Source organism: Melanostigma gelatinosum (genome assembly GCF_949748355.1).
Source record: "Melanostigma gelatinosum genome assembly, chromosome: 15".
In the NCBI taxonomy this organism is placed as follows: domain Eukaryota; kingdom Metazoa; phylum Chordata; class Actinopteri; order Perciformes; family Zoarcidae; genus Melanostigma; species Melanostigma gelatinosum.
This window is the reverse complement of record NC_136648.1, coordinates 3,735,032-3,879,210: the sequence shown is the minus strand read 5'-3', so window position 1 is coordinate 3,879,210 and position 144,179 is coordinate 3,735,032. Positions and strand designations below refer to the sequence as shown.

The window sequence follows — 144,179 nt, the reverse complement described above, 5'->3', positions numbered from 1 at the left end:
GAACCAGGATAACTGTATTCCGTATTTCTGCTAAGCTAAGTTCTTCGGCCGATGGCTGCGTAGCTTCATATTTAGTGTGCAGACAGATGATTACGAAAAAGTATTTCGTAAAACAAATATTTAATATTTAAGTGATGGCGTAAGTATCACATTTGAGACTGAAACTGACGCAAATATTTTAAAAGTTACCATATTTATTTAAATAGTTCCGGTGTATAACCACCTGGTGGCGCTGATTCTCCTGTTTGCGTCCCGTAACACTAAAGAGTACAAATTAAACAGAAGTTCTCACTCTGCATATATTCTCAATCCGAATATGGAGACGATTTTGATGAATTAATGAAAATGCGAATATTTGTATCGATAGTGTACAAACGGAGAAACGGTCATTTTGATTCATTTGTTTCTTAAAATATTGGGAGAGAGAGAAATATAGAGAGGGAGAGAACGAGAGAGACCGAAAGAGAGGGAGAGAGAAAGAGAGGGAGAGAGAAAGATAGAGAGAGAGACAGAGAGGGAGAGAGAAAGCGAGAGAGACAGTAAGAGGGAGAGAGAGAGGGAGAGAGAAACAGAGATAGAGGGATAGAGAGAGGGAGAGATAAAAAGAGAGGGATAGAGAGCGAGATACCTCTCATCTGGGATTGTGTCGTGAGTATATGTGAATCAGATTGTCTTCTGGAAAACATATCAGAGTGATACGTCGTTTCTAAATAAACGATCTTTACTTAAAGGCAGTTGCCAAAGTTGTTGAGTCCACGGGAGCGAGCACCGCTGTGGATTACACTGGGAAGAGACAGGAGACACGGGAGCGAGCACTATCTGACCAACCTGACAAGTCGTGTTCACACGGTGGTCGGTCCACCGGAGAAGTTTACGGGATTCTAACCCTCAACTCGGGATCTTTTGGAGTGTGTTTGTTTGTGTCCCGCGCCAGTAGAGGAGGTACGTTAAGGTGCGGACGTTGTGTTTGGGACACCGAGGAATGTTTTAGCAGGAAAGATAATTAGCTAGCTAACGTTAGCGTCCAGATTAGCGCCTGTAAATCAAGTTAAGACTACGGAACGTGAGTATAACTAACTGCTAAGACTTTTAAATGAGGACTGAGAGTGAACAGTACAGTAGTGAGAGTACTTCTATCACGATTAAAGTTTACAGGAATGCTGTACAATTACCAGGAACTGTAAAAGTGAAGTAATCCCTGTAGGAATACTACCAAATACACCCACTAACGGTGCGTTTATATCCTCTCGGGAGTTTGTGTAGTACCATAAAGTTACCCTCATGCAGCTAGATAGCATACATGCTACTGTATGTTTGGTTGTTCAGTATCGTCACACCTGTCTATGTGTGCAGCACTGGTCATTTCACCTTCTTTTGAAATGTGTTCAATAACAACACGTGCGTGGGAAATATCTTAATATCGGAGATTCAATTTTAAAATAAAATTAATCTTGTGTTTTTTTTAATTAAAGTGTAAATCACAGTGGAGCTGGTTGGTATTAATATCAGTCGCATATCAGGACATTTGATTGGGTAATTTGAGGATTTTTCTGCTTTTTGTTATTGTGAATTAAATAAATGAAGCAACAGGAAGATGACACCACGTGCTTTGGAAAACTGTGATGGGCAAAATCAAAATATTGTCATTTGCATCTCTAAATGTATCTAGATTATCAAAATCACAATGAATACGTTCTCTATGAAATAGTCTGTGATGCAACCTGTTTGTTCACAGGGAGGTGATGTCATGTTCAGTAAGATCTGTGACTACCTGGTCAGGTGACCTACCTGGCTCTAAACACATCCATTGCCTCTGTTCACGACGCCCACACTCAGTGAGCTGCAGCTGTGGTTTGTTGAAGTGTGACAGATTGTGCTCGCTGACCTCGGGAGAGTCGTCTCTAACTGGGACAGCCTGTGCCGGATCCGGGCTTATTTTGGGTGAACGTGGAGTGGACCTATATTTGGTTTAGACTTGGTGTGAAGGTCACTGTGCACTTCTTCACGGTCGCTGCTAGTTACAAACTGTGACTCCAGATGACGCAGAATCACAGGAAACACTTTCTCTCTCTTAAACTGATAGGTTGTGTTTGACGTCTGTCTCTAAAACGTGTGCGATAAACAGGCTTTTGCTGCTTAAAGCATTAAAAAAATGACTTTCTATCGTAAAGGCAGCATGTCTTTACATCAACAAGTCTTTAACGGATTAGTTGATGTTATTGAATCCTAGCTTTGTTTCTGAACCGTTGACCTTTTTGGTTGTTCTGTATTCGACACCGTGTGAACGTTTAACACGAGCTGACTGAGCCTGACTGCACTCATCTGTAAATAACTCCCTGATGTGAGAGGAACCTGCTCTCTGATGAGACTGCCTCCCTCAGAGTAACCACTGAAGTCTCTGACTCAAGTCACACAGCAGTGACTCCGCTGCCTCGCTGTTTTCGGTGGAAACATTCCATGCGTTTTACGTTGGAAAAACTCTTTCCAAGGTACCGCTTTCTGTTCTGCTGAGGCGGGACAAAAGAAACGGGAGGGTACGTTTCCTACATGTGCTGACAACGGCAGATTTTTACACCTCCATGACAGTTGAAATGGTCCCACACACACACATTTCTTCGTCTACCTTCCCGACTCTTCATCCTTGTCGCTCTGGATGATTTAATCCTGCTGTAAAGCTCATTACCATCACATCGAATTAAGGTGCTTCCTCTGAATTTCTGCTGATTGGACTCTAAAGAAGATTTGTGCTTTTCACGCTGATGCTGGAGCTTAATCTCGATAGACCTCCAGGCACTGATCCTTCTAAATACCTTTCAATATGAGGAAGAGGAGCCACCACTAAGTCTTCATCACTATGTGTGTGGTACGGGTGCATTGCTGTTTACATATGATATGAGCTGTAATATCATGGAAAAATGCTGTAACAATTTCTGAAATCTTCAATTTAATTATTGTTTTTTAGATATTATACGTTGCGAGATATGAGTTAGACTTTTTGAATCATCAGCTGGCAGACTGGTTTGTGATTTCCCTAAAAGCGCTGGCAGGATATTGACGAGGAGTAAACAACCAGAGGAAATGTGGCACGAAGAAGACCGGGAATGAACTTTGATCTCATCTGCTGCAGAGACTTAAAGTTGCCATTCTCTTGAGTGACGAGCAGTACTTCTAGAAGAGAGCCTCTGAAGGTCTTTGCTGTTGAGTAGGTGGAGATTTGCTCTTAGTTATTACTCCCACAATGTGTCAGGATTGACCAAAGTGACTCTGAGGAAAACCACAGACTTCTTATATGAAGCGTGACAGATTGTGTAACGGAGCATTCAGCACAGATAACGTCTCATACCTCTATTATTAGTTATTATTTTGAAAATAAACCTCAACCTCTGAGCACATGTCTTCAACACAAGGATGCGATTCCTCCAGCCAGCTGAACGATCACATCACAGGTCAATGATGAAGCTGCCGGTTGTCATGATATGCAGACATCCCCCCCCGTCTGATGCGTCACTGGTCCTTCTCTGTGTGTTGATACCGTGAGCTGTGAATTGGCGTCGGTGTTCATTTGGCTAATGGACGTTGTGTACGGCCAATAGATTTGTGCCGGTAATCCGTGATGCTGTTATCCCTGCGGTGACAGTATTCCAGGCGCTGTGATCAGTCGCACCTAATCACAGAGCTTTATGACGCTACAGCTGGTAACAATGTGCTCGTTAATCACTGCTGCAAGAGAGTGATGAGTGTAGCTTCTAGTAAGGCCATACAAGTGAGTATCACTGTTCCACAATGTTTAACCATGACTAGATGCTTCAGTTATTTCTGCTATCGTCCAAAACCTGAATTAGTTATCGTGGCAGAGGTACACTCAACAGAGAAACACAGACGAGATACAAATCTTTGAACTCTGAAGCGTGTTAGAGCGTAGAATGTTTGTGGAATATCTCTTTCTATGAAAATAGCCCACGCATAGAGGTGTCGCCTGAGGCAGTACATGCCCCCCCCCCCGAGGGGCATTTATTATTAAACTCAGGTTTGCCCCTGAAGTTCACCACCGATGAGACTTTATCTTTAATGTTTGGCTCCATTACGTTCTCCTTGTCACCGTCGGTTGAGTTATGAGCATTTTTAATAACTTTTAGAGATATAAACACTTCAAAGCTCAGCTTGCCCAAGGTGTGCTGGAGCCCCACCTCATGTTGTAAGAGTGTGTGTGTGTGTACAGGAAACTGTGTGTGATTTGACTAGTCTGTCCGCTCAGAAGCCCTCAGTGGCTGCTGGACTCTGTCATGATCAGAGTTGGACAGAATAACGGATCCTTTGAGTGGTGGAAGAGCATGTGAGTCACATTACTGTCTCTGCTCCTCATGTCTGACTCCAAGAGGATTAAAGCTCCTCACTTTGTATTTTAATCATTCGCTCTGATACGTTCATTCGACTTTAAGAGGCTTTAAGTCATCTTTCTCTGATTTATGAATACATTACCTCTGGGTGATAAACCTTAAAGATTATTATTTCACTTTTTTGTACCATTCTTACTTTGTTAAATTCTTTCTGTGAGGTTTCTTCACAACTTGAACACATTTTCACTTTGTATCTTTGTCTTTAAGTTTGAGTTTCCTTCAGGTGACACTGCTCTCCTCGACTGTAGATGATCACTAATACTGCTGATGTTTGCTTCCTCGTTACTGATTACAAACTAACTGCTGCTGTCGGTGCTAGAGATTCATTTAGAAGTAAAGCAAGTTTAATGAATGGCAATTAGACTTAATGTCCAGCCTGTCAACATCGATGTACAATAAACTTTCATTCCTCTCAGCATTCAGACATACTTGCTCTGTCTCTGAAGTACCTTCCAGGATATATACTGGATGTTTCAGGTACCAAATATTCAAGGAATGGAGTCAATAATATGCCAATTTTACCTCTAGATCAGTTTTTAAGATATCCAACGAGTTAAAGGTCTTAACATATGCCAATGTAGGACTGTTGGTGGCTTATTTCAGATCTGTTTTAGCAGAGCATTTTTTATCTCTCAAGGGAAGAAATGTATGTAGCATATAATTGGGGAAATGTGGGAGAGAAGGAGGTTAATGACGCGTAAGAAACGGCCTTTAAGGATTTTGTGGGATATGGTAACCCTCTGTTACACCCAAGAAACACTTTTAAGGCCCCGAGTATTGATTAAGTCATGACTGGGACATAAAATGTCAAATCTAAATGTGTTGGATACTTACTTTGGTTCTCTGTTTTCCCTCCAGCTCTGCTCACCATGCTAATAATCTTCCTCTTGCGGTGAGCTGCCTGGTGGACAGTCGGAGGCATCATGGCGGAGCTGCCTATCGCCCCGGGCGAGGTCTACATCGAGGTGGAGTACGACTACGAATACAAGGCCAAGGACCGCAACATCACCATCCTCCAGGGGGAGTGCTACATGCTGGTCAAGAAGACCAACGAGGACTGGTGGCAGGTGAGGAAGGAGGAAGGGACTAAAGCCTTCTACTTACCTGCTCAGTACGTCCGCGAAGTGCGCAAAGCCCTCATGCCGCCTCCGAAACCTCTCCAGCATCCTCCCGCTGCCACTGGCAGCTCGCCTCCTCACATTGGGGGTGGTGCACTCTGGGTAAAGCCCACCAGCCTGGATCTGGGACTCCACGGCCCGTCCACGGAGAACCTCCACAGACACGAGTCCAGCTATCGGCGCTCACCCTCCGCACAAACCGCCTCCTCGGGCCATTTCAGTCTGCCCAGTCAGCGCCGGGACAGCAGCCACCAGAACCCCCCCAGCAGTCCCACCGACCACGACCGAGCTCTGGCGGACGTCGTCTTCCACGCCGGAGCCCTCCAACCCCCTCAGAGTGGAAGGGCCGGCACTCTCCCCCACACCCGAGCTCGATCCCCAGACCCGGAGCGAGCCCCGCTGGACGTGGACAACGCCCACCACAGTGACTCTGCAGGGGAAGACAGACGCACCAACGACTCTGAGTCGGGAGACGAGCTGAGCAGCAGCTCCACTGAACATCCACAGGTAAGAACACAGTTAAAGAAGTCTTTGTGCAAGAACTGGGCCATAATATCAAATATCACAATATCCATATTGTTGGCACCATTGGCACGCTCACAAGATATTAACGCAATATTTCTGACAGATAATCATCAGTAATGGGGATACAGCTAGTAACAGTCTGGTATGTTCAGGAAATATCATCCTGTTGAATGATTAAATACATGTGAAGCTCTGCATTCATTTTGGATCCAGGATGTCTGCTGGTTCAGCTTTAACACAACAAACATGAGAGGAAGTCGTCTATCAATGCTTACGTCAGACCATTGTTAATAATTGTAAACCGCTGTTTTATGATTGTACTGTACTTTAAATATACAAACAATGCTTTTAAAATGACGTCCCCTTTCACTCTGTGGTGTTTATTCCCAGTTTACCAGATGAGGTGTAATGAAGCTGTACTAACGGTGGTCCTTACCTTCAGCCTGTTCCTATTAGAGCTGCTACAGATGTCTGTACGAGCGTTTGCCTCAGTTGTGTTGGTTTAAGACGCTGAACGTGGTTTTGTGCAGTGTGTGTTTGACGTGTTTAGCTGATCTGACCTCTTGACCTCTTGACTCGTCAGTCCAGGCCTAAAGCTACTGAGGTTCAGACGCATGCAGCCTCAGTGAGACGAGGCAGCTGATTGGTTGTGAGCCCGGTCAGTCGGTGGTGTTTGTTCCTGAAATCGTTCGCTCAGTCTGCTGCTGAACAAAAGGCAGAGAGAGAAAATAGAAACTGGGTCTGTGTGGTGCTGCCACTGGGTGTAGACCTCCTCTTCCTGTGTGTAGAGAGGAGTGGATTGCACATGAATATAATAGTGCTTTTTGCACAAGTTTTTACTCCTTTCCTTGTTAGGCAGCCTGAACCCTGCTTGCTGTCGTCCACGATGAAAGAGGCAGTGTGCAGCTCATTCTTATCCATTATCCTTTTATTAAAGTGCTGTGACTGCAGTTTAACAATAATACATGCGATTAGGCAAAGTCGCACCTTTCTCTAGCACCATTAATACAATTTACGAAACATTCTCGCGCTGTTTTAGTATAAAATACACTATTAGACCCACAAATTCTTGTGTGACCCCGTAAATGGACTTCTGGTCAAAGTATTAAGTAATAAACATATTGCATTGAGTCTTCCACAGTGCTGTCAAACAGAAAATGTAGGTTCACTTGTCATTGACTGAAGATATTTACCTTAACTTCCAGTAAATTACTCTTGACTCTCTCCTGTATGTTGGTTAATTTGTCGCAGTTTTGTTCCCACCAACACTCTCTGAAGGACTGATTTCAGAGCGATACGTCACACAATGACGTAAACCGCTGAAGTGTTGTTAAAGGTTACCAAAATAAGTGAGCGTATACAAGTTCAAAGTGTGTATGTGAAAGCAGATCAAGTTCACAATGGAGCTCCTTCCTTCCCTCGGCCGCTGGGTGCCATTTAAATGGCAGGAGAAGAAGGTCAACGTAGTCCAGCTTGTTTTGGTAATCTAAAAACAACCCAGCTTTGTCCCAAAGTAAACACTTTGTCTTTTATTTATTTTCTCATTCTGTGAGTCATTTCATCGGCAAGTGCAAATACGACAACAAATACAAACATCTCTCCCTTTGGACACAAGACTTTTCTGTTTTTTCATCTTTCTCCGTCAGACACTTTTATGTCATGGAAACAGAAAGTATTTATTTTTGATTGGTTGTTAACATTTTGGATACTGTTCTCTATCAATGTCATGGCAGTCGCATCAGTGCTAATGTCTTATGCTGTGTTGATTTACAGATAGATTGCGGGTCTGTTATGTATAAATGAACGTCTGTTGCCACCAGGGAAAGCTCTTTGCGTATCTCAGTGTACCAGAGTCGTAGTGTCTGTGGAAACATTCCCGCGCCGAGAACACCAGCAGAATGATGATTATTCTCAGAATGAAAGGTTTATTAACCCCACAACAACGTTGTTACATGAGCAGTACAGGAAGTGCTGTCAACCAACCTGTGATAGCTGCTTATTCAAGCTTTCTGATTGGCTACATGGTGATTGAAGGATGTTTGATCAGGTGTCCACATTGACCTGAAAAGCTCACGTGAGTCAGGAGTGGTGATGTGACAGTGGGTTGCTTGTTTGTTTTTCCTCCGTCCTGGCAGCATGCTGCTGGTGACAACAGCTCAGTGAGTCACTTCCTAAAATATGCCAAACCCCACCCCTGTCCTCTCTGCTCCTGTCTCTCCTTCACTGCAACGTGATATCTTCAAGGGAATAGGAAGTAAGAGGGATTTAATAAGCAAGAGAGAGATGACATTAAGGATGGGTATCGTTTATCGACACGAGTACTCTTATCGATGCTCTTATGGGTTCTTTATCGATGCTCTTATGGGTTCTTGTTGATTAGAGATATATACTGATCTCTCTCTCTCTCCCTCTCCCTCTCCAACTCCAACTCGTCTTGTGAGTAGGCCGTCAGGAAGACACGTGGATGAACTTAAGGCTTCTTTTTACTTTACTTAATTTGATGCGACAGCAACCTTTTCAGGAGAGATGATTGAAAGTTTTATTGCAAAGTGGCTTCAGGAAGTGTCGAGTTGGGGTCTTTATTGGATGCTAGAAGTTGGTTTCAATTTGCATTTAGGCATTTCTAGCAGATCAGTATTCAAGGGCATTTCATTCCTTTTTTGGGGGGGGGTGCCACTCCTTGCAGCCAAAGCAGAGGGCTACATCTCGTCTTGAAGCCGCCGGCCGCGACGGATTCGACGTCGCATCCGGCGAAGCAGACTCTTCCCTCCAGCCGATGAATATAAAGGCTGTCAAGGTCTCAGTGTGTTTTAATTTGCCGCTTCACTGCACCGCCTCATCCGCGCTGCTTTTTTCACCTCTCCTCTTCCTCCAGGATCAAAGCAATCCAACAGCACAACCTGAACATGCTAAATACACTGTGCTCTGTATGTAGGAAGCTCACATCTTTAGTTTTGGACTTTCTTTTCCTCCTGTCGCGTGATAACGTGTCTTCATGTTCAGTGTTCAGGAGACATTTCAGATATCTGGAGCAATTAAATAATGACAGCTGGAGTAATTAACTCTGTCAGTGGGTAATAATGACAAGCCTCATATTCTGTGTTGTGTTACAGACTTAATTGCCTTCATGAAACATGTTATGATTCCTTATTTGTCATGAACGCCCACTTGACTGACTTTAACAGCAGTCGGTTATTGTTAAATGTTCATGCATGAACAAAACTTGACAATATAAGTTTGGCTTTCCAAGATTAAATGACAAAACCGGTGATACACCAGAATACATTTATCTTTTCAGGATCAACAAAACAGTTGAGCTTTTGATACCTTGACTGTCCATATCAGTGTCCTAGATGAGCCCTAGTTTACCCACAACTCCCTTCATTATTAACCTGAGACTGTAACGTTGCAGCCTCTGCAAGTTAACTTGAACCTCTGCCTGTCGGGTTAAAGTCTTTCATTTAGAAACCTCGTGTTAAAGCCCTCAAAAAGTCTGTCATCCAAAAATGGGGATCATTTGGCGTCACTGTTTTTTGTGAGGAAGCGCTTCCTAATTTCTTTGATCACCTGGTGTTTGGCAGGAAGTTCAGGTTGGCAAGTTTTTACGCTGTCACACCTTTTGTGTGCGTTAGTGTACGTCCATAGCACATACAATAAGTCATCTATTAGTTTGGTCAATCATTACACACACACACACACGCACACACACACACACACACACACACACACACACACAGCTTCAGGTGGGCGGGCAGCTCCTTTGCAGTGTGTTTGGTGCTTGTGTAACAGAACAGTGATGAGGCCAGGTTTAAACCTGACTGTGTATCTCTCTCTGTGTGTCTCTCTCTCTTTCTCACTCTCTTTATTTTCTTGAAATTCAGTTGAGAAACCATTGATGGATCAAATTAAAGGGTGTTTATTGGACTGCTTTTGACGAATCCAGTGAGATGAAACGCCTGCATAACTACAGTGATACCTCATCACGCTGTAAATCTGATGTTACCTTTAAGCCATTCTGTTGTGTGAGAGTTTGCTATAAATGATGTCGTAAGATCTCTTAACGACGACATTTCTGTCTCCTGGCAGCCCTTGTACATGATGTATTGTAACATACAAACAACATAAAAGATGTATACCATCTCGGATCAACGGATACAACACTGATTGTGATACAGAGAACCAATCCAACATCAGTGCTTTTTTTTTTTACAAAATCTAAACTCTGCAGACCTCATTATGTGGAAGTAATGTCATTTTTATGAATGATATCACGCTGTCAGATTGTCACAAAATGACAGCTGTTTGATATACATGAAGAACCCAGAAGTTTGACATATGAACAGGATTGTGGGCGTTTCATCCTTCACAGCAGGAAGACAGACTTTTTTATCAGATTAAGGAGATCCAGAACTGAAGGCTCTGCTTGTAGATATTGATTTGTGCCACATTATAACAGATCAATACCTTCCAGAGGTTCAAGACTGATGATGAACCACAACTGTCAGAAGTATAATACATATCCTGCGTAGTGATGATGGAGGATCATCCAGTGTAGAGCGTGAGTCTGTCATGTATGTCTGTCTAGGGTCCCATTGTGTTTTTTATGCTTTTAACTTTCTGCTCTGTTTAGCACTTTGTGATGTTATGTCTGTGAAAAGCGCTCTACAAATAAATTTCATTCATTCGTGTGTGTGGTGTTCCTCACTTTACAGAGCTTTTCTTAATCCCTTTGGGAGCTTCAATTGGATATCTGTGTGTGATTTCAGCTGGGGCAGTGTGTGTGGTGGCATTATGGTGGAGCAGATCACTCTCTCTCTCTCTGTTTATGTAAGAACCTGTGAGTGAATAAGAGTCTGTGTGTGTGTCGGACCTCAGAGTGGCATTATCTGGCTTGCCACAGTGACATGTCGGGGAGTTTGCGAGTAGTCGGAGGCTGCTGTGTTTTGTCTGCGTCGTCCGTGTCCTCGTCTGCACCGCTGCAGAGGCGACTCAGCCACAGGACAGGACAGTATGTACCCAGATGAGAATGAGACGGTAAGACGCCTTCTCTATCCCTGCATGTGTACTGCTCAAGAATACTGAAGCGGTCAACTTCAGACGCCTACATCTCCATATGCTGCGTGCACATTTTTTTGCCAAGTCAGCACATCCCTCTGAATATTGAATTCTATCAGAGTGACGCGCTGCACAGTGACTAACGCTCATCATAGAGCTTTCAGGGTTTGTCGGATTCACACGAGCTGGCATTTTTCAGCATTTACTGTGTTGGCATGATGACATGCAACAGGACAGCTAAGAGGATGCTAAGCACTTGCCATGTTTCATTACATAAGCGCCAGCTACGTAACATTTGTTTGGACAGCTGGCTGCTGAGACGAGCTCGGTGCAGCGGTGGTGGTGATGATGATGGGTGAGAGGAAGAGGAGGAGGCAGACGGGACAGAATATTCTGTGGTATTTATTAGGATATTGTGGTATGGGTTAGAAAGACTGATATTTGACATATCGAGTGCACTGAATAGAATATATTTCACAGAACAGTGCTTTGTCTTTTCAGAATCATTATTAACTGAATATAAACTTTACTCTGTAGTGTCTTAACGTATGAATTTGCTTGAGGCATGGAACCATAAAGTGCTAAATTTAAAGGTAACTGTCCTTATTTTTAAACACCTTTTGTAGGTTTTGTTTGTAATCTTGCATGAAGTTGTATTCAAACGGACATAAACAGGAAAAAGCGGCAACCGTTCCTTTTATTTTCTTCCTTTTATCTTTTGATACAAACCAGAAGAAAATAGCAATTTAAAATTGTCATTAATCGGAAAATTTGCATCGTTCAAAACCGTTTTTCTAAAACAAGAAAAGCATATATTGCCTCTTATAAGATTGTTTTTCTGTAAACATGACCCAGTTTTTAATATGTGAAGATGAAGATATAGCTTGTGTCTTCCTCTGTGTTATGAGATCAATCTTCTCCAAAACGCCGTGTGCATCTGAGCAGCCTCTAAATGACAGAGGGCAGTTTGCAGCGTATAATCTCTCGGTCCAATACAAATAAAGCTTTGCTCGTGTGTACTCTGCTCACGTCTCAGATTGTATTCTGGGAAAGTCCAGGAAATTGTTGTCTTCCCTTCCAAATTGTAAGAAGTGTGCAAACATGCACTTCAAAGTTTCAAAACACATATGAAACTGGCCCATTGCTGGTTCAGACTGTGCCAGAGCTTCAGGTCCTCAAAGAAAGGACTCTCAGCCGTTTCAATGCTAAAGCTGAAACTAAAGGTTCTCGTGCGTTCGCTGTTGTTGCTACAAGATTTATCAAATTCCCTCTGGAAATGAACAATATTCAGTTTAGATTTGATTAGAGTAGTCTGTAAGTGTATAGTTAATTATTGTCATTTTTAAAGCCAAAATACCAGAACTGTTGTGGTTCCATCTTTTCTCTGTTTTATTTTTGTAAAGCGCCACTTGTTGACATATTGTAGGCTGATGATTAGGATGGAGATAAATGTCAGTTGCGGACCAAACACAGTTCACACCTGTTTGTTTGTTATTGGAGGAAAATAAATGGCGTCTGTTGTTTTGCCATGGTAAAATAGAAATGTAATCTTCACAGACACAATACATTTACATGCATTGTAGTGTCTGTACGGCTTCGTGCTGCCTCAAAGGAACTTCTGCTGTTATTTATTTTCGATGTACCTCCACGACCTACAGGAAGTTATCAGAGTAAAGATGATTTCCAGGGCGTGTCATGTACCCGCAGATACATGACACGCCCGCAGATAGACCTCGGCAGCACCCAGCTAAACACAACTAAACAAAAACAGTGTATCGCAAAACAGTGTATCGTTTCTACAAGCACATGATTCTCCATGTCAACAAAAACAAAGCGGATTGTCTATCGATGTTGTCAATCGACAATGTTCCTTTTGAGGTTCTCAAGAAGATCCGTTTGTCGCTGAGTCGCCGTCAATCACGTCCACGTGGAATAAAAGCTCAGCCGGGAACGAGAAAGTGCCGCGTTCTAACGTCTTTGTGTGCAGATAATTACTACCCAGCAGCAGCAAAGAAGGTACACACGTGCTTCTTGATGATAGACAGCTGACACATTCAAACCAGGACGTGGTCCTCTAAATCTACAGTTTCACACTAAATGTTAGTTCTTCCAGCTTCGTTAATTGACAGAGAGAATAAGGGAACTGTGAGGAATGAGCTGCAGACATGTCTAAGCATTCGATGACGAGTTCAGGCTGTCGGGGACCGTTCGGATAACGGTTCCCACTAAACTAGAGGTTCTCCTTCTTGGATGTGGGAACCGGGTTGCCGGTAAAAGATCCTCACAACACATGTACAGTGATCTGCTTCACTGTAGATAGCGTTCCTATGTAGATGTCTCAATACTAAACCTAAATGAAACAAGTTCATCATAAACTCACTCTACTGGTTGAAACAAACTGCTCTCGTCTGATCTTTTTCTCTGTTTCTTCATACCTCACCGCCTCCTTATTTGGAGTTGAATCATAAATTATCTCCGACATGTTTAGGCCGGTAATGGAAGCTTTTGCTGAAGTCTTCGCTCCTCGCCGTAGCTTCCAGTGTGGCGTAGTAGCTGATTGGTTGAACCTTTTGACTGCGAGTTCAAACCGAGCTCTGCAGTTTTTGTGTTTTATTTGTGTTGTTGTCGTGAAACAGCTGTGCAGCCACGAAGGTCTGCCTCTGTGTCTGAAACGCTGCGATTTTGAATTGTTCTGATTCAACAAAGAACAAAGATTACAGCGTCAGTCGACGGACCTGCAGAGTCATGCTGGGAAATTCGCTGCACCCTGTCAGCTCTGCTTGGCCTCCTGCATGATAAAAGCTCCTTGACTTCCTGTTTGGACTGTTCCCCTGGGATAATTCCATTTCACAATAGATTAGTAGATTATTCTAGGAGCCTGCTGGTTCCTCTTCTTTCCTCCTCCTGCCTCATTTCAAACACCTCATGTTAACATTCCACATTACGTGTGTGATGTTGTGCTTGGTTGTCTGAAAGCGATCCCCCTTTGTCTGGTGGAACTGGTTTGACTTGAGCAGGTTTTTGTACCTCGGTCAGGTTTTCTGTCTGAGAAGCCAGAGACACGATGCTCACTTTTGTTCATCAGCATTCAAGACCAGAAGTACAGGTTCAGCTCCAGTGACTGGCTGATATCCTGAATTTCTTTTCCTCACATGACAGTTGGATTTGAGTCCACCTGTCTGCCTTCTGTTTGTGGTTCATCCTGACTCGGAGCATGTTCCTTCTTATATTTGTGCTACACAGTAAAGAAGGAAAAACTCCCAAAACCAACTTTTAAATACAAAAACTGACATCAAGAGACTATCATCATACAGTTTGAGTCTGTAGTTTTGGCCAACATATACCTGGCTGTATTAAAGTAAATTTGCTGAAATCCTGCTGTTAGACGTCGCTTTGTTGTTCCCCTTCAGCCTTGTTCTTCTTCTTCACTTATCTGATTGTTTTTGCTATTTGTCTCACTGGACGCTTGTTGTGGAGAACACTGGATCTCTGTCACAGTTCAACCTCAGCGAGTGTCACCAAATATTAACATCTGTGGTTCCAGAGATGAATGAACCTCTGCCGGAGCTGCATCACTCACATCTGGATTGATTCACAGACTTTGCTAGTTCTGAGTCTCCTTCTCTAATGCCATATTTGTTACTGCTCCATCACTTACACCTGAGAGCTCCCGAGGGCTTCGTGGGCAGATTCTCCCTGTTTGTGGTTCAGGTTGGAACATGTCCGTCTGGTGCAGTGTTTCCTCGGAGCTCCCTGTTGGATTGTTGTCACTGCTGCATCATTTCCCTGATATGTGTCTGCTTCCCTGCGTGCTTATCACAGCGACCTTGCATGTGGAGTGAAAAGCCCGTTGATGGAAAACTGCCAGCAGTCATTTTGAAGACGAGCAGCTGACGACTCATGAATTCTCCCGCTTTTTGTACCTCGTCGTCCCTGTGCTCCTCAGATTTGTGCTTTCTTTTAGTGTTGGTCACAATAGCTGCTCAGAACTACCTCCTACAGCTGGGACGAGGTTTGACGGGCTTCTTGTTCTCATGCCAACCTCCTTGTATCCTGCAAATGATCTTAATGTCTGAACATGAACGATTGAGAAAGGTTTACGGACTCTCTGCAGAGTTTTTAGATATCTACCCCATCGAGACAAGATTTAGAAAACCATGCATGCTGCATAAAGTTGCATTTGGAATATGTCGTATAGCTTTTTGATAACAAACAAACATAAAGAAATGTTATGTTTATATTAAGTATTACTCACCCAAAGACCTTGAGTTTAACGAGCATGTTGAATGCTTTTCCTTCCCCATGAAACATTTTTTAAGTATTTTAAATCCAGCTTTGTTTAAATCATGTTTTTTGCTGAGGCATTGCTCAGGTATTTGGCACCTTGCAGCAGCATTTACATCATTGCTGTTCTATGCGTTACGGACTGAGACATTACCTCATCACCACATGATGAATATATATAAGGTGGTTATAGTGGGACATGAGGTAGCTGATGGTTTACCAGTGTTTTAGGGTGGATGATCCCCTTAAATATCAAACTTTAGAGCTGGTTAAATAGTACTTAAATCCTCATCTGATGTGATAAAACTGAGTCTTGTAGCAGGACTTTGCGTGTCAGTTTTGCACACTAGCTTCTCAACCTGAGCTCATGAAGTGTTTCTAAAAGGAGGAGTCGTGACATGCTACAGGCAGGATGAAGGATCATCCTTAGCCTCATACCTGCCCTCTTTACTCTCCTCCTCCTCCTCCATAAAGAGGTGTGCTGTCGAGGCATGTGGACACGTGGCCTCCTCTCTGGAGCTGGAGGAGGTGAAGAAGTCTCTCTCGCTCTCTCTCTCTCTCTCTTCACCACATTCTTCAAGGTGTGCAGAGACGAGTCGATACTTGATTCCCAGGTGAACAAAAAGAGCTGTGAAAGATTTTGAGGAAAAGATGCACAAAAAAAAAGGAAGAAGGTGAACGATGGGGGGAATAAAAAGGCACAAAAGTATCTGCCTGCTGTGGTTCCTCCAGCTCTCTGGTTACATACAGGGACTGAAAGAGATGCAGATTTTCTCCACATTAAAACAACAATGTCACTCAATAGTTTTCATTATGTCTAGTGTTCCTCAGTTTGGGGGTTCTTCTGTATCTTTGCACTGATTGTCTCTCGTCGTATGTTATTTCCTCCTCATTACTCACCGACAATTACTGTGCACCGTTGTTGACATTGTGTTAAGACTGGTGGGAATATTTGGGCACATTGTCTAGCTTAATTACACTCCCAGCCTTTTCTAATTGCTCTGTCATTTTGTCGTTTGCATGCTGCTGCTCACCTTCCCCGCGTCGCAATTATAGTCCTCTTCACTCGCTGTTTAACTGGCGGGCTGAAACTGAAAACGGCTTGTCGTCTTCTCCTGCTGTGCGTTTATAAATCTGTTGAACAGGAGAAAGATCACTGTGACCTCACAAAACACCAAGAATTCATCTGCTATTTTAGACCATTTCACACGAATGTCCAACAGGATAACATGATGAAGTGATGGTATTTCGGACAGACGTGGTGCTGAACTGCTACTTGACGGGCTGGTGGAGGCAAACAACTGTGAATCTAGTTTTAATCATGTTCTAATGGATTCAAACCAAGTCTGTGAGTGAGAAACAAGAAGCGCCATCAGCGTTGGTGCTATTGCACCACGGTTCTCTTTCTTCAGACACATAGTCATCTCGCAGTGGTCCCTTGATTTTCTGTGTTTGGTGCTGTCAGTAAAAAGGCCTCTTGTGTCTTTTCTCAGGCGTGACTCACTGTTTTCCAGCACCCACTCATGTACGACGTCCACTGCTACGTCTACGCATGCCGTTATCGTTCCATTATTGGTACCACCATATAAAGCTTGTGTCGGTCACATTCTGTGTCATGGTGTCGGGGCTTTGACTGTCTATCACACTTCTATTCACAGAATAATAGAAGAAAAAGTAAAAGGCTGAAGGTATGAAGAGCTCAGGTGAGACTGTGGAAGATTGCTGCTGCTTCACTTAGCAGAATGGATGTTGTTTGTAGAGTTTTGATTGGATGTTTGTCACTATTTTGTATGTCGAGCCCCTTTCTACAGTGTACATTATTACATAGTAGCTCAGCATTTAAAGAACCTTTTATAACCCATAGTATGTGTGAATAATGGGGGAGTGAGGTCCCGATACTATTTGAAGAAGACCAGTCCAGAAACAGTGTTGGTACTTTTGGGTTTAAACACTTACCTCCTGTTATCGTGGTCGGTTTCACTGATCTGAGCTCAGTGTACTGGATGTGTTGAGTCACTGTCTGCTGGGTTCATGAGCATATAGCCCCATTCAATGTCCATGAATGGACACCCGGCACAGTCGACCCGACGGCCTTTAAAGGACCCGCGTCTGTGTTTGAAGGAATAATACTCAGTTCTGTTCTTAACCCATTCAGTGTCGTCCAGCTGCTCCACACTGAAGCTGTGTGTGTGGTAGTGACATCTGACGGGATGAGGAGGGTTCAGCTCAATACTCGGTACACTGTTCGGTGGTTTGTCACAGTCAGTGGTGAGTTGTTTCCTGTTGAATGGAAGGATTGCTCTCAGTACATTTGATTATTTTTGTTCTGGACATTAATCTGATTGATTCATTTCAGTGTGCAGTTTGATGAACTCAGCAAGGATGCCATTGACATACATTGGTGTTTATAGACGAAACAGTTTTGATATCTGTGTGTGCGTGTGTGCGTGTGCGTGTGTGTGTGTGTGTGTGTGTGTGTGTGTGTATACACAGGGTAGGAAATTCACATATTTTTTTGGGGGCAATTTTTGCTCCCACTGACTGAAATCCAGGGGCATTTTCAAAGAATTGGGGGCATTTTTTAAAACTTGTGAAATAACATTTAACCTTTGTTCAAAATAATACATATACTTATATGGACTTACAATATATGAGCAATTGTCATCAAATGGCAATAATAAGACTATTAGGCAGTAGCCTACAGATTCAAAGTGTTTTCTTAGATTTATTTAACAAAAAACAAACAAATCTCACAATCACATTCAATTTTATTATTATTTCTTTGTAGTTATTTATTGTTATTGTTAAATGTTTTAAACAACTATTAACAATTATTAAGTCAACAATGCCTTGATTACATGTATATCAGTCATTGTATGGAATTATTGAGAAAAAATATTTTTGTAGCACCTCAAATATTGTGATATTACCCATTTCTGTGCTGAACTTATGCATTAGTCATTGTGTAGAATTTTTGAGAAAAACATTTTTATAGCACCTTAAAATTTAAAAAATGTGCCATTTGAAGGTACAAATTCAGTTCAGAGTTTTTACTGAGTAAAATATCTTAATTGACTGTCAGTCAGGTATTATTCATTTCCTGCAACCCTCAAATCATAGAATAAAGACACTTTACGCACAATTTAGGTGTATTTTCCCTTTAACTCACAAGATGCAGGTAGCATGTTTTATACTTAATGTGAATATAATTCATTTAATATAATTTACATTCTGCAATATTTATACTTTGTTGGCATCTTATTCTGAAAACCGGATGTTTGTCTTAAGAAACCGGATGTTGTCTCGCATTAATCATTCCGTTAACTTTCAAAGTCCTTCGCTCGCTCCCGATCTGTGCCGTTTAAATGCGTTTACCGTGAATTTCAGGATATAGGTGCACTAACATGTAAGTGGCTGCTGAGTTGACCGCAGTCACAGGTCTGATTAAGAAGCGCTCCATTTTTTTCCTAGTGATATCAGGGGCAAAATTATATTTCTTAGGGGCAGTTTTGCCCTTTGCCGTTGTGTATTTCCGACGCTGTGTGTATATATAGACACACTCTACCAGTCCGTCACTCTCCACTGATCAAAGCTAAGGACTCAGTCGAGTTTCCGTCCAAATTTAGGTCAGAATTTAACCCCAAAAAAGCCTGTAAAAGTAAATGAATGTTGAAGAGTTGGTGCATGGAGGTAAAACGTTGCGCTGTCTGTCGGGTGCCTTCAAACCACTGCAGAAGAAGACTCAATGAGATTAAGTAATCAAAAGACCTCAAGCGATGGAAAACGTGATGGAAATATTTTATTTATGTTTTTTTCTTGTATCAGTTTGAGGAAGGTTCTCCTCTTCGCTGCACACAGATCTGATGTTTTCAGGTCGTTATCTCTTCGAGTGATAACTCATTAACATGACATACATACTTTGTAACACATAGATTGCACCAATGTCACCAGAATTAAGATGTTTGAATCACAAATGAATTGAAGTGTAATCAAAGCCAACAGTAGCTTTAGAACTGAAATTAACTTTCCAACAATGCCCGTATGAAATCAGCTGAATATTATCGGAGTGTTACTTGAGATAAACAGTGTGCTGTATGGCAGAGAAATGCTACGGTTCTAGTTTTAACAATATAAATCAGGCTGTTGTCAGTAGACTCCAGGCTGTTTGTTCCAGCTCGTGTTCCCTAATGTGGCGCTGGATGGGAAGTGGACTACATGTGTGTGTGCCCTGTCTGCCACAGAGGGATTACAACACACACACACACACACACATTCAGCCATCTGCCTCACCACTTTCAAATCAAGTCAGAGGTTTGGTTCATCAAATTAGGCCCACACGGGTTCAACGATGTCTGACAGGAAGTGAATGCTTTCTGCTTGAAGCTCAGATGTGAGCTTCAGACTGCAGAGCTTCATAGTTCAGTGGGTGATGTACTGAGATCCAGAGAAGATCTCTCCCTCCTTCCCTCCCTCCCTCACCGTCTCCTCTGCCCTTTAACCCACATTTTTCCATCTCCTCTTCCTTGGGAAATGTTTGGCATGATGTGTTGTTCGGATGCCATTCCCTGCTGCTGACGATGAGGAGTCTTCAGGAGGATGTTGCTACTGATTCAAGGCATTAACGGAGTCGCAGGAGTTCACATCTTCATGCTCCTCAGCTCAGGAGCTGGATTGAGATACGAGGCGTCAGGATGTGAACCTCCATCAGCAGTGATTCAGATACCGTCTGAAACCTTACCTTACTAATTTAGATTATTCTGTTTTCACTTGCACAGAAGGACTTTGATCTCTCATGTTAGGCTTTTTCTTTCATCGATTTCATTTTTGAAGATGCACTTTCTACCTAGCAACAGAGTTCAATGTCAGATTGAAACATTGAATCCTCCACTGAGCTCAGATTGGAGCGTAAAAGCTACACACAGCACGCCTCTTTTCTAAGTCACATCCATCTCATTGCATTATGTGTCCTGAGGAGTGATCACACCTGTCCCCCTGCTACCCTCTTATATAATCTCTCTCTCTCACACACACACACACACGCCGGCTGTCCTCAGTGGACCCCCCACACTAGAGTTAGCGTCATTAGCTGCGACCAGTCAGGTAGATGGAGTTGGAGGATTAATCATTGGGTGGAGGCTGTCAGCTGCTCTGTTTCCCTCGAGCTGGTTCTGCTGTGTGGCCTCGGGCAGAAACCCCACACATTGCTGATCGTAAAGTCAACTCTGAGACTGTGGCACGGCCATTTTTTTTTAGACAATTTAAAAAATAAAAAAAAAGTGTATCATGATGGAAAAAGCTTCAAGCCTCGGGGGAATATGTCAGCGAGCAACACTGAACCCCTTCCCACTCACTTGTTTTAACTCTCTGGTTTAAAAATGTCAGCGAGGCGTCTTTCTGTAACATGTGATTCTCTGTTTTTAAACAAACGGTGATTGTGACTTCAAGCGCCGTGTCTCAGCCTTCAGGGAAAACCCAGAGTCCCCTGTGGAGAGAGCAGAGCAGCGTCAGACAGCTGGGTCTCCACACACACACACACACACACACACACACACACACACACTTTATTCAATCAGCAACACATCTGGAAACGTTCCTCTCCTCCTACACTTGGGCAGTGCCAACACTATTCACCAATGTGTCACTTTTACTCGTGCACTTTTGTACATTTAGTCATGCAATCCAGTCGACTGTATCCAGTGACGCCGTATACACCTCTGGTAGCCCCGCCCTAAAGCATCCCCTGCTTTATGGTCTGTGTGACTCTAAATGGACCATAATGTACTAAATGAACATCATGCTGTATTGAAGAAGACTTGAAACTAGAGATTGAGACATAAACTCATGTTTACAATGTTTACTGAGGGAATAAATCAAGAGAGAAGTGGAGTCATTTTCTCATAGACTTCTATACAACCAGAGGAGTCGCCCCCTGGTGGACACTAGAGAGAATGCATGTTTTAGGACACTTCCCATAACCGGAGGCTCTGGTTCGCCTGGTTCCGAAGCAGAGGTCTCTGACTAAAAACTCTTGTCAAGTGCCAATGCAACATCATCTGGCAACGTGCTACGTTGGCCAACGCCCATAGATTAGAGTACTTTGTAACATGAACGCCACATTCTTCAACCTCTCTTTGCAATGAAAGATGAATTAATTGTGTGTGCACGATGACAAACCCTCCGCACACGCCTAAAACACACAGCTCAGTGGATTCATGAGGCAATGTGGGTTGGTCGGTTAATTGGCTGCATCACAAAGATCTCAATGTTTGACAATAAGTTTCAATGACCCATCAGCAAATCTTTAATATATAGTACTTACATAATGAACTCTATTCATATACTACACTAAACCCACGGCCCAAACTTTTGCACTTCACTGTGTTGAATTCAGAGGTGTTGTGATAACCACGCGTGGTGTAGCATAGCTGGTCTTTCTCTTTAGGAACGTCTTCGTGCAGCGCTCTTCCTTCCTGCATCACTTTCTGAGTTCCTTCCTCGCCCTCCTGCTGTCTCTTACATTTGACCCATTTGCAAAGCGTGTAGAGACACGAGTGGATCAGAGATAGACTCGGAACAAGACCAGCATTCCTCTGTGGACCCTCGTCTCTGACAGACTGCACTCAGGCGGGATTATGTAAAAGAGGGCACCGTACAGCCCTCCTCTCTGCCCTGTTACTGTGTAAACCCTCAAAGAACAACTAAACTGTAATATACTACAAATAGATACAAGTTATCTACGCGGTGGCGATGTTTATCGGATGTAGGTCGCTCTTAACAAAATAGAATTGAAACTTATGGAGACTTTCCTGAATCAGAATTGAATCGAATGTGGAGATCAGCACCAGTAACAGACACATGGGAGTGTGACACATGTTGGTCCTTTTTATTTTCTTTTTTTTAGCCCTAAATATGGCCGTGGCTACCGGCCAAGTGTCCCGTGGTCACTGCTTCCTGCCTCTGAGCTCTAACTCACCTCAGGAGATTCACCGTCTCCTCTCTTTGCTCCCGTTGAATGTAATTGCTCTGGAGTGGTATAATTGCCTTTGGGTGGTGCCGGCGTCTTGAGGCCTTCTTGTGTTGACTTGCCGTGTGTTTGTCTGCAGTGTGCAGACCGCCCTATTCTGCCCTATTATTATTTATTGTGAGGTTACCTCAGACCAGACTGGACGAGACACCGGGGTCTCTTGAGGATGGCATGTTTGAACTGTTTGTGCTCCCGATTAATTGTTTGTACGCTCTCCTCCTCTTTCTTACATCAGTGCTTCCTACACCATGGATATGAATAAGACTTACTGACCTGATGTTAAAGTACATGTCGAGAGACTTCACAAATGGCATTCAATCTGCTTTTTGAATTATATCTGTGATGCAATTTTACCCGGATAGACAGCCTGGCCATTTTCCTGCTCTCTCATGAAACTCTTTCTTCCTGTTTCTCTCTCCTGACTGGTTTCACTGGTTGTTTGTCCCACATTAAATCATTTAAATCTAGCACCCAGCGCTATTATACCAGGAACTACTTCCTCCCAAACGGATATCTGATGTGGGAATGAAATTACACTGATTTACACAAAGAAATGAGCTTTAATCAGCTCAGATAGAAGGAACTCTTCATCAAATTCATTCATCATGACTTTGAATGCATGTTTGTTGTAGCATGAGTCTCGTATTGACTCATGCGTCTGTGGTAAATATTGGTGTTTCTTCTTTTGTCCACCATGCTAAAAGTAGCTCTGCAAAGCTGCCAGAATTAGGAACTCTTTCCTTGGCAGATTTGTATCTTATGGGAATGTGGTCCAGATCCTAAATGAATTAAGGAAAAACTCCGCTATAGTGGGGGAAATATTAAGATGTTATGTTTCCTGCATGTTTTCTGCAGATGTTATGGGAATATATGCCAAATATGTTAATCACTTTGCAGCTGTGAAACGTGAACCTGAATGGAGGAAGTAGACGCGAGGTAGGCGTTCTCTTTGTGTGTTCTTGTGGAAACGTGTGTACATGTGTGGACTTGCACATTTTTAGTACATCAGTCGCACAAGGTTGGCATCAAAGTGTGTGTTTGCGTGGCTCAGCTCCCTGCAGGTATGCAGCAGAGCCGGTTCCTCTGTGTCAAACAGTAAAGGGGAGGAGAGAGGAGGTGAACATGAGGAGCTCCTCCTCCTCCGTCACTGGCCAATCCCTTTTTAAGATTTCACAAACTTAGTGTTCAGCCTGCCACCTAAAGGACACTGATGCCTACACTGCTGGTGATCTGGTCTCTCTGATGTTTCTAGAACACAGAGAAGCTTTTTAAAGATCTCTATTTTTTTGGATTCTGAGTGATTCATTGGTTTGGTATCAGCTGAAGACGTCTGTACACCTTAAACAACGTTGCCTTTGTTATTTAGAAGTGATGATGTTCCCCATTGTACATCCAACTCATCAGCCTTTAGTGGTGAACATGATAAAACTAAAATATGTATTCACTCTTCCCAGGGTTAATATAAACTATGACACATAGCTGCTCCAGATAAAGAGCTTTGCTGCTTTAATCATTGCAATTTTGAGTATCTTTTTTTGTTTTAAAGCTGGGCAAGGAAGCTTCTTAACATTTGAGCATATTCTAATTCAATGGTCTGAGAGAGAACTCGACTGAGCTGTTTTCAGACTTGTTGCCCGTGACGGGAGACTCTGGCCGATCACAAGTCATTTCAGAGAGGGGGCGCTATTCGAGCCTATGCAGATGCATGTGCATGTCCCTTTTTATAGATGATGAAATCCTGCTTCAACGGCGGGAAATCCTGCAGAAAAAGTTGCGAATTCAGCATTGGCAATAACTGCCGACATTGCAAAGTAACCAAAAAATGGAAGACGGGCTTATCAAAAACACAGTTTCGTCTGTAGTTTCAGTCACAACAGAAAGCAACCAAGCAGTTCTACTTTGTGAATCAGGACAACAGCGGTGCATTCAAATGAGTGTTCAGAATCTCACACCAGACTCGTCTAAATATAAACTATGTGACGCTAAAGCATCTGCAGCCATTTGCATCTGATATCAGCTGTGATGCAGTCGGTGCCCGACGCTGCAGTCTCCTCTCTCTGGCTGCGTCTCTGACGTGGTTTTTTATCTCCGGCTGGAGGAACACTGGACCAGTTGGTTGTTGTTCTGCTGCAGAGCTGCAGGCGGCACAGATAAGACTCTGCAGGTCCATCTATCTGGAGCCGGCAGCTTCACTCTCCGCTCATTAACTGCTGCTCCGGCTTCAGACGGGACATTAGCAGCGCGCTGATCACAAATGTTGATTTGCTGCTGCAGTTCAGACCCGCTGCTCCTCATTGCTGACTGCTGTAGGTGTTGTGGTTGAGATTGACTGGTCAGTACTGTAATCAAATCAATTCTAGTTTTTCCACAAGTTAATCAAATTGTCGACTCCGCACAATGTCAGAAAACCGTGAGAGATGCGTCTGACAATTCCCCAAAGAGATTTATTTTAAATGAGTTGTTCAGCTCGTAATAGTGGAACCAGAGAATGTTTGACCTCTTTGCTTGATAAATGACGTATAAAATGTACCCATACTATAGGTTTACGTGCCAGCCATCAGTTTTAATCATTTGAACAGTCTGGTGAATGAAGCAATCCAGCAAATTCAAAATGCTTTGTCGGCAAAAAGCCTCACCGTGGTTGTTTAGTTTGTTTAACTTTGAGCAGTGAACATATTTAAAATGCTGACTGTGTCGATGAAGAGTAATCTAAAGCTTTCTCTCAACGCTAACAGCCCACGCGGCATCATTTTAAGCTCGGTGACGTGTCTCTTTACATTTTATTACCTCGTATTTTCTAATGGCGTTGCTCGTCTTTGACAATGCTGCTTACGTCTGTTCATCGGACCAACGTAACCCACACAGAGAGAGGCTTTTCCTTCTGAAAGCCCAGATGATGCTCCGCTCCAGAGTACACGACACCACTTGCACACCTCGAGTACTCCAAAAGAGAGCAGCTCCGCCTCGCCGTCAGAGGTCAACCTCTTGATGTCTGCGGTTCAGTGGTCGTAGAGCTCAGTGTTGATCAGCTAGTCGACCCGTTAACTGCAGATGTCCAGCACCAGCTGCTCAGCAACACACCGCCGCTGTAGTGGAGTCAAGGAGACACCTGGTGCGTTTTTAATGAGCCGACGTGGCGGTGCAGCCTCCGGTTACATAATGAGTGCTGTTGGTTGACGATTGCTGCTGCCACTGGAAGACCGAGCTGCAGTTTTAGTGGTTGTGCTCGGGCTCTACATGGCCTCCAGACTGAGGTTTTCACAACCGTCTGGCCTGTAAAACCCGTTCAAAACCAATTATATCAACATGTCCCGAGTCTGACATTACGGCTCTGTCTTGATATTGCTGTTAAGTTGCCATTTGAGGATGTAAGACGTTTGTTCGACTGCAGAAAGAACATAACATTCTCCGTATATTGAGTTGCACCCAGCTGTATCTCTACTTTAAATCGCTCTTAAACCTGGCACTTATTCCATCAGGTGCTTTATAATCTGGAACATATATATAATAATATATAATATATTCCTCCGCAGCTCTCCACTACACAGCTGAAGGGGGGGGGGGGGCTCATCTTAAACATCATTGAGTAAAGTTTATTGAGCTTCCGAACCACTTGAGTGAAGTTTAATTCCAGAAGAGCTTTGGGAGGAGAATGTGGTTTTGTGGGATGCTACATAACTGCTGGCTCTTGGTTTTTAACGGTCCATTGGCCACCAGGACTTCCCCTTCGACTGATCCACGCACTTAATCACATGTTGGCTCAGGATTACACAGGAAGACCACAGAGCAGTGTCACCAGTGAACGCTGCACAGCAGTCAGGATCTGAAGCCGGGACGATGGCAGCGATCCGGTTCCGGAGAAGCTTTTGTCGAGCATTCTCGATACATGAAGAGGACGATGTGTTTACTAGTTGTTCACCGCCAGAGGTAGTATCTTATATATTTTCATCTATTGAGCACAACTTAACATATGATACAGGGGTTTTGATTCAATGTATTGTGATTTTTTTTAATTGTGTTTTTTTAAGTTTTACGAAATCCGTCATAGTATAAACACTCTGCTGTATGCATGAAATCTGAATGCAACCAGAACAGTGGGATCTTCATTTGCATTTATCACGGTCCCCGTATCATCCATCCATGACCAGCAGGGGGCGACTCCTCTGGTTGAAGTCTGTGAGAAAATGACTCTACTTCTCTCTTGATGTATTACCTCAGTAAACATTGTACACATGAGTTTATGGTCTCAATCATAGTTTCAAGTCTTCTTCAACACAGCATGATGTTCATTTGGTACATTATGGTCCATTTAGAGTCAAACAGACTATAAAGCAGGGGATGATTTAGGGCGGGGCTTACTGTGATTGACAGGTCGTTGCTGCTAGCAGTCCAAATCTGGTAACTTCCGTTCATTGTTTGCGAAAAAGACTTGGCGACGGCCTTAATCCAAAATGGCAATGGCGAAATTGTCGAACGCGAGGCTTCATAACGGCAATCCCCAAACCAATGGGCGACGTCACGATGACTACGTCCACTTTCTTATACAGTCTATGATCTTTGCATGTAAACTATGAATTAAAAATCTTTAATTTAATGTTTTTGAGAATCGACACAGTATCATAAAACGTATCGCGATACTGAAGTGTATCAATATTTTCTTACAGCCTTAAGAGCAGTCTTTTATTCTGAAAGTCTAGTGCTTTGCTTAATGGCTCAACAGCTTCCTAAGTCTTTTCAGGTCGAAGAAACTGAGCCTGATTATGTATGAAGTGTATAATATAAGCACTCGCCACCTTTAGTTTGTCGTGCTGCGTTACTGTTGTGAACAGCACGCGTCTTCGTCGTCATCAAGTCCATTGAACAGTCGATTCTCTCGGGTTCCTCCAGCTGTTTGCTGGGCTCCTGAATATTTCATCCCTATTGATCCGTGTGCAATAAACACATCACGGGGCCGGTGTTAGGAGGCCTCGGGGCACCGCCATTAATCTCTCTCTCTGCCCCGCTGCTCTGCAGTAATGCCGGCATGAAAGAATCATGACAAGGAGCCCGTTGACTGGATCAGTCTGGCGTCGGAAGCTCTGTGATCAGCAGCACGCTGGCTGCACGACAGCGGCGGAAATGTTGGAGTTCAACTCGATGCGGGAGCTCACTTTTAAATCCGTGCTGTTGTAATTCAAACCATCGTCCACCATCTCTCTTTGTTTTACGGCGAAAAAGCAATTTGAAGACATCCGGAAATGTGTGATCAGCTCTTGTGATTCATTTAATAAATGATCAATTCTTCAGCAAATAATGTATCAATGAAAATAATCATTTCTTACAGACCTTCCTGCGGTTAGTGTCCAGAGAGATGTGTGGATTGTTTTCTCTATTCATGTATGAACTCTGTTTTGAGTTCATGATGACCAGCAGGTGTCGCTACCATTTCAATACCACAGAATACTGATAATACAGCCAGGCCTTTTCCAAATCAACACACACATTACATATACAGATTCAACCACATAATCACATACTTGTACTAAAAAACAGCTCATTGTTCGTAGCTGGACAGAAAGCACCACCAATGTGTCGTGATAGTCGGTTTCACTTCCTTATTTCTACCTGAATCTGGTCACTGCCACTGTCAGTTATACAACAACACTTCCTCCTCCTCCTCCTCCTCCTCCTCCTCCTCCTCCTCCTCCTCCTCCTCCTCCTCCTCCTCCTCCTCCTCCTCCTCCTCCTCCTCCTCCCCCCCCCCCCCCCCCCCCTTCATTCAAAGCTCTGCTCCTCTGCGGTCAACACTGGCTATGTCAGCTTTAACTACAGATTGTCTTTTTTTTACATTTCAGTCACTTCCTCTCGGCTCCGATGCCACTCAGGAAACAATGTAGGCCGAAAGATGAAGTGATTGACTTCTTGCGGAGCTCAGTAGGAACCCGGCATTAACCGTGCGGGGGTGAGGTGATTGATGTGCGCTCAGGCTCTGTTTTTAAAGTGTTTCTGGATGAAACGGTTCGCCAGCTTGCCCGTGCAGCTGTTGATTTGCACTCTGAAAGCTGTGAATTTCTCTGTCGAGGAACTTTTCCCTGATTATGTAACCGACTTAAATGCACTCGCAGATGACTCACACCTCTCTGTGTTTCTTCTCTCCCCATCAGACGGTATCTTCGTCGGGCCACGGCCGCTCCGAGTCGCCCGTCTACACCAACCTCCAGGAGCTGAAGATCACCCAGACCAACCGGCCCCCTTCCCCCTCCGGCTCCTGCCTCCACGTGATGGGCGAGTGGGAGACCTACAAGGACCAGAACGGCCGGCACTTCTACTACAACCGGTCCACCCAGGAGAGGACCTGGAAGCCGCCGCGAGCCAAGGACTCCAGCACCGGCAGCTCCAGAGGAGAAAGCGTAGGAGAGAGCTCCGAGGTACGGATCGAGTACAGAGGGTTTCATGAAACGCACGCACACATGCACGCAGGCACGCACGCACACACACACACACACGTGGGCTTTACACATTACTCTTATCTGTCTGTATGAGGAACTTCAAGAGTCAGTCTACACTGGTAACTGAGTAAACTTACAATCAAAGCAAGACAACGGCTCTCTAGTAACACGTGGCTGTCTGGATTGTCGGCAAGCTTCTCATTAGTGAAATCTGACTTTACATGTGGCGACACATGTAAAGTCGTGCGGGGGGGGGGGGGGGTTCTCCATGTTTGCGTGAGTACAAACACAGATGCAAGCCGTGCAGCTCAGAAGTGGAGGTAGTAGGACGTGGGAATTTGAGAAATGTGGAGATGAGTTTGTGAATCTCTTGGGTTCCTTCACACGTGAACACCCGGTGAATCACCACAGGAAGCAGGTGTGACTCAAACGTAAACAACGGCTCTGAACAGCTTCTCTGACAAAGTATTAACTTCATTCATTAAACCTCGACTCTCGAGTCAAACTTAATTCTTAAATTTAGTTGATGCAGAATCATAATTTCCACCGTAAAGTATTAAACTAAACCAGTGACAGAAGGACGGACAAAATGAGCTGACTTTGCAGCGATGTTGTCGCTCTAAACTGCTAATCTGCTTCTCACAAGCGTAGAATTACAGTAACTTGCTGATATACACTCAGAATATTAAATATGAAATGGATAACAAATACAGCGTGTCAGTACTTGTGATTAACGACGCTGTACATGCAGTCAGGGGGAGGCATCTAAACTTATTCTGACAAAAGATCAAACATCTCAGAGAAAAGGAAAGTTCTCTCTTTCTTTGAGAAATAAAACACATGCAGCTTTTTTTTGCGTGGTGGAAATGAAGACATTTGAGGAACAGGGAATACTGTGTTTTGTGATCAACGAGTCACTTGGGAGCCGTCTCTGAACATGAAATGTCTGTACCACACTGCCCCCTACAGGAGACAGGCAGTCACTGTTACTTAATCATTCTGTGTCAGGCTGCAGCAGCCAGCTCCAGACTTTCTCCCAAATCAAGCATGGACATGAGTGGTTTCTGTTGGGTCTCCTGGTTCTCTGTTGAAGATGGTGGTTTGGTGTTTCTCCTCTGTGACTCTGTGGTGAAAGATATCCCTCTCCCTCTCTCTTTCTCTCCTCTCTCACCGACGGTAGACCACTCCCCTCTCGCCGTCTTTCTTTCCCTTCCTCTCGCTCTCCATCGGCCGCCTCCAGCCTCTGTCGTCGGAGGACACCTGCTTCAGTACCTACTCTAGCCAGTCAGACAGTCAGTATGGGTCGCCGCCGCGCGGCTGGTCGGAGGAGATGGACCAGCACGGCCACACGCTGTACGTCAGCGACCATACCAACGAGAAGGTACCGGCTGACCTGCTGTCTCTCCTCTGTGGTGCTTTCTGGGAATGCATGTGGGAGCGGCTTCTTGGGTTGATTTCACGGTTAAATTCCTCCGAAAGGGCACAACTCAAATGTTTCCTCCACGCAGATGAAGCACGAGAATGCATACAACTACTAGAGGAAGGATGGAAATACTCTTTTCTGCTATTTCCCTCATCGCACACCAATTCCTCATTATCATGAAAGACTTTTAATCACTCATGCAGATAAGAAAACATTTGATTTATTGTACAGATTTAAAGAGAAGTGAGGACTTACGGTACAGGACTTAAACTCACCACAGCATTGTGATCCATTTGCAACATTTAAACGTTAAAGTCTGTCTGTTGGTCAGTAGTTGCGATGTTCTTGCTCATATATTTGCGTGCTGCGAGGACTCGCACTAACGCGTGTTGTCCGTGTGTTCGCCTCCAGTGGTTAAAACACGTGGATGAGCAGGGCAGGCCGTATTACTACAGCGCTGATGGTTCCAGGTCAGAATGGGAGCTGCCGAAGGTAAGACTCCGCAGCAGATGGGCCTTCAGTAAAACTGAATGTTACATGCTCAGTTTTACAAGAGAGCAAATCCCCAATGATTGTTTGCGTTATGGAGTCATTTTTGAGGATAAACAATTTGAAGATTCGGGTCCACTACAAGTTACTTTCTCTGTCCAACAATCAGTCCAAAACCAAAAAGAGACGACTGAGAATTTTGAACAAGGGATGCTGTGAATCTGTATTGCAGCTCCACTTTGTGACTTCCAACATCATGGTGGCTTTCTGCAGAATCAGGCACACGCATTCCATTAGGAGGACTTGTTATTGTAGTTACAAAAGCCCTCTGTTTACATTCGTAGGAGGTAGAATTAAAAGTGCATCTATGCAGAATGACTCCCTGTCTCCTCCCATCCAGTACAACCACTCCCCCCCCCAGCCGTCTGGAAACGCTCTGAAGAGCTACAGTCTGGACAGGAAACACGTCGATCCCATCGTCCTCACCAAGTGGAGACACAGCGCCTTCATCCAAGACGCCAACGACAAGGTCTGACGCACTGCAAACACACTTTTTGCCGAAAAGTTATTTGCATGACCCGTTTCTTTAACACCTGCCAGTGGCGTTATGTGTATGGCCTGTACAGAACGAGTGTGTTCCAGATGGAGCTGGTGTGAGATGCGTTCACTGTTTATCACACGAGTCCACAGTTTCAGTTGTAGACTGGTTTTGCTTCGCAGCGGCTGTCAAAAACCAGGCGTTTCCGCGCAAGCTCGGCTCGCCGACACCCGTACAAACACCAAGTCAGTGGCCCGTCGGACCGACCAATCGGCGGCTTGTCCCTTAATCCGCGCAGACAAATCAACTCGCATGATAACAATCACGCAGCCGGAGAGATAATCACATCCCCGTCTTCATGATTACCTCAGTCTGTTCATTTCAATCATTCAATCGCAAACCCGATGAGGCTTTTAACCACAATGATACACAAATGAAGTAGTTTGTAGCAGCAGCATGAGCACTGTGATAAATACCTGCCTCCACATCTCATTAATAATCCATCTGCACCTCCCGGACATCACGCAGGTACTCGACACACTTCTTCCAGTTGTAATCTCACTGCTAATTGCCATCGCACTCCTTGAACTGTCTGTGTGCTCTTAACCTCTCATCATCTTCTCATTAACCTTCTGCTGTTAGTGACTGTGTGTGTGTGTGTGTGTGTGTGTGTGTGTGTGTGTGTGTGTGTGTGTGTGTGTGTGTGTGTGTGTGTGTGTGTGTGTGTGTGTGTGTGTGTGTGTGTGTGTGTGTGTGTGTGTGTGTGTGTGTGTGTGTGTTTTCCTCCATCCCTGTCTCCTCACTAGGACGCTCCTCTGGGCCCCAAGCCCTCCTCCCCCGACTCCGACTCCTGCCCTTCGTCTCCCAAGCCCCCCGACTCTGTTAGTACTCACCCCTTCGCCTCCCCCACCCCCCTCCCCCCCCCACCACCCCCTCCCCCACCAGGCTCCGTCCTGCAGGGGGGGGTTAACTTGGGCCCTGGTTGTCGGCAGCTCATTGCAGGGTTTCTACACAGGCACAGAAGATGTGGAAATCAATAGAGAAGAGGATTGTGTCCCAGTTTACGATGGCCTTTGTCGTCTCACATCACACAGAGATCACAGTTCCAGTCGGAGAACACATTTTAGCTTGAGCCTGTGTAGAATCCATGTTAAAAAGCAGAACTGAACTTGGACAAATTGTTCCTGGGTGCGTTGATCGTCTGCGTTTCCCCAAAGATCGACCTGTGTGTTTATAATCTGAAACAGAAGATCTGCTCAAGGCTTATCTTTTTCTAATTTGATTTAATCTGATGTCTCTGTGCACTTTCCAGAGTTTCGTCGCTTGTCTTTCTTCAGTGGAAATAATGGTTTTCCTTCCAGCTGAAGGCTGCGATTGTTCTGGTGGAGGGGTGGTGTTGTTGTGGTGGTGTTTTTTTACGACGGAGTGACACTCTTATTGTTTACCGATCCTTTTCTCTCCCGTCATCCTGCTGTGGTTCTGTATCAGTGATGGATGTGTACGTCACCCTTTCTTCAGTGTGTTCTTCTGTTTCTCTCCAGCCATCTGAAAAGTGCGGCGTTCTGAACGTGACAAAGATCACCGAGCACGGCAAGAAAGTACGGTGAGTGGCACGGACTCGGAATCGACCCACGTTGACATTATTCTGACGTCTGCAGTGTTACTTTTAAAGGTTTCCTGCGAAGATTTGATGACCTTTAGCAACGCTACAGCGCCAATTTATGATTGGATTCTTGTTTTGTCACATTCTCAAAGTTGCCTTCAGTATTTTTACAGTGTTCGTGAACCATCTGTTGCAGGAAGAACTGGACGTCTTCCTGGACCGTGCTGCAAGGGTCCACGCTGCTATTCGCCAAAGGCCAAGGAGGCGGGACCAGCTGGGTGAGTGACAGGAAGCTTGTACTGATCTTTCACTAGTTCACTCTTCATTCACATGACGAGATGTACAGTTGTGCCTTTTTCCAGATGCAGGGTTCACTTCCGATGCCCCCTTTTCATTTGACAGTAAAAGTTTATTTCGAGGTTTGTCGGGTCACCAGATGGGCGTTGGGGTTGAATTAAATCTCCGAGATGTTTCCTTTTCCTTCTCTCTCCATACCTCCACACCCCATCCTCCCGTCCATGCAGCCATACTACCTCAGTGAGTCCTTCCCTGCGTTTCTGCTCTCACTGTTGAGTAACTGGAGGCCGTCCGCTAAGAAACGCCCGGCCGTCGCCTCTGGCTGCTCCGGGCCCGACAGAGCCTCCTCTGTATGTGCTTCCTCCTTCCTCTCGTGTGCTCCTGTCTCCTCTTCCTCTGCATGCCACCTCCCTCCTGTCCGTCATGACCCCCGACCCCTTCTGTGTGTTACGAGTCACCGGCATCGGGGAAAAGATTAGCGACGATAATACTGCGTCAGTAATTGTTCTACTCTGACTTAAAGTGGACGTATTTATTTTAGACTCTTAGACGAGATGAAGTTCATGGATCACTAGATTTAATCAGAGAGTTGTTTTCTTTGAAACGTAGAAGTTAAAGAGTTCATGGAGGTTTTTGTTGGTGCGTCGTGCTTTCTGATGACTTCAGTGTGTAGGTTGATGGCCCAAAACTCGACGGACTCCTTTGCCTTTGAAACTAAAGTTCCTGCAAAGTTTTCTCTGCAGTTAGTTCGCTCTCTAGATAAAGACATGCTTATCAATCAATGTAAACGCGTCAAATGACTCAACAAGTCTTCTAGTACGTTATGGAAAGTCATGAAAGTAACTGTCATGTATCATATAACTATCACATCACACTAACGGAGCTACAGAGCTCTCCTGGAAGGTGTAGCTCCAGTTGAAGGTGAATCCAAACTTTGAATCTTAATCTCTCCACGTTCCTCATCATCAAAGCGGCGCATCTTCTCTCCTCTAAACCATCTGCTGGTTTGGTTGAACAGCCGAGGCTGATCCGTCTCCTCTCTCTGTCCAGTTCGGAGGCGTTCAGTCCAAACCAGAGTTCACTGTGGACCTGAGGGGCGGCTCGGTGGAATGGGCTTCCAAGGACAAATCCAGCAAGAAGCACGTTATGGAGGTGAGCAGATCTCCTCCAGATCGTTCTCGTTTTTAATCTGCGTTTGTATAATGAAAGAAATGTCTGAAATACAAACGAAAGATCCTTCAGGTGTATTTTACATCACCCCTTGTTGCACGAGTGAACTCCTTTCCAAGGTGTTATCACTGAAACACGAAATATGAAAGATGCTTCTTCTAAAAATGACTCCAACCGTTAAGATATTCATGAAACATTTGTTTTACACGATGAACTAACAGATCTACAGAGAACACCGGAGAAAAGAAACAATAAATCAGGGCATAGCTGATGATCGGAATCAATAATTGATCATCTCTCCGGGTTGCAGGTGAAGACTCGTCGGGGCACGGAGCTGCTGATCCAGTCGGATAACGACGCCTTGGTCAACGACTGGTACCGGACGCTGCAGGACACCATCAGCACCCATGTGAGGACCAGATGGGACGTGCAGTATACAGACTGCATATTATCTGTCATTAGTTATTACACCATAACTATTGTGATTAAAAACAGGGGAGATTGTGCCCGCTTGTTCAGAGGAGAAACAGAGTGGACTTTGTCACAGCTGGCATAACGTCCGCATGTTTACTTTGTAATGAAAATACATTGTATATTCGGTTGTTATTAAAACACGAGTAAAAAAAAAAGCCACTTAACTAACTACGGGACAGAAATATAATTTGAACAACTGAATAAAACTTGAGAATAGTTTGAAAGTGAGTCATTTGTTTTCAGGTCAACTCGCCTGTCAACAGATCAGGTGTAGTTTTACGGTCCTGAGAGTCTAAAGGTGCAGCAGGTAGAGGTTTACTACCTGTATCTGCTCTCTGTGTGTGTCTTAGGCCTGAGAGTCTAAAGGTGCAGCAGGTAGAGGTTTACTACCTGTATCTGCTCTCTGTGTGTGTCTTAGGCCTGAGAGTCTAAAGGTGCAGCAGGTAGAGGTTTACTACCTGTATCTGCTCTCTGTGTGTGTCTTAGGCCTGAGAGTCTAAAGGTGCAGCAGGTAGAGGTTTACTACCTGTATCTGCTCTCTGTGTGTGTCTTAGGCCTGGGAGTCTGACGAGGCCATTGAAGAGGACATGCCGGAGTCGCCCGGTGCGGAGAAAAACGAGAAGGAGAAAGACCAGAGAGACTCGAAGAAAGGCCGAGGTCTGTGAGCCGTTTCATGGTGTTGAGCAGATGTTTGAACACGTGCCACGTTTGCTGTATTTAAACTGATAATACATCATCAAAAGTCAAAGATTGCCAAGTATGATGGCAGAGTCAATGAACAGGGTGCACACTTAATCACACAAGAGTGAAAATGAAAGCGTAGCGTGTCCCTCGTGCCCGATAAAAGCACCGCGTATCAGTTTCATTCCCTCAAAACACAGAGCGGCCGTCATGGCGATCCGCGTGTTGAGACGAGTGGTGGACAACACTGTGCTGTCCCATCTGTCCTCTGCAGCCATGAAGACCTCCACCAGCATGGACGGCACCGACAACAAGAAGACCAGACACAAGCTGAAGAAGTTCCTGACCCGCCGCCCCACCCTGCAGGCCGTCAGGGACAAGGGATACATCAAAGGTACGGAGAAGCGCAAACTTGTGACGAGACTCATTGTTCACTATAACAGGCAGCAAAAAGTTCGATTTATCCGTTGAGGAAATCAATAAACGTCAAGTTGATTTTACCAGGAAATAGAAAGCAGTATTTTAGGTCCGTACGTTTGTGGTTTAAGCTGCTGGCGTTCTCTGCTGTAGCAGAAACAAACTGCACATTTTCTGTCATCTGTGGTTTGTACATATCAACAGTGTCTTGACATTTATCGTGCACGAAACATACCAAAGAGTACGAGCCGTGTGTTCTAACCTTAATTATGTCCTATTGTGATTTAATTCATACTCCAACGAGCCAGTTTGCCCACAGCAGGAAGAAGAAGTGAATGTTTTATAGTTCTATAATAATTAACCAGACATGTCGTAATGTCGATGTTCCGTGACGTGTCTTGGCCTTAAAGAGCCCACAGAAGGAAAACCGTCCTTTGTTTTACATCTAATAGAAAGTACCGCGTCTCAGGGAGGGTCAACAACACACGGACAGTATTGCAACAAAGCAACGAGCGTCATTGGACTGTGTGTTTACGACGGCGCTTCTGTCTCTCCGTGTCTTCAGACCAGGTGTTCGGCTGCAGTCTGTCCAGCTTGTGTCACAGGGAGAGCGACACGGTGCCGATCTTTGTGAAGATGTGCATCGACCACGTGGAGAGCAGCGGTGGGTTCAGTAGTGCGGCACCGCGTGTCGCGGTAGAAGGAAGTGATTCTGTGGTCGTTGGAATGTAACCTGCAGTAAAAGAAGGGTGGGGTTTACTGCTGCTCATGAGAACACAGGCATAGAATGTGGACCGTGACGAAGGTTTTCCTCCCATGATCCCTTGCAGGTCTGTGTATAGACGGGCTGTACAGAGTTAGTGGGAACCTGGCCGTCATACAGAAACTACGCTTTGTTGTCAACCACGGTAAGTTGCTGCTCTCTGGAACAACACATTAAAGGTTTGTTCTATCGCTCTTTTAACCTCCTCCAAACAAAGGTTTACCTTTACTGCACTGCATAACACAAAGTAGTGTCCCCTTTACCTGGGATATTGCCATTATATCTGTGTGTGTGTGTGTGTGTGTCCAGATGAGACGGTGAACCTGACTGATGAGAAATGGGAGGACATCCATGTGACCACGGGAGCTTTAAAGATGTACTTCAGAGAGCTGCCGGAGCCTCTCTTCACCTACGCTCTCTTCCATGACTTTGTCAGCGCCATCAGTACGAGTTGCACACAGCTGCACCGCGCTCTGCCACACGTTAACTCTCACTCTGGAGTTACTGCATGAGTCATGTTGTCAGCCTCTTTAATTTACTGCTGAAAAACCCTGACACCATCATTTTAACAACATTCTTCTCAGCTCAATAAGCATTGTTTTTCCTTTTGGAGACTTTTTTTCATATTGCAGGTTTACTCGTAGAATGTTAAACTGAATGCATGGAGACGTTCAATAGTGGAACGTTGGATTTGAGCTTTTACACTGTTTTATTATCCAAAGAATTTAAAATACTGTGCTTGACCTCATTAGACCCTCTTAGAAAACCACGAACTGAGTGATGTAGTAAGTTAGCCATAGACCACTAGCATCACAGACACTTCATCCAACATCGCGTCAGTGAAACAACAGAAGCAACTGTTTGATGAATGCAGGTTGTTCCGTCACGCTTTGATAAATGTTTCCTGTTCTGCAGAGATTTCAGACTACAGGCAGCGAGTTCAGTCCATCAAGGATCTGGTCCGACAGCTGCCCAAACCCAACCACGACACCATGCAGGCTCTCTTCAAACACCTCCGGAAGTAAGAAACGCTCTTCATCCATTCATCTTTCCCCTCAGGACGCAACGCTTTAACGCAGGAATAACAACAAACAGGCACCAGTCTCACAAGCAACACGAACGCGGTGTTCATCACACGGACACCAGATTATTCTAATCGTTCATTAATCTGTGTTTACATTCAACACATGAATGGAGAAAAGCAACAAATGATCAAATCTAAAGCAGAAACAAAAGAACGTTTGGTACTTTTACTGAAAATCAATCATCCCAATGGTTCATTTCTGATCATTTGACACCGACAGAGATTCAAATGCAGTTTATTTAGAGAAGCAGACGTCGTGTAAATGATCACTTTACACATTTTAGTGATGATTAACCAGGGAACAAAATGACAGCCTGTCAGGGGCCAAACACTGATTATTATTATTATTATTATTGTTATTAACTTCAGCACATGAATTTAAGGGGCATCAACCAGACCAGCAAGCAGTGATGGGAAGTAACCGAGTACATTTACTCAAGTACTCTACTTTGGTACTTTACTTGAGTACTTCTAGTTCCATTTTCTGTTACTTTTACTCGACTACAAGTCAGAGAGAATCCTTTAGTTCCTTTGAATATTCTGATTATTAACACAAAATATAAAACAAATAAAACACAAGATAAAACAAGACAAAGACTGTATTGATCCTTTCAAATTAGCTCCAACATGAAAACATTCATGCATCAATTATTCAAATCCAATAATATGAAATTCTGCATGATTAGTACTTTGTAAATATTGGCCGCTGTGTCTGAACTGTCCGTCGCTCCTCCAGGGTGATCGAACACGGCGATGAAAACCGCATGAACACCCAGAGCGTGGCCATCGTGTTCGGCCCCACGCTGCTGCGGCCCGAAACGGAGACCTGGAACATCGCGGTCCACATGGTCTACCAGAACCAGATAGTGGAGCTAATACTGCTGGAGTACGAGAACTTTTTCGGCAGGTAGAAAGAGACGCCGGGGGGGATGAGCCTCTTGCTTTTTTTCTCTCTCTCCCAACGCAGAGCCTGGATCGGCTCGGCTCGGTCCAGCTTCTCTTCATCTCAAACCGACCTGCGACCACTGACTCCTCCAATCGTACAACCTCCGGACCAAAGCCACGCCAATACGTCACCAAAACCAAACCATAGCTGTAACTAACTAGCGACCAAAAAGGTTTCGGCTCTTTGCACTTTCCAGTGTCTCATTTTCTGTCCTGCAGCTACATTTGTGCCACTTTACTGCAAAAGGGTGACGTCCTCCTGTCGCGACACTGGATTCCTAAAAGTAGTGAACAGGCCTCTACTACTGCTGCACAGACGGACTGAGACCGAAGCAGAAGGATGGAGGAGCCTCTTCTTACAGAGGAGGCCTCACTAGTGGAGGGTGGAGAATGTACTGTACTGTATTACCTGATCCATGTATCATCACTCTTGTATGAACCACACTGGGGAACCAAAAGAGGAAACTAAACTGCTGTGCTTGGCTTTAGACGTTTAGACACTAAGAGAAGAAACAGGAAGAAGGGATGATATGGAGGTCCTTTTTTATTTTTAGGATTAATATGAACATTTGCTGCCATTGCCGGACTGCTCTTCCTTTCACAATGTCTTCATTTCAAAGTATTTTCTTTCCTTCTGCCTCTTTCCATCGCTCTGGATTTTCCTCTCCTTCCTTCTCTTCCTGTAATCCTGAACACACTGGACCGGGGTCCTCTGAACACATAAGAGGTTATCACTCTGTAATATATCTGCAGGCCACCTGCTCCATTTAGCTTTAAGAACAAATCTTCTTCAAGCAGTCAGAAGTTAAATAATATAAATAAAACAAAGGTACTCTGCGGTGTCTTTCCTGGACTCTTGGATATTGAACGTGAAGGCGTACGGCCTTTTGAACACGACTCCGTTGATAAATGTGTACAGTGTTTTATGTGTGCATGAGGGTGGGGCGGACGGATGAATGGAAATCAATGACAGTATATTGTACAAATAGTAAATGTATGCCTGGAATGTTGAAAAGATGACACGAGGGAGAAATCACTATTTTGTGATCATTGTGTGACCAACAGATGTGAGGGATGAAGTGATGAACTGGGGATGTGGAGGTTTACCTGCGCGTCGCGTAAACGCAAGTTGTTGAATGTAAATCTTGAGAGTAACTGTTGGCTTTAACGAACTGGAATAAAGAGCTCTAATAAGAGGTATTTCCAAAGGAGATATTCTTCGTTTTTTTTTACATTTGTTCATACATTTAGACTTGTGCTACAGTAAGTAGTTATTTCAGTGTGAAGTTCAAGGAGGGGACGCTGCCGGAATTTGAGGTTTGATCATCTGATTTACATTAAAGCAAATAAAAAAGGTTCAAGTCAAAACATACAAATTAAATCAAACATTTGAGGCAATAAGCTAAGATTTTATGTCAATATTGGTCAGAACTTTGTGTCTAACGTAAATCTTTATTTTTCCATCGCCATTGATATAGGAAGTTAAAATGTAATGTATTTTTTTTAGTACCTCAAAACTGACTTACTCGATTATAATCTTCACTTGTAAATCAAAGTCTTTACATCTGACATTTAACTATTTTGGTATATCATACCTAACACGTTAGGTCCGGGCGGGGGGCACAAGTGTGAAGTAACATGTAGAGATCAGACGGATGCATGCGGCTCAGATGCTGCTGATGCTGCTGATGTGCCGGCTCCTACAGACGTCAAGTTCAAAAACCCCAGAAAGCTTTTCATGTCGGGAACCCTGCTTCACACAACATTTTATCAGACGCTTTCCCTCAGAAAAGAAAAAGACGTTTCTTGTTGGATGCAACTTCATAGGCAGCAGGACGCATCATCAAGCTGCTCTTTTGTTGCAGTCTCTCAGCATGCTATCCACTCGGGGTATAAAAACAAGTCGTTCTAATGATCACAGTGATTGTTGTTGGCACCCCCCTCTGATCTCGGTTACATATTCGTCGTTTGTTCACACTGAACGCCTAATCAGTGAGAAAACCGACAAAGAAACAGGCACAGAGTTTGAAATTAGGGATCAGACAAAACTCCCAATACAAAATAACAAAGCAGGCAATACAAGGAGAGTTATGAACGATCTTTCTTGTGTAAAAGTGACCACATTTACAAAGCTTTGAATTGGAGTCCAACTATGGCCAAATTCCATCATGTGTGGAGTCTCTATGAATACAATTGCAAATCAGGTCACAGTTTATGATTTACTTATATGTCTAGTGGTATCCAGTCATTCCGTCATCGTTTTGGTCTAATTTGTTCACATTTTGGGAACAATGCTGTTGTCGTTAATGGGTTTCGTGTTTGGACTGAGATCTGTGGGTAATCTTGAGCTCAGTGGATCAGCCTGCAGTCTGCAGCTTCTTCTTGTTGTGGATCTTTTATAAAACGTTGTGCACAAAGTGTTGTCGCTGTCCAAGGTGCTGATCCTGGAACCCCCGATTGTCCAGAGACACTGGCCATCAGCATGCGTTATAAAGAGGTGAATTATTTAAACTTTTTTTGCTCGTCTAAAACCTGCTAGAAAAACATGACGCACCATTGTGCCATGAACGATGACTTTGCAGGCAGCTCGTTTCCTGCGACGGTTCAGACTTCAGGCACCGATAAGGGAACTTGATGCAGCCGGTCTTGACCTTGCAGCCCCCCTATGAATTATAATTCACTTAAATTTGAAAGTTAATATCGATGCTCTGTGAACTCAGACGCTGGCTGCCGCAGCCGGTCCTCCACAGAGAGGTTGTCGCGGCGTCGCCCGGTGTCAAGGCTCCGTCAGCGGGGACAGTCGTTAGCTGAACCAAACCTGGAGGAAGCGATCAAGTTTAGTATAACTCTGATTGAGAATATTTCCCTCCGTCATACTGATTATTTTTGGACACTGGCTCTAGTTGCCTCAACATAACTATGCTATTACTCAGTTGTTATTTTAACAGTGTGTTTTTCTGGACAAACGAGTCCCTTTGCTGTAGAAGCATGAGGACATGTTTACTGTGTGTGTGTGTGTGTGTGTGTGTGTGTGTGTGTGTGTGTGTGTGTGTGTGTGTGTGTGTGTGTGTGTGTGTGTGTGTGTGTGTGTGTGTGTGTGTGTGTGTGTGTGTGTGTGTGTGTGTGTGTGTGTGTGTGTGTGTGTGCGCGCGCGCGCGTTCCGTCGTGTCGAGTAGAAAGCGGAGAGTCTTCATTGTTTCACAAATTAGCAAAAATAATTGATGAGAAAACACAGTAAGAACCGCATTCATTGCTCAGACAGGAGACATTCTCATTAGCCGGGCTGCTACGCAAGACACCGCTTTGAATATTAACAGCCGTCTGCACACTGCGTGGGGCTCAATTGCAAACGAAGCCTAATTCTCCTTTACAATAATGTTCTACATGTTAACAGTGGGGGAGGCAGACTCATTACAATAAGCAATATTAGGATCAGTGTATAGAGGGATGGCATTAGAATGTGCCACTAAATGTGGGCTTTTATGGAATCATTTTTTGGCTGCTTCATATCCTCGTGAGAAGCCCTGAGTTAAAACATACCCCCCCCCCCCCCCCTCTGTGGATGTTCGACCCCGCTCGCTCATCAGTCATTTTCTAATGTGTTTGAAGCTACAGTAAGCCTCGCTGAGCAGATGGCTCGACTCATTTGGCTCGAACCAACTCCAATGTGAGAGATCTTCTCTTTAGGGTGAAGTGACACCTACTTCACAAGTTGATTGATGGTCTGGAGCCTCCGATGTGGACGGGGTTTAGTTCTTAAGGAGGGCAGGTCGAGTGATTTTCATTTTGCTTACGTTGAACAGATAAACGTGTGATTCTCCTTTTACCCCAGCATTACTGAGACACCATTAAGCTGCTGACAAGGGTTCAAGAAAACATGGAAACAATAAGTTAAAGAAAACAGAAACAATAAGTTCAAGAAAACAGAAACATTAAGTTCAAGAAAACATGGAAACAATAAGTTAAAGAAAACAGAAACAATAAGTTCAGGAAAACAGAAACAATAAGTTCAGGAAAACAGAAACAATAAGTTCAAGAAAACAGAAACAATAAGTTCAAGAAAACAGAAACAATAAGTTGCTGCCTCCTAAACGCCATCAATGCCTTGTGTGAATTCTCCCCTCGTCTCAAAGGTGACGGTTTTCTCCTGACATTTGTGTTTGATGGCTGACAGCAAAATGGCAGAAAGTTACCGAGTTAATGTGATTTATCCCGAAAAGGCCAATCTGCTAATCCACAGCGACGCGGTGACATTTCTCTTGCTGCGGATTGATCGATAAGTGTCCAGACCTTCTCCTCCGGCTAAACGTTAAAACAAAAGCACAAAAAAAAAGAAAAGACTTAAAATGAAACTGCTGAGTGGAATGAACCAAAACATTTCTTTAAATACGGAGCACCTATTAACAAATGGCTCTGACATCGGTAGAAGAAATGTGCTTCAAACAACATGCAATCACAAACCAGAGACAGAAATTGACGTTCAATATGCCAAAAATCATCTTTAAACAAGTTCAAATGTTCTCTTCACTAAGAGTGAGCATAGAATAAACACTGTTGTGCCATTTTATTAATTCATTTACATTAAAGAATGAATAAGGACTTTTTTATTTTGTATGTGAACAAGTTTGCGTTATAATATGCAGCCATGGAGCATAAACATATTCATAGTTTGCTCAACCAGAAGCAGCAACACATGAACTAGCTGCTCGTTCACTCAGCTGCATTTCTGTCCTTCAACATCCTCTAGACAACTTCACCGATAAAACATATTCAAAATGGTTTCAGGTGTAATTTAAAGGGTCTATATAAACACGTGTGTCCTTAAATACGAAGGCTGACATTTGTCCCCATAGACTGATGGGTGGCTCATCGTGCACACACTAACAATGCAGGCATCTTGTTTGCATGAACATCTGTTTCTCTCTGGTTTACACCTTACATATCTTTGTCATATCACCTCCAATTTGTGTTCTTTAACTTTGACACTGAGCAGCTGTGCTTGTTTGTTCCCAACTCACTCACCTGGTCCCCTGCGTGCATACAGTACACGAATAATGCTCCAGCAAGGCTGCCTGTCCTTGTGTGGTTTACAGTCGTGTAGCGCTTTTTATTCAAAGAACCCAACAGAAACCACGATCTCATGACCATCTGATCTCCTCAGCTCTTCAATTTAAACACCAACAGATCGAGCTGCTCTGTTGTCTTTCGTGAAAGTCACAGAGGCAGATCTACGCCATAGTCCTGTGTGTTTATATGTGTGTGTGTGTGTGTGTGTGAGTGTGTGTGTTTGTGTGTCTGACAGGCCTTAATCCAAAACCCATTTCTCTAACTCGCTTGAGGGTGCAGCTGTCTCCATCAAGGGCGAATGGAAGCAAATAACAGAGCAGATTAGCATAAAGTGTTAGGAAACAGCTCAGGGATTTCTCGGCACCCTTCTGCTGCACACGCCGTCTCCTGTAAATGTATTCAGAGCATAAAATCACACCAGGACAAACTGAACTTGGGCCGTCAAGGCTGAACAGTTGTTTCTGGTTTTCCCAAAGACAACTGGAAGCTGCTCAAGCTCCGTCTGAAGTCGGTAAATGGATCCTGCCGATGGTCGCGGCATCTGCTAACACAGCGTGCTCGGTTAGATCTGTGAGCTTCCTGCTCCGCGGGGAGACCGTCGAACAAAAGCAGGAGGAACGACGCGTTTGTGATTTCACACGCTCGGTTAGGTTTGACCACCGTGCCGGCTTCGCCTGATTACTCCCAACAAGTTCCACCTCTCCAGTCATTTGCTGTCAACACGTTTCCAGGAGAAAACATCTCACACTTTAATGTCTGAAGTCATTTGCATAACAGCTGCTCTCTCTGGCACTAAGAGCCTCTTGAGGAAAATGCTCCTCCATCCAGGATCTCAGAGGATCTGCTGTGGGAAAGAAATTGTAATTTTTCTCTCCACATAATTTCCCCTATAATATCTAAAAAAAACCCCCACTGTTGCCTGTGGAGGCGTGTTGGCAGGAAGTGGAGATGTTTGTGTTTTCTCCACGTTTCCATCACTAATCGCCGTTTTGCTGAAACCTGCCAGAGCAACACAACAGTCCAGGAAATCACAGCAGCGTGAATTAAAGTGTGGGAATCCTTTTGCTGTGTGTGATGCAAGCTAACAGGTTTAACTGTGGAGCTGAGAATAACGCCGGGACGCTGCAGGACTGAAGAGAGGAGAATGAAAAGAGAAGCAGAGATGCTGAGAGAGAGAGACAGCCAGTCGTCCTGAGTTATGGACATTCCCAGAAGCTGCTTCCAGTCATCGTGTCCTTTGTAGATTGTGGTGTAATTGTGCTGCTGTTTGCTGCTGATAAACCTTTGGAAGAGTCCGGTCTCCACTGGATTCTATCAGGAGGCCGTCAGACACAAAGTTTTGGCTCAGCCAGGCAGACAGGATTTGTTTTTTTAGTTTTTTTTCAGTAGCAGACGTTTTTCGTCTTCTTCTTCTTTCTGCACCAACAAGATGACGCAGCATGTGAAGAGAAGACAGAAGCAGCAGACGGAGACAGATATCAACACCTCGGTGTCATCACATGTACATGCAGCTCTTATCTGCAGCAGCTCACAGTGCTGAGAGTGCACGGACTCTGAGTTCAGACGGCCCCAGTGGAAATAGAACCAGTGACTCTGGAGGAGACGCTCCACTCGTCTCTCTGCTGTCTGCGGCGCCATCAAACACCGTGCTGACAGTTTGCGCTCCAGTATCTCAAAACGTTTGAACACTGAAGGTCCTGATGGAGACAAAGATTGACATTTTTGTCAGTTAGATACTAGTCGTAGCCTGTTTTGTGTGAGTTTACTGAATCGTAGTGTCACCAGCTGTACTCACAAAATGTAAAGTCTTTGTTTAAAGTGCGCTGAAAGACCCTGAAGGCCACAGAAACATCCATTGGTTTGTGGACCACAGTTGAGGCTTCGACTTCGGTATTTTGGCCGTTGTTTTCTACTGTTGTATGTGATGTTTCTGAATTAACATTAGGGCTGCATTAATGTGTATGTTGCATGTTACTGCTGTATATGTTCACGGTTGTCCTCTTTTTCACTCTTTTTATGAGTTGTTGGGTAGTTTAATCTACTGCAATGCATCATATTCTATAAAACTATACGTTTGTAGGGAACATAACATTTGTTTACCTGAAAAGTATTGAAAGCGTTCAGATAAATGTAGTAAAATGTACAGTATTTGCCTCTGAGAAGTGGTTGAGTAGAAGTGGAAAGTACCTGAAACTGCTGGTGCATCATTGTATCTTTAAGCTGCACGTTCGGCGGTAAAATCTGCCCTTCAAGTCCGTCTGAGCCAAAAAGATGATCACACCAGACCAGGAAACTGAGCGGTTGAAGATGTCAATCGTTCTGTCTGGAAGATGAACCAACATTTTAAAGTCTAAAGTCAACGAAACCACCTTTTAGGTCAACCAGTGTAACAGAGATACATGAGACACAACATAGTGAGCCTCTTCCCTCTGCTCCTCGTGCATTCATTCCATGTTAATCCAGTGAGCTTTCATCATCAGTTTATTGGTAAGTCCTGCTCACTCAATCGCCTCCTTTCTGTTTGCTCGGGCGTAGTGTGGAGGACGGAGCCGCTTGATGACTTTAAGCCACTCAGAGTGAGGCTTATCATGACTCCTCAGGACGGGGAAGTCTCTCACAGAAGCAGAAGCAAGGCTGCACAATGTCACTTCACCTCAATGCTGCATGAACACTCGAGTTCACTGCCAGTCATATGACAGACTTTCTTCTTCGCTGTGTTGATATGTAGACTTTCAGAAGCACTTACTTACCTGTAGCTGTAACGTGTGTCACAAGCTGAATGCTGAAGTTGAAGCTGCGACCATTACGGTGATAAAAACCAGATGAAGCATTATTACTCACACCTGCTCTCGCTGCCTATTAACCCGATCACCGCGGCGAGAGGGAATCATTGCCAGCTAATGAGACATCTGTGCGCTGAACTGTTCAAATAATAAGCAGCAGCTTTGCACAGGACGAACAAAACAAGCCTCTCCAAACCAACTTGTTGTGGATGTCTGGCTCTCTGAGGACTCTTTATCTGCTGCAGCGGCATGCTGATGGAAAACAACAACAACAACAACAACAAGAAAAATCCTCGCCAGCATCAGCCGGCTTTGTTTCAAATTCTCCCGAACACAACAAGTCCAAGGTCCCGTCTGCACAGCCACAGGACGTGTTCCGGACTTGTTCAGTGACCGGAGCGCGATGGAGGAGACGGGCGTCTGATAAACGGGCTCAGAGAAACCTCTGACTGATGACACGTAACACTGATCAAAGATGACTTTCATCAATGTTCAATGCATTCTGGGATCTTGTATCGTTGATACAGAGTCTGGAGCTCGGACCGGGTGCGGTAACAACATGCCAGAGCCATGTTGCTGTACACCGCAGGGCAACACCTTCAACTCGTTCATACATAATGTGTGTTGTGTAATCGGAGGCATTTTTACAACGTACGAAAAATGTAATCAGGACAAAATTGATGCACAAAATTGTGGCAGATGCCTGGTAACTGGACTCTTGGCAGACTTCTTCTAAGAGCTGCTAATGAGAGCCGATCCTTTAATCTAAATTGGATCAAACCTCAAACATCTGGTGGATGCGAGTAGGTTTGGTGAAAACTCTTAAGCAATTAACCCGCGCTTGTTTTTTTAGACGTCCATATTAATTCTCCTGACAAGTCAGCAATAATTGGGCATCTTCGCTCCCAGAAATAAGTTAAAGTTAAAGACTCTCAGTTATATCTCAACTAAACGTCTGCTCGTTAGTCTGAGTACATCTCCTGACAACAGGTTCATCTTTTCCCAGAAGGAACTTCTATTCCGCGCTGTTCCCTGGAAGCGTTCTTAAACATTCACTGTGCGTGTCCTGGGCCGACCCAGCTGAGCCTTCACGCTGTGTGGATCCCTGGCTGGTGTAACACCTCTGTGCAAAACATCTTAATGATGAGCCTTCTGCAGGTGGAGCGGTAATGTCGACTGCGTTTAGAAACAGAGGTTTCTGAGTGCAACACATCAGAGACAGAAGCTCGTAGGGATGTGTGGTTTTTCCTTGTAGCAGAGACAGTAATTGCTCGCTTTATTCTGGACGATCCTTCCGTCTTTTTTATTCTATTTTAAGTTGTGCTTCTGTGGAACTCTTCTGCTCTGGTTGTGAGGATGCACATTGGTTTCAGCAGCTGCTTCCTTCTTTGCCGTTTGATCAGAGGCAGTTTCCACCATATTTTCATCCTGGTTGTTACGTGAACACGTGTCAGCTGACGAGCCTTTACAGCCTCTACCAGCCCTTGAGTATGAGGAGCAACACCTGGTAGAGAGTTTCACCTTCATCATTTGAATTCCCTTATTTAAATGTTATCTACATGACATTCAGAACATTAAAAGAAAAAAAAAACAGCAATAATTTCCCTTCTCTTCTTATTTAGTTATTCATGGAACTCTTCTAGGCGTCAGCAAAATGCGCCAACCACGGCGCTGTCGCGGAAGCGTGTAGCGCCCGCCGTGCAGTTCAACCTCAGGTAGACTCTGGTGACTCTGTCAGCCATGTTGTTTGTTTGCACTGTTAGCACTGTTAGCACTGTTAGCACTGTTTGCACTGTTTGCACTGTTTGCACTGTTAGCAGCGAGCCGCCCGCTCAGCCGTCGCCATGTTAAGAGCTGTGTGGAAGCAATAGATATACTCAGAATATCCTATTGGGCACATTTAAATGACAGGGGATGTATTTGTAACACCCCAAAAGGAAAAACTGATTCATTGTAGAAAACCAATAATTGCTGCTGGCTTCATAGTGTGATCTTTAACATATGCTCTTCATTCTGTGAAGATTGTGTCACTTCAATAGATATGTTCATCAATATCAATAGAGTTAGAAGACCAAAGAAAATGTATGAAACTTTCTGTCATGACTTCTAAGAGACTAACTACTTAGAGTAAGAAGAATAAAGTAGTTGGTAAGACTTCCCCATCAATCACTGCGATGCCCTGAAGAACAGCCACACACACTCATGGTGTAGCCAGCTGGCTGTGGGCTTTCTTTCCTACTGGGAATCAATGTTCTACGAAATGCATTCACTCCCACTATGCAGAGAGATGCTGGATGAAAGCATCCACCAAACAGTGTTTTGTTAAGAAACAAAAGTCTGTTCTTTCGTCTCTGTTGGTGCCGTTTCCGCACTCAATTTACCCCCCAAGGCGTCTTAAAACATGAAAAAAAGTAATCAAAGCGTAAAAGTGAGAGGAGAATAAGGAGAGAATGGGATAATTAAGGAAATGAAGGCAGAAGACAAAAGGGCAGATTTAAGGGGAGGAGTGCACTGCAGGAGGTGAGCGGAGAAGAAGAGGCATGTCGACTCCGGCCGGCCCTCTCATTATAAAGGTCATTAGCGGTTCCTCTCCTCTGGCGGCTGATTAATAACGTCATTTAGATCAAAAGGCCGCTTAACTCGAGACCTCTGAATTGTAGTTCCGAGAAAATAAGGTCATCAGAGAGAGCTGGAGCTATACGCCAGCTCTCTCCCTGCAGCCAACACAAGCTTCTGCTTCTGAATAAAAATCAAACGTTCAGATTCGTGAAAGTCTGCAGGGACATGGTTTTAAAACGTGGGATGTGTTTCGTCAATTGAAGCCTTCGTTAAACCTAAAACTTCAAAACTGAACATTGTGTTTGATTAGAAAGCAGCCGACTGCTCCTAACTGCTCTCAATATGGAGAGAAACAACAGACAGAAAGTGTTTTCATCTCTTTGAATCCGTCTGAACTTGAACCAGCCACCGATGAAGAAACATCGAAAAGGATTCAGACTGAGTCCCACCTCACTTCAGTTTGACTTGTTTTATTCAGTCCCACCAATAGAAACAGAAACAGAACAGCAGCAGAACGGACATTCCCATCCAAATCACCAGGATAGTCAGAGCGGCAGCCATTTTTATGTTTCTCGTTGCCATTGCCAGTGCAACCTTTGTAGCAACTTCCATGTAAATGAAACCCACTGAATGGCAACCCACTGAATGGCAATAATGGTGGTTATTTTGGCCCTAGTTCAGTGGCAAGCTCATCTTTAAACCCAAATAACCTCAGAAACGAGTCTCCGACTAAAGTTTAAAGTGAAGCAAACTTTAAAACTGGATCTGTTCCACTGAAATGGCAAGGTTACTTTCTCTTTGAAGTTTGGCCCACAGATCGTTTCATGAACTCAGTCCAGGTAAAACTCCACAGAGCTGCTGCTGCTGCTGCTGCTCCGTAATGAAACGGCAACCGCAGAGCATCTGCAGGGACCAGAGCTCTCCTCCTCCACCACATTTACAATATCACCAACGTGCTGCCGGCGGCCTGCCGAGCCGGAGATAGATAGACAGAGAGGGAGAGAGGGATGGAAGGAAGGAGTGAGACAGAAAGCAAGCCTGATTCAGCCAGAGGAGAGACAGGTGGAGAGAACGCCTCAACAGTTACAAAATCATTAATTAAGCCTGCATCAAATCTACTCCCACAGAGCCTGTGTGTGTGTGTGTGTGTGTGTGTGTGTGTGTGTGTGTGTGTGTGTGTGTGTGTGTGTGTGTGTGTGTGTGTGTGTGTGTGTGTGTGTGTGTGTGTGTGTGTGTGTGTGTGTGTGTGTGTGTGTGTGTGTGTGTGTGTGTGTGTGTGTGTGGGAAGTCATCATGTTTTCTACAGTTTTAACTTCTCCACAGGGGAAATGTCGTTACTAAATTAAACAGAAGAGGAATCCCACACGACAAAAAATGATTCACCATCAGAGAATGCAGGTGATGCTCTGGTGCTGTTGATGACAGTAGTTGTTATATCTTCATGAATACCTTCTCGGGGATTGAAAGAGGGGGACGGGGACGGGGGGGGGGGGTAGCGTTGGGTTTTTAACTCGGCCCATTAGTTGTTCATTGTTTAGGAGATAGATATAATGTGGCACAAACGTATATATTTATCATTCTTGTTTTGCTTTTGTTCTCGTACACGTAAAGTATTGTACACGCTGCTGTTGGTCCTCCTGCTGATCACTGATGCAGGTGACAAATCACAGCCACGATGACACAATGATGACTAAAAAACGTTGCTGCATCATCAACATTTTACACAGTTACGAGGAACATTGGATCACAGCAGTCTAAAGGGAAATCAAGGCTGTAAGCTGCTCGCATGTTAAGTGTAAAAGTATATTAAGTCTTTAGATGCCTATAAATAATCAACGGCACATTAAGAGCAGCCTCAGCACCGCTCCTCCTGCATGTTTACAGCCACTCTTATATCCATTTTATGAACACACATCAAAAGCGTCAGACTTTTCAAGCAAGAGCTTTTTACTCTAGAAGAGAGACACGAAGCCTTGTTGACGTTTAACTAATTCAAATCCTGAGACATTCTGTGTTTTTATGTTGCTGCAAAACAACCCGAACATCGTGGAGAAACATTCTCTAAACTGTCAGACTCAGGAGGCAACCGAAGATGAACGTCTCAAACCAAAGTCTAAAACTGTCTGTCTGACAACCAACAGCAACATCAGTGCCACAATGTATCTGTTGCTGAAGATCAAGATATTTATGCATTCTACAGTTTTTGTTGTTGTTCTAAGGTTTTTTTGTTGCCTTTTTTGTTCTTTTTTTAAAGGAAATTTAGTTCTATATTTTATTTTTTTTACCACGTGTAGTGCTATGGAGCCATGTTTTGAGTGGGTCGAAGTTTTGGTCGTATTCGTGCGCTCTCTTTAGCGTGCTGACACACACGTTCCTGTGATTGTCAAACCATTCCACAGATCTGGAGAAAGGATACCTTACTGTTTTGTCAGCTCCTACCTTAAGGTGCTCACCAAGCGGCAGTTTGGCACACGAGAGCTAGAATGAAGTCGATTTAAAAAGACGACGAGGGTGAACTCTACTTTTTGTTTGTCACAGAAGTAAGAGTCACGTAAAGTGAATATACTGTGGCTTCATTTAAGAGAGGGAGTGAAGTCGAGTGTTGAATCACTTGATATGGCAGAGAGAGAGAGAGCAGGTTAAAGTGTGACAGTGTTCGCTAAAGCATCATTACAATTCAGCACGGACCTGTGAGCCTGTTAACTTCCATTTGAAAGCCACATAATGGAGGGCTGCAGAGTGTGTGTATGTGTGTGTGTGTGTGTGTGTGTGTGTGTGTGTGTGTGTGTGTGTGTGTGTGTGTGTTAATCTACCAGGAGGTGACGATGAGAGAGGAAATCTTCCCAATCAAAGACTCTTTTTGAAAAGAATCTCAAGCAGTTTGCTCTGAAAATCTTCTTAGTGAATTAGCCAAATTGCAGATTTTTGATCCTGAAAAATGCAATCAAAGCTCTGATTGGCTGAGCATCTAAACTTCTCCGTCTGTCTCTGAAGACGGATGCTGAATGCTAAACTTTCCTCTAAGACACGCCAGCATCCAACATAAAGGAGGAAATCATCTACAAGCAGGAAGAGATTCAAAGGACCGTTTACAAAGAATGAAGAGATAAACAGCAGCTGTGACTAAATGATTGTCTGTGATCTGTCAGGAAATGCACACAGATGCATCAAATGTATTGTTTTTCATCCCAGACAAGATGTCCGGAGCAACAACAATACAGATATGATGTTCAACAAGTAAGAAAAACAAACTACAGAACAATAATGAGAATATTAGTTACTTTTGAGGTTGTTGAATTTTCTATTTCATCTTAAATATAAAGCACAATAAAGAGCCATGACCTGATGCCTTGTGGAATGAAAATATAGAATGCATTCTCTCTAAAAAATACTTTAAGTTTCATAAATAATCTAATCCAATCACAGGAGTCCATGAGATTCAGTTACAATCTTTACAAAAGCTTGTAACTGAACCTTCTGAGCAACAAAACAACCACCACCACGGTTATTGTGGTGTCCAGACAGGGTCGGATCTCAAGTCCTTTCACACCGACACAATGGTCGCCTTGCTCATGGGCTCATTGGCAGCTCATCAGAGGATTGAATGACTCAGATTTGACTTTGGTAACCGTGAGAGAGACGTGTGTTTGTGAGACGTTCCCCGAGGAGCTCCATTCACCGTCTGACCACACGGCTCCAGTGTCCCTCCTTTTCTTTCATCCACACCTGGACGGCTGACGTGTGGGACAAAAGCAGCCTTTCTTCCTCTCCTTCATGCTCTTTCACTCTGCCCGTCCTGGAAGACATTACGTGAAAGCCGTCCGTGTCCTCTTGTTACCTTGCTCCCTTTCCTCGAACACTTTGTCCGTCTCTGTTGCCTGTTCTCAGTTGAAATCCACCTGACAGCTGAATGTCTCTGTCGTCTCTTTGAAGTTCGTGATATCACAATTTTCCCTTCAATCCAATGACACAATAGTGTAGAACGCTTATAGACAGTATGTACCCCACAGTTCCTTTAATCGGTGTAAATATCAGTAGCAGTAGCAACAGGTACGGGTTCTATCAACACGTCTATTCAACCTTCGGTGCCAAAACAGCCGAAGCAATTAACACGCTTTCCTTCAGTTACCTCAAAAGCGATTCGGTGTCTTTTGTCACATGCCAGCCTTTAAAGGGAGCTGAACAGAAAGGATTGGATTTAGTTCACAAGGATGTCTTTGCGTGTTTTGGATCAGCATATTTTAGGAAGGTGAAGGCTAAAGAGGACGTGTGAAAGGCTTTATTTCTACTTTGTTTTATCAAAGGTCAGTAAACAGGATGTGATGACAAACCGCCTGGACCTGACCTCGTGTATCAGGGAACAGGACTCCCATGAGATGGAGCATTAAAAACACACACACAGAAATCATTGAGCTCTTATTAGCTCCATCGCTAAAAGCGGCACACATCAATAGCAGGTCTGGGCTCTGTGCCATACAGCCTCTGTCAACCTGCAACACACTGGCTGATATTTAGGATTTACAGCAGGAGTTCACCTCTGAAAGGAAGCAAATCACCAGCCTGAAGATGTGAGGAGGCAAAGCGGCCACGAACCAGATGATTGTTGTGTGTTAGCGAGGCTCAGAGAGGACGCTGATGGGAGTCGAGGCGTTGATAACTCTTTCGGGTACGAGGCTTTGGTTCGCCGTCATCTCGGTATTTTTTTAATCTTCCTCATTCTTATTCTAGACGAGACGCTCGGACTGTGTCAAATGGGTGATGATGACACAGAGCTGAGAGAGTCGTACTCATACTGCCTATATGTGATGTGACTGGTCCCAGTCCAGCTCTGCTGATGGGAAGAATGGTTGGACACCAACGACCCACAATCCTCTGCTCTGTGTCAGCTGGTTTCAGATGGAGCGGTGAGCTAATCGTCTCTGTGACTCTATGGGTGGTCTAATGCTGCTAACGTTAGCATAGCATTAGCTCACAGTAACCTAGCATCACTTCCAAGGCCAAGGAAAGCAGCTCATCATCTGTTATGGCAACGTCATTTTGGGGGTTTTAACTTCAGTTACGTAGTCTTTATGCTCAGTAGCTTATAGTGGCTAATGTTGGCTAGCTTGAAGTAGATATTGCTGTATAGCTGACTGAGTAGACTGACGACTATCTCTGGTTTTAGCTTGTGTAAAACCACAACTCATTATTACTCGTTGGTTTTTGTGAGGCATAAACTAACAAGATGCAACATGTTTGTTTTTTACCTCATTAGCATTAACGGTACTGTGGTATTGTGCTGCCTTTGGACAGAGCTAGGCTAACTATTTCCCCATGCTTTCAGGCTTTATGCTAAGCTAAGCCATTCATACTGAATGGACAGATACGAGAATAAAAGCCTTTTTCTTTGGGAAACACTCTTTTGTGATGATTTTAAATTAATAATTAATAGAGATTTACAAACTGAAGAGTTTGTTACTTCACTCTATTTTATTTAACTCAACACATCACCAAGTGGCCAGAGTTTATTTCAAAATCACTTAAATGACTTCGTAATGACTGTATTCAGCGTTTCATTTCATCATCATTAAGATCCTGAACGGCTCAATGTCAACACAACACTGTCAGTTTTCATTTCAATATTTATTCATCACCTAAAGAAAGGTATGAGGCAGTTTGAGATGTTTTTTCTTTTCTTCTCTTTTGTCGGGTCGAGTCGAGTCATTCAGTGATGTGACAAAAAGGGAACATTAAGCATTTAATACGTCTTGGCAGAACATAAATGAGTGTAACTATGAATAAATGACCTGCTGCATCACGGCAGATGGTTAACACCTTTGAGGAGAATTAGAATGAGTTTGCAGGTTGCAGAAGAAAGAGGGAAGAAGGCCAGTTACACACTTATTGTCCTCGCCTCTCCTCAGATCACCATATTACCACATTATTTCTGCCAGAAATAGTCCATTCACCCTTTGAACCTGCAGCCACTGAGGCACTCTGATTCAGTGGAGTCATTAGCGTCTCCATTAGTTCTCCACACTCAGCAGGTCGGCTCCCAGACAACAATCCAAACAGCCCGTGGACTAAACAAGCATGTCTTCAGTCACTGAGAAGAAGCTCATTACAGCAGAGCCAATCGGTTCAAAGTCACAATTCAAATAAAGCTGTGCAGGTCAACCACTACGAGACTGAACCAACAGAAGATTGGTGACATTTAGGACAGTCGTGAGCTCTGAGAAACGTTTCGGCTCACACATTAAAAACGCTGAATCGTCGTATGATTGCTTGACCTTTCGTTAGCAAAGTGCTGATGGGAAATGAGCTGCTGAACTTACTCTGTGTCGGTCTGAGCGTCAGCGTAGATCGAGCAGGACTTAAAGGGACAGGAGGCTGTTGATGTTTGAAGAGCACCAAGTATGTTTTTCTATAAGGATAGGAAGATGCTGAGCAAGGTTTCATTAAATCCTGTTCACAAACAAGTTGATGCTGAGATCGCAGCTAAAGAGACTGTTTTTATCTTCCGCTACAACATCAACTGGACTATAATCTCCATTACTGTCACTTGTGGGCCTGTAATAGAACAAATAAATACACCTGTGCCTTTACTGATGACAAGACAAAATATCTCCTCTGGAAAACGTGCATGAATCGTCCAACTCGTCCAAGAAAATACAGCCATGTATGCCGGTGGTCCAATATTAGGATTTTCCACACACGGGTTTCGGTTCACCAACTGTCTGCCATGTTATTTTAGTGTCCTATAATAAGCTGTGTGCTACTTGCCCAAACAAGGCAGTCAATCACTATCCAGTCAATAAAGATGATTATGCAGTCGTTACACGTATATATGCATCATCTTTTGTTTTTCCCTGTTTGGAGATGCTGTTGACAAGAAGCGCAGAGTTTTTGTAGCTGCTGCATGGAAATGATCTCACCTGTTGTGGAATTGAGGTCGAAGCTTTCACTCGGTTTGTTTCGTCGGCTGAATGCAACGACACCCAGAAGAATCTCACCACTGAGTCTGTGTCTCGCCGTCTCTCTCGGTGGTCGTCATAGATGTTTACGTAGGAGGAGAAACAGTTTGCTGCTGTCAGCAGGAGATTGGTGGAGGGGTAACAAGTGTCGGCTGTGACGGGAAGGAGACCTGAAGAGAGAAATGACCGACACTGAAAGGAAAAGAAGCAGAGGAGGAAATTACATATGTGACGGAGGAACTTAATCTAAATGGAGAATGGAGCCTGAGGCAGCACTAAATGCATTAAGAGGCAGGAAATGATGATATTACCAAGAAGTGTGAAGCAGGTTATTAGAAATGAATAATTGTCCAAATGTATATGTGGGCAATTTCCCCCTTTTTATAGGGTTGGTTGCTGCAGTACTTTATAAAACGACTCCAACAAACCAGTGATACAAACCCCTCAGACCGGTCAGCCCTCTTTAATCCCACATCTTACTTTTAAAGGGGCACTCCTCTGATCTCACAAGTCAAAGTGAGTTTGCAGCCAGAGGAGCTTTGAAGGCTCTGTAAGAGCTGTAAGAGCTTTGTCCAGTCTGAGAAAAGGACTCAAGAGTCTACAAACTTCTTCTTCGGTGTTCCCTGAACGTGACAATGCTTGTCTTCGTCTAGCCGACATGAAAGAACAATTCAAACTTGCCCGATTGAAACAAATTCCTGAAGACCTTTGTCAATTCTTGTCTCGTAGATGGGTTCGATGCATGGATGTGTGAAGGTTAGACGACCGAGGCAGCTTGTTTTTTATCCAGTTCAAGTAGCTTCTTACCAAACTACTCAGAGCCGTTTGTATTCACCACACCTTTAATGAATACAGTACTGTCTTATCCCTGCATCTTCATTTCTCCTCGTACACACTTCAGCTTCCCGTCTGCTGTTAACTGCTACTCGAATCAGTTAAATATGCAGAAATAGACTGTTAAACATCAATCTCTGCCTTTAGAAGAAGATTCCAAACCGCTCCTCCATGCCGTCGGGCATCAGTGAGTCGCAGCCTTTTATTCGTCAAAATTCAGGCAAATAGAAGATGCGTCTTCACTCTTTTGTTCTTTTCCGTACTCTGAACACTCAGACAGGGTTAGGGTGTCTTGCTCACGCCACTTTATGAACACTCAGTTATAACAGCAGTCAAGCTTGTGACTTATTCTCCTAACCGAGATTCTCTGTCTGAACCCGGACATTCAGTTGTGTCATCATGTTGTCCACTGATCTGTGGTCAGTTCTGGTCCACTTCGTGGTCTCGTTTAAACCCATCAGTGTTCTCAGAGCGTCCACTAATCTGCAGACAGTCATTCTGTGCTAATAGCAGGTTGAGTCTCGTCATCATTTCACACTATTGAGGCGGTTTCTCTCTTTTGCCAGCGTTTTGTTCCAGATGAGAGCGGCTGTCAGTCACAGCTGACGGGTCGGAGCTGCTCAGAGGTTGTTAGGACTCTGAAGCGTCCCGTCGTGGAGCTCAGGGTCTAATATCACGCTTCACAACACGCCTCAGGGATCCCAGCTGGACACAAAGCCCCAAAATCAGTAATTCAAACAGTCAGTTGGTTTTACAAACAGGTGATTAGAACATGCTGTGAAGTCACTTTAGAGCCAGAAAGCAACAAAATAAACAGAAATGTGAACGATATAAAACATGATGTGTAAAGAAACACATGTAAGCAAACAACAAACTGGGATGTGGTTAAGTTCTGGACTTGAAGTTCTTCCTCTTTCTGGAGCTTTCCGGTGCTTCACGTGGCTTCCTGAGTTTTGCTAAATGCGACCTCTAGTCAGTGTTTCCAGACTGTGAGAAGAGCCTCAGCAGGAGGAGTTTGGTGCTTTTCCTGCCTTGATGTGATAATTCAACCACTGCCTCCCTCTGGCTTCTGTCCTTCGGCCTGTCCTCCTGTCCTTCTGCTCCAAGTGATTCTGACATCTTGGGTGCAGCGTTTATTTTTTACGCTGTTCTTTGCTCTGTGCAACCTATTCATTTATTATTTACAGAATTCTGTGCAGTGAAAATAACTGCAGTTTCTCACAAATTAGAAAGCAATCAGTACTGCCAGTCCAGAAACTACGAAATTACTGGAATGTAAATAAGTATAAGAACGTGTAAGTGTTCTATAAGTTATAAGTGTACTATAACTTAATTAACCCATTCAAAATTGGAGAACAAAACTCATAATTGCCCCATTTTTCATTGGTTTTCACCATGAAAACTGGCCTGGGCACGTCTTGAGTGTGAATCTTAAACGGTAACGAGGCAAACACACAAAGCTGGGAATAACTCCGGCAGCAGTTGCTGCAGATGAAGCTCAGTCGCAGCACAGTTTGTCACGTTCGACAGCTCAGACGGCAGCTTCAGGATCTCGTCTGCTCTTTCAGGGTCTCTCTCCTCAGAGAGGCCGTCGGCGTCTTTTTAGTTTACAAGAGCACCAAGAGGTTTCGATGGCACTTTGCAACGTGTTGCATTTCAGAGTGACGATCAACATCAGTGACGTGTGACCCTCTGGGTTCTGCAGCGAAGGATCGTAAGATAACTACTGTACCTGCAGGTGGCACCGCCTCTTCTGTAGAGACAGTACGGATGATTGAGAGTTGTTTGTGATGCAGAAAAAACAGCAAGCGTGAGATGTTGTTAGCTCAACTTTTGAGCTGATTGGAGTTTGGGTATGTAAACATCACTTATGACAACCCTATTAGCATATGTTTGTAATTTACCCTTGAATGCTTCAATTTTTCAACACCTCCATCCTCATCAATGTAGAGTCTGACAAAAGTAGTCATGGATTCAGTCACAAATGTCACAGTACTTGCACTTGAATCTCTTTCTCGTACATTTCATTTAATTACATTTAAATTGACAAGAAAAGTATTTATTTTGAAATATCTGTTTTTCAGTCTTCTAGCTCACGTGTGTCTGAGAGCTCGAACATATTTCTGCACTGCTGTTTGTTTTAATACGTCTTCAAAACAAATGAAACGTAAATCCACAGAAAGAAGTACATGCAGTATATCTATATGCTAACAGCGCACGTAGTGCTAACAGCGCAAGTAGTGCAAAAAACGGCAACATTGCTGAGTTAACTTGAAGGATTACCGCAAGGGTCAACACTTGCGGTAACTGTTGAGGCGCACAGTGCAGAGCGGCGGCGATTAGCTAGCCAGTGGGACACACATGCCTCTATTCACGTGATGGGTATGAAATGAAGTGCACAGAACAGTCAGTCACTCAGTCTGTCACTCTTTGCCGAGAGAGAGTCAAGTCAATCACCTGTCAGTTGCTCCAGCAGTTTCAGGTTTCCCACTAACTTTTGGCAGACATTCCTCCTTCGGTCCTCTACGAGCTTCAGGTTTTATCCTGCAGGGTTCCATCATCATGTACGCCTTCTTGAAGTACATTGCACCCCGCCTCTTCACCAATCACACCGAGGATAACTCGAACACGGATATAACTACAGCGGTGTATTCCACCCTGCTTCTATTAACCTCAGTCCATTTCTCTCCTGTCTCCGTCAGATGTAACAGCAGGTAAACTCTCCTGTTATCTGTCTCGCTGTCCTCAGTGAAATTGCTGCAGCGTCTTGTTCTCTGTTGAAAATATCTGCGGGCAGAAGCCGCTTCACTGACTCCATCTCCCTATTTATGTCTCTGTGAATGTGCCACAGTAAAGGAGATGATTGTTTGACCCTTTATTCACTTGACAAGATGGAGGTAATCTGCAGAAACAACATGACAGTTTCACAGCTTGTTCTCGGACACATAGAGGTCAATTATAGCAGGCAGATAAAAGCAAACTTCGTAGTTAAACTGAAGGAGTGACTTCGTGGCAGTTAAAACTCAATTCAGGATCCTATTTCCTGAGAGATAAGGATTTTGGACCAACACCACATTTCAATCAGAAGGTATTTACCCGACACTCTGTCACCACGTCTCCCTGCCTGATCTGAGATAAACAGTAATTGTTTATCCTTCGTACATTTTAAAAATCTTACGGAGCTCAGACGTCTCTTATCTTAAAAGACACGTTTCCACTTGTGAGGCCGTTCGTGTGTCAGGTGAGATAACGCAAACACCGCTTCACAGGTTTAAATGATTCACAGTATTTTCATGTGTATTTTTGCTCCTGTCTGACATTGTGTGAATAAATCTCATCGGAGTAAAGATCTGAAGCACAACTTTGTGCAAAGAAAGAAAGAACGTTTCCGTTTCCGAGGCTGTTCAGTTGAAATCAGATACACTTCAAAAAGGTGCAGACATTTCATGCTTTATTCAGACTTATTTCCACTAAAGAGAAAGCAAAGAGAGAAATGAATCCTCTTTCAAGTTTGATTTTCCACCTCAGTTATTTCCGATATGACCGTCGGCGGTTACTTAACGAGGTAGAAGTATCACCTAAAATGATGTCAGCTAAATTCTTCTTCTTGTGGTGGAGTTGTCCTTTTTCTATTTTTGAAGTATCTCAGTCGCCCAAGAACAAAGTGGTGTGAGTGATTTCAGTTTCCTAAATCAAACCCCTCAAATCAAAAACTTGAATATTTTCGTGGGATTTGTTGACAATAAAATGATACAGAATAATGCCAGCCTTATCCTTTTAAAGCTATGCGCTATCATGTCAATGTGGGCAGATTCCCCCGCTGTTTCAATGACTCTGCAATTCCCCATCTGTCCACCAGGTGCCCTCTGTGTGCCCCACCCCCACCTCTCCTGCACACCTGTAGCTCATCAGCCCTGATCAGCTAAACCCAACTGCCCTTCACCACCAATGAGAGTCTGAGTGGACGTCAAGTTACCGTGCTGCAGATTTCGTCATGTTACCTCCATAAAGCTGTTCTCTTCTCTCCCTCTTCAGATGGTAAGAGTCTCCAGATGTCTACAGTCATGCCTTCTGCATGCACGTCTGTTTTTAAATGAAACTACCTGCTGCCAGAAACTCTCACTTGTGACAGTCCGTCTGTGGACTCGCAGGATTTTCAAGCGGCATTCACCAGGTTGTGAATATACCGAAGCGCTTCATGTACTAGCAGAATGCTTTTAAAGAGCAGAGGGACTGTTTTTCTGGAAACTGCGGCTGGTTGAGTTACTCATAGAGCTGTTTCTTTTGCTGTGGTTCCTGCCCAGTGCATCCCCAGAGCCTCATCCTGGAGCAGTTCATCAAAAAGCTCTCACCCCCTTCAGTTAGCCCTCCGGCCGTGTTCACACTGGGGAGCCACCTCTACCTGCATCTCCGTTAGCTAGCTTGCTTCCCTGTTGAGCGCTCTGCCGGTTCATTTCCTTCTCTAACGATGGCGGTTTCATCTCCCGTAGAGGTGGCACCAGCAGATATATACTGTAAGATGTTTAAGTCCATCAACTGTTGAATTTATTTTTAAACTAGATATAATTTGACATGGTGATCCTCAAGTGTCCTTCTTCTTCACTCTGCTTTTTCTAGATTGTTTTGGTGACAACAGAGACGTTGCTGTCGTACTGTGTACTTGATTTCATTGTTTTCTTTACTCATCGCTGTACTTTTCTTGTCTTTATTTAGTGACGACTGAAAACTGCCCCTGTGGTTACATTAAAACTCCTCCTGCCGGGTCTTCAGTCGAGGAGCCTCCCTGAGCACCAGCAAGTTTCATTTGTTGCCTCCTGGATTTTGATCTGATGGGGTTCAGGTTAACGTAAAGCCCTGGATTTGAGTGTGTTGCTGGTGATTTCCAGGCTCATTCTCCTGAGTCTCTGCTGCAGGCTGCTCCTGCAGATATCCTGGTGGTTTGATAAAACAGTTTTTTGTTGCTCTGCTCCCGCATTATCCAGCTGCTCTGCTCTCCCCTCAGTCTCTTTCTCCTCTTTAATTCAAGTATTTTAGAGTACCTGGTGTCAACTGATGAAATTTTGGTAAAAAATTAAACTGCATTTAAATGAATTCCTCCTGAATAATTAGATTTTCCCCCGACTCTGCTGGCTGTCCGTCTATCTGGCTTCTTTTCTGTCTTCCTGCCGGTCTGTGCACCATGTTGGCCAGACAATCGTCTGGCGGCCATTTGGACACATTTTCATCCTCTTCGTCTTCTTCATTTGTCCTCACTGAGGAGGACAAACTGCACATTGGCAACAGTGACTTATTCGAGCAAACCAACCTCCATTACAACAAAACACAGCGACAGGTAAATCCATATTAAACTCTTGTGCATAAGTAAATAAGTTGCATTATTTATTTGCTCACCAAAATTGATCAGAGGATTTGCACTCTCAAAAACAGTTGTAGAAGTTTAAAATATGAGATTGGAAGCACTGTTAGCTCGTAGCTAACAGTGCAACCTGAGCTAACAGTGCAAAAGGAATGGGAGGATGAGCGCACGACTTCCGCAAAGACACCGTAAATCAGGACGGCGTTCCCGGCTGTAGGAGTGCAGCGCACAACGGCTGGCATGAGCTAGCCAGTGGTGCACGCTCACATGCACTAAAAGCATGCACGGTCGGCCCGGCTTTGTGAAGAAAAGTGTGACTAAACACACACGGGGAGCGTGACTTCATTCTCTGCTCCACTCTTTCTTCACCCGGCAAATATCAAATTTAGAACCTTTTTAATGAAGGAGGTGAATTGAAATTCCGTTTTCAGGTTTAATGGAACCGCGTTTTCCCTCTTTTACTTTTAATGAGGCCATTAATGCACAAAGAGCTCTGGCGGATCCATTTGCACTCTGGTTATCTACCGCGCTCTGATTGACAAGCTGCTTAATTTCCTCACGGCACTCTTCAGAAATTAAAAGGTGATACTCATTTCAGAGTGCCGCGCTTGCTGGTCTTTCATATTTAGATTGTTCACACCTACAGAGAGCCGAAGCAGATAAAGTGGTAAACAGTGTATTTTCAGCCAAGGTAAAATCCATATGTGTTCCTGCTGACTGCTGCACCGTGGGATCAATGGATGAGCAGCGGGGGGGGGGGGGGGGGGGGGGTACTGTCTCACTGTAGTGAGTGTGTGTGCAGCACTGAATGAGTTCAATGCAGTCGATGCATTAGTAACTGTAAATATTGTTTACAGTTTACATGTTGGCAACATCAGACGCAATTTATTTTCTGCAGAAAATGGACTTTCCACTTTTCATTATTGCATTCAGATAAACAAAATGAGCTGGATCCAGATGAAAACAGAATAGTCCACTTCCTGTTTTTAATGTCAATACAATCATATATACATCCTGTCGGTGTGTGTGAGTGTGTGTGTGTGTGTGTGTGTGTGTGTGTGTGTGTGTGTGTGTGTGTGTGGTAGTTCCTGGCAGAGACGAGCTGCGGTGAAGCGACCAGCAGCTCGTCTCTCTGAAGCTTCCAGGAGGCTGCAGCCGGTCTGATCAGCTTTGTTTCAAAAAACAACAACAAAAGCTCTGAGTTGCCCTGAAAGAGAAACCAATAGGATTGGTGAAGCTGCTGTCTGGAGGTTTCTAGCATCCGCGTTTCAAGGATAAAACAGAGGAGAGGTTACACTGAGCTGACTTTGAATGCTGTTTGGATCTCCTTGTCTGGCCTGGTTTCATGAACCCAGGATTATAAAACATCCTCAGGCTGTTTTCAACCAGACCTGTTTAAAAATAAATCATATTTATAGCACCCGACAGGAGGAGCCGCTAAAGGTGAGGGGAGATCAGATAAGATAAGTCAGGTTCACCTCCATCCAGCAACCTGCGCCCAGCAGGAGCAGCTCACTGCCTTGCTCAAAGGCCCAATCAACAATTTGTCTTTTTCTTTTCATTTCATTTGTGTACCCATGAAACAAATAAGATATATTAACATTTACTGCGTCTATGTGACACTTTATGACGTAAGATGCAGAACAAAAGCTAAAATAATGTTGGATCGGTGCAATCATGAATGGTGTTAATCGTTGCTGACAGCTGCAGGTGTGGTGCAGCGTGTTCATCTTCAGGACAGCATGACATCCTCGAGGGCAATCTTTCCATCTGTTGTTTTAGCCGTTCTTCCCTGTGATTGGCTCAGCCGTTTCAGAGCAATGAGACCAACGATGCGACTGTGAACTATCGTTATTGTCGATTAGATGTTTCTGGTGGAGTGTCATGTCCGCCATGTGGCCCATTATGTAACATGATGACTGCGCTTTAGAGCTGCTGGTGGGCGGCTTCCAGTATTTACGCTCAGCTAACCGCCCCCTGGATCAAGCTCCGTGCTCCGAATACAGACTTGGCAGTAGCATCTTTCTCACCCAACACCCGAGAACATCTGCCTTTTTACAAGAAGGTTCTGCCTTCTCTTAAAGAGTTGGATAAAAGTCTTTATTGAAGACATGTTCGGTGAACTCAAACTATAGAAAACACGTGCATGTGTTCCCTGTCAGACCAGATGAGACAGTGGACACGTACACATTGATCACTAAGACACACCGCGGACATGCTTCTTACAGAACTGACCTCCAAATACGCAGGTGTTGTCTTTCGAGGGGCCAGCAGAGCAGCTGCAGACAGACGAAAAGCTGGCAGCTGAACAAAAGCTCCTCCGCTCTGCGGGATCAGATGAAGAGCAGCTCACCTGTGGTCCGCCCAGCAGAGGAAACCCGCTGCTGTCTGAATCATCTGGCTGGCAGCCTGCAGGCATGTCAGGCCATCTGTCAGGTGAGGATCTAACAACGCTGAACCGTCCGCACGAGAGGCGCAAACAACTCCAGCAATCTCCAAACACACACAAAGACTGGATCTAGTTTGCAGGAGACTTTCGCTTCACTTTTCAGAGATTTTTATTTTTTTTCTTCTTTCCGTCATTAATTCTGAGAGAAGTTCATTAAACCCAGACAGCAGAGGTAATTACGCGAGCCGTTAAAGCGCATGGGTGCGAGGTGTTTTTCGTCAATCCCTGATTAATATTACATATTCTTGGATTTAATCTCTTCGGACGGACAGATTAATCAGCGGTCGTCAAGAGGATTGACGTCGGAAGGACGTGAAGATAATACGAGTGCCATTCATTTTGTTTTCAACATATAATTGAATGCTTTTTGTCCCAAATGAGTTCTGTGTCTATTTCCTCATATCGCTCTAATTGCACCCTGCAGAGCATTCTGATCAGCTGCTCACCACTCCAGCAGGTTCAGTGGTTCTTGCCTCAAATGAACAAACCTGCGACCCATTTTGAGGACTGACCGGACGTGAACTCTCCGGGGTCCAACCCCAGGTATGTTTTTTTTCAACAATGCACTGAAACTGGCACAGGTTTATAGTTTATCGTCACTACGACCGCCTTAAAGGAGACATGCTCATATTTAGGTTCATTCTTTCATCTCGGGTTTCTAATAGAATGTTTTTGTTTTGTTTTTCATGCTGTCTGAATAAACCTGTCTTCACTCTCTGTCTCTTTAGTCTGTCCATCGATCCCTCAGAGCTGCTGTGGTCTATGAGATGTTTCTGGAAAACACAGCATAGCTCAGAGTGCTATTTGGCTTCAACGGTTCTTTAATTAACAGTGGACAGAAGGCCCCCCCTTTGTGCCCCCCAATGCAATGCGTCAGTGTAGAGTCCACTGCAGAGTTGCCTTCTCTTTGAAACTCTCTTCTGGCCTCCAGCAGCTTGATCTCTGCTCTCCGCTCTCAAAGAAACTCCTGAGTGTCTTTTTCTGTTTCGGCCAACTGGCCGGCCGGTCGGGCAGCAGGCCTCCAGCAGCCTGCAGCTGCTGCTGTGAATGCAAAGCAGAGTCGGAGAGCATCCATCTCCATCTGGGTCTCAACAAAAGGTAAATACGAGGCAGCGGCTCAGGAACAACTGGCATCATGTCAGAGACACTTTGAGCCTGTCATGCCTCAGTTTACTCCGATATGTAGTAATGACTGTGCTGCTGACAGCTCGCTGTGGCTCTGACCTGCTGCAGCACATGCTGATGGATGATTGTGCTCCTGTCACAGGATTTAGACTGAAGACCTGGGGCCGTATTCAGGAAACTTTCTAGTACAGAGAGTTGCTCCTGCTGGTGAAATTCAAAGGAAATTCTTAGAATAACGACGTTTTCTTCGAAATTCCGCTTTAGATTGCGACGAGATCCTGTTAAAGATAAGTTACTCAACAAAGCATCTGAGCCCTGAAGAGAGCGGCAAAGGTGGAAACACTGTTGGGAGGAGAGAGGAGGACTTTTAAGAGGCTTAACTTTCAGTCAGGAAGTTCATTAGCTTGGTCGCTAACGGGCCTGTCTGCTAACCGTTCCTCTCTTGTGGAGCATTTATACGCAGACACAGGAGGTTTAAAACACATCAGCACAGCTGTTAAGATGTAAAGGCTCTCTGTTCCCTCACAGGTCCACGATGTCGAGATTGCTTCCTTGTGTCACCAAAATGAACTGATTGTGGTGATTCCATTGGAAAGAAAAATGTATTTTGCCATAAAATTTCCGTTTTAAATCTTAGTGCGGCCCGACCTTTACTCTGCTGTCGAAATCTAACTGTCTGTCTGCCTGTCTCTCTCTCTCCTACTCACTCATTCCATCTAACTGTCTGTCTGCCTCTCTCGCTCTCTCTCTCTGTCTCTCTCTCTCTCTGTCTCTCTCGCTCTCTCTCTGTCTCTCTCTCTCTCTGTCTCTCTCTCTCTGTCTCTGTCTCTCTCTCTGTCTCTGTCTCTCTCTCTGTCTCTCTCTCTGTCTCTGTCTCTGTCTCTCTGTCTCTCTCTCTCTCTGTCTCTCTCTCTCTGTCTCTCTCTCTCTCTCTCTCTCTCTCTCTGTCTGTCTGTCTGTCTGTCTGTCTGTCTCTCTGTCAGGTCTTAGATATTTTTAGACAAGTGAAAATAAAGAAAATAAAGAAGTGAGCACAAAGTATGAATAGTTCTGTCTTGTCTTTCTCGATGTTTGTCCTCTTGGGAACTGAGTTTCCTCTGAGATTTATCTGGAGGAGAGAGGACACAATCTCCAAAATATATATTCTTGTGTTCATGTAGTTTGTCCTGAGAAGCAGACTCAAAATAAATCAATAATTCTGTTGATTTCTATTGAAAAAATGCACAACAACGAACTCCATCGACTCGCGCGTCTCTAAAGTGGGCTATTAAGCTGTCTGATAGCAGCGCAGGGAATTACTATCATTGTCTACTTACTCTGCTGGACGCCAGGAGCTTCTCCCATCATGTTGCGTAACTCCATTTCTTTCCGACTGATGCAGCGCTCACATATCTCTTCGGCGTTGCTCCACGGGGCTGAACCGGGACCCTCTGCTGGCGCGCTGAAGACTTCCAGAGGTCGGTACTCCGGCACTGCCAAACAGCCCGATGTCGTAAAGCAGGGCTCTCAAACTCATTTTCACTCCGGGCCACATCAGCATCATAGTCGCCCACAAAGGGCCGGTTGTAAATGTCGTTAAATAACTCTCTGCATTCACAGTTTAAAGTAGTCTTCAATGTACTCACAATACATTTCCATGTTAAATGTACAGTAACCAGCCAAAGAACTGCTTCTATGACTGTTTAAGTATCTCATGATTTTGACTTTCTATCTCATGATTTTGACTTTCTATCATAGTTATGACTTTCTATCTCATAACTTCGACTTCCTATCTCATAATTTCGACTATGGGGATATTTTTATTGTCAAGTCTAACTTTAAAAAGAAAAAAAACAACTTTTTTTTTGCTGGCGGATTCGCGGGCCACATAAAATGACGTGGCGGGCCGGATTCGAGTTTGAGACCCCTGATGTAACATATTACTCAACAATGCTTTTATGTGAACAAACATATGTATTTACAGATGCACTTAACTGTAATTGCCAGGTCACCTCCTGAGAGCCTCCTTGCCTGTTGGATATGCCCCTCATGGGCCCAAACCATGAATAGTGAAGAAAGATAAATCTGAACTGTTACAAATATGTTATGCCAACACAAAATGAGACTTAAATTGAAGATTGACGGTACAAATCTGTCTGATTGTCTGCAGACTCTGTGGAAGATGGAGAACTGGAGGACCAGGTGGCATTACAGGGTCTTTAAAACCGCTTTTATTCAACATGAATACTGAAGGGGAAGAGAAGTTGGAGCTGTGGCCACATAGTACCTCTCTCTCTCTCTCTCTCTCTCTCGCTCTCTCTCTCTCTCTCTCTTCCCCCCCCCCCCCCCCCTTCTCTCTCTCCTCTCTGTCGGGTTTGAGGAGATCTCTCTTGGAGCTGGAGAGGAGATGTTAGCCGTCTCTCTCTTCTCCGCAGCCTCTCGCCGCTTCATCATCATGGATTTTAGGAGTAAAAGAGCCGCTGGGATTATCGCTCAAATCGTCCTGCTACTCTGCAGCTCGTACGGGACAACCGGAGAAGGTGAGCAGGCTATGCGCCTTTTTTCTCTTTTTGTTTTACTTTCCCCCTGAGGAGACGGAGCGAGTCCGGACACATGCAGCGCAGAGCCGGAGCGTCTAACAGAGGCTTCATCTCTCTCATCATACCGCCTGGAAACAAATGTGTAATGCTCCTGATTTCAGTCTGCAATGATATTTTCGCGGTTAGTCTGATTTACTCTGTTCCAACCTGGGAAAAGTGCAGAGCTGTCTTCTGTTTGAAGGGTTTGCGCGTATCGGTTGCGCATCATCGCTCGGTTGTTTGAGAGATAATATATGAGGAGCGTTAACTCGGTTTAATGTGATTAATTCATGTTTTTTATTTTTGCGTATTTATGTTTCAGTTCAACAGAGAATAACAGTTATTCTCGCACTAACGTTTCAGCAGAACGTGTCCCCTGCGCATTTTCAACTTTTATGCAGCGTCCTCACCTTATTTAAGATATTTTACTCTATCATATGCATCATATCTTCTGATTCCTTCTGGAACGCGTTTGCATCTTAGGATGCTGCTGCTGCATGAAAGAATGTGCTGGATTCACACCGCTGTGTGTTTCTGTCCTCTGTGGGCTTCAGAAGCATTGTCGCCACTCAGAAGCCAGTCCGTCCACTGTGTGCATAAAACAAGGTTTTCTGTTTTCTTTCTGCTTAATTTGGTGCTCAGTGCAGCATGAGGAGCATCCTGGGACCGAGCCATGTCCCCCCCCCCCCCCCCCCACACGCACACACACGCACACTGCAAAGAGCAAAGTGTGGAGGTGTGAGTCAGAAAAAAAAGGTTGTGTGCAGGTTGGGGATGTGGCTTTGGGACTGAGAGGTTGCTGGTTTCATTCTGCAATGTGGAAATACCATTTTTTGGGTTCATTGATGTTTTACATTGAGGCAGTTTGCAGGTGTGAAGCTGTGTCAGTGTGTGCATATGATGTGGGATGTTGCTGTTAGCTTCCCTGCCTGAGAGAGGAGAAAGAGAGGGGGGGGGGGAGGGTCCAAGAGGAGGGAAACAGGACAAAGGTAGAGAGCTCAGTGATGTATACCTCTGTGAAAACGTCCTCCATCCATCACTGTTTCTCTCTCCTCTTCCACGACACAATGATGTCTCTTGCCCTGGTTTTCTGTTCTTTATTTAGCCGTGTTTGCCTTCTTCTCAGCCTTTGCTCTTAAAGATAATCTTAGGTGTGCACAGAATGCCATTTTTCATCTTCCCCCTCTCTCTGGCTCCTCATCTGCTTCTGCGTCTTTCTTTCATCTTCCCTCACCTCTCCTTGTTGTCTTTGAACCTGTTTAAACCCCGCAGTTCATACAAACTCATGCTGTGCAGTCAGACCAAAGCTCCTTATATCTTTATTCTAACTTCTAGTGCAGTGGGATCAGTCAGGATGACTTTCTTTGAATTATGTTTGAAATGATGCACAAAACATAAACGTAAACATACAAAAAAGTGATCTTGTTCTGGAGTCTGAACTGCAGCGTCCTCTGTTCGACAGATGAATGAATGAGGAGACGAGTGAGGAGGAGACACGAGTCTAACGAAGGCAACATGTTCAGTTAGAGTACAGCTCCTCATCCGTCCTTCCTCTGTTCGTCTTCCTCCATGAAAGAAACATCCACAGTCTCACTGAAGAGTCTGATCCTCTCCGTCTCCCTTCCTGCTGTTTCTGACTCCGGTCTGCTGCAAACTTTAAGTCCTCTCCTTCCTGCCTCATTTATCTCTTCCTGTTGTTTTCTGTCAGCTTTTTTCTTCCTTCATCCTCCCGATACATTTGTCTTCATTTCTTTTTACCTCTATCTTTCTCTTTCCTCTCTTATTTTACCTGGATCTCTGCTCTCCTGCTGCTGTGGCGCTCTTTCGTCTCAATTCTTCCTCTTTTCCCTCCTCTATCCTTTCTAGTCTCTATATACCTCTATATGTGTGTGTGTGTGTGTATGTATATATATATATATATATTTCCTCCCTGTTTCATGTCCATATCCCTCAACATTTCTCTGCATGTATTCTCTTTCCTGCTGGTGTTCATCATCTGAAGGTGTTTACATTTGGTGTGAACTGACAGGGTTTGGGAATATTTTGTGATGTTGTTACAACTTATAGCTGCCGGTGTTTGACATATTTACACATTTTGTATTTGTATATCAGACAAAAAAGCCTTCTCCTGAGAGACAATGTCTCGTTACTTTGATACAGTTCATTGAAAGGTGCTATCTTAAATTCAGGGCATTAATACAGCAGCGGGGTCGGAGGGATGTCTACCCGAGTCGAGCATGAAGTCACTCTCCCTCTTTGTGTGTAATCTGAGCTTCTATATGTTTGTGTAGCCGGGTCGGCTAATGGCCGCCGCTCTGCACTGCTCTCGTACGGCGGTTATCACTGATAACGCCGTGCTGGCTCTTTGTAACGCCCACCTGCCTGTTCCCCCTCAGCTAAACGCTGTGAGCTCATTTCAGCACTGTTGCTGTTGTCAGCCTCAGGGGATCATGCGCTTTGACCAGAAATGGAGAGATGAATCTACTAATCAGCTTGCTCGATGCACCGGTCCATGATGCGGTGTTGGGATTTGGGGCAACTGGTCCTTCAAATGACACAACAGAATGTATTGTTTGTCCGTCGCCTTCAGTACGACACATAGAAGCGTTTTCTGATCTGATGCTCCTGTCGTCCTACACGGTCACCTTTGTAAAATAAATCTGTTTAACGATGAGACAACACTTCGGTTGGCTAGGTTTAGGCATAAACATGACTTGGTTAGATGTAGGGATAGATTGTGGTTTGTTTTAAAGTACTTTGTTTAGGTTATGGGACCTTTGTCATAGAATTACAATGATATAGACGCGGTTACGGTTCGTATGCCAGCCTCTGAGACCTACGGTTACCCATAACCCCCCTGGTTGTGTTGCTTCACAGATACATTCATGTGTATCTTCGCAGGAGCATATTTCATCTTTAAAAATCCACTAAAGTTCAGACTGATGCAGAACTGTTTAATTGCCTCCAGCTCTGTAGACGTTGTCCCATCACTACGCAATGCCTTTAAATGAAAAAAAGTACAAACACGGTTAGCAGCTTAGAGAATTATGTAAAACGAGCAATTACAAAATAAAAAAATCCCTGAAGTTTTTTTTCCAGTCTATTGTCACAAAATTGTGTCATGTCAGAGGTTGAAACCGCTGAATGATCAATATTTCATAAAATAGAAGGCTGATATCGGCCCAAAGCATCAGCTTCTGTTTGGTGCAGTTCTTGCTGCAGTATGTTTTCTGCCGTGCAGACGCTGTTCATTACGCAGGTGGTACTAAATGACGACAAAGTGGAAATACATATTGTAACGGCCACAGATGGCGCCCTGGTGACTTCTTAGCCGGAGCAGCGAAGGAGCGAGTCGCTCGGGACGAGATTCGTGGGAGTCGGCGTGTGAAACGAGCTTCCCCGCAGGGCGGGAAAGTCCCGCCGCGTTTAATCACCTTACAGCATGAAAGAGTCACTGTGTGCTGAGCAGCTCGCATGTAAACAGAAGTGTGCCTTTGAGCTGCCGCAAACAGTGACAGCCTATTATGCTCACGTGCGCTGCAGGTTCGTGTAGATGTTCAAGGGAAACGGTGAGGAAAATACAGAATGATTTCCTTAAAAGGTTTGAAAAAGCAATTAGAGAATGTGACTTGTGGTCTTTGTAGTTCAGTTTTGTGTTTTGGTTTATTTCAAATCGACGCGGTGACATTTAAGAATAGGCTGGCTGCTCCGGTTGGCCATTAATCATGTTGTTGGTGGTTTGATCCCCAGCTCCTCCTGTCCACATGTGGAAGTGTCCTTCAGCAGGACTGAGCCTGAGAGTGCTCCAAACAAGGACAAGCATCTGCTGGATGTAAGGAGTGTATGCCTGTTATGTTGAGGTGGTGAATATGCTTCCAGGACTTTTCCCTGAATGTGTTAAGTAGTGTGTCTCTGACGAATTATCGGAGAGATCTATGAGGTTGAACGTTCACTCTCTCGCTGGAATTTTTCAAAATAGCCCAACTTGCACATGTAGTCAACAGTCAACACTATAAATGTTTGTTGGAGGGCTTCACGACGCTTCTTCGCATACCCTCATGGCCCTTCGTTGCTGCACACAGACGTTCAGCCAGATTTAACTTTGGGTTTGCTCAGCGCAGCGAAAAGCCAAAGTGGCTTCCACCAAATCATTGGAAACGATGGCTGTCAGAGCGCTGTTGTGTTCAAGGCCCACGGGTGTACATTAAACATGTTAAAATGGAGATGCAGACGGTCGTAGATTTTTGTTTTGGAACATAAAAATTGAATCAAAATGAGTCTGAAAAGCAGCAGAAGTGGTCAGCAGACCTTCCCTGGATAACAATAGCGACGCCATGAGAGGTTTCTCTCATGAGAAGTTTATTTCATTAATGTTTATTTCATTAATGTGTTTCTACTTTTCTTTACTGTTCATTGCTTCTCTCCTGTGTCCCTAATTGTGCCCGTAGAAAGTTTTGTCGTCTTATAACTTGTTTTGTTCTGATTTATTTCACGGCTCCTCCGAGCACTGCAGTGTACTTTGAATTTATGTCTGTGTTAATTACTGGATTTAATTCGATTTGCTGTATTGTTAGCTGGTGCTTTTCCTCGGGTGCCTTAAGGAATGACTTTGCTTTTACCGCTTTGGATTTCAGCTGCTCCTGAACACACGTCAGATCACACCCGATCCAAAAAAAATCTTTGAATTCATTCGTGCTGTTTCTTCAAATCCATCTGTGAAGTTCAATGAATACATCGCTAATGTGTTAAGTGTGAAGTCGCTTCCACTTAATTTCCCAGAATGCCTCCTCTCTCTCAGCATATTGTTCTCTGGTGCGCAGTATAGGTGTGGGTGGATGGAGTGATGGTGATGAAGTAATGAGCTTCCAATAGAGGAAAAGGTAGAGAAAGAAGGAACGATGTCGCAGCGTGCTGTTGGTTGTTCAAATTATAATAAGGCTTTAGAAGTGGCTCCTTTGGGGGCAGAATTGGTCTCCCACGTCTTCCATGATGGATGTCTGTGTGTGTGGATGCTGAACACTGGTACAGAAATGGGAATCTTGAAAGAAGCTCTTGTTGTTTTAATTGTGTGACGCTAAACTTAAAATTATAGGTGCTCAATACGGAAATTAGAGTGCATCTCATCATGGCGACAACTGAGCCAGCGGCTAGAAGCTAGCAGCGCTGTTAGCGCTGCTAGCAGTGCTAGCAGCGCTAACAGCGCTAATAGCGGCGCTGATGGAGTCAACAGTGAAATGTAACCTTTGGTTTGATCCAGTTGTGTAGACGTGTCACGAAACAACTTGTCGTCATACTGTGGAAAGTTTCTTTCTTTTTAGCTCTGGTTTTGGTCTCCACCATCTCCCGAGGGAAACATCTGGCTCTTTAGCTGCTAAATGCTCCACTATATGTTTCCCAGCTAGTCGCTCACTTTGTCTAATTGGCGATTGGGAGTTTATTTAATCAGTAAAGTCGTAGTCCGGAAAACCAAAACAAGAAGTTAAAAGAGGCTAAACCGCTCTATAGCTGAGAGGAACTGCAGAGTCGAGGGACGGTTCTCTGCGGATCGTCTCTTTTCACTGTTATTTGACCTTTTGTGACTGAAACATGATGATTTCGTGCAGCTTTAAGCCCTGTTCCTCCTCCCACTGCTGTGCACCAAACTGCAGCGTGTACAAACTGAATCAAACACCCAGGAAACAATTGATTCAGCTCATCGATCCTCACAGTGATGCCAAACGTTTCTGCAGCAGTTATCGTGCCGTCAAATTTTTATTAGAATTAAACAATGAAGTTGCAACTATACCCATGTAAGGTTTGTAAGTACCCGAGGGGCGAGTTAATGAAACAGTAAGGCGTTATTGACAGAGGAGGATTCAGGAGGGATCGATGAGGAGAAGACTCGTAAGCTCCCCGTGAGAAAGGAAGCGAACGAGAAGATGAGAGGAAATTAAACTTTAATGTTCCTTGTGGGGGAAATGGGTCACTGCAGCTAAGAAAAGACAACACTCACAATCTAAAAATGTAACAAATCCCCAAATATGTCACAACTAATGCAAAAGTGTTGTCTAACTCTTATCTTAGTTGTCAAAGAAGGAGAAGGACGGTGGATTGGGACGGTCTGCAGCCTGCTCACCTGATTAGAAAAGTACAGGGGCAACAATTTGAGGATGAATCAGTATTTAGCAGATTAACTGAACTCTTCAAAGGTTACAGCCGGGCAGATGAATAGACGGACATTCACATTACAACATTTAAGAAGGTAAATTACAGATGAGGGTTTGGATGGAGAGGACAGATGAATGAGAAGTCATCAGAAGCTGCAGAGAGCCAAATGAAGAGCTCATGGCCTTGATGAAACAGCTTTCATACCCGAAGGGGAATCTGACATTTATAAGCTATAACCAAAAACAAACACGGCTCCCTGAAACCAATAAGTTGTCCTTCAGACATTTATCCCCAAAAGAGCCCACCTATAGCACACCATTCACTTAATAATCGCCCACACCGACTTCGCCCTCCACATTTCATTTGTTCAGCGCTCGGGGCGAGGTCTGTCTGGAGCTGTTTATCAGAGCGAGGTGAGCGAGCTGCAATACGTCCTGAGAGGTTTGATATTTGTGATATTTCTGTTTCTACTCGCGCAGTAATTCAGCATCTGAGCGGCGGTGCCCGCATCGCTTCTGTAAGTGGAGCTGCTTTTTTATCCCCATTCATAAGAGACGGCGTGTGTTCGGTTTATCTGCTGAAATGTCCATATCAGGTGTGACCAATAAGAAAATGAACAGTGAAATATGAACTTTCTCCAAAACGGCAGTGCATAAAAACCATAAATTAAGAGAGAGTTGCTGCACTTAAGTTTCATTGTTGGCCACATACACACATCATGAGGTTACAGGAAATCATCTCTCTAGAATTTGCATGTTTTGTATCATTTGGTTATTCATTTGAATGGATCTCCCGAGCCTCTGAAATAGAATTTGGAATAACAAGAACATCGGGGTTCTGTTGGCTGAATCCTTTCTGAAATCTAAATCAACATTTGAACATTTGTTTTTGCTTCAACCCGGTATTTCTGCACAGTTTGCGGTAAAGATCAGGCTACATTAATATTATTAGTATTTTTGGATTGAACATTCCAGAGGGGGTACATCTGGAGACTTGTGTGATCCAAACATCTCCAATAACTTCAGAGTGTTCGAAAAAAACAGAGATGTAATCATTTCCAAAATGCACAATTTGTTTTTCATCTGCGATCCGTATTTGTTGGCAATCAGCCTTTAAAAAGCAACACGCTTCCTCTTCCGTATGCTGCACATTAACGATCGCACAACTTTTTTTAATTGGGCGGTCACCGTAAAAAACCCCACAACATTTGATTTCAAGATTCTCCTTCTAGAACATGAAGACAGTCATTCAAAGCTTCACCCGTAGAAAACCTCAGTAAAAGCTTTGGATGTTAAAGGACACTCGTGCCGCCCCAGTGGTTTCATCTGCTGTCTTTCCTGAGAGACGTTGAGCTAATAAGCCAACTGGTGGTAAAAACCTTCAAAGATGAACTCAGGCTGCCTCTCATTTCACCGCCTACGCCGACAACTGTCACCTGAAATGTGAGTTGATCAAAGTTGATTCTGTCATTATTTGACGTAGGAACGGAGAGAAGGTCTCGGCTGTTGTCTGCTTCGCATGCTCTCCGTTTGCTCGTGTCAGTCCCGGGTCTGTTCAGACAAAGACAATATCACAATATCAGTCTAAAAAAAGGCAATTTCCCCAGTCGTCATCTTTGAGTAGACTTCCTCTCTCTGGTGTCTCTCTCCCGTCTGAGCTGATTTCGAGCCACTGGAGTGAGTGCGCTACAATCACAGCCCAACGGCAGATCAGCTGAAGACCACTGAATGACCTTTAACCCTGGCCTAATGACGGATAATACCGCCTCACTCCTACGTGTCTGGATGCTGATTTGCATTGGCGCCCTCGTCCCACTTTTAAACTCACAACTAAAGTAAATGTAACACTTTTGAGGTCTGAGTCCTGCCTGAAAGTCAAATCTGAAAGGAGGTTTGTGAGTCAGGTGAGATTCATTCATATTCAGACAGCTTCTGCCTCGTTGCTCCGCGATAAGACTTCCTGAGGGCTGACATGACGGACAGGTAATCACATTTTCTGTGCCGTGAACTTGCTGACCAGTCTCCGCTAATTAGGCTCTGAGCTCGGCACGGTTCGGGTATTTACACGCCCGTGCGTCGAAGGAGCGGTTTGATTATTCAGCTGCTGCAGACTGCGGAGAGGTTTAATACCAGTTACAGTAAATAATAGAGATGCTGGAGGCTGATTGGCAAATTCGTGGGTGTTATTACTCACCCATTGAAGGCAATTCGTTGCCTAGAGAAAGAGTTGGTTATTTAAACTGTGGAGGCTCCAGGGGAATATTCGAGGTGCTTGATTAAATCTCTGAGCTCATGAATTATCCCTCATCTGTTCCAGGATTAATGTGGTAAGAAGAGGTTGAGGATGGAGAGCGTGAACCGGGGCTCGTCTCGTGGGGAATCTATTGCTTTTCAGTGAGCTGCTTGTTTGCTCCGAGAAGAACAAAGCCCCTCGCAGTTTGGTGTTCAGCGAACCTCCCGGTCCTTTATGATTCATGAGAGGGCGGCTTCAGCGAGAGCCGGGACGAGTAGCCGAGGATAAATCCCCTTCGTATCTCTTCTTTAGTGTCATTTATGGAAATGTGTGCTGGCAAAATGGAGCCATGAACGGGGACCTGATGAAGTCAAGGTTTCGGGATGTGGAGCCACCAGTCATGAATCTGGATTTATTAACCCATGAACATAGTTAAGTGAGGAACTGAAGGGGGACTGCGGTCCACCCTGTTGATCTTGGGACCTGCTGGACTGTATTTGTTCAAGGCCGTCCCCAGAAGGAGCCCGTCTCCCCCAAAAAATGAAGCCGTTCATCACAAGATGGCTCGCCTCAAACATCAGCTTTCATCCGCTGAGGTCGTGATACTCCGGCACTCCGAGACGATGGACCCGAACAACAAATGGATTTTACACTCGCAACTCTATTTGTGCCGGCGGATGCATTAGTTATGGCTGTCGTAACTGGATATTTGACTGGGGACATTAAACTTACCAACTGTAACCGCATTAGTCGGCGAGGTCACCGCGCTCTCTCGCTCTCTGTTGCTGGGGATTCGCATTTCACCAGAAACAGATTGTCCTTCCTGCAGCTGCTGCAAGCGCAACATGTTATTATTCCACACAATGAGCTCCGAAGAGCGAGAATGTGAAGTTCATATCAAACTGCCAGTTATATCGCTCGTATGCAAAGTGGACACTTTGGTGTGAGGGCGGCGCTCGATATACGTTTTAATCGTCAGCAGTAGGGTTCATCCTCTGGGGATCTGACCATTTCTGCACAAAGTTCAACATTGTACCTCGGGGAATGTCACAATTAAAAATGATCATAACTAAATCACTTTTCAAGTCAAAAAGTTCTCCACACATGGCAACTAATTAAAATCTATAAATTATAAAACATTAGATTTAATGATACAACTAAGTTTAGTGGTAAGATTTAAACAAAATGCAGCTTGAGAGAGAACTTTTTTTGACCAATCACTGCATGAAGTGGATGTCAGACTGCTCTCCCCCCGATTCGGACGTTTCCAATCAGTTAGCTGTCCTCTTTACACACTGAGATGCTGAGAGTCTTACGTCCTCTCGGTTGTGTCTTTGTATAAACCCGGTGGCCGCCAATCTGCAGCGACTGCTGATGAGAAGTTGCAGAAACCGGTCAGTTTGTATTCGAGAGGACGGAGCTGAGTCAGTGGCCATTAAGGACGGAAGACGGCTGAATGTCAACACAGCAAGATGGAGTTTAATCTGAGCTAAGCACTGAGTTGGACACGAGGAGGAAGAGGAGGAGGAGGAGGAGGGTAGGAGAGAAGGAAATACGTGGAGGAAAAGCAATATAAAGTATGAGAGGATAAAGTTTAGGGGGTCAGAGTCTGCAGGCTGTCTGGTAGCAGCACTCCCTCTGTTTCTCACAACTGCAGTGACATTTTCTGCTGCCTTTCCCATTTTATCCCTCAATGACTTTGCTGTGTGTGTGTGTGTGTGTGTGTGTGTGTGTACGGGCCGCCATCTGCTTTCTGGAAGCACCGCCTCACATCTTTGAGATGATTTGACTTCATGAGATGAAGCAGCAGGAGGACAGGGAGGACAGCAGGTATGACGGAAAGTGAGGCGAGTAGACGGGGACAGAAGCGAGTCAGAGAGGAAGGAAACGAGGAGAGGAGTGTGGAAGGATGCTGAGGATGGTGGATAGGAGAGAAAAAAAGAGAGGAAGAGGAGGATTAGGGCCGGAGGAGGAACGAGGATGAGGAGCTAATAGTTTCCCGTGTCTGTTTCCCTGCTGTGACATTCTCAAATGCTTCTACGATTTCACCACCCGCTGGCTGTTAAGGGAGAGAGTGTGTGTTCATGTTCAGCCCCGAGAGGACTGACTTTCTGCACGGCTGCTCTGCTATAAATATTCATGCCTTGTCGAAGAAAGTGAAAGTTTAAGGAACAGCTTCTATTGGTTGGATCTGTCAATGCATTTCACAGACTTCACCTCCTCAAACCTTCACTTTGACCCTGATTGGCTGCGTCTGAAATCACTCCCTGCTTACAGTGGAGCATCGTACGTAGATCGTACGTAGGAACCATGGCAAGTGCACTACTTTCTCCTGACAATCCCACATATCAACGTCCTGCACACTGCTGAGTGAACTACCAAGGGTCCATTAGAGGGAGCAGTGAATGAGAGATTTCGACACACAGCCCTTGTTACATCGGAGCTCCGCGTAAACCAGATCGTATACGAACCGGACTCTCGGAGCAGTTCTGGTTCTGGTCCTCGGGGGAGCAGAAGCTGCAGGAAGGCTTCAGGTCTTGAGCGATCACATCAGAGATAAATTCTAACCCGGAGAAAAGAAACCGCAAAGAAATTAAATTTCGGTGAATTACCAACTCTGTGATAAAATACCTCAACCTTCAAGAAAGAAAGGATTCAATTTAAGACAGGCAGAGAACAAATGTGTGTAATCCTGTTCTGGAGCACCTACAATCCTCTGCTCCCAAACCACCATCATCATCACCACCAACAGCGTCTTCTGACAGGAAGTCGAGAGTATCTTTGGTGTGAAACTAGTTTTAATCAGTGCAACGTGTCGTAAAGCTTGATTCATGCTTGTGTTAAAGTTTTAAATTGATGTCACACCATTGGACACACCCCTTTACTGTGCAGTGAGGTTTTCGCCTGTCAGTGTCAACATTTTCTACGCAGATGCAGATGGGCAGAAACCATGCGTGAAGATACACCGCCCTTTAAAGTGTGGGCGAAAGTGTTCCCCCAGATATCCCAATTACACTGTCCCGTGACGGTTTAACAGTTCAATGTGAAAGTGCTGCTTCATAGCTCGTCTTCACAACTTCTAGTAAGGACAGACGCTCTTCTCTTCGTTTAAGTGGTCGTGTTTTGTGTTTCCAGCCTCGGGAGAAGCCGAGCTCCGAGTGTTTGATGGGCGGGAGAAGACGGACAACATCAAATTATCTGCAGAGAAGTTTTTTTAAAGAGCACTTATCTGCTAACGTCCCCGAGACGTCTGTAAAGTAGAACTGTAGATGCTGTGACTGCGGCGGCTGTTGTGGTTTAGTGGAAGTGTTAAGAGGCTCCACATGCACGCACACACACCCACACACACCCACACACACCCACACACACCCACACACACACACACACACACACACACACGCAGGGAGGGAGCTCCATAGTTGCCTTTGGTCACGACATCAAATATTCTCTGGTCTGGAGCTGATATAATATGTGTGTTATTGCAGTGGCAGTGCAGGCAGGTCTCCATAGACCAGCTGTTACAGTGCGGGTGTAAAAGAGTTGTCTGGGCTCCAATGGCTGCAGACGGCCTCCGGTTGCTGGAATCATGTTTCCCCTCACCTTAACAAGATCAATCAGATAGATCTCGTCTGCTTTCCCACAGCTCTGGTTTATAGATTGGCGATGTGTCTGCGGAGCCTTTAAACAAACGAGATAACGATGCGCAGTATTGCATTGTGTTGATGAATTGTACCGGCCACTGCAGTTTAGCTTAAGTAGACATAATGCAGATAAAAGGCCGGGACACGCCGCCATGTCTCTGCTCTGTGATTGGCTGAGTGTAGGATGCATACGCTAGGTCAGGGCTAGACGTTAAGGCTGGGCGATGTGGCCTGAAAAGGAAATCGCCACGTTTTTGACACCATACCCGATTTAGGATTTTAACCATTTAGTTCCCCCATAAAAACAAAAGGCCAATTCATTATTCTTCTGTTTTTAACAATATAAAATGATTAACAAAAGTAAACAAACAAAGATGAACTCCCCTATTGGAATCATAGACTATATAAGAGGTGGACGTTATCGTCGTGACGTCACCCAAGCATCCCCTGCTTTATGGTCTGTGTGACTCTAAATGGACCATAATGTACTAAATGAACATCATGCTGTGTTGAAGAAGACTTGAAACTAGAGATTGAGACATAAACTCATGTTTACAATGTTTACTGAGGGAATAAATCAAGAGAGAAGTAGAGTCATTTTCTCATAGACTTCTATACGACCAGAGGAGTCGCCCCCTGGTGGACACTAGAGAGAATGCACGTTGAAGACTCTGATGTTTGTCAAAACATCATTCATCATGAGCTTGCATAGGAATTCCCTCCCAACTTTTGGCACATTTTACTTTCTATTGACTGCTAACTAGACCCATATGTGTCCCTTGTGCTCATGAACAAAATCAATCAGAATATCTCTTCTGTCACATTCGGTTTCTTACATTGTTGACCATCACATAGAGCTGGGGATGCATAAAATGTTGTTATTTGTGGGTCAGTATTTCAATATTGATAATGTGGCAATATTTGAAATATTAACAATGGTGCTCATACAGAATTTAAAGCCTCTGTGTTGAATGTTTGAATATAAACAAACTGCACCAGTGTAGCCACTTGTTAGTGACCGTTGTTTTTCTGACACGTGAGAGCTTCATTGTAGAACAAAACGTGAAAGTCTCTTAAGCTTGTGTCAACCACAGACCTTTTTTCAAGCATCTATCCAGAAATCCATTTTAATAACCCGTTGACTTTGAGACGAGTGAACTGGAAGTGCAAAAATGCTGACTTCTGGGTTTTAGGACTGATTCCTGCAGCACTCTATATATCGCTTGCTTGACTGTCTTCACAACCAGCTGTTGGATTTAACAGTCGTTTACCTCTAAAATGATACACTTAATATCAAACAATCTGGCTTGTTCTGCTGAGCCTTCACGATACGACTGAACCACACCAGAGAAGGTTTGGAAGTGGACGGAGACCCTCCTCTTCAGATGGTCTTTGTCCAGTTATTTGGGCCGCACCAGAGTCTGAGTAACTGCAGTCGCACCGAACCAAACAAACTCAATCAAATGGGCAAATGCATCATAATTTGCTCCAAACAGGTCGGGTGTGAGAGCACCAATTGTTTCATATAAAGATAAAGTAAGAGACCAGACTTTAATGACAACCCAAATACCATCCAATGAAATATCTAGCCTCACGCCACACTGTAAGGATGATATTTACCTTCACAATCACAATATTTGAGCAGGTGATTGCCTATAGTCCCTACAGACAACATGTACAGTATGCTGCTCCAACACTCATTTGCATAAATATAGTTTGTGGTGTAAGCTCCTCTACTGGTGCAATTTATAGTTTTCAATTTTATGAATCCCCAGTGTTTCCTTTATGAAATAAATTAGGTTTGCCGAGGTGCTTGGATGATGTGAATATCTTTGAGTCGAGTATTTTATTTGAATGACGGAACACAATTACATGTTTTTTTATTCCCCATGGAGACCCGTTGCTCTACTGCTCGCTATTAAGAGACATTTCCAGGCAAATATATTCAAACTATTTACTGAGTGCGGCCAGAGAATTAGCAGATATTTTATTACACAAACCTCCTCCTGGAGCCATCAGTAGGAGTGATGTAGCCGCCAGCTTTTCCATTTTAATCTGCATAATTCTGGCATTCTAATTCGCAGTGAATGTTTGGGGGCTTCAGCCGTGTTTGTACTGCACCCTGGTGAAAAAGAAAAGAAAATCTAATTTCCCAACAGCTTCTTTTAACTCTCTCGTCTGCGGTAATGTGAGCGGAACCTGACGACTTAAAAAAAAAAGAAAAGAAAATGTTTTAAATGCTGCTCGCCGCTGTGTTTGATCACTTCTTTTGCTTGATGTCCGTCTCCCCACCTCGCTGCTCAGTGTAACGAGCCGCAGAGAGGAGGAGGGTTGTTCTCTCCTGTCAAAGAGTGCCTCAGAATGCATTGGGATGCTGTGCGTGGCTGCATTCTTGCAGCTTGTGCTTCACCTGATGATCTTATTATCTGGTATTGTGTTGCTGGACAAGGGGTTGAAGGCCAGAAGCAGTCGACATTATGCGGGAGCGTGTGTGACAGCTGGATAAAGGATTGGAGATGAGGAACAAACATTCCGGATGTTGTGAGCAGTGTGTTTTATTTAATACCAATATGTCCAACTCTACAGTTGTTTATATTATTGTACATGTTTATAATTCCTGGCACATTTAAAGTAATCACATTTAATCATCTTAAACTATAGCTGTAAACAGCTTGTGATGTCAATGATTCAGCGAAATAGAATTATTACACTGTAGTAAAGCTGCAGTGGATGCATATTAACTGTTGAACAAAAACATTCATAGAACATTTTATTCTTCAGCTAACAAGAGAACTACAAGGTAACTGAAGGTACATAAGTGCTGTTTGGTCTCATCCACCGGATACTTTTTTCTGAAGTCTTTTCAAAAAGTGTGTTTTGGTTTTACAAGAGGGAGACTGAGATAAGTGACAGAAAGGTCTCCGGTTCGACTCGAACTGGTAATGTTGCAGTTTCGTAGCGTTGTAACCAGTCGGCTATCAAGTCACTTTAGTCTGACCATGTTTTGTGGTCTTCACGTCTCTGTGGATGAGGCCGGATTAAAAATGCAAAGCTTTTGAAACATTAAGGAGATGAGGCGGAAGTGTGGGTCTTGAAGTTCTTTTCTTTTTTTTTTCTTGAAAAACTTTCACCGAGCATGATTTGGCGACTGAGAATGCAACTTCTCTCTGTTTATGTCTGCGTTGCATGACAGTGAATTATTGATTCAGCGGGAGAAGAGAGTATCCCACGATGTTCTGTTGTGATGCGTCCTTTGTTTGCATGAGCAGCTTCGACCCCTCGGGTGTAACTGGAGGTAGAAGTTGAGCGGATTAGTAAGATGAACGTCGATGTTTTCTGCTTGAGGATGATTGTTGGCGCTCTGCAGCAAAAACAAGCGTCCGTCGGTGCCTCGTTATCCTTCTTACTGCTACATGCTCTGAATGGCTGAACGAGTCGGCTCACACTGAGTAGCACTGCATGGACCTTCTGTTCACTGCTGTTTGTGGAGGTGATGGATGGAGCTCATCGGTATTCAGGGTCTCCGGCTCCGTCGTGGACTCTGTGGGCACTTTGTTATTCAGCGAAACATAAAGAAGTGGACATTGCAGGTGCATGAGCTGCCCTCTCTGCCACGTCGGTGTTGATGGAAGGCCTCAAACCTCCGGAGATTTCTGAAGAATCGTTTTTGAGGCTTCTCACTTTTAACATGCTGTCAAACTCGGCATTCGTCATTTCAGCAAAATGACAAACTTCACAAAGTATGGATGGATGAATTGGCCAGATTGGCTGAGTGATGGGTGTCCAGGAGCTGATTGAAATGAAAATATGTTCACCTTCACTCAAGTGTCAACATAATGGTCTCCTGCCCAACTGTGGTTGAGATTTTAGCGACTTCCCTTTTTTATTGTTTCACCTGAGGCTGGAACTCATTTTGTGGTCCTCTATTAAAGACACCACTATATTCTTTTATATGTTGAAAAATGATCTCCTCCCAGAATGACATATTCTTTTCATACATTGAGTTGTAGTGCTTGTATATATTATACTGTATATTGTCCATTGTTTAGGATTCGGATCATTCTTCTGTTAATCTGGAGCCTCAAAGGTAAATGCCAGGGGAAGCTCTTTAAGTTCACCCTCGTTTAGACGTTGAGTCTCAGGGAAAAAACACAAAGAAGCAAATGCCTTCATATCCAAAACAAAAGGTTTTCACAGCGTCGTCTTTGTAATGGGAAATAAGGAGGTGCGTTTGTTTTCCAGTTCGTGCCGAGGGTGAAGCTGCGGCGGATTAATATTCATGGAGATCTCTGTAACACAGCCGGGGTCGGTGTCGAGGTTCAGTGGCTGCAGAGTCCAGCAGGTATTCAACATTTAGCTCCATTTCCCTCCGAGTCGTCCGTGTTCGTGCTTCACTGGTCACAATGTCAGGGACGCCGGCTCTTAAATGCCAAAGCTCAGCTGAGAGAAACCTCCCCCCCCCCCCCTCTCTCTCTCTCTCTCGCTCTCTCTCGCTCTCGCTCTCAACACACATGATCTCCTCAGAGATTACAGCACTCAGCGTTGGAGAGCCGTCCCTCTCGTTCCACCTCTTCAGACTACTGTAATTCACCTGCTCTTCCCGCTGAGGGCTCCACAGTATAAGTGTGAGAGCCTGCCGGGATGAAGACGATCAGGAGGAGCCTCAGAGGACCAGAGAGCTGGAGGCCTTCTGACGACTGTTGAGCAGCTGGACCGCATCTAAAGCAGTGGAATTAAATATGTATGAAGCTCAAAACCACTCCATTACTAATGATAGAGATCTTAAAGACGGACTATAAAGAGCCACTGTGAGGCTCAGTGTGTGTAATGTGACTGTACATCAGGACTCTTTGTAACAAACTCTCCGAAACGGTCTTCAGACTCAATACCAGATCATTTCATCATCAAAGAGAAACTTCTCAGAGCCACAGTGTCACCGAGGCGAAGGCGGAGGCTTTCTGATGTTTTTTAATCAGCTGGACTGTAAAACTGTTCACATCTGAAACTTTTGTTGTATTTCTGAAACCTGCATTAACTGAACTCCGGATGCAAAATGAAGTCTGGTTGTATAGAAGTCTATAGAAAATGACTCTACTTCCCTCTTGATTTATTACCTCAGTAAACATTGTAAACATGAGTTTATGTCTCAATCTCTAGTTTCAAGTCTTCTTCAATACAGCATGATGTTCATTTAGTACATTATGCTCCATTTAGAGTCACACAGACCATAAAGCAGGGGATGCTTTAGGGGCGGGGCTTACTGTGATTGACACCTCAGGGGCCTCGAAACAGAAAAAAAGTCTTTAATTCACACAGCAGCAAACAGAAGCAGGTTTTACCATGTGGTTATTTCATACAGAACATATGCTGTGCATTGTGATTGTTTTTAGGTCGATACCCAGCCCAACACTGTTCTTGTTCTTAAGTTCCTTGAACACCATAATTACACCAAAGTTTCACAGTTCAACTAGAAAATGATCTAATGCTGTTGTGACATCTATTTATTGAGCCGACGTTCATGAATGTGTGTGAATGTTTGCGTATTCCTCTAAAACAAACACTTCGTGTTTAGCACATTATGTCTGCTCAGTAGTTTTATCAAATGAGAGGAAAATGTACACAGAAATAGACATAAGAGGAACAGGAACTACAGAGTTGAACAAATACAAGCAAAGAATAGACTATAGGACTGTTTTGTACACAACTATGTGGAAAAACACGTCTATAAATAAGTAGTATTTAGACATGTATATAAAAAGTGTTGTTTCAGTTTAAACCATACAAATAGTGCTAATAATGAAATACTGAATGGACATTCATGGACTGTATGATTATGTCTGTATGTGCATGTATACATGTCTGTATTTAGTGTGATGGATTGAACTGACAGACAGATGTACGTATTTTAAATTGTTGCGTTAAAAACTGTGGGATTATGATCTATAACGGCAGCAGCATATATTTCAATGTCACAGCGTTTTTAACAGTGTGTGAGTGATTTACGTGTTCATCAGAGCGACAGACGAGCATGTAGTCCTGTGGTTAAAAAAAAAAGACGAAATAAGTAGAATGTTTTCCTGAAAACATTCTACTTGATGCGCTTTCACTTGAATCACAGCTACAAACCTGCACACCAGGGTATTCTGTTTTATTCTGACATAAATATTAGATTTTATTCCGATATTTTAACTTCTGCAGTATTTTTAGTTCATGTCTTGGATTCTTTTTTCCTTTTTATACATTTTGTAGGAGCATTGTTGGTGGGCGTACATATTGTCAACGACTGCTATTGTTGTGTTTATGACAAATACAGAACTTCACCTTGAAGACAAGTTTGAAAATGAAAAAATCTGAGGGTGTTGAGTTAGAAAGATGAGCCATTACTCGCTAAACACGCCAAAATATCTGACCCAGCTGTTATTGGTCAAATTGCATTCTGGGTAAGGAGAAGCTTGAGTTCCTGTAACAGCAACATTACAGGTACCAGCAATGAAGAGGACAGACGTTAAAGTCTCAATTCAAACACAACAAATGTGACAAATTGTCCTCACCCTAAAAATGGACACATGGCAAGTTTAGTTGAAGCATATTGAATTATTTTAAAGTGTGCTTTTCCTTGTGCTTTGTGATTGGTTGACAGAGGCGTGTGACAGCGCGCTGGTGTCCAATCTGCCGCCGTCGTCCTTCAGAAGCTCGTCACAGCTGTCCAGCAGTCACGCGCCGGGCTTCGCCAAACTCAACAGGAGAGACGGTAAGGAAGAGTTCCTGCTGCCGACCAGACTGCAAACACAAGTCCTGATTTGGGCTGAAATCATATCATGATTGTCATTGTTTCCGGTGTTTTAGGGCATGCTGTTTATGCTGCCTCAGTTAGACTCAGGCTGCCAAATCCCTCCTCTGTCACTGACGAGCTGCTCTGCTGCAGAGAAGAGAGTTGATTCAGCTCAGGACACAAAACATAACAAGTACGTTTCTACTGGATATACAAAGACAGAGGATCCAAATTATGTCTGCGAGACATAAAGAAAGAACAAGCTGTAGCTTCTGTATTCTCTAGATGCTGTTTGTATTGAAGGATAAGTGTGAATGTTTGCCAGCCCAACATCAACCCAGCAGGGAGTCCTGTGCTGGACGCCGTCGAGAGACAAAGTGAAGATCATGGTTTGTTGTGGAGCGTTCTGCAGGGAAGGGGCTCGACTGCTTTACCCCGACATCAAAGCCCAGTGGATTGACAACGCTCTCTGCTGTGGTGCCAGTACACATCTGTATCACTCCAGCACACTCAAACATATATCAAGTTAAGCTTTTACTTTGAAGTGCAACTGAAGAATCTGATTCATCTCCAAGAACTCCAAAATTACAAGTAGGAAGAAGTTGCACTCATACTTGAGGTCATGTAGTGAAGACATTAAGGGCTAATTTGTATTGTCGTCCTCTGCTGACACTTACTGGTCTAAAGCCAGTTTACGATAATGCTGCTGACATTTCCTGGTTTTACATTAAAGCTACGGTTGGTAATCTTGAGAAACTACCAAGAGTGCGCTCGATTTTAATTATAATTAATTGAACCAAAAAGCCCAGCCCATGAAAGTAGCTAGCAGCGTTAGCTCTAACGGTTGCTAAATCTAGCAAGAAAGTCACCAAAACCGCCAGCCCGTCCCTTCAGGCCTCCCTCCAAAACCATTCCTCCAGAATTATCATTGAGAACGTAAAGAACCGATATGGCTGTTGGCAGTGCTTAAAGCTGATAAACTGGCAGTGCAAGGGCAGACAGGCAGGTTGTGTAATGATTGGACGGACTTATTACAGATACCTGATATTTCCCTTACATTCAGAGTTTGCCAGACTGCTCACTGTCCATTCTACTCCTTTTCTCCTTATGATGCTCAGACTGTTGTAGAGTCAGCTGCTTTTTACTGACAGCCACTGTGGTGTAGAACCCCAAATGCCTCCTCACGCTGCTTCTCTGACGCGTCTGTGTCGTGATTACCCGATCAATTTAGTTTTGCTTGCTAGCCTACTCCTCCACTTTTTGAATAGATCAGCAGAGCATGCTATAGATCAGGCTGACATTGGATTTAAAGAGCGCCCTTTTCTGGACATGCACTGTACATTTTGAACAGGTTATTAACTTTTCCCACGTTGAAACGAAAGCTGGATTTCAAAGTCAAAGTCAAAGCCCTGCAAAAGAACTCCTAGATCGTGACGGCAATACACAGTTTAACTGTATGATCAGCCGCCGCGTTTTCTGCTTCCACAGCAAATAAAATGGCTCAACAAACAACTTCACAACAGTGATAGCATTCATGCATGTTCCTAATCAAGCCCCAGCATGGAGGAGATAGATAAGGGTGTGTGTGTGTGTGTGTGTGTGTGTGTGTGTGTGTGTGTGTGTGTGTGTGTGTTACACACATCCTGAACCATCCTGGTAATGTTGACGTGAAGATGTTGTTTAGCGAGAGGGACGTACAGATCAAGGCACCACACTTCACCGCGTACGAATATCTTCGCTACATATGTAGCCAGCTTGAATATTCTCTAAATCTAATGACGCTAAAATGATAACACCAGCATGCTAACATGCTCAAAACGACGATGCTACAATATTTCATTTTTAGAATGTTCATCGTTTAAGTTTAGCTCTTTAGCATGCCGTCATTAGCATTACACACAAAGCACAGCTGAGGCTGATGGGAATGTCATGAGTTTCTCAGGCGTTTGATCATAAACCAAAGCATTTGGACACATTTTGACCTGATAACGGCGCTCGATGAAAAGTCAGAGCATCACCCAAGTTATTATAATTCATCCGATAGGCATCCGACCGGCAGACCACGAGAGGCCTATCTGCTCTATAACCCTAACGAGTCCATGGACATGAGGGGAGAGGAGCATGTTAACTTATTGTTTCATCACTGCAGCTCGGCCAGAGGGAAACAACAACCTTGCGTAACCTATTCTTACACAGACACTTCATGAAACCCAGCAGCAGCTTCTCTCTGCAGGGAGACCAGAGGACCTGACATTGACCTGATGTAGCTGGTCTCAGTGGAGGCCTGATGGCTCGGAGTCAGACACCAGAAGTGGATAAAAAGCCCCGACAGTCTATTGATTGGAGATGAATGGCCTTTTACCAGGAACTTGAGGAGGAATGCACTATGTTTCATTTGTTCTCTTTTGCCTCCCTTCCTCTCCTTTTCTTGTCTTTCCTCTCTGTGTCTCCTCTCCCCTCTTCTCCACCTCCTCTCTCATCAGCACCGATCCCGTCCATCTTCTTTTGCCCTGTACAGTCTGTGTGCTGCTGTGATCATTAGTTTCACTCCGTACGGCCGTCACATTTTCATTGGTACGAACTCATTTAGCCGGCTGTCTTCCTGCCAAAATGTTAATTGCAGTCTTCATGTTTGAAGCGCTTTCTTTCTTCGGGGGGGCGACACTGACAGTCATCATGACGCCACTGCAATTATGCTGGAATGGACTTGAGTGTGATTATTGTGCCACAGTAGTCTGAAGGTGGAACTCAACTTTAATTGGAACCTGTAAATTTGGACCGACTGTGTAACAACAGCCAACTAAACCCTCTGTGTTTAGTTCTCCTGTGTGGCTGAAAACACTTAAATATCTATGGAGTGTTTTTATGACAGCAATTCTTTCCTTAGTTGTTCTCTTCTGGTAGTCAGTCCCCAGTCAAAATATACACAATAAATCGCCCAAATGCACACACACGAACGTTAATCTCTTGATAGCAAAGCCGCCTTGGTTTCTATGAGTCATCAAAGTACAAAACAAGATCCCCTCAAAGGCCCATTCAGTCGAGCTTTCCATCGTATCACACCAGCCTCATCAACAGAGTCAGTTTGTCCAGTTGTCACGGACACAAGTTGAGATTGAATGTTCATTCTCGAGCTTGGAAACGGCCTCAACGTGACATTTGATCAGCTCCCCTCAGCTCTGTGGAGCGTCTCAGCGTCTTTGCAGTGCGCCATTTCTAAAATGTAAACCTCTCCTGCGTGTCTTCCAGCCTGCTGCTGCTGTCGGTTCAGCATCGAGCCCGTCAGCTTCCTGTTGGACTCGCTCTCACACTGACATGTAATCAGAGGTTACCCTCCGGCCTTTGTATTCTCATGCAAATGACCGGCGCTTATTCTGGACCTGGCACTTACAACAGCCCGTCTGTATCGCGCCTCTCCAGCTGCATCTTGCGCCGCTTAAAGCTGCCTGTCTCTCTGTCCTACTTGCTGTCTGCCTCTTCCCTTTCTGCCTCACTGCCCACCTCCCTGTCTGTCTCTCTGCAGCTGTCTGAAGGAACATTACTGCGTTACTGATGATCAAACAGGCTTTTGTTTAGTTACCGTGAGGCTCAGTCGGGCACCTGGTATTATGTCACAGTTAACCTGAGACAAAGACTACATTCACACTCAGCCAGCTAATTCTGAAAACATATTGTCCTCACTCAGCCTCATTATTCACACTCTGATACGAACCCCCTCAAACCTCTCCGTTTCCTTCCAGAATGAGACGACGTGCCATGTTATCATTGTCATCAGTGCGTAAAGGTGACGCGTTATCATTTCGGTCTGCTTTGACCAGTCAGAATGTCCTACACACTCCCCAGCATCACCTTTATAACTGATTGGTTTTAGTGTCGACTTAGTCTGGTCGTTCTTTCTCTGGCATCGGTGCTTTCATGGCTGTTGTGTTTGTGTGATATATGATTAGAGTGCCTTTGATATTGCATAGAATGCTGGAGGTATATAAGTCTATGCACCGATTGGATATCAGCACTGAGGGGCTGGTGGTCAGTGCGACGTTAGCCGGATCTCAGGAAATGTCAGCAATTTGGAAACATTTTACACCGGAAAATCTGTCAAACTCGATGATATAAGAAGGTTCTGCGGTGTTTATTCCCTGTGTGTATCTACCATACAACAATGATGACAATCACAGCACATCCATACAGATGAATAGTACACAGCTGAATCAATATCGGCCGATAAGCAGGTTCAGCTTGGGAGGGAAACCAATGAATATCAGTTTCAGTGTCTTTGACTTCTGGTGGTAAACTTTCTATTTATTTAATTAACAATGTTCAAAAAAATGTATTCATTTAGATTCAGTTTTTTCTCAGACTTTTTGATGTAGTTTCATACTTTACTTTGACAGCAGTCATGTTTAATGTGTGCACACAGCTGACCAGTCAGATGATTTGTTTGCCTGATTCTTTTCCCGGTTTTACTCGTAGTTGTGAAACCCGTGTCGGTGAATCGGATAAATCGTATTTACACGCTCGTGGAAATGACGACGCAGTTTAAATTAGTGTCTGACTTGGTGCAGCAAATGAAGAGCAACTCATTGTGATGTTTATTCCACAAATGACACAAAGCGAAGCAGAAGAAGATACAAAACACTGTATACGAAGTGGCGTGCGTCCCTGTTTGATGTGGTTTTTACATTTCCACATCTCCACTACTCCCTGTTTGCTGTCACTCTGCTGACCTGCATTGTTCTTTACTTCTCTCACTGCCTTGACGGACAGACGAGGCAGAGGAACCGCGGCGATCTCTGTGATTTAAAGCGACAGCCGTGGCAGAAAGTGTGCAGACAATCAGCCGTCAGTTCACCTCAATTACATTCCTTTCAGTTCTACTGTCCGGGTGGACGCAGTAAATCTGTGTCACGCCGCTCTGTCTCTGAGCTGTTTCCGTCTGATTCCCTCCTTTCCTTTCAGTCTCATCTCCATGAGTAAAGGTCAGAGTCTGCTCTTTTCTGCTGTCCTGTCACTGGACACGTCTGTTAGTCAACTGCTTATTAGCTTTGGCCTTTAGCTCTTTAAAGATCAGGATCCACCAGCCGTCACACCGACACCGGTTCTTTTCTCCTTTCTCTGTTCAGAGACATTCCTGACGAACAACATTTCCAACTGTTGACCTCTTGAACTCACATGCCGCTCAGATGGAGAGTATATGCTGTAATATGACCATTTAAAACTTTCAACTTGGCATCAGTGAGGAGGAGTTCACGCTGACATTACTGGCGTCACAAAGAGGCAGTTGCAAGAAGCAATTTTGAGGAAAAACTGTGTCAGTAGAGATAATGTTGTTTGTGCCTTGGTACACAAGATTCAGACAGAGCGCACATGAATGCTCCAACACTGATATCAGTCACAAAACTGCACCAGACAGACTCGTAAAACGTAATTAGATCATCAAAAGGGTTCAATTTTGGGTGCAGAAAGTTGCCTGATAGTTTTTTTTTATTTTTTATATTGTGCGATAAAACCTTTTAGTATCTTGAGTCCATGAGCTCGTTGCATTTTAATGTCAGATTGACCGTTAGATATTCTCATTGTCAGTTAAAGTGAAATGATGTCTGAAGATGATGAAAAACATTAGGATTCATCCTCTGGGGAACATGAATACAAACAGCATATGGAATGTAAATCTGTCCAGTAGTTCAAGGTACCTTTTCATGGAACAAAGTGTTGTTGTGGGATTTTGTCCTCATGTTGTCAGTGGTTGAAAAGTCAGGGAGTCAAAGTCATGTTCAATGGTCCTCAAGGGATCATGAACAGCCACAGCTAATTTTATGACATGCTGGCGGGTTGTTTTGTCGGTGTTACGCTCTAAATATGGACTGATGGCTTCAGTGCTACGACAACAGAGAGGTTGGCATTAATCTCTGTATTTGTGTTCATCGGTCTGTGGCGCTCTGTCGGGAGGAACATTAGCAGAGGACATGACATTGATCCTGTGCAGTGGGTCAGTGGAAGACTTCAGTTTCACAGCTCATGACGTTCTCTGCCATGCTTCAGACGTCTGTGTTGTTGACGTTCCAGATTTAATGAACTGCTGACTGTGATTGGCTGTTTCCCAGCAGGCACAACAGGAAGGTATGGCGTAGTGGTAATCCAAAGGGACAAAGTCATCGTACGGTAATACGACTGTTGTGCGGTGTGAACCTGGTGTGAGGTGCACAGTAGGCTTCTTGTCTTTGAGGAAACAAATGTAGACAGTGGAGAGGGGAAAGAACTGAATTGTCTTTCTTAAAGTCGAGTGGCGTTTAAGCAGCTTGCAGTGTGTGCGTGTGCGTGTGCGTGTGTGCGTGTGTGTGTGTGTGTGTGTGTGCAAAGTGGGATGCTGGTCAACAGCCTCCTCCTTCAGAATCTGCCCATATGGTGTTTAAGCTCGGAGTTGTCATTTTGCCCCAGCAAAGTATTTTCCTATGCACACACACACACACACACACACACACACACACACACACACACACCACACACACAGCCTGGTGCATTTTTTCCGCATTTTATTGTTCAGTGTCTTTATTGTGCAGCAGCCCATTCAATTAAATCACAGTTTCTGTCCAAGCAGACTTCTGTCAACAAACCCCCCTCCAACACACACACACGCACACGCACACGCACACACACTTGCAGTGTGTGCAGTGTGCATGGTTACACACACACATGCACAGACTCCTGCCAGCATACACCTTTTGTACAATCCCTCAGGCATCAGTAAGTGGCTGTAATGCAATGTAACTCAGTGTGTTGCATCAAAGAGAGGTTTCTGGAAAAGTGCACATTTCTTCAATAATTGGACTCTCATCGATCTCCTTGTTTGTTCTCTGTGGGAAAACATCTCAGCCTGATGACCCGGAGCACAACCGATCACAACGCAGGACCTTTATTGATGACGTTCAAGGATACAAACTGTAAAAGCCAGGCTCGGCAACGCATTGCTGTTCATGGGAAATAATATCAGCTTCCATGTGCTTCTATCTTTATTCTGCTTTATTTTTCATGAGGTAACGTGACCTGCAATACACTTAAAGATGGTGGTGGAGGTGTGAGTTGTTCAGTTTGGTAGAGATCTGGTGACTGTGAAGGCTGAAACAGCAGATTCACGTCATTGTCCTACCTCTCAAATATTCAGGAAGATATGAAAACCCTGTTTCAGTTGACGCTGCAGAATTAGCATTAATATTGCGAGACCTTTGGCCTCAGATTATTTCTTTGGTTTTGGAGCTCTGTTGCTTTGACGAGTGAAATATGAAACGCTGATTGTTCCGCTTGTTTCTGTCTCACAACGGAAAAGACAATGTGCGTGTTTTACTGAAATAGATATGAAAAGAAACAAACTGCCGCTGTGAGACACAAAGCAAGAATGAGTGATTGAAATTCATCTGGAAAGTTCCTAAAGTGGGATTCATATCCCATTATAGCTTCAACATTTTAGATTTTCAAGGTGTTTGCTGTGTTTCAATCACTTTTCTTCAGTCGGCTTTCATAACAGAAAAGTGTGATTTTCGTTCAGAATGTGAAAGGTCAAGCAATGCAATTTCCTTTTCAGCATCTACCAAAGCCTACTTGAATGGAAATCTAATAAACGACTCATGTATGCTCGCCTGCCTCCCGCTCTCTCCCTGCAGGAGCTGGAGGCTGGTCTCCTCTCGCCTCAGACAGGTATCAGTGGCTGGAGGTCGACCTCGGCGAGCGGACCACGATCGCCGCTGTCGCGACTCAGGGCCGCTACGGCAGCTCTGATTGGCTGACGTCGTACCTGCTGATGTTCAGCGACACGGGACACAACTGGAAGCAGTACAGACAGGAGGACAGTATCGGGGTGAGTCCGTACTGCAGTGGACAACACCATCAAAACGGTGGGGTTTGCATGAATCATCTCATCCCTTCAGACAAAGAACTTCATTGTTACGGCTTCACTTTCGTTCGTTCTTTTGTTGTATTTCCCCTCAGGGATTAATAATAACATCGTGTTTTGTTTTGTGTAATTCATCTGAAGTGATGTACTGCAGAGCTGTGTGGCTCCGTCTACCCTGAACGGATAAACTGAGTCATCATGAGTTTATCTCTTCATTTATAATGTATGAACCGACGCTGAAGCTCTGCTGACTCGGCGCACCTGTTGACAAAACACTTAAGCTGCTGATCACGCACAGAGAGGCAGTCAAGTGGCACCATTTTGTTTTATTTGTTTATTTCTGTCTGGTACTCGGTGGCGCCTTTTGTCTCTCTCTCACTTTGACTTTTGAAAGAGGGAGTGAACATGTTGACATCGTCCAAACACGCTTAAAAGATGTGAACAAAGCACCGAGAAGCTCGGGGAACAACCACACCGCAACCTCCGGTTCTTCCGAGTGAAGTCAATGCGGAAGTGCCTTAAAACGTGCATTCTCTATGCTGACCAGCAGGGGGCGACTCCTCTGGTTGTATAGAAGTCTATGAGAAAATGACTCTACTTCTCTCTTGATTTATTACCTCAGTAAACATTGTAAACATGAGTTTATGTCTCAATCTCTAGTTTCAAGTCTTCTTCAATACAGCATGATGTTCATTTCGTACATTATGGTCCATTTAGAGTCACACAGACCATAAAGCAGGGGATGCTTTATAGGCGGGGCTACACAGTGATTGACAGGTCTCTACCAGAGACGTATACGGCGTCTCTACGTCACTCCCCCTCAGTCCAAACATGGTGACTTCTGTTCATTGGCCACGAAAAACATTGCGATAGCTCTAATCCTAGAACGCGAACTCAAGGCTTTAAAACGTCCACCAACCAATGAATGACGTCACGATGGCGACGTCCACTTCTTATATACAGTCCATGGTAACAACACACACAGAGGGAGATCGACTCCATTCTTTGCTCAGGTAGACATTACTCCGCTGTATCTTTACAAACCCGACGGTTGTTTGATATCAATGTTCTGAATAATGAATCGAGCATCTCTGAAGTGCTTTACAGAGTCAAACTCTGTGGAGGAAGAAAGCTCTTGAGTTTGCTCTCCTGTTGAGTGCGTACGTTGCCATTGAGAGTACATTACAGGCTGACACGAAAGAAATGACAGTAATGTCAAATCAGTAAGACGTTTGGTTGTCGCACCAATGCCTTCACTTCGACCTGAGTATACTGTTTGCTGATGGTGTTTCCTCGTTAGTCGGTCATCACGGGTAGCAACACGGTAGAAACATGAGCCATGAAAGTGGAAAAGCTCAGCTGGTCTCTGTAGAGCTGATGAATGAAGAAATCCGTCAGATGGACAGCGGAGGCAGCGAGGCATCACCTCCCACCTCCTGGTCCACACACAACTCTTCTTCTGTGTTTTTCCGGGTTGGCCTTGTATTTGTTCCCGCTGTGGTGATGGTGCACGGTTCAGCACGCAGCCACAGGAACACTAAGCGGTTCTGATCTTGTTGGTGTTCTTGTTTGTTTCCTCCTGCCTGGCGGTCTGGGGATGAAGTCATCTCTTTCACTTTTCCCCGTTCTTCTCAAAGTGTCCTCTCTCCCTTCTGGTTCCTCCTCTCATTTTCTGACACTGCTGCTTACCTCCGTCTCACTCTCGCCATGTTTTTATTTCCCCTTCATTTCATATCTTTGCCGTTCACAGTGTATCTCTCTCATCATGTCTCCTTCACTTTCTCTGCTCCTCAAAGGCAGCTGTTGAAGTTGTCTTGTTAAAAATATACAAGATTTGTCAACGTCAACATTTGGACTTCTCCTTGTTTCAGTACAATTAAATTGATTCCAATCAAAGCTTTTGTTTATGTTTAAAGTTGCTAATCCTATATTTAATAAAGTACAGTTTGATTTATATGCAGTATATGCTTGTATTTATTCTAAACACAGTTGTGCTGAACTTCTTCTGTGTGTTTTGCAGTCAGCAACAATCCAGATGTGTAATGAACAAGTCCTCATGATGTTTGCGTGTTTCAGTCTTTTCCAGGTAACAGTAATGCAGACAGCGTGGTTCAGTACAAACTGCAGCAGCCGGCCATCGCTCGCTTCCTCCGCCTCATTCCTCTGGACTGGAACGCCAGCGGGAGGATCGGACTCCGGCTGGAGACCTACGGGTGTCCGTACAGTAAGTCCTTTCTTCTTTATTGGACTGACTGCACTCTGTAGAGATGTCCGCCAGAGAAACATAGTTTGCATGGAGGACATAGCAAACGACAAATCATTACAACTGAGTAGAGAAGGACTCAACATCTCAATCAATGTACAACACATTTAATTTGGTTAAAAAGAAAAGAAACACTCGTTACACCAAGAATTGTTTTGGTCTTTCCCCACGAATACATAGAACAACCAATGCTCCCTGGCCGCCTTTTCTTGGAAGCACAACTCCTTTACGCTCTCCGCTCTGATGTTAACAGTGAAAACAACCCGTATCGCGTCGTGTTAACAGATCCCGGCTCTGTGATTCTCAGACGATGCAACATATTGTCAGCTTCAGCCGCTGGCATCAGCACGATGAACTAAACACACATCCCACTGAAACACATCTTCTGACTTTCTCACATTCTGTGTCTAAATTACACTCCAGTTTATTTTATCAGTAAATTGCTCCATGGGGGAAAAAAATCTGTTTTCTTATGTGAGCCAATAAACACATAATATGTATAAAAATAACAAATACAACAAACACGAGTTTAGGATGAGCATGAATCTAAATACATTATATCTGCACTCAATATGACTCCTCATCATCTTCTTCATCCTCTCCATGACTCGCTTGAAGAAGCAGGTCTTTGTAATATTTTGTCCGCTCAGCATTAATGCCCCGCTGTGTCTTTGCCCTCGTTTCTGTCCTCACGGCTGATCTTTCACTGTATCTGGCCTCATAAAAACACACCACACTCGTGAATATCGAAAACAGCTCCACACATTCACATATACATGCTCAAATACATTTATCAAACAGTAAATATGAATGTGCAAACATGATTTCCATAAGGACTGTGTCTCGTATTCTGTCAGCAGTGTGCCATTTCTGGTTCTTCATCTGTACTTTTGTTTTCAAACTGTTGATTGGAGTGAAACAGGAAGTATATCAAAGGAGTCATTTCACTTATTCTATTGCTATGCTAACATGCTCACTATGACAATGCTGCGTTTGCTTATAAGCACTAAACACAAAGTACAGCTGAAGCTAATTGTTAAGGGCATTAGTTCAGCAGGTATTTGGCCATAAACTAAAAGTATCGGACACATTGAGATGTAATTCAAAACCACAAATATCAAGGGGTCACGAAAGTCAATTGTCTTCATCCTCTGGGGACCATGAATGTCTGTATATGTCTTTATTTACGGTAAAGATAGGAAGCATTAACACAATTATCAAAGAAAGTAAAGTAAAATGAATTTAATTTCCTACGTTTTTAGCCCGCGGCTTCATATTTAGGAAGGATAATGAAGCATATTGCTTTCCGTCCAGTTGATAAGCGCGTACCGAGTTAGTTAGTTGATCTTGCACGAATGTGGCCTCTATGTACTTCACATATTTAGAGGTCCAGACGCCGGTATACCGAAGCAGCAGCAGCATAACACTCCCGGCACTATCTCATTATATGAGTTCACCAAGTGGAAAGATGATTTATGATGAAAAACATTTTGTGTCCCTTAATAAAATGGTGTCCCGTTGGATTATGGGACACATTAAACAGATGGATTTAGATAAATCGCCTGTAGTGGTTTGGAAATATCTCAGGACACAGCAGATATATAACTTAATATGTTTATCAGTCGGCGTGACGGTTGGCGGAGGAGACTCGTGGTTTTCCTGCTGGTAAACTAATGTAGCATGCACAGCAGAATCCTCTTTGGAAAAACAAATGCAATATACTGAAGGAAGCAAACAGTTTACCGCGGTGTGAAAAATGTCTTGTGGGTATTCGTCTGTTATTGAGGCAACGCAACAAAACGTTTCATAATGCGTCTTGGCGGGTCACGTGTTGAGGCTTAAGCAATCAAATCGATAAAAACCGACTCAACATCGGTGGTCCAACCTGAACAAACGGCACAGACATCGCACCATGATGTCGGTCACTGTACGCACATGTGCTCCAACAAATGGTTACAACCAAGAATGATCAGTGACATGAGAAAATGACAGCGTCCAAAGGGACGTGGAGGTTAAATGTGTTTGCACACATTGTACAGTTATGTATATATCAGTATAGCTGAGTTTGCCATATTGTTTTTACTTACAGAGCAACAGATTAAACCATAATATGACGACAAAGTAAAAGTCAGGGACGCTATTTTAATATATCGTTTTTTTACTTTTTGTGCCAGGTTATTCTTTTCGAAACAGGAAACATGTAGAGAGTCAAAGCTTTTATTCTGAAGGATTTGGGCCAGAAGTGTTGTTGTCGTTGCTGCAAGTAAAGTATTTGTCAGGATGATGCAGAAGTTTTGCAAGAGAATAAAAAAAGTACCTTGTCTTCTTTTAACCCTCCCATCTATAATATCTCGCCCCACGTTCCTTCCGGGGAAATTGAGTTTCAGTCACTTCTGGGTTTGACAGATTAAGAAGCTAAAATCAATATTTCTGTATTAACGATGACACATGACTGCTCGTTGTCTCGTCTTCTAGCTCATTGTTATCCAGCACGCACGTTAACTGTGTCGGTTCAGTTTCACCGTTTTCATCAGCATCATTTCCAGCTGCAGCAGACAGATGTTTCCAGCATCACACCGGCCACAACGCCAAATCAGGCCAGGGGCCCCACCGGTGAAAAGAGTACCAGCCACATGCTTTTTACTTTTTAATCAGTATCTGCTGGATGAATAAACAACTATTCACGACCTCGACTTCATGATAGTATATCACTGTTGTGTCTGTTATTTACTGCCCCGCAGTGGTTAATGCAGTTTTGAAGAGTCTGTCAATAAAGCAACACGCTGAATCACTTTTTGCATAGAACAATAAAAACCTGAGAGGTTTATAGCTTGTCAGTTGCTGTACTGAACACAAAGTAAAGACACTCCCAATTAATGTTCTGGCTACAAGACTTGTCAGACTGTAGCGATGTTGTCTCGCATGCTGTAAGATGAAGAGTAGGCTACCGAGTGTCCAAGTTATGACTCGTAAACAAGCAGCGATCGGTTATCGGGATGATTATAATCAGATAACACATTATACCCGTCTAGGATGAATCATAATCTAGCACTGAATGGCTTGTGAGTGGTAAGAGTAGTAAAGTGGACTTGAAGCAATGTTTCGGCTTCACACACGGAGGATGACTCGCTGCTCTGGAGCTTCATCTCGCTGCTCTGTCATCAGAAAGAGCACCGGGCAATCCAATAAGAGCATCGCTGCGAGCGAAGTGGCTGTGAGACTGAGTGCTGGCGTCCATGCTGAACTCAGCTGCTGCTCTTTCTTTTCTTTTTTTCAATAATTTAGTATTTGCGGTGCATTATTTCACAGCCTACACACTGTTCACCTCACCTCAGCCCAAATCCCCATCCAGCACGTGAGACCCCGAGGTGAAATTTAATAATAAAAAGTGATGAACAGAATACAGATTCAGTCGTACACTCTGCTGCAACCATATCAATATCAATATGTGATGTCAACCAATATCACGTCAACCGAATCTATGCCCAGATGAAGGAGGATTTTGTGTTATTAACAGCAACTCTGACACCTAATTATCTGTTGTGGACTTGAATATTGTGGCGACGGCAGTGTGTTCCTCCACACTGTAGTTTTTTGATTAAGTCTTTTGACTCCTCTGTCTGTTTTGTCTTCCAGCCTCTGGCGTTGTGAGTTTGGACGGCGGCAGCAGCAGTCTGGTGTACAGGTTGAGTCCCGGGCCGCGGGGGACGTCCAGAGAGGTCGTCTCCCTGAAGTTTAAAACCCTGAGGAATTCTGGGACACTGCTGCACGCAGAGGGAGAGGGAGGACTCGGCCTCAGTCTGGAGTTAGAGAGAGGAAAGCTACTGCTGCTGCTCAGACAAGGTAGGACACATCGCATACATAATCATACCCACTGACAAATACTGCACTGGCCTCCTCTCATACATATGCAGTACACTGGAGTATCACACAAACCCTCTCTGTCCTGAAACCCTCTCTACCTGCTTTTTTATTCAGACGAAAACACGACAAAATAAAACAATGGGACGCAGCAACAGGCTCCTCAAATATACCCAATATACAAGAAGAAGAAAAGCATTTGTAATTCATAAAATAACAACATTTTACAGCATTTAAAACGATTTCTGTGGAATTTGGTGCCTTTAAAAATGTACCCCCTGTGATTCACGCTATTTCAAGTTATTGAAAGACTCTAAAGAAAGCTCGTCGTTTTAGGATTACTAACTTACACTCCTTTCTGATATCCAGTGAAGAAAATCCTTGAGCTGGAACAATTCGATCAGCAAATAGAAAGTGTGTTGACAATATAAAGCCCTCTGAGATAACTTCAGGTTGGTTGTGGTTGGTTGAGGTGGGCGACACGCACGCTGCCGCCTGATTGGTTCAAATCTTGGCCCACGCTCTGCTGCTGCATCTCAGTCGAGTTGCAGACATGATGGATGGTACCCGCTCTCTGTAGCATGTGTTAGGGCCGGACTCTGCAAGACGTGATGCATGGCTTACAGCCTGTACATAGGGAGGTGTGTGTGTGTGTGTGTGTGTGCGTGTGTGTGTGTGTTTAAATGGGGTTAAACCAGAGGTTCAGACCAGAGGTCTAAACCAGAGGTCTCCCCTCTCATCAGAAACCCCATCTGGCTGCTGAAATACTTTCTTCATCCGTCCATCCATCCAACTTATTCACCCTCTGCATTTCATCTCTCCCAAACATTTTCCCCATCCCCCTCTCGCTTTCCCTTTCTCTTTCCTTCTGTCCATCTCTGATATATTTTTCACTCAAATATCCCAGCATCCTTATCTTCCTCCATCCATTCCTCTCCCACATGTCTGTCCTATCTTTCATCCGTCTGCCCCTTCTCTCTCTCCTCCGTCTCACAATGCAAACTTGTGAAACGATGATGGCACAGCCTCAAAGAAAATGTTGATGAATATATATGTAAAGAATCCTCTTTTCTAAAGACCCAGACGTCTCCCTGACAAGTGCATCACCTTGTCTCCTGTACAAGACTGTACAAGAAAAACACCTCCACTGTAACCCAGGATAGGAGGCTGGACGTAGTCATGGTTATGTCGCCCGTTGGTTTGTGGACTGCTGTTTTGATTTCTTCGTCGCCATCTTGGACTACAGCCGTCGCCGTGTTGTTTTTTTGCAACCAATGAACGAAAGTGACTTTATTTGGAATGTGGAGGAGTGACGTATACGACTCTGGTAGCGGCAGCGACCTGTCAATCACAGTAAGCCCGCCCTAAAGAAGACTTGAAACAAGCAATCGAGACCATGAACTCATATTTACAATGTTGACTGAGGGAATAAATTGAGTGAGAAGTCATTTTCTCATAGACTTCTATACAACCAGAGGTGTCGCCCCCTGCTGGTCAGTAGAGAGAATGCCGCCTGGATTCAACTGAAGGCTGCTCCCCTTTAAACGGACTCTGTGCCAGCCTTTAGATCAGCGGCTCCAGCTTAAAGACCGGTGTGTCAAAGAAAGTCTGCGTCATTGAAAAGCAGCTCAGCGAGAGGAAATTAGAGCCATCCGTTGAAATGAAAGCAGGGACATGGAGAGGAGCTCAGACCGTCTCTCTTCTTCTTCTGTCTTTGTTCTTCATCTTATGTCTGTTCCTTTCTGTTCCTCTCTACGTGACTCTTTGCTTCTGTTTTCGTCTTCCTTTCTGTTGTAATCACGGTTTGTCTCCATAGATCTCGTTGCTATATTTCCACATCACAAGAGACCATTTGCCTCTTTCAGCTCTTCATTGTCTCTCTGTCCCTGTCTTTGATATTCCCCCTTCAACCATCTTCTCTGATGTCTTCCTTCATTGTGATGTGTCTCTGTGTTCTGAATGTGCCAACACAACTCGTGGCCTACTTGTCCTCCATGTCCATGAGCCCTTTTCAGTTCTGTGTCCTTCAATAAGGAGCAATAAGCAGGTAGATACAGAACAGTTGGATGAACACTTGTATGTAACACTATAGTTTATATGAACAGAGTCAGTACCTCTACTTCCAGTTACTTTTGTGAAGCCCGTAATGATTCTGCATGATCATTTATTTTATGTTTGACACAGAAGAAGATGCTGTAACTGCTGTAATTTTCACTTTTTAATCTGGTTTCTACAGTTTGTCAATTGAAGAATTGCCTCTCTAGTCAGAGCTTCTGATTCGGGCTGAATATGTGACGGGCGTTGTGCTTTACGAGAGTCAATTGCTGAAATGATTACACCAGCATGTTTTCTGATAAGAGCCGTCAGTGTCTCTCTCCATAATCAGATTTTAAGCGGCAGGAGCAGAATAGCAGACAAGACGCGACGAGGTGATTCTGTCTTGAGGACATGAGGAGAATAATAAGGGAATACAGTTCAGCACAGACTGAGGTCGTTTTTAGACTTCATCCAGAGCTTTTTCTGAACGCCTGTGCTTGCCTGCCACCTGCCTGCATAAAGCGAAACCTAACAGCTCTACCAACAGTTTGCGGGTTCACAGTTCAAACTACATCAAAGTGGATTCACGCTCAAACAAAGCTAACATCTGAAAGCGCACACGGACACTTGTTTCTCTTCTCTTATCGTACAAGGCATGGGGATGGACTTGCATTGGAGCGAAGCCGTTTTTGCAGTTGTCCAAACGCACAGCTGCTGCTCTGTCTTTGTTTCAATTCAATTCAATTGTACAGTCCACAATTACGAATCAGAAATTGGCCTCAGTGGGCTTTACGGCATCCGACATCCTCGAAACAGGAAAAACTCCCCAAAAATAACCTTTAACGGGAGAAAAAAAGGAAGACGGCTCAGGGAGAGCAACAGAGGAGGTGAACAGAGTTACAACACATTCAATGCATATGACATCCATTATTCATATCATGAGTAGTAAGCAGAATAATGATGGCAAAAAGGCTGACTACTAATAATGAGAGCAGCAGTGGATATAATAGAATAATAAAAGCAGTCATGATAGCAATAGCTTGCACTATTTGGTAAAACAACATGCCACTGTTAGAGTTACCACAATACTTCCCGTGGTTCCCTGGTTCCACTGGTACGTAGCAACAGAAAAAGCTCATCGTGAGATATAGCCCAAGCCACTTATTTCTTAAAATGTCCCATTTTATCACGAAATAATTCGACAGCATCATCAAATTCATGGGGCAACTGTCGCCCGTGTCTCACGCATCACAAGTAATTGACATTCTATCAACACAGGCATCACAGACAGCTCATTAGAGCAGAGATTCAACAGACATGTCCAACCAGTTGGTTATATTTTACAATTAAAAATGGTAACAACAATAACACTCCATGTGTCTGTCACGATAACGACAATCGGTGCCGGCCATTCTCTCACACGACCAAATGTGACAGAATTGAACGAATGAATGTGAAATTGTAAAAGCAAGTAGACAAGCCAGATTTGAAATGCAAAAAAAATGTCAACGTGATTGTTAATTTGTGCGGCGAAGCAGAAAGAATACAAAGCAAACTGACCTTTAATAGATGATGCCTAAAACCATGCAGCCAGACAAGAATACAGCTTTTAATCAGCCCGATTAACTCCTCGCTTTTCTCTTTCTTTCTCTTTCTTCTGCTGTTCGCTGCAGAATTTAAGGAACAAACTCATTAACACAATAATATCTACTGTGACTAAGGTCAGTGGCGACGGATAGGTTCGACATTCACAATGTCTTTTCTCTCCCCAGACAAAGAGAGAGAGATGGTTCTTTATAAATATTGATATCAATAGAGGGATATTCCAGTTGCTTGGCCTCTGATCTCTCACATTGATTCATGCTTTCTCTTTCCAGTCATTCACACAGTAATCAAATCATCCATCCAGTGAAACCCTTCATCATCAGATCCTCTCTTCTCCACCTCCGACAGCATAATAATTGTTCTATTAATCAATCCCTTTTAATACATCTGATTTGTTTGTCTCTCCTATTGACCTCTCTGCACTCATCACAATAAAACTCTGCATCACGAGGTCTGCGTCCTCTCTCTGGATGAAGTCGTTTTTTCTCCTCCGAGCCGCAGACAAACAAGCCCTCTCACATACTGGGCTGCATTATCAGAAATACATCCGTCCATCATCTTCAAACTGTCTCTGTTTCTCTCTTTGAAGTCGGAGTCGTCTCTCCCTGAAGAAGATCGAATACATTTTTAAGAGCTGACTCTGTTCGGCTCTTTCTCTCAGCAGAACAAAGTTTCTCCTCCAGTGCTTTCTGGGGACGGCTCTACTTGTTTGGACCCGCTGGTGCTCATCAATCATTAATGACGTGTTTCCTCTGTGGGTTTTTTTTTAGGCATTATCACATATTTGGCTCCCAGTGCATGTATGCAGATACACTGTCGTCCCTAATGAGATGAGAGAGGGCGACCTCGCTGCGATCCTCTCCGTGGGATACCCAGAAAAAAAGCGAAATATTTAGACGCAATACGGAGGCTGGTGTGTTGTAGCTGTCCCGGGGCTTTCGTTTCCCCCGACACGAGGTCAGACTGTTGGAAAGAAGCAGGTCAGATAACGAGACGACAACAAACAAACAGACAAACAAACAGATAAACTAAAGATAGAAAAAAGGAGGAAACAACTGCTGTTATACTCGATGGACGCAGATCACACTCACACGTCAAATAACTTGGAATAAACGTGTCATTGTATCTTCTCTTTTCTGTTTTAACGTCTGGTTCAGACTTTGAAAGTGAAACAGCGGCGAGATGTTGATTGAAAGAGTTTTATCAGTCTGTGATTAATCCTCTCTGTCTGTCTGCTTTATTCTCTCCCTCCCTCCCTTTTCTTATTGCCATCTCATCATCTGCTACCTTCCCTTCACTCTTCCCTCCTCCTCGCCTTCATCCTCCCTGTCCTCGCCCCTCCTTCCTCTTACCTCTTGTCACCTGACTTTCTCCTGATCTTCCTCTTCATCCTTGTTTCCCCTCCTTCTTCCTCTCCTCCTGTATGCCCTCTATTTTCCCTCCCTTTTCTATCCTATCACGCCTTCACCACCTCAACGTCCTTTGCCGTCTTGCCGTTGTCACCTCCCTCTTCCTCCTCACCTGTGCTTTTCTCTCGCCCCTCCTCCATCGTTCCTCGTCTCACCTCCTATCCACCCCGCCCATCTTTTCCTCCTTCCCTCACCTCTTCCAGGTACTTCCTCCTCTGAACCCCGGCGTCTCGCTTGCCTCGGCAGCCTGTTGGATGATCAGCATTGGCATCATTTAGCAGTGGAGCGGCGCAGCGCTCAGCTCAACCTCACCGTGGACAAACACACGGAGAGGATTCAAATCCCCGCAGAGTTCAGCGGCTGGGACATCGAGAAGGTGAGAGGAGAACAACGCTGCTCTGACACAAAAACCACGCCGACATAAACACAACATATGCATTTTCACAGCAAATGTTTTGTCCCCATGCAGCTGAGTGTCGGGGCGGTCCAGGGCCTCGTCTCCGAGAGGAACTTTCACGGCTGCCTGGAAAACCTGCTGTACAACGGCCTCAACCTGATAGAATCAGCCAAAAACAAAGACCACCGAGTCACTGTTGTGGTGAGAACATCGTATCATGAACTCCCGGTTACCTGAAATGCTCTTATCTGAAGTTTTCTTTGTGATGAAAGCTTATCTAGCTTTTTTGTTTTCAGTTTGTTTATATGGTTGGTAGGAGCTTTAGGTCAGAGCCTAAATAGCAAAAACAAATCCACACTGCACATACTCATCATCATCAGATGTAGACAAGCAACCAGCTTAAAAAGTTGGATCCATGGGAAAAAAGTCTCCGATTCTTTTGTGGCACCACACAGTTTTCTTTTTTCCTCCACTGTGATGATGACACGTTGATCATCTGGGGAAAGCGAGGAGCTTTTGATGTTCATCTCTTCAAACTCTCAGCTTTTGTTTCTGAGAGAGAAGACGGCATCAATAGCTGGAGCCGCGCCACCTAAAACACAATCTGCAGGCTGAATCTGTCCCTCCGCCAGCTGACAAAAGATTCCGCTTGGTGTTGTTTAGTGACTTACTCGTTACAAGAGAGGCGACCACGAAGACACAAGCTGGGAGTCCACAGAACTAATCCCTCTCATGCATTATAGATGAGGTCGTGCGTGTCTACATGCAGGTTCATGGCGCTGCTGCTGATTCGCTGCCAGCTGCTTGTTGCTTGTTGAAGCTGACGAGCGCTTAAAAGAGGACAGTGAGTGATGAGAGGACAGTGAAGTGTCGGCGGTGGGTGGACTTTCAGTAAAGCTCCCTCGTCTTTTTCATTCGGACCTTTAGGTGTTTCCACAGTGACGATAAGTGGATCGAGCTAAGTGGAGAGCAGAGCTGAACCATTTCTAATAAACGGTCTGTCGTTACAGTGAAGGACCGGAGAAATAACGGTTCAGAGATTCACATGCATGGCTGAGGATCTAATCGGGGTTCTATTAGCTGTAGTCATTTTTAATATAAAGACCACTTTTGGCCATTCTTAAAGGTGCGATAACACAATGTAAGGAGAGCTTTAAATGATGCATGTGTGTTTAAGTGTGTGAGGGGGATGTTGGGGTGCACAGTGTGTTAGCGAACAGCCTTTGGGGGATTTTATTGCTCACTTTCTACTTTGTATTTCGCAGTGGTGCTGCATCCTCCACCACCGACGTCCATACATCTTTTTAACAGCTCTGCAAAGGGCTTTTAGATGTCATCTGTGTTTCCGGAGCATTATCGAGATAGCAGGCTGATATTCCCTGCAGAGGGCCGGGACTGTAATATATACGGTAACTGCTGCAGCCTTTGCAATGGACCCGGTGTCATTACCACTACTCAAAACAATGGGCCGCAACGGAAGCGTCCACAGAGCACTGCTCACATTCACACCCACCTCCCTCCACACCTCTTGGCTGACATTGGTATTTTTCAGTTTGCAATCATGGCTTTTATTCTCAAGGAGACTTGCTGATGAGATCAAGTGACACGAGGTCACATCGGCACGCCCTCTGCAGCTGATTAATATTCATGTTTAATGTTGTTTAATCTCTCTTGTAATCACTTTCTCTCTCAGGGCAATGTGACCTTTTCTTGTGCTGAGTCGGTGTCCGTCGCCGTGACGTTCCCGGGCCCCCAGAGCTTCCTCCAGTTGCCGGGGGCGTCTGCGTCCTCGTCGGGGGGCGTGTCCGTTGGGTTCCAGTTCAGGACGTGGAACAAAGCGGGGCTTCTGCTCACCTTTGACCTGCCTCGGGAAGGGGGCGTGGTCTGGCTGTACTTGAGCGAGGCCCGACTCCGGCTGCAGATCCATGAAGCCGGCAGGGCGCTGCTGGAGCTCAGTGCAGGTCGGTCTAACAGCCTGTGCAGTTGACTCTTGTTAAAATGACTGAATTTAATGATGATAATGATGATGATTATCATTAAACGTTCTCCCAGGTTCTGCTCTGAACGACGGTCAGTGGCATTCAGTGGAGCTGAGCTCCAGACGAGGCCGTCTGACCGTCGCTGTGGATAAAGAGGAAGGAGGCGTCGCTCACGCCAGCCACTCCGTCACCGCAGGAAGTCAACTCTTCTTTGGTGGTAAGACTGAAACAAATCATGTCTGTTACCAAACAGTAGAAGGTGCCATCCACTGAGCTGTTTAACATCATTATACTGGACGTCGATGATACTTTGAATTAGTATCCACTGGAAATTCAAACAGTAGAAAATCTGGGTTGAGCATGAATTAGTAGTCACGAGGTTTAAGTACATCAACATGTGGCAGTGGGTCTGTGGCTGTTAAGCTGTATTTCACATTTGAATTTCATTTTTCACAGTTTTAGGCATTTTACCGAAACGTCTTATTTAATATCTCTCATTTATGAATTTTCAATTTAATGCGTTTCTTTTTCTTTTGATGTCAAGACGCAGACTCCCAGTCAATGCCACCTGACCTTTACATTATTAATAACTATATTACCTTTTCAGAAAACTTAAGATGTTGTCTTTTCATACACATAGAAGCTTTTATAATTCAAACTATAGTTGCAGTAAAGTGACTGTTCACTGTGACATTTCTTCCTCCTGTACAGAACAGCTGGTTTCTCACCTCTACAGTCGTGTTTGTTCCGAGCCAAGTTTAGCTCGAGGCTGTTTTATAATGAAAGTTATGAGGTTTGCTTCGTCTTCCCCTCCCTCTTCTCTCTGCTCATTTTACTCGCTTCCTCTCTCCTCTTTCCCTTCCTGTCTTCTTCCCTCTCTTCCTGCCCTCCAGTCTTTTTCATTTAGTTCTCCTTCTCTCTATTTCGCCACTTGGCTTCCTCGCTGCCTCCTTTCCTTAAATCTCATCTCTTGTCCGCTCTTTGCTCAGCCGTATTAAAATCCAGGCATGTTCTCTAACTGCCTTAGGCTTTTTATCATCACACACACACACACACGCACACACGCTTACACTCACTCTGTGTCCAGGTTAAATGGACTACGAACAAATGAAATAACTGTGTTCGTTTGATCACTTTAGCGCTCTGCTTACTTTCCTGTCCAGGCTGTCCGGCTGAAGAAGCCGGTCAGGACTGTAAGAATCCCTTCAGCCTCTTTCAGGGCTGCATGCGTCTCCTCAGCGTGGCGAGCCGGCCGGTGGACCTGATCATGGTGCAGCAAAGACTGCTGGGAAATTACAGCCACCTGCAGATTGACATGTGTGGCATCATCGACAGGTCAGAACCACCAAAACCCGTCTCACTGGTCTACCGCTGAACCGCCATTTCACCCTCCCTGCCATTACTGAGCAGCTATACGTCAGTCATTGTATTCCTGAGGTGATCACCTGGTGATCTCTATGTTTGCTGCCTTGAGCTTCATATCGTGGGGCATCTGGAAGTGTTCACGATAAAACATTCGGCACAGACTTACATTGGTTTTATGGTCGAATGAGTTTCCCCTCAATGGAGTGCAGTTTTTGAGACATGTCTATATCTCTGTTGGTTGATGGGCGTGTCAGAGTGAATGCAAACGCTGCATTGTTCCAAACAGCTGTCAGTGTACCAGAGATCACACAAAACATGTAGTTATAGTAGCGACACCTTTTTTTGCTTTGGACAGCACCCAATACTGTTTTGTGCTCTTTGTGAAAGTCTTTATAGTCTTCAGTAATATATGATAGTAGACAGTTCTTACATCCGGTAATAAACACTCCTCCACCAGGTGTTGGAACCATTGCATCTTGAGTGCAACCCTTCAACCCAGGGGTCTTCAACTAAAATTCCAAAAGGTCCAGATTGAGAAAATCTCCTCAGGCAAAGGTCCGAAACATTACAACAATATCTAACTCGTGCTATTTAGTGCCATATATATAGTTTGAGTAGAAAGGCAACTGTTTTTTAAACCAAACGGAACACAAACAAAAGGACAAACCAATAAGGGGAGAACAAAACAAAAGTCTGTGTATAGCAGAGAACCATGTGGGTACAATAATCCTGCTGCTCTTTCCCCTTTCTGTCTTTAATCGACTTACTGCTCTCTGGAACAGAACAAAACAAAAAGCAGGACTCACTTTCTGTTTTAATTTCCAAAATACATCTTGTATCTTTGACATCATCTGCACATGAACATCATTTTAGAGGAGAAGAGATTATTATTACCCATCTGAGTGGGGACTTATGTGTAAATCAACCATCCTGGTTAGTGACCAATATTCACAGTCCTGCTGTTGCAGAAGTGAAATGTCATTTTTCTTTTCTTTGAATTCTTAGCAGAGTCACCTATTTGTGAGGTGAAGCGATGTGTCGTGAGCGTTGGATCCAGAATAATTAGAAACAAACAATCAGAAGCATCCTCTCGCACTCCCAGTTTTTCCATTAAAGAACGGTGAACGGAGACCTGAGGTGTGAAATAAACCTGCCAAAGACAGCCGCGTCTGTTCAAATCCTCCTGATATCTGACAAATCACAATCTCCTTGTTATCTCCTTGTTTCTACATTTATCAGGTTATTATCCAGCAGGATTCATTTCTCGCTCAGATCTGCTCGCCGGAACAGAACAAAACAAAAACCACAACTCCCACTGCGCCTCCCTTCATCGTAACTCTGTTAAAAATATAAAGTTAAGAGGAAAATGGAGTTACAGTCACTGCTTCCATACCGAGCTCAGAGCAGGGAGTCACATCTGTGTCGGCGTGTCCGTGTGCAGGCTTCATAGCTGTGGAAGCCCATACGACGAGTACAACACAGAAGCAGCCCTGCATTTAATGGACTTGACCCATCAGTGCTGTTGCAGGACTAGTGCTCTAAAGAACTTCTGATCTGAACCGCGTTCGGCAGCAGCGTGATCAAAAAGTGGCGAGAAGTCGGTCCGTTTCCCGTTCGAGGTGATCAACCTGGGAATGAGGGCAACAACAACCTCGTACACCACTGACGTCAAAGGCTTGAGAGGAAGAGATGGAGGCGCTAAGCGCGTCACACTTTAAGACGGCGCTTTTTGTCCCGTCTCCTAACATCATCGTCAGTTTGAATTGAAGAAGAAAAGGCAACAGCAACGTGGAGCAGTCTCATTTAATTAGCTCTTCCTCTGCAGTCTTTAACCGTCATGTCAGCTCAGCTCCACAGTTTGCTGTATTGCTCCCTCGAGGACTCGTTGACGTTTACATGGATGCAGATATTAAATATGAGCAGGCTTTTTCATTTGACTGCTCCCAAGTATGTCGACTCTGACTTCCTCTGTTTGAAGATAGGAGATCCTTTTACATGTTTGTAGTTGTGATCTAAGGTGCAGTATGCTCTCTCATATCGTGGTGTTTAGGGGAGCGACTGACCACAGAACATACGGTTCGGATCATATCACGGATTCCAGTCACGGATCGTATCAGCACAAAAGCAGCAAATATAACTTTTAGATCATGCTTGTTTGCTACCGATACCAATTGGTATTTATCGTCAGAAAGTAATTTTACTTTGTTGTCCTCCGGCCAATACAGATGATTTATACATTCATTGTGTAGAGTAATCAAAATTCATTTGTGAACTGTGTTTGGCCACAACAACATCTTTCCAGAAGAGATCCATTTTACAACACAATACCAGGAGTGGGGTTCAAACCCACAATGGCATTCGCCCATTGGGTCTTAAGTCCAACGCCTTAACCGCTCGGCCATCCTGGTGACATGGTAACGATCGATGCTTAAAGGTTCGGCCAAAGATTTCAGGTGTATGTAGTATTTAAGGCTGTGAAATACTACTGTCATCACATATTACTTGTAACGTGAAGATACTCAAGTTCTCCCACTGAAGGACTTCTATGAACTTAACACCACGGTCTTTAAACGAGTATTGTTAAAAAAAAAAGTGTCGATAGTTTTGTTTTTTAAGTGCAAAAGGTTTTGAGGTGTCTGGCTCTGGGATTTCCTACAATATGGTTGCATGCTGTTGGCTTGTTCTTCCACTGCCAACATTTCTGCTACATAAGTTTAAGAACAATGACCCGATCATTGGCTTTCATGGTTCAGCGGCCCTCGGGTTAGGAGTCGCATTTACACGCGATCTTGCTGCTCATCTTAGAATCTGTGAGCATGGTGAACTGTAGAAATAGATACTCATGAATATGAATGCTTTTCCTCCCATTGTTTTTCATTTCCTGAGCTCTCACGGCAGCTTCCGAACCTCCCACATCCAGTAAACTCTTCATCATCTTCACGCAGAGACAGAAAAACACAAAACAGAGCGTTCCATTTCTACTGTGACAATTTCACTTTCAGTGTCAAATCGGTGAATTTCCGCTGCCTTCCGCCCTCCGTCGGTTCCCTTCGTCCCCTCTCCTGCCTCCCACACAGGACTGATGTCATGATGGTTACAGCGGTATACTTATCTGTAAATAGCACACACAGCTTCACTGAAGTCTCCTGGGAGCTGTGTTCATAGAGCTTCTGCAAACAGCGTGGCGGCACTTTAGAAGAGAAGCTCGGTTCATTCTGCTGCTGAGAAGAAGTTAAAAGAATATTTTCTATTCCGCCGCAAACTTCCTTTTGAAATGAAAGAAAACATCTGAAGCGAGAACGTAATGAAATGAATCTTTTTATCCCACTGGGGAAGGGTGAAAGGTGTTTCAAATGAATTTTGTCTGCAGGAGACATCTTTTCATTCAACACAAAACAGTTTTTTTTTATTTCAACAACCTCCCAAAACTTTATAAATGTATAAACCGATATTAAAAATGCAAGATGTTCTATTTGACGTCAACCTTGAAGAGCTTCGACTAAAAGGTTTTTCTCCTCGAGAAATGAAAAGCTGCGTTTCATACGAGGCTCATTTAGTTGAATGAAGTAAGTTTTCTCTTTGGACGCATCGGGCCCAATGTCATCACTAGTCTGTAAAGATGAAGCAGGAGAGACATCATCTGTGTCAGTCAGAGGACGTTCATGGCTGTTAAATGTCCACGAATGCTTTCATCACAACCACAGTGAGGCAAACGTTATGCATCACTTATTCCAGTTACCTGGAAAGTGTGCACCGTCGATTTAGTCTCTTTTGAAATCGATACAACAAAAGTTACAGCAATATCGATACAGCAAAGTTTTTGCCTATATTACCCACAATGCATCTCGACTTCACGCCCTCAGAATTCAATCTTCAGCACCAGCGATTCGGACTCAAGTGACATCACTTGAGTCCATTCATCAGACTTGTGCAGAAGAACAACCCAAAACCCGTGAACACACTCTTGATGTGCCAGACCGGTGGAGTTCCTCTTCCACGACACATCACCTTGCCGGGATTACTCAGCAGTCGATGCTTTGTTTTGCCTGCTAAAACGTGATTGGTCGACACTGCTCGGACTACAAATGGAAAACAGAACCATTCCGTCACCAAAATATCTCGTCCCATTGCCCACAGGTTCTACGTTCATATTCTGTTTTTAGAGATTAAACCACAACTAATAGAAACAACATTGAAATGCTCTGTAGATTCACTGTACATTGTTACAGTATATTCCTTTTCTCTATTACCTTCTACCGTTATATTGTTCTAAGATCCAGATGATGCTATGAACCATGCAAATGCGGTAATCAAACTTCTTACTGCGAGGATACCCTCCCTGATATTTTTTACAGCACATTCAAATTAAAAAACCATAACTCTTAACTCACTGTGGATGTTTTATTTTTTATCTCAACACAAATCACAGTGGCCAGGGTGACATTTTGTGATTGGGTTTCATGACAAAATCAGGGAGTGTATCTTTTAATTTGGGTTTACGAGAACCATGTGTGCAAATGCAGTTGTGCTGAAGCCATTTTTACTCCCTGTGCTGGAGGATGAAGGTGAATCAGCCAAAATATAAATGGTGATTTCATATAAAATGTTAACTCCTCCAGACGCTGAAAGATAAAGCAGTGGTTTGGTTTCAGCTGCCTTTTTTGTTATTTGGCAGACGATCCAGGAGAACCGTTCCCAAAAGGTTACGTTACCGTAACAAGCAAATAAATCAACCCTGACACGCGTATTCCTCTCTCTCTCAGGTGTTCTCCCAGTCGTTGTGAGCACGGCGGCCGCTGCAGTCAGTCCTGGACCGTCTTCCACTGTAACTGCTCTGAGAGCGGCTACAGCGGAGCGACCTGCCACAGCTGTAAGTCACCCGTCGGCCCAACATGAGCACATGACCACCAATCTGTATGAAGAGAGACGGGCAGACAGGGAGCAGGGTGGCACAGGACTGATGGCATAAATAAAGGACAGGAGTGAGGCAAGGTCTAAAGGTCTAACGTTGTATTCATTGAGTCTCTGTACTCCCATCAGTCATGTCCTCTCCAGTTGGATTAATCTTTACTTTACGGGACGCCGGAAATGAAACGGAAGCTGATTGTCTTCACTCTGGTTATGAGACAGTGATTCAATGGCAGCAGTCCTCCACAGTGTGTAGTCCTCCTCCCCTCACAGCTCCTGTGTGCGTCTGCCAGCCGACGTGCTGATGTGATTCATGTTGAGCTGATCTCGTTATCTTCCTCCCAGCTGTGTACGAACAGTCCTGCGAGGCGTACAAACACAGCGGCAACACGTCGGGACATTTTCATATCGACGTGGACGGCAGCGGACCAATCAGACCGCAGCTGGTCTACTGCAACATGACAGGTGACACACACACACACACTTTCACTCCCCCTCATCCTCGTATCATCACTCAACGTTTTTTATGATTACAATTTACATAATTGGAAATGATGTTGCTCCTCTCATCACGCTCTGATCCACTTTATCGTCCATCCCCCCGTTTTCTCCTCTTTTTCTTCGGTCATGTCTTTTGTTCAATCATATGAATATGAATAATTAAGTCTCTCTCATATCATTTGTGTATCTCATATCTTAATAGTGATGATGTTCTTTTATTCTCCCACTCTCTCTTTTTTGTATTCTCTCTGTATCACTTTTTCATGAATTGAACTTCAAAGATGTGTGATTTAGTTCATCTTAATTCAGACAGGGTGGGTTGTCAGAGTGTACAGTTCATCCTCAATACATGCCTGTTAGACTGAGAAATAAAGAAGAGCAGACGTTCATAAATATGTCACAATAAGAAGATAGTGTAACAAAGCAGTTCACAGGTAAATGAGTTGCTTGAGGTATAAGTCTTTTGATTTTTAGATGTCATTGACGATTATAAGAGCAGAAGCAGTTTTTCCCAGATCGGTAGGAAAATTGATACCGCTGTCATGCCTGTTTTCTAAATGTAGAGCTAGAGCCAGAGGCGATTAGCTTAGCTTAGCATAAAGAAAAGTAGGGAAACAGCTGGACTGGCTCTCGAAAATAGACATGAATAAAGTAAAAAAATACAGCTACCAAGCAACTTTAAAACTCACGAACAAGCGGGTAATATATCAATAATTGAATCCATACTGCATATATATATCCCTAACTTTTGGTAAAACGGATGATTACCAAATATAGAGTATCTCTCTTTGCATGAATGGGTCATGATGTTGCAAAGGCAAGTGTATGAGACCACATATATGACAAACAAGAAAGAATCATTTACAAATTTAAATCAATCAACAACAGTAACTTATCAGTCATAAGAGACAAACGTATCTATCTATCTATATATCTATATCTATATCTCTATATATCTCTATATATATATATATATATATATATATATCTCTATATATATATATATATATATATATATATATATATATATATATATATATATATATCTCTATATATATATATATATATATATCTATATCTCTATATCTCTATATATATATATCTCTATATATATATATCTCTATATATATCTCTATATATATATATATATCTATATATATATATATATATCTATATATATATATATATATATATATATATATATATATATATATATATATATATATATATATATATATATATATATATATATATATATATATATATCTATATATGTCTATCTATCCCCCACCAGAGGAGAACACGTGGATGGTGATCCAGCACAACAACACAGAGCTGACCAGAGTCCGACCGTCTCCAGGTGTAGACCAGCACTCGGTTCACTTTGACTACTCCGCAGACGAGGAGCAGCTATTGGCCGTCATCAGCCAATCGGAGCACTGCGAACAGGAGCTGTCCTACCACTGCAGGAAGTCCCGCCTCCTCAACACTCCAGGTAAAGCCTCATCAGGAAAGTTGCTGGATGTTTCCTCATGTGTTTTCTTTACAGGGTACAGCTCGTCTCATGCTGTCGGGTATAGAGTTGCTCACCTGGAACAGCTGCCCAGACACGTATTTACTCTCTTAACTTAGAAGGAATAGTTTGCCATTGGGAAACAGGCTTACAGAGCCCGATGTGAAGATTGATACGACTCTGGTGTCTGAACCAGGCGACAGTTTGGAAACAGAGGGAAGCAGCTGGCCTGGCTCTGATGAAAGGTCTCAGAATCTGCTGACCAGAACCTCCAAAGCTCACGTATTAACACGTCATATGATGTTTGTTTAATCCGCACAAACACCGCAATGTAAAAATCACAATTTGCTGTTTTACAGGGATTATGTGGCAGACTATTATTTTACGTCTATTTCTTGGCTGGAACCAGTACATTCCTGGAGTTTCTTTCTACTCAGAAGCCAGAAATAGTCTGGCACATAATCCTCCATTGAAATTGCAAATTGGAGTTTCTACGCTTTGAATAAATAAGTGTTGATTGAACATGTTAATTAGCGAGCTTTAGAGGTGCAGATTTTGTTAATATTGTACAGAGCCAGGCTAACTGTTCCCAGTCTGTGTGCTTAGATATTAGAAGTCAGCTTCTTACTTTGACTTTCAACACATTTAATGAACTCTACTGGAGCCAACAGCTTATTAAAGTCTGTGTTTGTGATTATGCTTAGAAAGTAGATCTCACTTTCTTATCTAAACTTAATCTTTTCATCCTTTTAATCTTATTTCAGGGAGGCTTTGGTTCCTCCCTGTTCCCTCAGTACCCCTCAAGTGCAAATCAGAAAAGACTGTAAACAAGAGCTTGTTCTTAATTGTCTAGTTGGGGTAAATAAAAGAAAATGAAAGCTTTGTTAAGCATCTCTCGCTCTCTCTCTCTCTCTCTCTCTCTCTCTCTCTCTCTCTCTCTCTCTCTCTCTCTCTCTCTCTCTCTCTCTCCACCAGAACAAAATCATTACGCTCTTTACTGCAAACCAGATGTGGTTTCAGGGATTTTCTTCTCTTTCATTAATGAGTCAGACAAATGGATTTCTCAGGATTTCTTGAATCCCTCCTCCTTTTGAGAAATGAGTATTGAGTCAGATCAGCGTTTCCTTTGTTGAATTATGTGTTTTTCTCGTGCTGGTATTGACTCGGAGGTGGTGAGCGTTAGAAAAAGAGGGCGAATCACTTCGATCAGCAAGTTCCATTGAATTTCTCTTGGTGAAACAACAGCTAACACTTTCCTGTCAAGTCCATAATACAAGAAAAAACTACATTCAGTGTAAAGGAACACAGCTAGATACATCAGGGACACGTGTCCATGTCCGCAGTGTGGCTCTAGGTTTGTCGTTCACCACTTTCATCCAGACTGATCTCTGAGTGTTATTACTTGAGTGCAGACGTGGAGTCTAGAGGATGAATGCTGCTGACGTTGGTGGTCTTTTAGCTTTTTCTGTAGCGCCACCATGATGTTGACATTTGTGATTTTTAATGGAAATGTCTGGACATCTATCAGAGGGACATTATAATGCTTGTGAGCTGTATGCTGAGGTTGGGTGTCCCCTCTGTCTCTGTGAGACGTGGTAGATTCAGGCTTTTGTTTTATTTATGAGGCCCTTACTGGGTTTTTAACCCCCTCGCATTGATCAATGTAGGACCTTATCGAACACGCTCAAATGATTGGATTATGCTGCATCATGTTTTTACTGAGCGTGGAAAGTTCAGTAAAGTTCAGTAAAGAAAATGTAAAGCTTTGCATCTTTTATTTCATCCTACTTCAGTTCCAGTCGTTCTTGTTTTAGTTGATTAATTTGCTTCAACTCTTAGTTATTTTATTTATTATAATGTTTCTTATTTGCAATTCTTTGTGGCTAAGATTTTATGTCAGTTTAATGAATGAATGAATCACCATGAAATTCAGATTGGTTCACATTCATGTCCCGCTTCTTTGGTGATCCTCTGACTTTGTCCAACACTTTGGTTTATAACCAAATACCCGCACAACTAATGATATTCCCATCAGCCTCTGCTTTGTGTTTAGAGGTAATTATCAAATGTTAGCACGCTAACTTGCAAATCTAAGGTGGTTAACGTGGTGTAAACATTGTAACAATTACCTCGAAGCGACGCTGTGCTGTAGACTCTCAGCGTTGTTAATTGTTCTGTGTATTTGAGTAGAAAAAGTGGTGAAACAATTAGTCAAATAATTAATGAGAAAAAATGTCGGGGGGCGGATAACAAAATGATGGATGAAAGTGGTGGAAAGAGCAGAATGGGCAGAGAGATAGAAGTTCCATTACACCCCCCCCCCCCCCCTGCTGCTCTCTGGGAAAATAAAGAATTGCAGACTCTCTTTCCTCTCCACCTGCGCACCCTAGAGATGCGAAATACATCTTTTCACCATATAGTATCATCGCCCTCCATCCAAAAGCAATATATTCAGTGTAAGGGGCAGGAGCTGGCAGACTTCCCCCAGCTTCAAACACTGGATTCATCTTGAGAGGCTGAGAGATGGGGTCTCTTTCCCGTACAGCGCTCAGCTACTTCCTCACTGCGCTGTTCATCTCAGGACATAATGCGGCTCACGGTATTGTGCATCAGTGCATCTTTTGTGTCCTGCAAGAGGCTGCATCTCTTTGCAGTTTCGTGAGTGCAGTACAAATAAAATGTTGCTTTAGTTTTCCTTTTTTTAACCTCGTTTTTGTTAATTCGTTCATTAGCTTTGGCTCAGCTCTTTAGGAAATAATCGGCCGTCTCGTGGCGGGAATATATGACAATAACACGGTCAGTGTTGTTGTTGGAGATGTTCGGAAAAGTTAAATGTGTGTTTGCTTGTGTGTGTGTGTGTGTTTCAGAGGGCTCTCCGTTCAGTTGGTGGCTCGGTGGTCCCGGTCCCGGTCGTGTCCAGACGTATTGGGGCGGAGCTCAGCCGGGCAGCCAGCAGTGTGTCTGCGGCCTGCAGGGCGACTGCGTGGACCCACAGCACTACTGCAACTGTGACGCCGGCCGCATAGAGTGGTACCGAACTTTATTGTATCTCCGGGACATTTTGTGATCATTGTTAGATTGGACTGCATTTTTATTTGCAGTCCCTCCGGTGACAATGCATTCCACAAAACAGGCCATCTTTCACCGAACCAAACCTCAGAAACATGGCCTGCAAAGTAGAGATTCGACTCCTCACTCTGCAGGTGCATGATGGGCGTTATGATCGGCTCATTCCTTGCATCTACCTCTCGGTTTCAAACTGTCAAACTGTTCAATGCTTACACAGTTTTTACGAACCATTCATCAGAAAACCCTCAGAGTGAAGATACCTCCTCTCGCTTCCAGTCCCGGTGAAATGTCTGTCCTGACATCGAGATGGAGATGTAGATGATCAGAGGCCCATCGAGCTGAACATGGGTGGAAATGTACGGGAGCTGCTCACTCAGCTGTCTGTCTGGAGCGCTGCTTTGGAAAATAGCTCTCACAGAAATTGGCATGGATGGAGTTTTGAGTGTCAGGATGGAAATGGTACGATCCGGCTCACCATTTAAATGTCTGGCACAGGTTGTGTCCGCTTATTGAAGCCCTGTTGTGGTTTCTACCAGACAGACAAATGAGCATATTAATGAGCATTTATGTCAAAGTTTTGATTGAATATAAAAGTTCTTTGACTTTTTTCTTCGGTTATTTATACGAATATGAATCATGTCATTGCCTTCGCTCTGTTCCTTCCACTTCTTCTGCTTCTATTTCATTTCTTGGTTCCTTTTCTTTTTCATCTCTTCCCCTCCTTCTCCTCCTCCTCCTCCTCCCTATTGACCTTCTCTGTTGTTTCGTCCCTGTCTTCTTCTTCATCATCTCCTCAACCTTTTCCTCCCTTCTTTCTCATTCTCTTCTCAAAATCCTAATTCTTTCTTCCTTCTTCTTCTTCGTCTGCCACTCCCTCCGTCACCTCCTACCCTTTCTCCTTTTTGTTCTTCACGTCTGCTCTCCCTCTCCTCTTCCTCCTGCTCCACGTCCTTCCCCAGGACTGAAGACTCTGGCCTGCTCACCCATGAAGAGAGCCTCCCTGTCAGGTCTCTGGTGCTGGGTGACATCCAGAGGCCGGAGTCAGAGGCCGCCTACAGAGTGGGACCGCTCAGTTGTTATGGAGACAGTAAGTCCAGCTCTGGTTGCCTGGTTACATGATGGAGAGATGATACTGTTTCCTGTTTTGTTGAACTGGTGGAAGGACTTAAATCTACATTCAGACAGAGTTTTTTAATCCGTCAGCCGATAATAACTCGTTATTCCTGAGGGACTGATTCCTCTCAGGCCTGTTGTTGATATGGAAACACATTGTTCGGTGTTTAGTGTGAATTCTCCCGGGCAAGAACATCTAGAAGCTAATTATCATCAGCAGAACTGTTGCTAATGAATACTTCCTTTTTAATTATTTCCCCACTCTCGCTTCTCATTAAATGCATTACAAGGTAGAACAAAGCAGGCTGTTTTGCTAATTATTAGTAATTACAGCCGTTCTATTTCTAGCCGGGCATATGAATAAATATGTGACACGATACAACAGACGAACCATGTAACAGAAATCAGCCCCTTGTGTAAGCTCATTCACTGAACGTCATGCCTCATTTGTTTGCTGCGTGATATCCATTCAAAGATGTTGACGGCGGGCTCTCATCGTGTTTCTCAGAGAACTTGTGGAACGCTGCGTTTTTCGACAAGGAGACGTCGTACCTCCACTTCCCCACCTTCCACGGAGAGCTGAGCGCAGACGTCTCCTTCCTGTTTAAAACCACGGCCTCCTCCGGTGTCTTCCTGGAAAACCTGGGCATCAAAGACTTCATCCGGATCGAACTGCGCTGTGAGTAGGAGCTGGAGGGTGAAGCTGTAATCCCGATCAGAGTCAGAGTCTAATCTGGATCCGTGTAAAAACCCTGAGGTTACAGACTCAATCCATAGCAAACTATCGTGGAGGGAAAATATTCTTTATTTAAGGTTGAACTCAGCTGTCTTGACCTTCCTGACCTGAATTTAACTTCTGCTCAGGGAAGCTGGGAAGCCTTTTCACAAATATTTGGCATCTGGCTGCAGGGATTTGACCCCATTCAGCCACAAGAGAAGTCAGCCAGTGTTCAATCCAAAGGTGTTGGATTGGGTTGAGGCCCGTGCTCCGTCTTAGTTCTTCCTCACCAAACTGGGAAAAACTGTTTATGGAACTGGCTTTATCCACCGGGGCTGTAAACTCACTACTCCTCTAAAATATCATCGTAAACTGTCGCAGTAAATCTGAAATGTCTCTCTCGAGCAGTTAATATTCTCAAATTGATTTTAGGAAAGAACCGTACTGCTCTTTGTGAAGCGTATCTGCTTCATCGGGACTTTGTTTGCGTGCTGTGATTGATTTGACGGATCTAGTAACGGAAGCAAAGAACGCCATCATCTGTGCTCACACTTTGATTCAAATGCTGTTTAATTCTGATGCATTACGGGGACATCACCTTCTTCCAAGTGAGCCCCTGGCCCTGTATACGGTGGCCCAGCGGGGACATTTTCACCGCTTGCTGCACTAGCTTAGCATAAAGACATGATAGCTGAGGGAAACAACGAGCCTGGCTCTGACCAAAGTGAACCAAAACTCCACAAAAGTCTCAAGTGGCATAATAAAGGAGACATTTATTGCTTCTTTAATAACTTGAACAGAGTAGGAAATGTAAAACGCTGATTTACGTGCTGCAAAATCAGACCAAATCTGAAATGTATGCGCTGTTCTGTGCTCTTTGCTTTGGTTTCCAGTCTTTTGAGAATGAAAGCACAAAGATCAACTCTTCTTTGTTTCTCTTCAGCTTTCTGTCTTCAGAGCTCAGACGATGTTTTCATGCCTTCACGCCGATATCTCAGGAACGCCTGGAGACGATTTATTTGGCACAAACGTGAACCTGGACTCAAGGATGAACTGATTATCAGTTGGTGGTCAAAGGTCACTTGAGCCACATCTGAATAATTCACATGGATGGAGACTGCAATGTGGCTTGTTGGCGGAGGCATAAAACAGTGAGGCGGTAATCGAACTCGGTTTCAGCTCTCTGTTTTATGCAGCGTTCTGTCTTTTACCCAAAGTGAATATCATTTAGAATACAACCGCAATAACCAACAGGGTCTTTTCTGCTTTATGGGTACCACAAGATTGTGGTGGGTGTGACACCTTTACAGCCCTCATCGGTGCGTTGTCATTTAAAACGTGGCGGAAATACCCAGAAGCCTTTTTCTTTATGCTCATGGTTATGCAGCCAGATATGAGATATGTGTTTATGGGCAGACATGGCGTCTGGTGTTTGGAGGATCTTGCATAGATGCCTTGAAGCAGTGATGCGAGTCACTTTGAATCATCCCAGTCCACCAGTTTACTTTGGTTTGCAGTTTTATATGTGCTGCATTTTGCATTTTCTTAAAAATGTGATTTGAAGGGACACACACAGAGTCTAATCCTGCACCAACAGCTGCCGGTCGTCGGGGGGGGAAATCATTGTCAGTGTGGTTGTTCTCTGCTCTGAATACTGCTGCTCTGCTGTCTGCTTCCTCAGAGAACCCTTTCTAAATGAAGTTACTGTATGATGCCGGGATGTTGTTTCATCTTGTTCTGTGCTCTCGGAGCGATGCATCTTCTCCTTCCAAAATCACAAAGCACGGGACGCCTCTAGTCTCCTAAATCAACTCCTTTTTGTTGGAATGAACATGACAGGAACTTTTTTGATCTGAGCAGACCGCTTGAAGGGAGCAACAAGAGAGAGCTGGAGGGAAACGGTTAGTTTCCGAAGTAAAGAAAAATCTCATTAAAAATCCCCCAAAATAAAGCCTCGGAGCAGAGAGTTTCTCTGTTGTGTGGCTCGCCTCACAGGTCTAAGTAAGGACGGGGAAGTTTTGACAGACGATCTAATATTGTCGTTTACTTAATATAATGTTTTTTAGCTGCCTTTTACGGAACACCATTTCGCACAAACCATAGATGTTTTGGGCAAAATGTCACGAGGAAGCGAGTCCACGGAGGAGACGAGGAGCCAGTCATGTCTGTGATGACAGCAGGAGAGAGAAGCAAACACTGGAGAAGTGTTCAGACAGCAGAGATTAAAGCTAGTACGTTAAAGCTGACTTCAGAAGATAGCATCAGTCAATTGTATGGGATATGGATGAAACAAAATGATAAGTAGTAAACTGTTTATTCTGTGTTAACAAAGTATTTGGTGTTAAACGTTCACAAAGGTTTAAATTCCTCAGCTGCAAATTACTATAAATTAGCTGAATAAATAAATACACTTTATTTCAAGAGAGAAGGTGGGAAGTTTATTTCAGCAGTTAATACCTAAAGGTAGAATGTTGCTGAGGCAGATTGAGGCAGGATTTTAATAAAGTTCTTCTCATTTCGACACATGCAGATGTCGTACAGATGTCGTTCGATATTGTCGTCAGTATATTCCCGTTACGTGCAAGTTTAATGCTGGTCTGCAAATCAAATCTCCTTCAGCATGATAATAAAGTTAAAGAACCTCCACAAGACCAGAATAATGAAACGGCTCGTATGAAGCAACTGATGTGTCCGTCTCCATTCATCTATAAGTCTGATTCTCCAGCTGTGAGATGACTTTAAACATTTCCTCTGAAAGAAACATGTGTTGTTTAATTCGTTAATCATGCTAATAAGTGAAATAGTCTACTGGCCGGATGATCTACCCATTTAAACCATCATTATTTTTATTTTCTGTTCATTCGCTTCTCTTTTTTTTGTTCTCCTCTTCGTCGCCGTCCTTTCTATAAATCACACTTTTACCTCTGACTCCCCCTTCCTGTCTCATCCGTCTCCTTTTTACAACCCCCCCCCCCCTCCATCAGCCTCCACTCAGGTGGTTTTCTCCTTCGACGTTGGCAACGGGCCGCTGGAGGTTCGCGTGGAGTCGAGCGTCCCCCTGAACGACACCCGGTGGCATCGAGTCCGAGCCGAGCGGAACGTCAAGGAGGCGTCGCTTCGTTTGGACGGACTTCCTGTCGCCACACAGGAGGCTCCTGCTGACGGACACCTCCACCTGCAGCTCAACAGCCAGCTGTTCATAGGTGAGGAGGAGAACGATGTGAGCAGCTCCCTCATCATCTTATTCTAATATCTCTCCCACACACACACACAGTCTTTGATGTGAATACACAATATACACTCCGGTATATCTTCTCACACATTATCTCTCTCGTTTATTACGTGATTTTCTGTGTCCAGTTGTGACCGATTTTCCTCTTTCCTTCTTCAAACTGCCGCTGTTTTCTGTGTTTGTGATCGATGCGCCAGCAGAGAGCAGCGTTCTGTGCATAACAATGAAGTAATGTTAATTTGAATACCAATTAGCGGAATGTGTCAGCTCTAATAGAGCTCTGACTGTCACTGTTGGCATTATGAGTTGTGCAACTGCTACTTTGTGTGCACAGCGTAATTGCAGGCAAAGATATAGACAATGAGGATTCTTACTTAATTACCTGAAAGCTTTTGCTTTCCAGAGGAGAAAAGGTCCAACTCCTTTGAATATCACAGCTGTTGCAAACATGCTAAGCCACCAAGCGGTGCTAAATATGGAAGATGGCAATCTGACACATTCCTCCTCTACAGGGAGCCAACCTTAGGAGTCAGTATCAGGTAGCACAGGGTGTTTAGCCTCAAAAAAACGCCCAAAATATTCCCTCTGCTTTGGCTGATCTGTTATCAGCCAAATCCTGTTGTTTGATCGGCAGCGTTGGATGTAAAAGGTGCTGAGTCTGCGCTTCCACTACCTCTTCATCCACAGTCGTACAGTGTAAAGAAATATGATGTTTCAAAGTGCTAAACTGCTGTCGGCTAAATGTCGGCAGCTGCTCAGCACTATCGGATAGGAAAGTGCTGAGTCGATGGTTTCTGACCACAAATAATAATCTTGTTTGATAAACAAAGCATGCATCAGGGAGCAGTAACGTATAGAGTTGTGTGTGCATTGAGGGTCTTTAAATAATCTGTAAATGAAGCTGAACCTGTGAATGATTCTTCAGGCCGTCATGTAATTAACCAGCGAGCTGAGAATCTCCAACACAAACTCCATCAACACTGCAGCCCGGTTCATCTCAACTCCATCAGTTATTCCCCATGTGACCTCTCACCAGAGCTACAGGGGGGAAACGATGAAAATACACTTATTATCAGGTCTTTTCATTCTGCAAATATTATGTACGGCAGTTCATATCAGTAAACACACACTGTGTGGGGAAAAGAAAGCAACAAGCAGTGGTGAGATTGGATGAAGGCAGCGGGGAAATCTAGGTGAATATCAGCCTGAACCCCAATATGTTTTCCTCTGAATTACCAGTACAGTAGACTGAAGTAAGTCTTATATGTGTTGGGATGAAAATGCTAATATTTATCCCCAGATTGGTTTTGTAATAGATGGACGGAGCAGCGTTGATGTCGAGCTGTTCGGGTTTGATCCAAGTAGCTGCTAATGTGTCCTTCAGCAGCACGATGCTCTCTTATAGTACCGTGTGAGGGGCCATGAACACACCAACAACAACCCTGTTTCTGCTTGAATCGCTTGCACTTTAATAACAGATGAGGCCTCTTATGAATATTTACATAATACAGATCCTGAACTCAGTAAGTGATCACTAACAGCGGCAATCCCACACTTTCTGACAGCACTTTATCGCAAGAAAGTATCAAACATAAACGTTCTTATTTTACAAAACATGGTTTCTCCATCAGCCAATGCTGTACTAAAGCCGGAGAACATGCTGAACGTTGGCTTCGTAATATCAACACGTTGGCATCGGCGTCGTGAGCGTGTTAGCGTGCTGAGGTCAGCATTTCTCTCAAAGCACCACAGAGCATCAAGCACGGCAGGAATGACATCTTGATGTGATTTGATTTTGCTTCACGGGGCCTGTTGTGTGACCGTTGGCTCCGCTGCATTGCTGTGCACATGTTCATTCATGAGCACACAAGTATTGAGTTGTTTGGATTCACATGCCTCAGCATTGGCTCGCTTAAGAGCCACCGTACCACACGCGTTGCATTCATGAGTTTCGATTTGTAAAGCAAACTGTTCCATTGTTTGAATTATAAGCCGCTGTGTTGGTTTGTATAAACGCATGAGCCGTATCTCAGTGTACACACTGTATTTATGAGCCATAATCCTGCCATGCTTTATACGGCACCGAGTCCCATTGTTTTGATTAATATGCCGTGTTATTGCCTGGCTTGTATTTATAATCCACACCATTGTTCGTTTTCCAATTCCTTTATTGCTGCTTGCATTGTGCTAAAAAGCCATACGCAGCGGTTTTGAGTGCGCTTGAGCGATGCAGAAAAAACTCCCTTTGTGAAGGTTTAGAAGCAATTATTTCTGCCTTGTTTGGGGAGTTAAGCCTCTGTATATTTGTGCCGTCTGTTTACTCCTCTCTGCCGCTGTGTGCAGGCGAAGCGTCCTCACGTACGAGGAGTTTGAGGATTCCTTAGATCTTCGCGTCGCACTTCCCTCGAAGCGCAGCAGCATTGACGTGAGATCCTCCTGCAGCTCAGTATACGATGTAAGCTGCGTCCTGACGTTGAAGGCCAGCAGCTCATCTGTGTTGACTGGAGTTCTTTTGTTTTTCCTCTACACACTGTCTCGGATTATTTGCCTGATCAGCATCTCAATAATTCAATAATTCACACGAGTCAACTCAGAGGGAGGAGACCTGGAGCTGAGAGTCCAACGGAGCTCGGTGATTTATTGGTGTGAAAAGCTGCTGCTGCCGCTGAACAATAGAAAGTTGTCGGCTTCAAACTCAGAGAGCAAAGAGCTGCCAAGTTTGTGCTCTGAACACAATAAGAGTTTCAATCTGGGATCGTCGCAGAAATGGGAGGTTGTCATGAGTGAAGTGTGCGAACAATAGGTGACCGTGTTACATATCAGGGAGAATGCTGAGTCTTTTACAGCTGAAGTATTGAACAATACAGTGAGCATGTCGCATGTCCTGTTACTAGACAGGCAAGCAGCCGGCATGGCATCAGGCAGACGGACAGCTGATGAAACCTACGTCAGTTTTTACCACCTGCAGTTTCCGTTTCATCTTTTGTGTCATTTTATAAGAAGAGTCTTGACGGTTTGGAGCTTCCGGGGGAGCAGAGGCGACGTGTGGGTTCGCTCTGGAAGACGGGAGGAAAAAAAATACACAGAAATGAGAGAAGGGCTCGGACAAGGAGTGCACTGGTGTGTTAAAGTAGATCCGTGGTGAACGACTGGAAGATTTGTCACCTCTTTTGGTCCGGGAGCTCTGGCTTCGGCTCATTAGTTAAATGTCTAAAATGCAATGCCAACGTCATGCACCGTGTTGATATGTTTTCAGGAGGCACAGCGTCCAGGCAGAAGGGCTTTCGGGGTTGTATTCGCTCCCTGCAGCTGAACGGCGTCACCCTGGACCTGGAGGAGAGGGCGAAGATCACCCCGGGGGTTCGGGCCGGCTGCCCGGGTCACTGCAGCAGCTACGGCTCGCTCTGCCAGAACCAGGGCCGCTGTGTGGAGGGAGCCAACGGCTTCCACTGTGACTGCAGCCTGTCAGCATACACTGGAGTCTTCTGCCATACAGGTACATGCACACACACACACACATAAGTAGAGTTTTCCTGTGGCTGCTGAAGTTAGTGCCTCTACCAGTTGGCTCATAATCATTTTGTAGGTAATTAAAGCAGCATTCATTGTTTGTTTTTGCCACTTGAAGGCAGAATAAATCCATAACAAGCTAACAGCCCTGATTAATGCAAGTCCTATATTCATCCTTCTTTTAGCCTTGTTTTTGTCTCAACCAGCTGTCTCTTTGGCTGACAGATGCTTGACTTTCTTCACCAGGTGAAGTCACTGGCTTTGCCCGGTGTTATGTCGTTGGACCGACGGCCAATTATTCCAAAACCCCAGTAGTTCCCAAAATGTCCCACAGCCAAAAACAAGTGACCATCACTCTGAAGGCCAATTGCTCTGAAATCATTATTATTATCAATGGAGGGCTCTGGTGTGGTCTCACGAGCGTCCGCCTCTCTCTCGCTCGAACACTAGAAAGCAAACAGAAAATAAATAAGCTGTCAGTAACATAGAGAACAAAAAGGCCATGATGTGCTACGATCAGGAAATGTCTGGGTTGATGAGGGGTGGGTGATGCAGGTCCACAGGCAGGGAGCAGTGTGCACACCGCCTCTAACCTACAGCCACGTTCTTCGGAAGAAATTGATGACTAGACAAGAACTCTGGTTCCATGTGGCTTGCAAGCTTTTTATAAGTCTTGCTCCTTGGTATAAACGGCCGTTGCACAACTGAGAAAGTAAAACTAAATATCTTTATTCCGACATTGGAAATTTGTCTGCGACAGTAAAATCTCTTGTCCAGCAGACACGGAGAGGAAGCCTATTAAGGGCAAAACCCTGCAGATTCAGCACCACGGACAGAGCAATCAAAACAGTTCTCCACTTGAATGTGCGGCGCAAGTCTCGTTAAGATTGAGTAAATTAAGTCTTGTTGTGAGTGATTACGTAGCGGCCCATGCGGCTGTGGTATTGCGACGGGAGTGAGGACTTTAACCCCGAAAGAGAACAAGCTACTCATGTCTTCATGGACACACATGAGCGATTGTTTGTCAGAACGGAGCGCCATGGAGCAGCCGAGTGGTGTAGCCTAGTTGAATACATAGCTACCACGTGACATCAAATGTCAGCCCACTGCTCCTGAAATGCAGAGCTTTAAAAACTCATTTTGATTGATACTTTCTCGAAGTCTGAAGTCTCGACAGTTATGACGACTGTTTTCGTTTCAACGCTCTGCAGATATTTTGAGAAAATCTTTTATTTTTTTCTTGCTAACTAATCAGACATGCAGAGCCGCTCCGACGCTTCCCTTGGAAGTTAATTAAAGTCAAGTGTTTCCGTAGAGATAGTCTAAATGTTTGTTTTGTACTGTGCCCTTGAAGTTGAAGGTTTCAAAGTAGAGTTTAGTTAATGTGGTATTAAAAACCTGACGAGGGTGTCACTTGACATTCTCCAATACTGAATAAGTCACTGAAACAGTTAAGGAACAGTTATTATCTAATCATTTTGATTCTCGAATAATTGATGATGTGGTTTAACACAAAATATAATGTGATAAATAATAAATCAAATGTGAGAATATTTTCAGCTTTTCTGTTTCTTGAAATGTTTATCAGACAAAGCGATCTTTTTCAATCTTTTACAGCTAATGTGTTGTATTGGTCACTATTTTAATTAATATGCAATCTGTCAAATAAACCATAAAGCCCTGGTGAAGGCTGGACCATTCGTATGCAAGCAGCATGGACATACACGTGGCTGAATATAGCGTTGTGAAACTGCTACTACAGTCTGTATTAAAAGGTATAAGTGTTTGATTTGAGTGCTGGTGTGACTCTTACATCCAGGCCCCCAGTGGCCTAAAGGACGAGGCACTGACCTCCTAAGCCTGGGATTGTGGGTTCAAGTCCCATCTGGGGTGAAAGTTGTTATCTTATAGAAGTTTAATTGTTCCAACAGTAATGTGTATTTCAAAACGTATTGCTTTGTACAACAGTAACACTTCAGATATATTCTTTCTCCAGAGGTCTCGGCCAGCTTCCCGCCGGGGACGACCGTCAGCTACACCTTCAAGGAGCCGTACGAGTCGAGCCGGAACAGCAGCGCCCTGCCGTCCTCCATCTACTCCGACAGGACGCTGAGAGGAGAGAACGTCTCCCTGAGCTTCAGCACCAACCAGAGTCCGGCTCTGCTGCTCTACGTCAGCTCCTACTACAGAGAGTCCCTGGCCCTGCTCATCAACAAGCACGGTGACGAGGCTTTTATTTTGAAGGAGTTTGTTTGCGTGGCAGATATGTCTTGTTTCATTCTCCTTGTTGGGTTTCATGTATTTCAATTATTGTTGAACGAGATTATTCAAACTTGAGGATGAGACGAGTATTAAAGCTTCCTCTTCTCCTCTTTATCGACAAGCTTTTTGCTCCTTTATCATCAATACAACATTCCTCTAGTCTAGTTCCTCCCCTTTGCTTTGTCTCATTTCCTCCTTATTTGTTCTCTCCTCTTGTTTTCATCCACCTTTTTCAAACCTCAGAGATTACAAGTCTCTTCACCTCTCTTCATCTTCCTCCCTCAACCTTTTTCAATTAGTTTCCTCTGTTGGCATCTTACCTTTCCTCCCCTCTTCCTTTCACTCACGTCATTTTCTCCTGCTATCGAGCTCTCCTCCTTTACGTCTTCCTCCCTCCCTCCTCCCCCTCATCCTGTGCTCTGCAGCTTTTACCAGATCAGGTCTGTCAGATCTTTCCTCTCCCTGGATTCCCCCCCCCCCCCCCGTCAGCCTCTGCTGCCTTTTAATCCATCCAGCCGGTCTGGCTATTATATTTTGTCTCAGGCTGAAGAAGACGAAGGGTTCACTGGTCTTATCACTGAGACTGTGGTGCTGAATGTCCTCTCCTTATTCAAGAGTGTGGTCTTCAATTTGAGCGCATCACTTGTTTATTTCACTTTTTACATTTTGTAATGTTCTCCCTCAAAACCCTGTCCTAAATAGACCCCGCTTACACTTGGAGCTCTGCTCAAATTGTATGTTTGATCCCTGACTCATTGCAGGCGCGTTCCCCTTCAACCCTCTATTAAAGGCTCAGCTAATATGAGCTTGAATCACAGTTAACTTTAGCTCTGTAGCGCTGAGCTTTGTTTTTGTGAGTGAAGGTCTGGGTGCTTCGGGATATAACATTATTCTCAGTGGTATATGCGGCGGCTATCTGTGCCACAGACTGTAACACGCTTCACTAAACGGCACCGCTGTTAGCTCCCCCTCGAGCACACTGACAGGAGGCCGGTGCAGCTATTATAGTGAAAGTATGGGCGACGCCCTAGTATACATATTAACTGTCCTTCGTATAACTGTATGATTTATTTTGGTTCTTTACAAAAGTGGTAAAGAAATGAATATAAAGAAAGCCTCGGAGGACGGACGTGGATGAGCCCATCAGAGACACTCAACGAGGCAGAGATCATTTCATCAGTCAGCACGACACCAGGCATTCTCTGGGTTGGGGAATTTCATTTTGACAGGGTTATTGCACACAAAAGACAGAGGGCAGATAAATCCGGGAGCAGAAGTTTAGCACACAGAAGCAGTCTGAGTGTGAGGAGAACGAGCTGGAGCGCAGGAAACCTGAGCCAGCAGCAGCAGCACATCTGTGTGCAGGCATACAGTAGAAGCGGAGCAAATCCAAGCGCAAGCAGCGGCCATTTGGGTTAACACACACAGGGCTCTGAGGGAAAGCCTTAATCTCAACGTGAATTCAATAAGTCATGCTCTGAAATTGAAAAACCACGCTCTTGAATAAAGATAAGAGAAAAGCTCCATTTGATGCTGAGAGAACAATAGTTTGGTGGGCTGGTAATGGGTGGCAGGTCAGTGTGCTGCTGAATAAAACAGCAGAAACCTTGCCGATGTGTTTTGTAAACTTTGGTGCGACATAATGATGTTGTGAGTTCGGCTTTTAAGAGAAGTAGGAGGCACTTTGAATTTAAAATTACATTTTCAGTATTCAGTAGTCCAATCAAATTGGCACTTTGCTGGCAGATTAGCTGCAAATGGATTTTATTTTCTGGTGTTAATGACTCAGAGAAAGCTGATGGACAGCAGGGCATTAAAGGTTTCATGCTGACCGCGGAGACGTCAGGTGAATGCACTTAAACTGAAGTGTCCAATTAAGTCCCTGAGAGCTTTCTCTTATTTGCCTGGAGAGGGCTCATTCCTTTTCACCCTCGACTGCAATTACACCTCCTCAGCCCGAACACAAGCTCGGGCATCTTTTCCAGCATTCATGTGTTATCAGAGCAGCAGCAGGTAGCTGCAGGTCCTCCTAACAGCCAATTATCCCCTCACGTTCCACATCAGAGAGACGTTCATGTATGATTTGTTATCTTTAGTCACACTAATATAGTGCATGCTGTAAAATAACAATATTTTTTGTTGAATTCTTTTCTTAAATCTGCACTTTACGTTCTTAATATTAACATAATTCATTTAACTTAATTAATTTAACTTAATTAAATAGGTGTTAACCTCTGAGCCAAGATTAAAGGACGAGGCCATTTTCAGGAAAGCAAAAAACGTAATCTTGAACTTCCGTTTTAAATGATGATTATGTTTTAAATGAGTTTCCTGTTTTTGTGAGATCTAAAACGTGACCCCATGGTGTGATGTGCGTCTGTGTGTGAAGATGTGCTGGAGGTGAGATACAAGCTGGACAGCGGCAGAGATGCTGAGGTGTTGAGGAGCAGCGTGGAGAGCCTGGCCGACGGACAACTACACACCGTCACCATCAGCAGACTGACGGACTCTGTGTCCGTGCAGGTAAAACCACCTCACCTGTTCTTCAGATGTACTCGTCTTTTGCTTCGGTTTGGTCTCCTGCTGCTCCCACTTACTTCACCAGCTGCACGCTTTCTTTGTCTGTCTGCTGTTTGGTGCTGGGCAGTGAGCATTAACTTGGGTCGTCGGAGCTAATTTGCAGGAAACAGCTGCTACAGTGTTCTGCGTGGAGACCCAACCTTGCATTGATTGTGCTGTGTGCTCATAGACGAAGGAGACATTTCTTTTCTTTTGGCCTTTTTTTTGGATCAGAAATGTCTCCTGTTAGAATGAGGACATGGGTCTACACAAGACAGTCTATTTCCTGAAAATATAACAGAAGGAAGGCTGTAAAATGATCACTATCACTCAACAACACTGCAGCTTCCTGTCTGTTTCTTTTACACCTTCATCGGGGTTATTTATTACTAACGTAAATGGTTTCTCCAAAACACAGATATTGCTACCTAGCGTTAGCAAAACGAAGTGCAAATGCTAACTTAGCTCATTGATGAAACATGAACTCGACCGTGTACGTGAATGACATCAGCTGACAGGAAGTAAACATGGACCCAAGTTGTTACCGAGCACTAGAACTCCATGGAATCGGTCTATATCTGCTTCCAGCTACATTACATGAGATGCACCTCATATTTCACTGGAGCCTCACACACCAGGCCGCTGCACCCATGCAAGACGAGGTCGCCTTGTTTTTCTATCTCTGGGTGTTGATAATTATCCACCGAGGCTGCTGGTTGGATGAAGTTAACCTCATATTTCACGAGAGGCTGTTGTTGACAAGATAAGACATTCATAAGATCCAGATATGATTACAATGCTTCATATTTCACGTGGAGCTCTGTTAATGTGTTGTTTGTCCCTGCTGCCCTGCCGTCCTCGCATTCAGGGCAGTAAAGTGCTGACGGGGGCTTTCTCATATCGATGAATATCACAATACTGTATCACAGTACCAACAGGGAGCAGATGGGACTGCCTCTGCGTGTGCATCTGTATGTGCGTCATTGTATTCGGGAATCGGTGGCTCGTTTGGCAAACGTTGAACAAGGTAAAAGCGACAGGCCAGCAGCAGCTGCGTTTTGACAACACTGGCAGTACGACAAAGTGTATGAACTCGAGCGGGCAAGTCGAAAGAAAACCGACAGCTTCTCTTTCAGTGCCTGTAGTTTTCAGTAAGTATTTACAGCAGATAAACATAAAATTGGGTGTGTTTTGGTCCCTGAATTATAAATCCTAATGTTCGTGGAGCACAGACACATACGCTCCCCACAGGCTGAACTCTTCGTGAACGTTTTCCTGCCATCCTCAGGCTGAAGTTTCATCTTTGCATGTAAGGTGTCTACCGCCACGAGTCATCAAAGTCAGACATTTTCAAATGCAAATTTAGGAAACAAGTGTTCTCTTTCAGATCGACCAGAGACCGAGAGAAGACTTCAACCTGACATCTGACGGAGAATTCAACGCCATCAAGTCGCTGGTGTTGGGCAGAGTGCACGGTGAGTGAGGAGGCAGTAAAAGCAGAGACGATGTCTTTTTAATAGGAGAGCGTTGGGACTTACACTTATTTGAACAGCTTTGAAGTGATACTTGTGGCGGTTGCACGATGTACTTATCCGTAGAGTTTATTACCTACAGTAGAGTGTGGAGAGGCAGACAGGAGTACCAGAACAGGAGCAAAGCAATGACACCTGAAAGAAAGGTCCAACTACTAAATCAATATCAGTTTATGTGTATGCTATTATTCCAAATATTTAATCTGCTTTATCTTTCGGTCAGACAACCCTTTCTGATGGGGAACTGTCTTCTCCTCAAAGCCACCAGACTCTGTTGGCACATGGGAGAAGTTTTAACACGATCGCTTTTTATAAAACGCGTGTTTGCGCCCCCATCTTCGTGCATATTTTACTCTAATTATGCAGGTTTCAGTTTAGCTGTCAAAACAAATCTAGAAGAGCTTGATGCATAATTGATTTGTTTGATAACTGAAAGATAATTGATAGCCTTTCACTGCATGAATCATCATCATAAACGGAGCGAAACAGAGAGAAACATGTCGTATGGAGATGTTCAGCATCAGTAAATGAGTGCAGGAGCATGTCTTCCTGTAAATCACCTGCACAGATATCGAGCCTGGAAAGGAAAACCTCCCCCTGTGGGAGAGTAAAACCACATCCACCCCGTGTGTAGTCCTGGACAGGCACCTGCAACAGAGTCGGGGGGGTCAGACAGTAATTGGCTCCGCCATGACTTATTCATGTTCTCTTTAAACCGGCTCCATCAGAGACGGACTGAGATATCAGCTGTTAATAACGTCAGGGGCTGAGAGGCCACAGGCTGCAGCCACAGCTGTCTGTTGAGACACAGACACAACAAACTGTCAATTCAAAAGGAAACACGCTGGCTTCTACAAATAGCTTCCATCAGAGGCGAGTAACGTCAAATAATGACCACAAACCATCTCTGATTATGATTTCTGTGTTTAGTTTGTGGCGTTTTACTAGAAAGGAAGCATCAGTGTGTTAGTGTTGTGTGACACTCTAAATAAAACAATATACGCTTCATTTATTCATCTTTTCATGTTTTTTCAAGACGTTCAGAAGATTTTCATTGACTTGCACACATGCAATACGTGTTATTTAGTTTTTCTTTATTTTTACTTTCCTGGTATTTCTTCTCTGCGGTGCAGAGACATGTAAATACTTGCAGTCTGGGACATGGAAATGATTTGAACATTTCATTAGTCATTGGCAGCTTTATTTCACAATGTCGGTCTAAACACGAGTATCTGTCCAAATCAAATAGTACAAAATGAATGTGTCATGTTAAATACGGCCAGCATCTATCTTATGGAGAAGCTAATACATTATCTCCAAGATCTTTTCTCTGTTTTTGGCTGTGAAGCTCCGGGATGCTGTAACTCAGCTCGGTGTGTTTTGACCCCGTCATGTCGGCATGTGGCCGGTCCTCCCCTCTGGCAGATCAGGATCAGAAAAGCAGCAGGAAAGTGGATTTTCTGTCGTTTCCTGCCAACCCCGTCATCCATCAGCCTAACTAATGGACCCGGAAGGAATACAGAGAGACGTGGGGGGGGGGGGGTGATGGAGTGAAGAGTGTTGCTGCTGAGGGGAGCTTACAGGCGGCAGTAATGTTTCCTGCTGCTCTCATCAACATACAGACGTGTCACCTCTCAGTCATCTGAACAGACACTGATGCAGATGCTTACAGCGGTAACGTCGGCTCTCACAGCTGCTGTGGAGGAGTGGAGGTGAATGATGAAGGGATTTAAGTCCATAAAGTAGACAGATTGGAGGTGAAAGTGCACATCTGTCCCGAGTAGTGATTGATATTGATGCAGACTGGAAGCTGAACAATTGACAGTCTGTCAGCTGCAATGGGGGGGGGGGGGGGGGGGGTTAATCATTAGAGTCAATGTGCTGCCACTGTTGTCCTGCTCTGATAACAGGGGAATGTGAGGCAGAGTCAATGGGCCCATCAGTGTATAAGTCTTGATTGCGTGAGCCTCTAAACGAAAGGTTAAAAGTTCATCCACCAGTATAGAATAAATACAATCTGATTTCCGATCTCGTTCTTTAACACTCGAGGGTTCCAGTTCATTAACCTGTGCTCTGAAAACCACATTGGAATGAAACAACAACCCAAAGAAGCGTTTGAATTTAAATTGCCTTTTAGGAGCAAAGCACTTGTTTTCATCAAAAATGTTCCTTGTTTCTGGATGAATGTAGAAATGAGTGTCTAAAATAAATGACCCACGCGTATTAAAGATATAGTTCAACATTTTCAGACATTTCTTGCACAAACGTGTAGTTTTTACACGTTTTGTGATTAAACAAATGAGATACAGCATGTTAGTTAATGAGTTTCACACGTGCTGATTGCGCATTTTGTTTCATTTGGACAGATCTTGGCTGTTTCATGTCTTTGTGCTAAGCTAAGCTAAACAGATAGCATCAATCTTCCTCTCGGATATTAGGCGAATAAGCGTATTTCCCAACAGGACAAACTATTCTTTGAAAGAAATAATTGACAGCCTCGACTGTTTCAAGAAAACGATCCCTTCTCCCAGAGCAGTTTTCTATTGTCTCTTGAAACACGTGGCAGACATTTAAAAAAGGTCGTAATATCCAATTTTAGGATGATTAAATCATGTTTTACGACTTAATCATTGCCAGGAACCATTTGTTTCACATCATTATTTCAAGTTTCAAACTCTTGTGTCTCCAGAGTCCGATGATTCGGATCCAGACCTGTCCCGGTTGGCGTCTCTCGGTTTTACCGGCTGTCTCTCGGTGGTCCACTTTAACTCCATCAGCCCTCTGAAAGCTGCTCTGCTCCACCCGCACACCAGCCCCGTCGTCATCACCGGACCTTTAGTCCAGTCCAACTGCGGCGCCTCGGCGTCGGCCGATCCCTACGCAGCAGAGAACACGCACCACCTGTCAGGTAGGAGGGGAGGAGCCGGTTTGGTTCACTGGACAAACATTTAATGTAAGATTCATTGTTTTGAGGTACTATAGTGTGGAGGGAGCTTTGGGTTTAAAAGGTTGTAAGGAATTTGAAACGTATCCCTTGGATTCAACTGTTGCAGTGAGCAGTGAGCTGACACTCAGTCGGGGTAGAGGGTCCTCAACTGTGAACGTTTGCCCCAGGACTCCCCAAGGTTAATTCAGCCACAGCTGGGAAATTGGTTACTTTAAAAAAAATGCAATATTAGAAAGCCATATGCTCCCTCGAATCACCTGTGGTCGTTCACAGCAGTGCATTGTGGTTATTCAGAGGATGTTATTGTCTTCTCATGTTAGATCTCACTCTTCTTCTCTTTTCCCTCATTGCCAAATAATTGCTCACCATTTTCTTTACATCGTATTGCAGTAAATGTGGAATATAGGTCAGCTAAAAGTCTGATAAAATAAAAAAATAAAGTGAGTTCTTGACCTTGGCCACTGACAGTGATGTATGCATAGGAATCTGTGGCTGTTCGGCTGTTTCCCCTCTTTGTTTCTGTGCATTTGTTCTTGGTTCGGAGCTGCTGTTTGAAACTGTGTAATGGGCTCATTACGTATGTACACCTTGTTGAGGAGAATCATGACAATGTGCTTGATGAGATAATTAATTTGGAACACACTGGGGAGTTTCCAGTGTCTTTCCTCTGCTCTCCTTTTCATCCAGCTTCATGTTGCTTCATTAGAGTCCTTTGGAGAGCTGCTGCTGTACTCCCTCTCGGCTCTGAATGTCGATGCTCTCATGTTGTCTCTGAATGTCTCTCTTTTCTCTCCCGGTGCCCTATTTCCCTCCTTTCTTCTCTCTCTCTTCCACCTTCCTACCTTTCATTTCCTCTGTCTCTGTCTCTGCTGTAGACCAGTCTGGTTCAGTGGGTTCAGGTCAACCTTTAGTCAATGCCATCCGGACTGACTCGGCTCTGATTGGAGGTACTGGAGCCTGTTTCACTTCTTTTTCCCACTATGTTTGTACTGGACTTCTAACTACCAGAGTCAGAGATTACGCTCAATATTTAATTCATGAGCAGTTTTCTTCTGAAAGACAGCAAAGCTGATGTGATTCCATCCATTTTCTGCTCACTGAGAAAGATTCAAAGTGACGATTGATAAGCTTACATATAAAAAAGTGAGCGAGTCAAAAGTCATTGAAAAGCGTCCGTTAAATCTCTGTGACTGCGTCTCGGTGCACAAAGGACAGCTGAAGTAATTAAACCTCCGCTGACACGACTTGCTGATGGAGAAACTTTCACACTGTTATCTTCCAATGCAAACCAAAGCAATGTGGGGCGAAATTGATTGCGGCTGTATTTTTTTGAAATTGCAATTAAATGAAACTTTTCTGGGGATAATGAAATGTGCTGAACAGAAGGGTTCGGCAGAGGCTGAATATGGGAAAGTCTGCTCGCTGTGCGTTGGAAGTTCAGATTAGTGGGACAAACCGGACCGCGGGGCAAAAGAGCTCACGGGCCCGGGGGAGGCGGAGATGGGCAGGAATAATCACAGCGGCGTCACAAAGGACCAAAGTCGACTGCGATAGATTTATTCCCCAGAAAGTCAGCGTGGCAGTCAGCAAGCAACAAGGCTTCCCAGGATTCAGAGCGATGAACGCACATCAAGATGCCACTGCTGAGTTAGGATACGGGCTCTGCTCAGCTGGTTGTCAGCAGTGGTGAAAGAAGTATTTAAATAAATGATGTAAACGTAGAAATACACCACAGTGTGTAAATACTCCATTACACGTAAAAGCCCTGCATTCAAAATGTCACGTAAAAGAAGAAGTGTAGCGTTTTGCGGGCTCTATTAGCAGAAATGGTGGGTAATATGTTTTCCTCACCTGATAATAAGAATCGTGTTTTTTAAATATTATTTCGGCTGAAGTGCATCATGTTCTAAATAGGACTAAAAACAGACGTGTTTTTTTCCAGGTGATTATTAATTTGTGTGAACATGTAATGTACGTTAAAAGAAGAAAACAACAAACCCTGTTTTGAAAAACATTTCTCCACCCGGTTGTGAAAAAAAGCTTAGATTTGGAAAATCAGAAATAGGCTGAGATATATTCATGACTGTACATTTAGGAGGGAGATTGTTACTGTTTAGCCTAGCTTAGCACAATGACTTCAAACCAACAGTGTACATGTAGTGTCTTGTTAGAATGCAAAGCCTGGACTTCTGTCGTGGGGTCACAGCGGCCACCTGGTGTCGACTTCACGGCCTACGCTCACAGATTGTTATTCGTTGTAAAGTGCTTTTTATTGATTTTGTTTAGTTTTTCCTTCGTGCCTCCACAGTCAGTGCTAAATTAAGATAAACATGCTACCTTGCAGGCGTCATAGCAGTGGTGATCTTCGTGATCGTGACCGGCCTGGCGATAACCGCCAGATTCCTCTACCGCAGAAAGGAGACGTATAGGAACCAGGAAGTGAAGGGAGTCAAACAGGAGGACAGCCAGGATTTCCCCTTCAACAACCAGACGGACTCCCAGAACGTCTCCACTGGGAACCCAAAGGAGTATTTCATGTAGCTGGAGGCCTGATGAACACGTGGTGTCAGACAGTAAAGTCCTGCCACGCCTCAGGACTTCACGCTGCACTCAGAGCCACATTCAGAGACTTCACCGGAGAATGTGGCTCAACAGATTACAGATTACAATACACCGTTTCTTCTCTTTCTGTACATAGTGTATATATTGATACAAACAGTGCTGGACATATACGGTGTTGATATCCTTTTAAATATTCAAAAATGTAAATGTGGAAGTGAAGTTTACGGCAAACTAATGCCACTATGTCATATGGAGAGGTTGCAAATACTCTTGTGAAACTGATTTTTATTTATGGTTTAGAGGATTCAAACACAACTTTATTTCACTTAATCAGTGAAATGGTGACTGGAGTCGTTTGGCTGATTCATGTTTCTATGAGGATAATGAACACGGGTGTTTGCTTGAACTGTAATTATGCCCCAAGGAAGCAAATCATTCTCAGTCCAGACTCATCAAATACCTACACCTGGTCAGTGGCCCTAAACCTCAAACGATGTCGCTCTACGAACCCCGCGAGCGTCAGTTTCCACACGTTACACGCATGTCTTTCTCGAAATAAACCTCTCTCTAAACAGGGAGTTAGGTTTCAATAACAAAACCACTGACAGGCAAGACAAGTTTATTTGAAGAGCACATTTCAACAAGGCAAGTGCTTCACATGAAACGATTAAAAGCATCAAAACATAAGGCAAAAGAAAAGGAGATTGAAAATCAATCTCAAGACTCCTTAGTGACTAAGCGACTGCTCTTTACACTCCGTCAGTTCCTCTGAACGTCTACTAATGACACGGGTGGGTTCACAGACGCAGAGCAGCACTGACAAACCATCAGTATTTGATGAGATGGCCTTGGAAACCTGCTTGCGGGAAGAGTCCTTCTGTAAGACGCTGGTGTTTGGTGGTTCGTTTGCTGTCTGCAGTGCTTCTGGGGAGGAACAGCACGTGCGCTTTAGAGGCTGCCGTTTAAGGGAACATGTGCACGCAATTGTCAGAGTCCTTGCAGCCCGCAAACATCCACCAGGACATTGTTGACAGTCGGCACATGAATGAAACATTTTTCTCCAGCGTGCTCCCACAGAACTTTGGTCAACATAGTCTCACTCCAATCATCGTCCATGAGCACATTGCTACTGTTCGGCGCACTGCAGTCTGGCAGCTACTGGTCCAGAGACTCTGAGACTTTTTACACAGAAGGGATTCATTTTCCACTTTATTTTTTACTCCTCTCTTTCTCTCATACTTATTCATTCATTTGTTTCCGTTGTAACATGAAAGAACAACAAAACGCAGAGAACAGAAATACATCTGTGAGCACCGAACGCTTCTAGTTTCCTGCAGTTTGCAAGCTTTTCCTAAAATAAAAACAGACGTTTCTCCTCCCTGCTGTGTGCAGCCTGCTCTAAATGTCTCTGCAGAGTAAAGCTTTTAACGCCGACAGCAGCGCCGACTCCACAACACTGTGGCTGTCTGTCACCTCGCGCACTGCACGCAGAGACCGCTAATGTGTTTTTGAAAGGCTAATCTGCTTCGGTCTGACAGGTGGATTGTGACTCGATGGAAAGCAGAGAGATGATCAGAGTGAGACTGATACCAACACTTGAAAATGAAGCAACACCCCCCATGTGTTAATTCAACCCATGTGTAAAGAGGTTGCAGATCGAGGGAGGATGAAAGCAGAAAGCATCGACAGCAGCTGTTTCTCAAACACACACACCACCGACTCGCTCCGACACAACCAAAGCGCAGATGGGATTTTAATGATAAAAGTTGCTAAAAGCTTCAAAGTGCATGATTCATCCCTTCTCTTTGTTTTCTTTTGTTCCCCGAGTCACAACAGCCGAGGCCGCACGTTGTTGTCTTTGCCGCATCCTTGCTAGTCCGTTTCTCGGTGACGCAGCAGAGCTGACCGCAGAGAGGAACTCAACAGGTAAACTTGAGGACTGAGTGCAGCTGGAGGACACTACCAAAATAAAATGTTTATCACGATCCAGAGAGGAACATTGGTTTTACATTAGCAGCAAGTCACGGACGTTTGCAGCGGTGTGTGCAAACAAGCGAGGGAGACTGTTTGAACTTCAGCCTCAGTTTAGTGTCGCTGTGAACAACAACTGTTTTGTTTTGTCAAACCATTTTCAGGAATAGCACAACAGTTTTACATTCGCTCCTGTTTTCTGAACAACCTCACATCTAAAAGATGAAGTTCTGGTCACACCGGAAAGAAACGCAACTTAATTCATCCACATGTCTTCATGAAATATTTGGTTATTTGGCTATTTTGTGAATTATTTTAACTGGCGAGCTAATGGCTAACACGCTAGCAAGCTGGCAACCTGCTGCTAGCATGTTAGCCATGAGCTAGTCAGTCACATTAGTCTTCTTTCTGTTTTCCATGTGCTGGGCATTTTATCCAGATCGTTCATCATAAATAACAGAGTTAGAGCCAACTATTCCTGTTTTTAAGTCGCGGTTTGTTCTCCAACAGGAGGTAAACTATAACTGGAGGGTAGAACACAGCTAAGCTACGACAGCGTCCTCCCATTTTGGACTCTCCGGCTCTCCGTTTGTGTCAAAGCTCCCACCTGTCAGCGGCGCAAACTTACGGGTCAAAGTTAAAAATTCTCACGGATTTACTTCGCCCGTGTGACTGAATCCACCACTGACTGGGATGAATTAATGTCACAATGTATTTTTGACAGTTTTTTTACGTTTTAAATGCTGATGCGATAGACGAGCACGTTAAATTTGGTTTTTCGTGAGATTTGTTGACAGCAAGGTAAAAGAAACCTTTAAGGATTTAAAGAGAGCTTTCTTTTGAGTGTACTTCCTCTCTGGTTGAAGTTTGTTCAGTGTAACTGTAGTGTTGGTGAATAACGTTGATGTTGTAAGTGTGAGTGACATAGAAATATCTAGATTTTACACAATCTGTTGTTTGGGTATCAACAAAATTCCTGTTTGATGAAAATGAAAAGCGATGGCACTCTTTTTTCCCCCCCAAAATATCATGTTTGTCATTGTAGCTGGAGGTTTTTTCTGCTTTACAGATGATTCACCAGAGGAGTACATGTTAACAGGATACAATCCAATTGTGCTTGTAAACCTATTTGTTCTTGCATTTACATGTCTGAAGGACAGAAAGCTGATTCGTGTCACCGCAATAAAATGAAAGGAAATTCACATTTATTATCGTGGGATTCTTTTTTTTATTTTTTTTATTCAAACCACTGAGCTCTTTTGTTTTCTTTGTTAAATAGCGTTGCTGCAGCTCATGGGATTATGTGCAGCTCGCTGCTTTGTATTCCTTCTTTTGAGTCACACCGTGGTGGAAGAGAGCTGCCTCTGAGTACAAATGATGCTGTACTAATAGTTCACTGTGTTTCATGTTGTACTATATGTGCATCTCTTTAAACTACATCGAAGTAGTTTGGCATTTCGGACATCGCCGTCTTGGATTTTGGGCGTTGCCATCTTGTTATTTTTACAACCACTGAACGAAAGTGACCATATTTGAGAAGTGGTAGAGACGCCGTATACGACTTTGGTAGCGACCTGTTAAACACAAGGTAGCCCCGCCCTAAAGCATACCGTTTTATCATCTGTTTGACTCTAAATGGACCATCATTTACGAAATGAACATCATGTTGGATTCAAGAAGACTTGAAACTAGAGATTGAGACCATAAACTCATGTTTACAATGTTTACTGAGGGAATAAATCAAGAGAGAAGTAGAGTCATTTTCTCATAGACTTCTATACAACCAGAGG

At 44.0% G+C, this 144,179-nt stretch overlaps 2 protein-coding genes across 8 annotated transcripts; both read left to right on the top strand.

Annotated features, from left to right (window-relative positions):
- Positions 1–815: 815 nt before the first annotated feature.
- LOC306789659 (rho GTPase-activating protein 12-like) lies at positions 816–39,928 on the top strand. Of its 7 annotated transcripts, XM_079285712.1 has the most exons (19): positions 816–942; positions 5,256–6,022; positions 28,547–28,810; positions 30,012–30,212; positions 30,666–30,746; positions 31,144–31,272; positions 31,464–31,526; positions 32,088–32,162; positions 32,823–32,884; positions 33,081–33,162; positions 34,232–34,333; positions 34,662–34,760; positions 35,380–35,482; positions 35,781–35,900; positions 36,489–36,587; positions 36,754–36,831; positions 36,996–37,130; positions 37,602–37,707; positions 38,507–39,928. In XM_079285712.1, exons 2-19 carry the CDS (start codon positions 5,321–5,323, stop codon positions 38,679–38,681), a joined length of 2,676 nt encoding a protein of 891 aa, XP_079141838.1. In that variant the 5' UTR covers positions 816–942; positions 5,256–5,320; the 3' UTR covers positions 38,682–39,928. The 7 variants fall into 7 exon arrangements, with proteins under 7 accessions (XP_079141838.1, XP_079141842.1, XP_079141840.1 ...); XM_079285716.1 differs by lacking the exon at positions 30,012–30,212; XM_079285714.1 differs by lacking the exon at positions 30,666–30,746.
- A 28,347-nt stretch (positions 39,929–68,275) lies between these two features.
- LOC306789664 (contactin-associated protein-like 4) lies at positions 68,276–140,397 on the top strand (the record flags this gene model as incomplete). Its single annotated transcript, XM_079285727.1, has 24 exons — positions 68,276–68,360; positions 87,060–87,170; positions 94,847–95,040; positions 97,153–97,300; positions 100,976–101,182; positions 106,455–106,627; positions 106,721–106,849; positions 108,342–108,609; positions 108,701–108,844; positions 109,791–109,962; positions 114,756–114,862; positions 115,246–115,365; positions 116,696–116,896; positions 119,782–119,944; positions 120,943–121,070; positions 121,605–121,775; positions 124,799–125,017; positions 128,303–128,542; positions 130,553–130,777; positions 133,208–133,341; positions 134,765–134,852; positions 137,599–137,817; positions 138,732–138,803; positions 140,201–140,397. 24 exons carry the CDS (start codon positions 68,276–68,278, stop codon positions 140,395–140,397), a joined length of 3,915 nt encoding a protein of 1,304 aa, XP_079141853.1.
- Positions 140,398–144,179: the final 3,782 nt, after the last annotated feature.

Coding starts and splice junctions, on each gene's coding strand:
- LOC306789659 (XM_079285712.1), top strand. CDS start 5,321: ATGGCGGAGCTGCCTATCGCCCCGGGCGAGGTCTACATCGAGGTGGAG. Junction 34,761..35,379: donor AGGACACCATCAGCACCCAT/GTGAGGACCAGA, acceptor TGTGTGTCTTAG/GCCTGGGAGTCTGACGAGGC. Junction 36,588..36,753: donor CGACCACGTGGAGAGCAGCG/GTGGGTTCAGTA, acceptor GATCCCTTGCAG/GTCTGTGTATAGACGGGCTG.